Source organism: Aulonocara stuartgranti (genome assembly GCF_965226115.1).
Source record: "Aulonocara stuartgranti genome assembly, chromosome: 7".
Lineage (NCBI taxonomy): Eukaryota > Metazoa > Chordata > Actinopteri > Cichliformes > Cichlidae > Aulonocara > Aulonocara stuartgranti.
In genome coordinates, this window is record NC_138945.1 from 13,047,503 (window position 1) to 13,191,681 (window position 144,179).

General features: G+C 39.4%; 7 protein-coding genes across 12 annotated transcripts in view; 1 reads left to right on the forward strand and 6 right to left on the reverse strand.

Annotated features, from left to right (window-relative positions):
• Positions 1–760: 760 nt before the first annotated feature.
• pi4kaa (phosphatidylinositol 4-kinase, catalytic, alpha a) lies at positions 761–44,009 on the reverse strand. 2 transcript variants are annotated; one of them, XM_082541432.1, is made up of 54 exons: positions 43,510–44,009; positions 39,643–39,759; positions 39,447–39,540; positions 39,272–39,360; positions 38,925–38,997; positions 38,549–38,811; positions 38,390–38,456; positions 38,111–38,259; positions 37,969–38,034; positions 37,785–37,881; positions 33,504–33,695; positions 33,315–33,415; positions 32,713–32,842; positions 32,498–32,627; positions 31,833–31,928; positions 31,577–31,760; positions 30,931–31,031; positions 30,403–30,571; positions 29,743–29,793; positions 29,528–29,636; positions 26,511–26,647; positions 26,289–26,422; positions 26,065–26,147; positions 25,914–25,984; positions 24,610–24,734; positions 24,422–24,503; positions 24,261–24,344; positions 23,887–23,976; positions 23,668–23,787; positions 21,898–21,990; positions 20,594–20,750; positions 20,342–20,469; positions 20,091–20,249; positions 19,840–19,991; positions 19,640–19,747; positions 18,953–19,080; positions 17,542–17,697; positions 17,036–17,115; positions 16,746–16,945; positions 15,425–15,512; positions 15,171–15,338; positions 13,619–13,672; positions 13,276–13,396; positions 9,594–9,723; positions 9,418–9,488; positions 8,494–8,566; positions 8,211–8,391; positions 8,016–8,120; positions 7,046–7,171; positions 6,074–6,194; positions 5,652–5,811; positions 5,373–5,462; positions 3,373–3,456; positions 761–3,155 (listed from the first exon to the last, which is right to left on the reverse strand). In XM_082541432.1, the coding sequence occupies exons 1-54, from the start codon at positions 43,606–43,608 to the stop codon at positions 3,104–3,106; spliced, it is 6,288 nt and encodes a 2,095-aa protein (XP_082397558.1). In that variant the 5' UTR covers positions 43,609–44,009; the 3' UTR covers positions 761–3,103. The 2 variants fall into 2 exon arrangements, with proteins under 2 accessions (XP_082397558.1, XP_082397557.1); XM_082541431.1 differs by having other exon boundaries at positions 18,860–19,080.
• Positions 44,010–44,110: 101 nt separating this feature from the next.
• On the reverse strand, positions 44,111–56,259 carry slc25a1b (slc25a1 solute carrier family 25 member 1b). Its single transcript, XM_082541456.1, has 9 exons — positions 55,799–56,259; positions 52,312–52,419; positions 49,733–49,832; positions 48,990–49,128; positions 47,777–47,861; positions 47,486–47,590; positions 47,267–47,382; positions 47,109–47,182; positions 44,111–45,638 (listed from the first exon to the last, which is right to left on the reverse strand). The coding sequence occupies exons 1-9, from the start codon at positions 55,908–55,910 to the stop codon at positions 45,524–45,526; spliced, it is 954 nt and encodes a 317-aa protein (XP_082397582.1). The 5' UTR covers positions 55,911–56,259; the 3' UTR covers positions 44,111–45,523.
• A 3,681-nt stretch (positions 56,260–59,940) lies between these two features.
• LOC309710295 (non-selective voltage-gated ion channel VDAC2) lies at positions 59,941–72,654 on the forward strand. Of its 2 annotated transcripts, XM_082539618.1 has the most exons (10): positions 59,941–60,072; positions 60,550–60,645; positions 62,755–62,825; positions 63,551–63,600; positions 67,620–67,772; positions 67,859–67,911; positions 68,739–68,960; positions 69,436–69,586; positions 69,688–69,745; positions 71,408–72,654. In XM_082539618.1, the coding sequence occupies exons 3-10, from the start codon at positions 62,759–62,761 to the stop codon at positions 71,497–71,499; spliced, it is 846 nt and encodes a 281-aa protein (XP_082395744.1). In that variant the 5' UTR covers positions 59,941–60,072; positions 60,550–60,645; positions 62,755–62,758; the 3' UTR covers positions 71,500–72,654. The 2 variants fall into 2 exon arrangements, with proteins under 2 accessions (XP_082395744.1, XP_082395743.1); XM_082539617.1 differs by lacking the exon at positions 60,550–60,645.
• Positions 72,655–74,637: 1,983 nt separating this feature from the next.
• On the reverse strand, positions 74,638–82,479 carry tor4aa (torsin family 4, member Aa). Of its 2 annotated transcripts, XM_082539616.1 has the most exons (4): positions 82,185–82,479; positions 82,035–82,055; positions 77,349–77,816; positions 74,638–75,759 (listed from the first exon to the last, which is right to left on the reverse strand). In XM_082539616.1, the coding sequence occupies exons 3-4, from the start codon at positions 77,814–77,816 to the stop codon at positions 74,902–74,904; spliced, it is 1,326 nt and encodes a 441-aa protein (XP_082395742.1). In that variant the 5' UTR covers positions 82,035–82,055; positions 82,185–82,479; the 3' UTR covers positions 74,638–74,901. The 2 variants fall into 2 exon arrangements, with proteins under 2 accessions (XP_082395742.1, XP_082395741.1); XM_082539615.1 differs by lacking the exon at positions 82,185–82,479 and having other exon boundaries at positions 82,035–82,178.
• Positions 82,480–83,373: 894 nt separating this feature from the next.
• brap (BRCA1 associated protein) lies at positions 83,374–98,691 on the reverse strand. Its single transcript, XM_082542008.1, has 13 exons — positions 98,300–98,691; positions 97,962–98,123; positions 96,017–96,218; positions 95,577–95,766; positions 95,067–95,180; positions 93,336–93,484; positions 92,896–92,971; positions 92,645–92,783; positions 91,823–91,932; positions 91,658–91,747; positions 90,918–91,021; positions 90,104–90,243; positions 83,374–85,504 (listed from the first exon to the last, which is right to left on the reverse strand). Exons 1-13 carry the CDS (start codon positions 98,376–98,378, stop codon positions 85,275–85,277), a joined length of 1,785 nt encoding a protein of 594 aa, XP_082398134.1. The 5' UTR covers positions 98,379–98,691; the 3' UTR covers positions 83,374–85,274.
• Positions 98,692–99,792: 1,101 nt separating this feature from the next.
• naa25 (N-alpha-acetyltransferase 25, NatB auxiliary subunit) lies at positions 99,793–120,259 on the reverse strand. Of its 2 annotated transcripts, XM_082541142.1 has the most exons (25): positions 120,241–120,259; positions 119,338–119,410; positions 117,723–117,808; positions 113,300–113,438; positions 113,104–113,222; positions 111,528–111,602; positions 111,334–111,441; positions 110,909–110,987; positions 110,524–110,635; positions 110,294–110,383; positions 108,969–109,141; positions 108,741–108,853; positions 108,440–108,647; positions 107,032–107,121; positions 106,769–106,949; positions 105,049–105,148; positions 104,787–104,938; positions 104,578–104,703; positions 104,240–104,483; positions 103,309–103,432; positions 103,151–103,216; positions 102,969–103,066; positions 102,765–102,875; positions 102,500–102,640; positions 99,793–101,872 (listed from the first exon to the last, which is right to left on the reverse strand). In XM_082541142.1, exons 2-25 carry the CDS (start codon positions 119,393–119,395, stop codon positions 101,750–101,752), a joined length of 2,916 nt encoding a protein of 971 aa, XP_082397268.1. In that variant the 5' UTR covers positions 119,396–119,410; positions 120,241–120,259; the 3' UTR covers positions 99,793–101,749. The 2 variants fall into 2 exon arrangements, with proteins under 2 accessions (XP_082397268.1, XP_082397269.1); XM_082541143.1 differs by lacking the exon at positions 120,241–120,259 and having other exon boundaries at positions 119,338–119,472.
• Positions 120,260–131,017: 10,758 nt separating this feature from the next.
• The window catches only part of pitpnb (phosphatidylinositol transfer protein, beta), a 22,739-nt gene continuing 9,577 nt past the window's right edge, over positions 131,018–144,179 (reverse strand). The window contains exons 4-12 of one of the 2 annotated variants that reach the window (XM_082540935.1): positions 141,922–142,013; positions 141,265–141,272; positions 140,503–140,577; positions 140,025–140,108; positions 136,235–136,312; positions 136,033–136,137; positions 135,519–135,641; positions 135,226–135,312; positions 131,018–133,683 (exon numbers count right to left, since the gene is read on the reverse strand). In XM_082540935.1, coding sequence (XP_082397061.1) covers positions 135,265–135,312; positions 135,519–135,641; positions 136,033–136,137; positions 136,235–136,312; positions 140,025–140,108; positions 140,503–140,577; positions 141,265–141,272; positions 141,922–142,013 — 613 coding nt within the window. In that variant the 3' untranslated portion in view covers positions 131,018–133,683; positions 135,226–135,264. The remainder of the gene's footprint in view (positions 133,684–135,225; positions 135,313–135,518; positions 135,642–136,032; positions 136,138–136,234; positions 136,313–140,024; positions 140,109–140,502; positions 140,578–141,264; positions 141,273–141,921; positions 142,014–144,179) is intronic. The other variant, XM_082540934.1, reaches the window with a different exon arrangement.

Consider the following 144,179-nt stretch of genomic DNA (forward strand, 5'->3'; position numbering starts at 1 on the left):
TTTTACGGTTTGTTTTGTCTGCTATGATTTTTTTTTTTACTTTTTTTTTTTTTTTACTTTTCTTCTCTTTTTTTTTCACCTCAGAAAGAAATGAAAAAAAGGAGTAGAGAAAAAATAAAAGAAAGGGGTAAAAGAAATAAACATTAACAAAGAAAAGTACAAAACGTATGTAAAAGAATGAAATGAAAAAGAAAACAAGGAAAAAACAAAAAAACAAAACAAGGAACAGCTAAAAAAAAAAAAGAGCCAATGTAAGGAGAAAGGAAACATGTCAATGAAATAAGACTTAGAGGAACACAAAAAAAAAGAATTAATGATACACTGACAGTCTGATTCTGGTGAAATGTTAACATTTATTCTGACAATAACAAGTTTCCACACATTAGCAGAAAAAAAAAAACGGATGCTCATCTAAACAATGCACTAAACAACTGCCCCCCCCCCCCCCCCACACACACACACACACACACCATATGGCTATTTCTATGAGGGCATTAATGAATGCACTCCCAGGCCCTTAATCCTGACCCATACTTAATTCTGTTCTGAACCCTAGAACAGCTCAATGAAGGTCTGTCACAAAATGATGACCAGAAAAAATTCCCTGACTTCACTCCCAGCTAAAACCCAGACTGTACCTCACAAAGACAATCATATATGGGTAAAGCATGCAAGATGACCAAAGCTTCAGAGAGATATTGGTTAACATAAGGGATGACTTACATGTTTAAAATAACAGAATTTCAGTAAAACCTACTACTGACCTCAGCAGGGACATTCTCCCATTTAATTTCCATATACTCAAACGCTTTGAGAAATACAATAAGAAAACATGGCTGCAGCATTAAACTTTTCACACAAGGACTAGGACAGAGGGAATCATTGCAATTTCATTTGCAGAACACAACACACAGATACAAGATTAATACACATAAATATATATTGCATAAAGTTATTTTTATGTCAAGTATTACTACAGTTGTGATTCTATGGGAAGGAGAAATGGCTTTTTAGGTATAATCATCATCTGCATCAGTAAGCCAAGAGGATTGTTTTGATACAAAGATTAATAATAATGTTAATATGAGGAATGCTTCCAAACAGGGTTTTGCAGACATGTTGCACACATGTATTCTGACACATGCTATCAGACAGACAGAATAGTAGTAACCAATGGGTCATGGTCCAGCCTGTGTGCTGTATTTAAGCATTTAATACTACACGTGGGGGAAAAAATGTAAAAACAAACAAATAGTGCAGGAGAAATAAAGAAAAAGACAAGAAAAAGAAAACAAGAGATGGAGAAATAAAGAATTAAAGTAATAAGAAATGATAGAGTGGCGTAAAGCTAAGTAGGAAAGAAAAATGAAAGAAAAAGGGATCGGAATGAAAAATTAAAAATGGAGAGAAACATGGAAAAATCTGGAAGAAGGGTAAAGAGCAAAGTAAAAAGTGAAAAGAAATAAGGAAGTAGTAAAAAGAAACTGAAAAAGTAGGAAAAATGAATTTCTTGGTTAAGTTTGTGGGCCTATTTTAGGTCTATTCACTACAACACCTTGTGCTTTTATTTCCAGTGTTCTCTAACCTGGAACTCCTTTCTGGTGTAGCAGCTGATTCAAATTTGGCTCCTCTCGAGTAATAAAGTAGGCCACAGATGTTAAGCACTGTGTTTCAGTGTACATGGAATTTCACATTTGGACTACCTGGTTTTGCCACCTTTTTGGATCCATTCCAAGAGTTTATAAAAATTTCAGTGAAATCAAAGATACATTATTTGCTCTTTTCCTCTTGGAAAAATATTGCTGCCACCAAATTGTTCGGACTCTTATTCATTGCATTTAATGTACTAGCACCATGGCCCCTCAAGTAACGACAACCTATAACCACTATAAAGTAAAATCTTGTTTTTTTTGCTCATTAACACTGTAAGTCAAGATAAGATAAGGTTCACTTTTCTTTTTTTTGTCTGAGTTGTGCCTCTATTTTCTAATCTAAAGACAGGCAGTAGCAAGAAAAGACGCACAGTCCTGCACAATAAACGCTGCATGAAAGTCTTTTAATATTGCTCATATTCGCGTATGTTAATGTAACTATTTTGTTCATACAAAATAAGTTTTGTATTTTGATTGTGAGTAACATATGCCATGCACATTCCAGCTGCAACACTTGCTCTCTTTATGTGTTATTTAACAGTAATTGTACTAACGTGAGCTGTTTTGCAGATTAAGTAAGTGCTACTTAAATGTATAACTTCGCAGAACTTTCTACTGTGTGCATCTGCTCTAGACAAATAGAGATACAATGACAACTATTGGTAAATTAGTGGAAACAAAAGGCTCAACCAGAACCAAAGTTTAGTGTAAAAATGCCTCCATACAACAGATATGACATATAAAGACTTGCATGAAAAGGTGTAACCATCAAATTAGCACAGTTAAAAGTTTGTCACACATAACTCTACACATATATCACAGAAACCGCCTGTGCTGATGTGATTCTACAGCAAATAATCTACAGTACAAGCTACAGCATGAGTATGTCTGATTCTCTAAACACCTTTACATTTCTAAAGACTACTGTTAGGTTAAATGTTGATTGACTGCTGCGTTCATTTTGGATGAATTTAAAAACATCTACATTTTTTTCAGAGTATTTTAATGTCTTACATTTGAGCTTTAATCTCTCGACTGTAGGCAGGTGAAGCTGCAGAAATACTGTACTCAATAAAGTGCATCGAAATGGGTAACAGCATAGGAACAAAATGATAACAGCTGCTTTTTACAAACACTGTAAAGATGGCTCCCTTTTAGGCCAAGTTCCTCTAATGTGACCCTTAAGTTAGTGTTTGCACAGTAACAAGTAACAGCATCAAGAAAATACTTAAAGGGCGTTTCAGATACCTGTTTAGTAAACGACACACATCATTTTTCAGTCTTGTGTAAGTAATTACATGAGAATGAGATGATTTAGCGTTAAAGTGCATCATTTTTGCCAAAATCTGAGGAGCAGAGTAGTGTTCGGGACCACCACCTCATTCAGTTTTATAAAAACACAGCATTGCTCGTTTGTTCTGGATGCACAGTGGAAGGCTGACAGACGATCTTCAGTATGGAATCTGGTTTTGGTAGTACTGCAGCATGTCGTATGTCTTGCTCCTGTTAAAATGAAGTTAACAAATATTTATTAGAAGGAACAATGTTAAAGCAAAAAGGTGTTTCTATATTTTTATTATTAACTATGGGTGTGTTAATAAAGTTATTTAATATCCCAAAATGACACTATACAATATTTGACCAATTTTGGCAATGGGCTTATACATTTGTCTTCTGTAACAACTGCAGCACAAATTAAGTAATGCAAGTATTTTGTCACCTGCTACTGAGGAAACAGCTTTGGATGACTTTGATGATGAATGCTGCCGCTTCTTTTTCACTCATTTGTGGATTAAAACGTCCTCTGACAAAAAACAAAAGAAAAAAACAATCAATGTGAACACATTTTGGGTGGAAATAACAGTTTCACAGTCCAGTGGCACTGGAAGTGTGCCTTACATGCTGCACTCATTGTTTTTTTTTTTTAACTCCAGGTGGCTGCGTTTTGTTTGTCTTCCTTTTTTGACACCTACAGAATAGCTGTCAAAACACATACAGGGAGTGCAGAATTATTAGGCAAATGAGTATTTTGTCCACATCATCCTCTTCATGCATGTTGTCTTACTCCAAGCTGTATAGGCTCGAAAGCCTACTACCAATTAAGCATATTAGGTAATGTGCATCTCTGTAATGAGAAGGGGTGTGGTCTAATGACATCAACACCCTATATCAGGTGTGCATAATTATTAGGCAACTTCCTTTCCTTTGGCAAAATGGGTCAAAAGAAGGACTTGACAGGCTCAGAAAAGTCAAAAATAGTGAGATATCTTGCAGAGGGATGCAGCAGTCTCAAAATTGCAAAGCTTCTGAAGCGTGATCATCGAACAATCAAGCGTTTCATTCAAAATAGTCAACAGGGTCGCAAGAAGCGTGTGGAAAAACCAAGGCGCAAAATAACTGCCCATGAACTGAGAAAAGTCAAGCGTGCAGCTGCCAAGATGCCACTTGCCACCATTTTGGCCATATTTCAGAGCTGCAACATCACTGGAGTGCCCAAAAGCACAAGGTGTGCAATACTCAGAGACATGGCCAAGGTAAGAAAGGCTGAAAGACGACCACCACTCAACAAGACACACAAGCTGAAACGTCAAGACTGGGCCAAGAAATATCTCGAGACTGGTTTTTCTAAGGTTTTATGGACTGATGAAATGAGAGTGAGTCTTGATGGGCCAGATGGATGGGCCCATGGCTGGATTGGTAAAGGGCAGAGAGCTCCAGTCCGACTCAGACGCCAGCAAGGTGGAGGTGGAGTACTGGTTTGGGCTGGTATCATCAAAGATGAGCTTGTGGGGCCTTTTCGGGTTGAGGATGGAGTCAAGCTCAACTCCCAGTCCTACTGCCAGTTTCTGGAAGACACCTTCTTCAAGCAGTGGTACAGGAAGAAGTCTGCATCCTTCAAGAAAAACTTGATTTTCATGCAGGACCAATGCTCCATCACACGCGTCCACGTACTCCACAGCGTGGCTGGCAAGAAAGGGTATAAAAGAAGAAAAACTAATGACATGGCCTCCTTGTTCACCTGATCTGAACCCCATTGAGAACCTGTGGTCCATCATCAAATGTGAGATTTACAAGGAGGGAAAACAGTACACCTCTCTGAACAGTGTCTGGGAGGCTGTGGTTGCTGCTGCACGCAATGTTGATGGTGAACAGATCAAAACACTGACAGAATCCATGGATGGCAGGCTTTTGAGTGTCCTTGCAAAGAAAGGTGGCTATATTGGTCGCTGATTTGTTTTTGTTTTGTTTTTGAATGTCAGAAATGTATATTTGTGAATGTGGAGATGTTATATTGGTGTCACTGGTAAAAATAAATAATTGAAATGGGTATATATTTGTTTTTTGTTAAGTTGCCTAATAATTATGCACAGTAATAGTCACCTGCACACACAGATATCCCCCTAAAATAGCTAAAACTAAAAACAAACTAAAACTACTTCCAAAAACATTCAGCTTTGATATTAATGAGTTTTTTGGGTTCATTGAGAACATGGTTGTTGTTCAATAATAAAATTATTCCTCAAAAATACAACTTGCCTAATAATTCTGCACTCCCTGTATTACCAAATATTTATTTCTATACTAGTTTTTATAGTGCTCTAGTCTCAGATAAATTGGCAGGATTTTACTGCATGGGAGATTTTTGACATAATATTGACTACATACAATATAACTCACCACAGAAGCAAAAACACTCAGATGTCACACTGTTGAACTTACTTGAGAAGTTTTATGGTTTGTCCTCTGAAACATGGGAGTCCAGTGTCCAGCATAAGGGTCACTAGAGAAACTACTGCATCCATGTATGGGCTGTTTGACCAGAGAAAACAAAACATAAACTTACAATACCAACAACTTCTTCGCCACTACTTTCTTCACAGATGAATCCCATGTAGCACAAAAATTAATTGACAGAAACCTTTAAACAACCATGAAAGCCTTTTTGTTTTCTAAAAAAGTACGCGAGACACTTGTTTGTTTGTTTTTTCAGCTTCATACCGTACAGCCAGATATCCTCTGACACACATCTCCATGAACCATTTAAAAGGTGTGGCCTCCATCTTGCCTCCCATGATCATCACCATCTCATCTGTCAGCTTGATGTCTGGCTCCCAGCCCAGGTTACCTCCAGGAGAGCTCTCAAACATGAAGCCAAAATCTGCAAACAAAATATGCCAAACCTTCACCATTACTCTGTAAAATTGATGAAACTACTCTCTGGTGTGTACAATCTTGTTTTAAAACATTGTGCCCAGATTTGAGCAATAATCAATACAAGTTAATAATGATCATAATTACTGAAACAATAATAACTACTGTCCATCAAGTGTGGACATTCAAGAAGCTTACAGTTAAAAAAAAAATCATAAAATAATAATAGTTAAAAAAGGAAACATCCAGATCAAACCCATACACCCCACCTATGTGAATGAGGTGGCCCTTGCTGTCCAGCATGATGTTGCCATTGTGTCTGTCTTTGATTTGCAGCAGGAACAGCAAAAGGCTGTAAGCGGCCATACTGCGGATGAAGTTGTAACGAGCCTGCAGAAAGAACATACACGTGATAATGAGGTATAATTATGCCCATTTCCCACCACATTCAAAAATCTCTCAGATGACAGTTCAGTCCATGTTCCCCAAAGCATTCACACAAGGATCATGGATATGCCTTTTTCTTTTCATGTCAGGAACTCATTATTAATTTTATACACATCTTATCCATTCTCACAAGGAACATCATAAAGAGTGACAGGTGTCAGATTTTACTAGTGTTTCAGTACAGTTTTAGATAAGCAGGTTAAGTTCGTCTATTAAGAGAAGTGACTGTTAAGAAAGCTTCACAACAAAATTGTTTTTCAGTTAGGTCTTTTGTATGGCTGGTTACACTCAACTATAGCTTGATAAATAGTTAGTTTAGTTTGTCTCATAAGATGGCTCCTGTGTCACGCTAAGAGATAAGAGAGTCATATATCTCTGCTGTGACCACACAAACAATGTATGTGATTTCTCTCGCTTAAACCACAACGTTGTGTGTTGAAAACCGCTTTGTGCTACTATTGGTCCACACATGCTGGTCACTGTTACTGAACTGATGTTTAGGAGTCTTAGCAGACTAAGCTAGCAATATACACCTTGCTTAAAATGGCAGACAGCAAACCACCAACCACAACGTGTCCCTGTGATTACTAAATTTCAGATTAAGACACTCATGACACATGTCTGTAGCCATATGGCTATTCCACTTTTACTTTGAAAAGACTTTTTGGCAGGCTATCCTACTAGGCTAGCCTGTCATACTAGAACCATCTATGAATCCTTCTGAACTATTAATAAATCCTCATTATGAAATATGCAAAACTGATTTGAACAGTCCCATAATTTAAGCTCCATACCTTCTGGAAGGCGAGGGTGGATTCATCACCATACTGATTCCGGAAGTAATCATACATCCCAAAGTCAGTCTGTCTACCGAGCTGGTCCCTGGATTTACAATCTGGGATGCACTCAATCACACCACACTGAGAAAGAGAAGATGCGATGATGTGTGACGTTTATCAGAATATCCTCCATTATTATCCCAAATCAGCTACAGAAGCTTACAGGAAAAGTAACTTTGTGGCAGATGCACAAAATGTCAAGTCGACAATTTTCTCTGATGTACATTAGTTTGTAAAACATACATCATGTTTAGGGTCACTTTCCAACATGGTCTGTCTTTAGAATAACAACAACAACAACAACAAAACTGGATATGCTCATTTACAGTATTAAAAAAATAATGTGGAAGCTTACTGGCATTTGTTTTACATTTAAAGATGATATTTTATACAAAATTAATGTTTTCATTGTTTTAGAGTACAATTACAAAGTATGTAATATGACGATACCATTGTTTTTTCTTTCTGTGTATCTGAACACTGTACTGGTTTACAGTGATGTCAAACCAGGACAGGTACGCACAGCTGGAACAGAGCCAAGCTGGCAGTTGCTTTGCATTGTAGCATTATATTTATTTTTACTGAGTAACTAGAAGAGTTGTTCTAGCATGTTCCAGTTTGTCAAGATGCTGCTGACCTGCACAAACACTGAAACAATAGGGGGATGTAGATGTGTCAGAATGAATTTTACATAGTATTTTAAGCTGTAAATAAAATAAAACATTTTGGGGACAATGCAATTTGAATTAGAGCTACATAGAGCTGTATTCCATTCCTATAGTGTTCTATTTGGATTGTTTTATTATTTTTATAAATAAAATGATGAAAAATCTTTAAAAAAAAAACAAACATTAAATTTTTTATACTTAGTACTGAAGTAAAAAGGAGATGAAAGCAGAAGAGATAATAGAGAAAAGAACCATACCCCTGGTGCAGTAGCCACCACTCTGTAAGGGAAGACGAACAGATCCAGGCCGACCAGCTGGAAGATATTCTTAAAAAGCCCTATGATCTGCAGTGCAAGCATATCCTGGAGAAATGAGAAAAACACAAAGGGAAATTAGTCTGAGTATGAAGTATGAAGTGTCAGACATTGATCAGTCAAAGAAAAATGTTGTACCTGTCTGCAGTCATCTCCCACTTTGAAGATGGCTGCCTGCCAGCAAACCTTCTTTGACCCATCTGGATTCTCCTCTCCATCTTCCAGAGAGTCTGATGGGCAGCGGAGACCCTCCCTCTCTAGTTCACTCACTCCGCAGCGCTTCACCTTGAACTTGGCCAGATAGGGAGCCTTGGCAGCACTGCAAACACAGAAAACACACACAAACACACACTCCCATAAGTTACAGTCATACTTATCATTGAAACTACTCTATGAAACACAAATAAAGACCCAACATTACCTCTGCATAGGTGTTCCAGACTTATAATCAATGTCCAGTACTATGGCTTCAGGATTACTAGGCAGGTAACAACCTAGAAAACAGCAAGACAAGATACAAACATAAGACTCAAACTCTGAAAGGACAGAAGGGCCTGAAGCACAATGACTAATTCACAGCTTCTGCCTTTGCAAGCAGACTAACATTTCAGCACTGCTGTGTCTTTGTCAGAGTAAACAGAGCAGTGTTGTAACCTTAAATCTGTTTGCAAAATTAAAGGGTGTAAATTAAACACTTTAATCTGTCCCTTCAAAGCTTGCTCTCCTAAGAAGCACACTATACAGGCAGGAAGAAATGCCTGACCTTATAAGAATACACCTTTATTTTACAACACAAAGGGCTTATGCAATGTTTTAATATCACAACACAGGCATGTGTTTGTCTGTATGGACAAAAGGTATTATATATTGGCCAAGTGGTTGGAAACAAAACAAACTGATTCTGTTAAGTGAAGATATTTTATCAATATCATTTGACACAATGAAAGAACATTATGTCAGTCTTTAAGGGACAGTCTGTAAATAAATAGCTGTAAATAAATAGCTGCAGGATCCTTATTCAGACCCATACAATATGACTAAGAGCAAGCAAATATATTTATTCATCTTCATATTGATATTTTTTCTTTTTTTGTGCTCGGTACAAGCTCGGTACAGAGTTTTACGTTATAATGTATTATAATGAATGTAAAGTACTGGTGGATGCTCATAATAAACATGACCAAAGTCATTTTTTCTACTCTCTATATGATGTCATTTTGAGCACCCCACCCTGTTTATACAATGTGATGTTAAAATATTTAGATTAAAACTGTTTTCACAGAAGATTTAACTGAAGTTTACAGTTTACAGAGTCACCCATATTTACTCTCAGACAGTTCCTTACCTGGCTGCACTTTGATATCGGACAGAGCTTTGAGGCAAGCTCTCTTTCTCTCCTCGCCCTTTGGAACTGGCCTGGGGAAAAACGCAAGCAGCAAACACAGCAGAATTTAAACTTCTCTGTGGTTGTGGCACATACATGACCCTGACGAATAGCAGAATACTAGCTAACAGACTTACTTGATAATAGCAGAAACGTTGGTGATTTTGTTGAAGAAGTCAAACTCTCTCTGGTAGAAATCTTTGGCAGGACCTGACAGTGAACCTATGATCTCCTCAACCATCTGCTCCAACAGCTCCCCAATGTCAGCTATGCAGAAACATTCATTTTAATTTTAAGTTTTTCTATTCTACTTGAGAACGCTCTTTATACAGCGTGTCTTATTCACACACACACACACACACACACACACACACACACACACACACACACACACACACACACACACACACACACACACACACACACACACACACTTTTTTCTATGTCTAAGCTCTCTCTCTATATATATATTTCACACAGATTCACATTTTGAGAAACACAGTAGGGGCAACTCATGTATCATGCCCAAGTATACTTTAATATGCAGACTAATATACATGGTTGATGTGGTTGATTTCGGAAGAGAGCACAAATAGCCTCCACTTTGCTTGGCTTGGTTTCATCTGAAGGGTGAATTACTCTTTAGTACGCTTAAATGTCTGATGTCAATAGGAGATCAACTATGGTTTCTCTTTAGTGCAGCAGGGAATGTGGTTGAAGACAATATCGCGAGAGCATTTCTCTGGTTTCCAGAAAGTCTATTGTACCAGCAAAAGTTGATCATACTGGTGGTGAATATTTTCACCACCAGTATCTGTCTATAATTTGAACTGATGAACTAGAGCTGGGGAGCGTGGGCTCTATTGCTGGTGCTTCACCACTTCATTTGTCTCATGGGTTGTGGCCTTACAGAACACATGACTGGACTTTTCAATAGTGGGCATGGTGTACAGTACTTATCAGAGGTGTGGACTCGAGTCACATGACTTGGACTCGAGTCAGACTCGAGTCATTAATTTTATGACTTTAGACTTGACTTGAAAAAATGTTCTAAGACTTGTGACTTGACTTGGACTTTTACACTGATGACCTGGGACTTGAATTGGACTTGAACCGGTTTACTTGAAAAGACTTGATATTTCACCCCAAATATATAATTTAACATACATATTATATAGAGATTGAAATGTGACGTCATTCAGGGGTAAAACCGCAAAGAATTCTGGGAACTCGTGGCAAGAGGTACTAGCGCACGCAGGCTTTCAATTGAAATCAGTGATAAAAAGAAACACAAAAATGGCAAGAAGCTGTTGTATTATTAACTGCAATAGCCGGTCGCATGACAGCCACGGGAAGCCGACGGGTAAAGAGATCGGTTGTTATCGGATTACGTCTTGAAGAGAAATTGTTCAAGCCATGTTTCCGAAGTAACAAACAGGCGACGGGTGGCCTGGATTGCAGCCATCCAAAGACCAAATATAACGTCCCAGAACCCTCCAGCTCACAGGTTAGTCTGCTCCAAGCATTTACACGAAGGTCAGTGTTTTTTAGTAGTTAATACGTCATTTTTCTTAACATAATTGGTGATATAGGTTACAAGCAAGTCTGGCGCTGAACAGAAATTGTTGCGCTATGCTCCTTTGTTTATTGTGCATAAATAGTGAATTGTCCTGACACAATATTGTGTTTCGCTTCTGTTATTATGGTACATTGACAAAAACATATACTTTTATTCACAGGGTAAAACAGGTTTTTGTATCACCAATTGCCCAGTGCGATTACAGCATACAATATTATTGTCACTGCTACATTTCTGTGATGCTACCAGAAATTATTTCCACTGCTAATTAATTACCATTGAACTCAAAGGTCCTATTAATAAACGGTTAACGAATGTGTATTTATGAAGACAATTTGTGAGACTGGTAAACTTATGATACGTACGATGGTCTTTCGTTCTACACGGTGCATTTCAAGGTCCTGTACCCATCCGGCGGTAAACTGTACCTGGGCTTGTTGCAGTGACCTGAAGTTACTAAACTTCATGAGTGTATGCACTCACTCCAAGAACCGTATGATTATAAATATGCATATAAATATGCTACGATGAGATAGCTGACTTCATCTAACTAGCAAATGTTGTCCAGGCTACGTTGGTGATGCAGTTTTTTTAATGTATATGATATTTTTGTCATGCGATTTTAAAGCCGGTCCTACAACCGCATCCAAGAATAACATGCAGCTTATCTCAGAACTCTCGGTGAAAATTATTCTAGGAGCTAGGTTTAATTGAGCTGCATTTTATAGAGGTGCAATTTCACAATTTGTGTATATTTTCTACGTTCACTATTTCGTCATGTGTTGAGAAAAACACAGATTTAAAAATTACATGGTCTAATATTTACATTTAGCATAACTGCAACATTATTTTTTCGTTTTTTTTTTTTAAAGACTCGAAAGGACTTGAAATTCAAAGTTTCAGACTTGTGACTTTACTCGGACTTTTACACCAGTGACTTGAGACTCGACTCTGACTTGCCTGACATTACTTGAGACTTGACTTGAGACTTGAGGATAAAGACTTGAGACTTACTTGAGACTTGCAAAACAATGACTTGGTCCCACCTCTGGTACTTATGTCGATAGACATAACTGGTAAGAACTGCAGAGCTGATCTTGAATAGTGCGGTAAAGAATTAACTTGGTAGCTTGGTCTAGTAGCTTTGGTGTAGAGCTCCTTAAATGTACTTTTAATAGGTGCGAACATTATTGTAGTTTGGTTCCCTATTTGGTAATGTCTTGGACATTATGGTTAGTGTGGCTTGTGATTCTAGTTCTTCAGATCTGGAGCAACCCTTTGATTTCTTCCCCCCCCCCGCTATTATGAGGTTTAAGAATTTTTCCTTATAAAACCTATTTGCAAGAACAGATTTGCAACCTGGGGGAGATACCACTTGCACTCTTCTATATGCCAGTTACACTATTAGAAATCTCCAGCTATATCTAGCATTTTTACTAGCGTTTTCTTTTGTCCTCTTTGAATTTGATCCAGGTTACTCATGTTGCTGGCTAGAGGAATTGGATTTGGTAAGGGTGTTGGTATCAGCTGGCTTGATGGATCAGCTGGCCATTTTATTAAATGGGATATGTTTTAATGTTGCGTTATTGTTAATAAATTATGATTTCTTTTAGATTAATTTCCAATGTCAAGGTGGAACACTGATTTTTTAAGAATGGGGGTGTAAAGCCCCTCTCACTCTCAAGAAATTCCTGGTCTGCTGTTACTGATGACTGGCATGGGAGGATCGTCAGCTAATGCAGCTCACCTCAGGCTATAAAAGTTGGCCCCGAAGAACTGTTAAGTCTGTCTCTTCCAATCCATCTTGCATCAATACATTGGTTATCTTTGTTTTTTTGGTTAGGTTATGTTGAATAGATTATCTTTTATTTAAGTAAACTTTTTGTGTGAACTCTTTCTTGGTTACCCACTTTGAGTCAATTCATGATAATAGAATATGTCACTTATTTCTTATTAAACTTATTCTGCCTTTACTTTTTTATGGTCACCTTTTATCTATTACTTATTTCTCAAAAAGCTTAAATTGGACTTAACTAGGTTAACTTTGTACGAGACAGTTGAAGGAGCTTGAAGAGCTGAATAGAAACAGTTTCATGTTTTACTCTGAAAAAGTATTTTTACTGAGTGTGTTCATGTAGGTTTTAATATAACGGGAAGTTAGGGTGAAACTAAATGTTTTTCATTCTTTTCTTTCTTTGTTACTCAGACTAACTAACACAATTTGATAAGTCTCTACTCACGGTCCTTTTGGTGGCCCTCTTCATCCATAAAGATGTTGGTCTTCATGTTCCAGATGAACTGGTGGGCAAGAAGCTGAGACTTCTGGGCTGCCCACAGGATATATTCTCTCACGTAACCCATCTAAGCGAGATAGAGAGTAGACAAAGCTTATATTGGTATTATTATTATAGTTAATTATATATCTCTCCTTTGCCTTTAGCAAAAACACAAATATCTCTCTTTTTTTTGGAAGGGAATATGATGAACTTCTTGTAGAAGGAAAAAAAATCTCCCAAGTTATCACAAAGTAGAGCATGGAATTTTTCGTCATGAAATCAGCAAAGGTGGAATTGTTAATATTACCTTGTCATAACGCAGAGCCTGAACAATCTGAGGAATGTAGAATAAGATGGCATCCTAGGAAGAACAATGAAGAACTATTAAGAAAGATTTGTTTTTATGAAGTTGTATCCTCCATCTTGGTGCTGTGACAGTGTTAAAGGAGGAACAAAGTAAGTTCTCCTCTGAAGTTGCTGTCATACATGAACTCAGGTCAAGACACTGCCTCATGATTCTCTCTCATGTGGCCCATCGGAAGCTTGTTTTATGCCGGGAACACTATACCCTATACTGCCAAAAGTATTCACTCAAATAATTGAATTCAGGTGTTCCATGGCCAAAACAAGCACCTATGCATTCAGACGTCTTCTACAAACATTTGGGAAAGAATAGGTTGTTCTCCGGAGCTCACTTAAGTCCAGCGTTGTACCGTGATAGGATGCCACCTGTGCATTAAGTCCAGTTGTGAAATTTCCTCTCTACTAAATATTCCACCGTCAACCGCTTGTGGAAGTGATTGGGAATGACAACAATTCAGCTACAAATTGGTCAGCCACGTAAAATCACAGATTAGGGTCAGCAGATGGTGAGGCCCATAGCGCGGAGAAGTCGGCTTTCTGCTGAGTCAATCACTACAGACGTCCAAACTTCCCATGACTTTCAGATTAGCTCAAGAACAGTGCACAGAGAGATTGGGAGAATGCGAGCCAATGCAAAGAATGCCACGACTAGAATCTAGAGCAGTGAGGATGTGTTTTCTGGAGTGACGAATCATGCTTCTCTTTCTGGCAATATGATTGACGAGTCTGCCAAGAGAACAGTATCGGTATTTGTCTGATTGCACTGTGCCAAGTGTAAAGTTTGGTGGAAGCGGGATCATGGTCTGGGGTTGCTTTTCAGGAGCTGGGCTCAGCCCCTTAGTTAATATGAAAGGAACTGTTAATGCTTCAGCATACCAAGACATTGTGGACAATTTCATGCTCCCAATTTTGTGGAAACAGTTTGGGGATGACCCCTTCCTGTTCCAACATGACCACTGCAAAAAGCAAGGTCCAGAAAGACTTTTATGAGCAAATTTGATGTGGCAGAACTTGACTGGCCTGCACAGAGTCCTGACCTCAACCTGAACACCTTTGAGATGAATTAGAGCGGAGACTGTGAGCCAGGCCTTCTTGTCCAACATCAGTGTTTGACCTAACAAACGTGCTTCTGGAAGAATGGTCAAATATTCCCATAAACACACTGAAATCTTGTGGAAAGCCTTACCAAAAGAGATGAATTTGTTATAGCTGCAGAGGGCCAAAATCATATTAAAACCTATGGATTAAGAATGGGACATCACTAAAACTCCTATGAATGTGAAAGCAGACGAGCAAATACTTTTGGCAATATAGTGTAACCGATAATTACTAAGCAATTCTTGGTGCAAATCCACATTGCTTTGTACAGGAGAGCTGGCAGTTTAAAGAAGACATTTTAATGTCTAATCCTTTTAAAAAGTTCAGCACATTAATGAAAGCAGCTTGAGTCAATGCCATGCTGAGCCCAAAAAACCCAAAAACAAATCTTGACCTACTGGAGGAAAAGAGCGTAGCACTTTAACCCCATACTGAGCAGTAAGGGGATGAGGAGGGTACATGCTGCTGAAGTAGGACAGACCAGTGGGCGGGTCAGCCGGAGCCCAACACAAGATGTGGCTCAACTCAGGGGAGTCAGCATCAATAGTGTGCCATGTCACCAGGAACTAAAGAAGGATAAATATATAACATTCAGTCACATTAAACATATAAGATTTCCAAAATCAAGCTTTACAAGAACACCTGATCTCACCTTGACAGCCTCAGGCACATCACTGACTGCACCGGGGTCCAGTCTCACAAGTCTGGTCACTTCAGCAACAATGGCGTCATTCTTAAATCTGGAAAATAAGACATTTAAAATGAAAATCTACACTCTAGTACAAGAAGGATAGTCACACCTTTACATTAAGCACTGGTTTCTTCTTAGTCAGAATTTCGACTATTACAAGCAGCAGACCACAAGGAGGGATGTTGTGTCTTGACCTTTTTTAGTGGCAACATTGTTTTCAAAGCTTATTGTTATGTTTCGGTGTTGTCAGTTTTTTGTTTTTTTGCGTGACTGTCATGTATTTCCTGCTTTACTTTGAAAGTCTGTGTTATCTTAGTGTGTTCAGTTTACGTTTCCTTGTCTCGTCAGGTCTAATTTGCCCCAGCTGTGTTTCCCTCCTGTGGTCCATTCCCTGATTGCTCCTTCTATGTATTTAAGCCTTGTGTTTCAGTATGTCATGGTCGCGATCTCCCCCTGTGTTGTAAATAAATAGTTTGTTGTAAATAGCTGTAAATGGGTTTTGTCAATACTTTCGTTTTGAGACACTTCCGTTTTGGGAATTTGGTGGAGAGCCTTAGTGGTTTTTTTTGTCGTGTGTTTTTTCCTTATTTTTATTTTCCTGCGTTGCACGCCGGTTGCCTAGGCCGGGGTGTAACATTATGTAGGGTGAGTCAAGTGATAGGCTGTTAGGTTTAATGTATGTGTTGTAGGTTGCCATTTAAAAAGCTACATAATGCCATTTAGAAAGCTAGAATGCTTCTGTTTGCTATCTAGGTAACCTACGCATATGACTACGTGCATGACATTGATAAGGGGAACAAGCAGCCTTGAGAAGAACAGATTCTACCAACGACAATCTGGGAGAGCTGCACTCCCATCATATAACCACACACAATGTATAATCATGCTTGCACAGCACAATCACCCTTTGTAACCAGTTATAGTAATTTCTCATAGGTAATACAGCTTTATGAATATCCATGTGTGTAACCAATAAAAACAACCTGCAGGGGGAAAGCAAGTTGAAGTGGGTTGGAGACAACTGCTTCCCTCTCGCGAGTGAAAACTTGAGCTCTATGTGACCTGGTTCCTGAGTGAGTTTATCCAGCAGTATCAGGGGTAAAACTCTGACAAAGGCCTTTAAGATGATTTGATCTATCTTATGCACAAAATGGACAGTTGGCCCTGATGACTCAGAACAGTGCTCTCATGGATTTAGTTAATGGGAAATTAAATGGCAAAAGCGGTTTAATACTCATTTAAACAAATGAGTTATTAGAGATTGTTCTTAGAGATTGGCCACCTTGTTGGTAATTGCATAGCCAGGTATGGAGCGATACTCCAGGCCAGGTTGACGTGGTCCTTCCACTGTTTCTCTGTCAGGCTGATGTATTTGGACCTCCAGTTGGCGATGCTTGTCTCCACTGACTGCTCTGTGGCAATGGCCAGCTCTTGTGTGGAGAGGGGGTTGTACCACGTTGTCAACCGTTCGATCTCACTAGCCTGGGTACACAAACCAGAGGTCAAGAGCATTAAGAAGGTTTTATCATGAACAGGCATCTTAAGTGCAGTCAAAACACTCATATTACTCACCAGTAATGCCAGCAACAGAGTCCTGCGTTTCATGTAGTATTTGTGAAGCTGCGTTCCTCTGTTACTTTTTTTGGATGTGCCTAGAAAAAGAAAAGGTACAAAAAGTCAGTCCATAAGTCCTTTATGGACTGACTTTTTGTACCTTAATGTCTCACAGACATTTCCCATCTGTGTTCGTCTCTTTGATTTGGAAAAGGTGATGGCTTGGATATTTCACCAGTTCAAAGTCTAGAGCAGTGCAGTCCAAATGACTGCAAGAGTTTTTGCTATATCAAAGATGCTTTTAATGTCCATATTTTCATTTTACATTTTATGATGCCACCCAGACCGAAAGGAAATGTCAGTCACACTCTTAAAACAAATGATATGACATTGTGATATGACACACTTTAGCAACATTTAAACTATATTTGATTATTGAAGGAAGTGCTATTATCAGTTTCGAAAGGCTCTTGAATAAAATATTCATTCTTTGTACTGTCCGAAACACTGAACCTAGGTTCTACCTGATTTTTTGGATGTGGTGGACATGCCACTCGACAGCGGGTACGTATTGATCCATCCCTGGCCAGTCTGTTGGGTGCGGGAGCTGGAATCCATGTTGCCCCTTAGATCAGCAGCGTTCATCACTGACAGGCTGTTCAAAGATGCATCCTGATTATCTGTTCAAATGCAAACAGAATCAGTGTGGCCATGAACGCAGTGGGTTACTCTCAGCACATCTACATCTGTGCTTTATTAAACTTATACAAGAGCGTTCCTTACACATAAAACAGTCACAAACAATATGAGCGATAATGAGGGAGTTGTTGAAGAGCGAGATGAACCATGTCACTTAGCCCTCTGCTGATGTCATGATCATGTATTTGAAATCGAGGGACTCCGGAATAAATGTAGGTAGCCGGTGCACTGATACTGGATCGGATGCAAGTAATCTGAGCCAGAATTTGCACTGAGGACCTGAAGAGGTATGCTCTGTATGAGTATGAGACAATGTCTAGAGAGTATTTTAAATTCAGGGAATTTAAAATAGAAAGTAGCTCGTCCACAGAAGGACTGGTAGCTCCCCTTACAATAAGGGTTCAGATCGCGCGAACAGGTGTGGGATTAGAGCTCTGGGTAGCTCCCCAACTGGGTCTAGACTGGGTCTAGAGAGTATTTTAAATTCAGGGAATTTAAAATAGAAAGTAGCTCGTCCACAGAAGGACTGGTAGCTCCCCTTACGATAAGGGTTCAGATCGCGCGAACAGGTGTGAAATGTGTGTGTTTAGTTAGTTTGTTTGTTTTAATCAATTTTAAATCGTGCTTTTTATTTGTTTTTGTTTCTAATGTCTCTGTCTCTGAATTGTGCTATACAAATAAATTTGCCTTGCCTTGCCTTGCCTTGCCTTTTGTCAAGGTCTTTGGGTATGAAGAGGAAGGAAATTTCTTGGTTGGAAGAAAAAATTTTTTTTCAATTTATGGTTTCTTTAAAAATGATCACTTGGGGGACTGGTGGGCTGATATGATGAGTAGTCATGCATGTTGACGCAGCTGACAAATTTGTGCTTTTCCTCACAGCTTCTAAATATTTAAGACAAAAACTGACTTAAATTTTATGGATCACAAAGTAGAGGAAATGAGTAAAGAAAGAGTAGAAAAACTGAGCATATGAGAGGAACCAAAATAAGAACGTTTAGGGAAAAGAGAAAAGAAAAGTAAATTAAATCAATATCAAAGATGCATATATCAGGAGGACTGTGAGGAAAAGCAATCTCAAATTTGACCCACGTAAAAGCATGCCCCTGCTGCAATGCAGTCGAAGCTCCACTGCTTTAGGCTTACTTAAGATAGATATTGGAGAAGTGCTGGACACGATAAGCGATCCAAATATCCCAGCAGAGAGCGTGCTCGGGGCTGGGGTAGTACCAAGCTCACCAGGTGGGACCAAATGAGATGCTGCCAGGTACTTCTTGTCAGACAGGATGCTGGCGTAAAAACGGATTATGATGCTGATGTCCTCACGGAGACGCTTGTCACCCTGGGTGGGGAACTTTGGAGCCACACTAGAAAGACAAAAACATTAAATGTCTCACTAGGGTTAGATTAGGGCTAATACTACCTAAATCCTGAATTAGGGTTAGGGCTAACCCTAAGGCTATCTTGGCTCTAAAGGTTGGAATGCTGGTTAACTTACTTCTTTGGTCCAGATTAAAAGAGCTCAACACGTTAAAGACAGCGAGAATGACAGAGACCTGACTTTCGTTCCAAAATGGTTCAATTTTTTCCCCTTTTCATGCAGCACTTTTTCAAGTTTTACATTTTTTGTGATTGATTAACTGCCTTGCCAGTTGTTGGATGAATTGATGAATTGTCACTAGTTTATAGTTTATTTATAAGTTTTTACTTTACAAAGTAATAATATATAGGATGGTTTAAAAAGTTTCAATGTAAATTTAATTACAAACAATAACAGAATACAAATAAACAAAAGCTAGGAGGTTGGGTGAAAGATTGAAGACAGACATGCTGAAGTTAGCATGCTAATCAGCTAGCACTGAAAAATGTTAACTTGTTGTAAGCCTAGATTTGATTGAAGAAGAGCAAGCATCTGAGTCTGACTACCTGAAGTAATCAAAGGCAGTAGAGTAGATCTTCTCCCGGAGCACATTTCTTACAGTTGCATTGGTGACGACGTCAGAGTGGAGCAAAGCCAGACCAAGAGTGAGCAGCCTAGAGCACAGAGAAAGATGGTTTTCATAGAGGAAAGAGATTTTGTATAAGCACACCATAAATACTATGTAAACACTGTGACTGGTATATACCTGAAGCGAGGTCCAATGGCAGCTACATGGCGGTTGAGGCTACTCTTAGCCCCACCAACATCTAGAGACAGAGAGCGCTGCATCAAACTGCCAAAGATTTCCACTTGATCTGCACTGGAGTATTTTGCGATCTCAAATCTCTGGACCAGAAACTAGTTGAACAGGGAGACACAGAACAAGGCGAGAATTTAAAAAGAATTGACTAACAAGATAACACATAAACAACTCAAGCAGATTGGCAGTTATCCAACCTCTATCCAGACATGGTGAGGGGTGACATTTGGAGGGCAGGGGATGGGCTGGCTTTCCTCTGAGGCAGCGAGAGGATCAGCCTCCACCTGAGCATCCGAGAACAAGCCCATCTTCAGCTCCACAGTCATCTGCCATGCTCCTGCCATCTCTCGCATGAACTAAGCGGGCATACAGGATACTGACACTATGTATGCAATTCAAGTATGCCGACAAGAGAGAGAGAGGTTTTTGTTTGTTTGAGTATATGTACCGGTACTTCCATTCCTATACGTGCGGCCAGCAGCCACTCCCAACAGGCAATTGCTGTTTCCATACCATGTTCTGTAAACATCTTGAGTGGAGACCAGCACAGGTGGTGCAGGAGCTGAGGATCACAATCTACAGGCAATTCAGGAGAGAAAATGCCACCCCACCCCCCAAAAAAAGAGAGAGACATGAATTTGATACCAACATCATCACTTATAATACCAAAATACCAAAGTAAATCATAAAGGAAAATAACCTTTGGTGCTAATGAGCAAGGCAGTCAGTTTGAACATGGCCTCAGTAAAAGCCTCAGGCTGTGCAGAGTCTAATGCTTCTCCCAACTGTTTAATCATCAGTCGGCCCAAATCAGACTGTCCCCGGACTGCCTGGGCAAAGTGGATCATGCCTGATACCTACAAATGAAAGAGAACATTTATGAGTATGAAAAATGTATCTAATAAACAGATGTTATGTTTCCAAAATCTGCCTGCATCGTATTCTGGTTTCACTCTGGCACCGTTATGAGCCCTTCAAGATTTCAGCATTCACCAAACAAAATTTCAGAAGGATCTGTGTTTTTTTCAACCAAAATAATGTGGCCATGATCACTAACGCAATAGCTAACGCAGTCCAACTTTTCCCCCTTTGATTACATTACAGAGATCTCTGGACCATTAGATCAGGTACTGGTCCATTAGAAGTGGATCACAGTGTGATCAACAATGGCCACCGACAACTCAACTAGATTTTGGAACCTCCAGGATCAAAAATTAAGCCAACACATAAATGCCAAAAAACAGCCTCCAGATCTGTCTAGTAGTATTGCTTGTGATGTTAATTATACTAACAACTTACCCAATGAATTAAACTCCAGTATTTTACTGGCATGTTACTTTGTTGTAGTTACTCTAGCAAGTATATGTTCCTGTGTTGTGCACTCTTAACTAAGGCTGTTAGCATTAGCTGATCCTTTCTCAGGCCACCCTTTTCATGACAATATCACCCCTTCACACTTTTGGGGGGTGGGGGGGGGGGGGGGTGGGGTGGGGGTGGGGGGGGGAATCTACCACAGGTGGAGGGTGGAGGATGGACTCAATCTGGGTGACTTCTATTGTCTTATGTAGTTTGGGACTGATTGTTGGAGTAGGTGTAGTTTTTCCTTTGCTGTGGAGTCAGGTGGGCCACCATGGGCTGCGTGGAGCTTGGTGCTGCTGCTGCCATGGACCCCCGTCTGATGGGCCTAAACCTGCCTGTCCTTGGTATATTTCGGGGAACAGGGGTGCCTATGGGGGTTAGCGGTTGGTACCCCAAAGTACCTCCTCTCTGGCTTCGGGGGGGGAGTACTTTGGCCACCCCGATCCTTTCCTCCCCATCCCTAATGGCTTCTCTCCTCCCACTTCATCACACCAACACACATGCGGGGCCTTGGGGTGCATCACTGAGGTTCAGGTTTCTCTTCCTCTCCCTCTGTTAACTTTCTCCCCAACTTCTCTTTCTTTTTTTTTCTCCATCCCCCAGTCTTTTAGTGAATATGGGTTGTAATATTTATTGTGACTTTACCTCTCCAGCGTATCTGTTCCTGAGATTGAGGGAGGCCATGAAGTTTGAGTAGTCCTTTTTCACACAGGCTGGTCTCTCAGTTAGTTGAGTGGACTAAAGGAGAAAGTGACAAAGAAGAGCCTAATAAACCACGCTGTTACTATAAGCATAAACTGTTACTAATAAAAAACAGTCATAACTCATTTGTGCTCAACGTGACATGACAGTTACCAGAACAAAAGTTTATCTGTCAAGTGTGAATAGAGTACTGAATAACTTGTTGCAGATTTGCTAACCCTATTGTGTAAACCAGAGCACTTTATATTTTAGGTCATATTTTATGCACTACTGACATTTTAATGTAATAAAACAGATTGTGTTGTCCTCGGGATTCCCATATACCTGTTTGCCATTCACCTAGGGGTCATTTCTGACCCGAGGACAACACAAGGGTTAACGATTCACATGCATAGTTGTTCAGTTGAAGACAAACAAAAGCAACAGAGTTATTACACACAGCAATGTTACCTTTACAATGACAGAAGGTTTATTTGATGAAGGTTTTTAAATCACATTTCTGCACTAGGATCAGTCCATAAAGAAAACTTAAATGGCAAAACTCTCCCAAAATCACTAATAATGTACTCTGATAATTAATATATTAAAATATCTAAGAAAACAAAGAAAAAATTCATGTGACTGACTGCACTGCCACTAATGCTAGGGCAACTTTGAGTGTAAACATCTGCACAGACAACATGCTATCACAAAGCTATCAAACAACCCAGGGTGATGTAAAAGTTGAGTACATGCCAGCCAAAAAAACACAACCAGAACCTGATTGTGTTATCTGCAACAGATAACAAAAGCTGATATAAGGAGTCAGGCTTGCAGTATTGCAGCCTTCATTTCTATCTGTACATGTTTCTGGAGAAAAATCATTGTAAATGCATTTTAATATTAAAAGATAACCAGAATAAATAAAAAAAATTGAGTTTTTAAATAATGACTTCATGACTTCATAAAAACTGTGTTCTGTATTTCTGTCCAAAACTAAAATTTGTTTTATCTGAAACATGTTAGTATGAAAATGATGCACAAATAAAATCAGGCTGGGGGAAAATATTTTTGGAGCACTGTATGTATGCCCTCCTTATGATAGGATTATGTACTGGTGTGTGGGACCGTTATCTCAGGTTTACATGGCTGACTGATAGTTATTTATTTCAGGTGATGTTATGGAGTAACTCAAAGGTAATGTAATAAGTAGTGTAGAGTAGTGTAGTAGTAGTGTTGTAAAAGCTCACCTTTCAGAACACTCACTTCACCAGATGCGCCTTGTTTCTTTTCCTCACCTTTGATTGGGTGTGGTGCTTTCCCTTAATTGCACTCGCCTGTCACTCGTTATATAAGGACTGCACTCACCTACAGCTCACTCTTTCTTCACATGAGGTGGCAGCTGAGGTGAGTTTCTGTTTGAGTCTCCTGAGTTTATGTATTATTTTGAGTTACTAAGTTACTTAAATCACACTTTATTTCCTTTCAGAGATAGCAGTCCGTGTGTCTTTCCTTCAATTCATTCAATAAAACGAAAAACCCTGCAAGTGATTACTGACTGTTCATTCTCATTCTGACCGGATGAGCCCATGATGGTAACAATCTCCAACCTCCTCTGAACCTTCCTCCAAAACAAGTAGAGAAATTACTACTAAAATAACAAAACATGTAACTTTTTTTTTTTGTAGCAACCCCAACACTTGAATTTGTAAAAATGATGAGTGTATCACCCACCCCAAGTGTGGTGCTCTGCCTGTTGTAACCAGCAAAGTGCAGGATGCTTTCTGTGGCCATGGCTAGGCCTGTGTGCTGGGAGAGGCCTGATACCCAGTTCTGATGTTTGTTTAGATACTCCTGAAAAGACCAGGTAAAGCACAGTGGTTTAAAGCATGTTTAAGGCAACATGTGGAGTTTTGCATGTTACAGACTAGAATGTTTCAAAATAAATGTTACCTGTAGGTGGGATTTGGTCACAGATGGAGCCCACTTCATAGCCTCTTTAAGAATTTCTCCACAGCGTGCTGCAAAATCCTTCACTATGCTCTAGAACCAAAGAGACAATAGGTCTTTTATATATGAGAAAAAAAAATCTACTACATAGACAATACATTACAAAAATCTATTATCTAATAGTGCTTGCTCATAGGGGGTCATATGATTGTTGGGTTTTTCTCTGTATCTATTATTGTAGGATCTACTGTACAATATAAAGCGCCTTGAGGCGACTGTTGTTGTGATTTGGCGCTATATAAATAAAATTGAATTGAATTAATACATATATAGGGGAAAGAACTGAAAAACACAAATCATAAGTAAAGCAACATTACCTCTCTGGCTTCATACGTGTCTGGGACAGTGATTCTGTATGGTGTATCTGGGATGTCATAATAAGGCTGGTCTTTATGAATGTCCTGCAATAGATCCAAATTATACAGCATAAGTCATGGTATACAAATGCAGTATAACAGTCTTAATGATCATCACATACTGCACTGAGTGAGAGGGAAAGAGTCTGCAGAATGTCCAACATAGTCTTCAGCACACGGCCACTCCACAACAAGTGGGGGAAACTAAGTAGAGAGAAAATACAGTCAATTAGGAACCTGCTTTTGTACAGTTAATGTGACTCTGGGTGATATTTTAAGTAAATTAACATGTGCATCAAGTCTTGCTCACGTTTCAGCCAAGCCAGACAAGTATTTGTCAGCCACTCTACGGATCCTTTTGTGGATGTGGTTGAAGTTCACCAGGAGGAACTGAGCGTGGCGTTCAAGCTCCTCCTCATGGGCTTTGGTTTTTGGCTAAAAGTGTGACATTATGTAATTTTATTGTAGAATATTTTCAAGATTATGTCATTAAAATAGTTTACAGTGATATACATGACATGAAACTGAGAAAAGCAGTAAATCCTCACATTTGAGAGCTGGAAATTCACTTTCACCGAATTGCTTCTGTAAATCATGTAAAGCAACTCTATTGGAGTCCAAAAATAAAATCTAAATCTAAAATCAGTATATCAGGAGTCCTTTAAGACTACAATTGGGAACCTTTCTAAGTGTAGTTTATGTGTACAGTAGGTCATTTATTTTTGATTTGTTTCTCCCTGGAGAGCAAAGTCAGAAAAGAAAAACTGAATCAGTTTGACTGCAGTCTATACACAATCTGGTTGGGTGCTTGTCTTTTAACTGCAGTGTTTTTCTATTAACTGTGTGTTCTATTTGAGATGAGTGACTAATATTGATTTAATTGGGTCCTGTCTACTTTTGTTCCACAACCAACATGTTTTTAAATGTTATATGATAATCTTCCAGCGCTCCTGCAGTAGTTTTTGGATCTGATGCGTATGACTTCAGCTTTGCTTAATGTTATCTAACTGTTACAAAACATTTGATTTACAACTGAGTCTCGAGATGGACCTTTAGTGTATGTGAGGGGTTATGAATAGCACACCTAAAACACCCAAATTGTTAAATCTGTGCAGTTTATCTTCTGTTTTGGTTAAGGGTAAGAACCCTGTCTTATGGGGGAGAGTGTGACGGCTGCATGGCTGGTGTTGGTTTTCTGTGTCTATCTATTCCAGGTAATTGGTGGGTGGCGCTGACCCAGTTTAGGACGCAGCACACCTGAGCAGATGGTGCTGAGGAAAATCAGTCCCTTGGGCTGACTCTTCTCTACTCATATCCTATCCCCTTGTTTGCTGACTGGTAGAGCACTCTCTTTTGTTTTTGCATGCACAAACTCACTCATACATTTTCCCTGCAATCAGACACTGCATATATACTGAAAACCAGTATTTGTTTTTTTATTTAAATAAATCATTTAACAGCAACCTAATGCTATGTATGATCGCCCTTTTTTGATACATTCTTTTGAGTCAGGTCATGACAAATAATATGTATTTAACCAAAGAACACATTGAATAATAAAGTAAAGATATAAATGCACTTAAGATATACTTTGACTTCTAACATCTTACTTACTTTTTCAGCCATCATTTGCAGGAAGACCTCAAAAACCTTGTCGCTAACAGCAATCACACACTGCATCATACCTGAAAACATTTGAATGTGCAGAATAAATGATTGCCAGTAAATTGGTATTTTTCAATGTTTTTTTTTTAGTTGTTCTTACCAGATTTATCCTTCTGTATTGCTCTGTCCTCAAAGTATCGAAACATAACCTGAAAGCGGTCCAAGTCCAGAGAATGCAGCATCCTAACAGATGTGAGAAAAACAAACCAGAATAAAGGTTAGATATATATACTAGTCAAGTTTTATTTGTCTAGTACAAACTGGAGAAGATGTGCATGAGATTTTATATTAAAAAATAAATAAATAAATCTCATGCTGGCTTACCTCATATACTCCAATCTGTAAACAGACAGCAAATATGTGGACATGGCAAAGTCCAGCTTGTTGATGAGAGCAGCCACCTCTGGAGGAGGATCCAGCAGGTTGATGATGGTACTGCGTAGATCATTCAGCTCTGCCTGGAATTCAACAATCAATCAAAAACTAGTGCCAGCAGGTAAACTACAAAATATCTGGGTGTTTGTCTGCATGTGGGCATTCTCATACCGGAGTGACAGTATCATTCTTCAGGGCAGAGTTGTACTGCAGCTCTGAGCGTAAAGGTTCTCCACTGGGAAACGTGAGCAACGGTGATTTGGTCGCTATCTCACAAACCCCTTCATACCACTCCTCTGGCCACAAACCTAAACATTTCAACAGCAGCAAATTTAGGATTTACATCTTTAAAATGAATGGTGTCATGTGAGTAAATGTCCAAATGGTTAATCTCATCCACATATTACTGTATTTTTCAAAGCTTCCTTACTAACTCACTAACAAATATATCACCCAATGTCTGTTAGAAAAAAAAAAAATTAGAAAAATAAAAACTTTGACTCCTTGGAAGGAAAATGTGGTTTGAATCATATCTAGCTAGCACGGTTAAATTTGTTCATGTAAATAGGGTGTCTTCTTCATTATGGAGTTCCCCAGGGTGCTATGCTGGGACCCGTTCTATATACGTTATATATTCTTCCCTAAAGCTGTATTTTTAGAAGGCATAGCATATATTTTCATTACTATGCAGATGAAACTCAGCTTTATCCATCCATCCATTTCCTTCCACTTATCCGAGGCTGGGTCACGGGGGCAGCAGCCCAAGCAGAGAAGCCCAGACCTCCCTCTCCCCAGCCACCTCCTCCAGCTTATCCGGGGGAACACCAAGGCGTTCCCAGGCCAGCCGAGAGATATAATCTCTCCAGTGTGTCCTGGGTTTGCCCCGGGGCCTCCTCCCGGTGGGACATGCCTGGAAAACCTCACCCAGGAGGCGCCCAGAGGAAATCCTTGTCAAATGCCCGAACCACCTCAGCTGGCTCCTTTCGATGTGGAGGAGCACCAGCTCTACTCTGAGCCCCTCCCGAATGGGCGAACGTCTCACCCCATCTCTAAGGGAGAGGCCAGCCACCCTTCGGAGGAAGCCCATTTCCGCCGCTTGTATCCGCGATCTCGTTCTTTCGGTCACTACCCACAGCTCGTGACCATAGGTGAGGGTAGGGACGTAGATCGACCAGTAAATTGAGAGCTTCGCTTTTACACTCAGCTCTATCTTCACCACAACAGACCGGTACAGCGTCCACATCACTGTAGCCGCTGCACCAATCCGTCTGTCGATCTCCCGCTCCCTTCTCCCATCACTCATGAACAAGACCGCGAGAGACTTAAACTCCTCCACTTGGGGCAGGGTCTTGTCCCTGACCCGGAGTGGGCACTCCACCCTTTTCTGGCTTTATCTATCTAATATATTTCATCTATCCAAAGCAAAAATGACACACACAAAATTAGTTTAACTGCAGAAATGTCTTAAAGACATAAACCTGAAATTCAGATGAAACAAAAAAGGTTGCTGTACTTGGCCCTAAAAACCTTTGAAAAATGGTGTCTCTCCAGATACTTACTTCGGATAATATTAACTTGGCCTCCAGTAATACTGTGAGGAATCTTCACATAATTTTTGATTAGGATAATTCTTAATAAATAAATAATAAATATTTTGGACTGCTTCCTGGCATTTGCATTGTATCTCTAAAATTCAAAACATCCTGTCACAGAGTGATGGTGATTGACTAGTTTATGTATTTACTATTTCTAGGATGGACTATTGTAATTCATTATTATCAGTTTGTTTTAAAGGCTCCCTGAAAAGGCTTTAATGGATCCAGACTGCTGCAGCGAGAGTAGTGAAAGGGACAAGAAAGAGAGAGCCTATTTATCCCATTTGTTATCTTTGCTGGCTCCTTGTTAATCCAGAATGAAATTAAAAATCCTCCTCCTCATATACAGGCCTTGATATACTACCTTTTCACCGCAATAGAGCACTAGGGTATCCTAGGGTATTTAAAAGTAAAATAAGAGGCAGAGACCTCAGCTCTCTATGGAACCAGCTTACAGTTTAGATATAGCAGACAGAAATCTTCTCTAGTTTTAAGTACTGTATATGCTTTAAAAAAAGGGAAAGTTTTAAGCTTATAGTTAGGTGAGTCTGAACATTCCCTTAGTTATGCTACAAAATGCCTAGGCTACTAGCGGGTTCCCATTATGCACCAAGTGTTTCTTCTTCACTCACAGCTTTTCATTGTCTATGTGTATATAAACCACTTTGTGGAAGAGAGCCAGAGTTCAATAGTAACTAATGATTAAATCCAGTGTGTCCTTTGTCCTATTTCTTTCCCCTCATCCCCAACTGTTCACAGCAGATGGCTGCCAATCCCTGAGCCTGGTTCTGCTGGAGGTTTCTTCCTGTTAAAAGGGAGTTTTCCATCCCACTGTTACCAAGTGCTTCCTCATAGAGGGTTGTCCGATTGTTCCGGCTTTCTCTCCATTATTGCAGGCTCTTTCCTTTACAATATAAAGTGCCTTGAGATGGGACAATCACCGCACCACTAGCACTGTTGCTTCACAGCAAGAAGGTCCTGTTTGATTCCACCTATCCTGGCCGGGGCCCTTCTGTGTGGAGTGTGCATGTTCCCTGTATTTGTGTGAGTTCTCTCCAGGTACTTCTGCTTCCTCCCACAGTCCAAAGACATGCAGTAAGTGGGGTTAGGTTAATTGGTAATTCTAAATTTCCCATAGATATGAATGTGAATGCCCCTGACAAGGATAAATGGAAGAAAATGGATGAATGGATAAATAAAAATTAAATTAAATATATAAAGAATAAGGGGCGGATTAAGACTTTTGCACAGTACTACATTTAATCCTAAAAAGAAGCTACAGATATATGAATTCATTAAGGCTTTTATAATAAATTAAAGATAATGGTGATTCCAGGAATAAAAAAATGTTTGCTTGAAAACTTTCCCACAAATTCCCACTGCATTTCCTAATTTAAAACAGACTGATATGATGAGACTACTAAAATAAATGGGAGACAAAATAGTAAAACTGACATTTTACAGGACTAAGGATGCAAAACAGAAATAGAGCTACAAAAATTTCAGTTTGCTTTACTGTGATAAAACAAACAAAATTTTGATATTTCTGATATTTTTGTACACAACACAACAGAAATAAACAACTCCTTCTACCTGAACCCTCCACAGCAAATCCCATGACTACGGAGTAGAGCCAGAAGTCTCTAAAGAGCTTCTGCAGGCGTGGCTTTGCCTCCTTGATTGGTGGTAGCCTCTTTGTCAGCTAAAAACAGAAGAAGAGGAGGGATAACAGACCTTTTAAAAGTGCTAGGTTTACACTAACTCTGAATTATCAAAGATTATATGATGAAAATACACAAATCACTTACCACTGCAATGACTGGAATAAGGACTCCAAGATTTCCGGCACTGCTTGATGCCTGAAGGTACAGAGCTGAATTAGCCACTTGAAAATAGACTACCACTTTATTTAATTAATGAGTTAACTACATTAAATATTTTCTACACAAGCAAAAGTTTCAGTGTTTAACAAATTTATTAAACACCCTAGCATAAAAAAAAAAAACAAGAAACCTGTAAATTCCCATGCTAATAAAAATATTAAAATTTGAAAAATTTAATTTATGGAGCACTGTAAAAACTATAAAGTCAGGGGGGTTGGGATCTGAAGGAAACTAAATACAGTGTGACTTAACAGCTACTATATGCATCACCTATGTTTCCTGGCTCTAGCTGCAGGAAAACTGTAAAAATCGGAATCATTTCCCAATTATAGTATGCTGTTATCTTATGAAAGCAGATTGCCAAGAAAATGAAGCAAAGCCATTTAAGGTAAAAACTTCCTCTTGCATGTGTTGACTTCACTTGACTTGTTTGACCTTATACCTAACTACCCTATGTTGTTTTTAGTTCCACTTGTGTTGTTTTTCCTTCCCATTATAACAAATTTCCCACGTGTGGGACTAATAAAGGTTATCTTATCTTATCTTATCTTATACTGGAATGTGCAATGTGAGTGTGTGCCATACCTTCAGAGTTGGGCCCTTGTCTGAGGCCCTTTCACTGGCTCGCTTGCCTTCTAAGCCCAGCTGAACAAAGAGTTCTAGCAGGTTGACTAGCAGCTCGTCAACCATATGCTCAGCCTGAAGGTTTGCTGCTATGTTACCCAGTGCATTTATAACAGCCAAGGAACAGTGTCTGCAGAAAGAGGAAGGAACATTTATGTACGAGATAAGCAGTAGCACATGCGTTTCTGTAACAGCGGGGGTATGGTTCACATTCAGGCTCCCATAAGAGAATTGATACAGTTTTTGCTTGCTGATGCTCAAGATGGAGAAAAAAAAACAAAAGAAAACTCAGCTGCATTGAAGCTTGAAATAAACATTTGAATGCTAACACAGGACTGTAGACCAATGGCCAACACTTGCACTGAAATGACAATAGTAAAGAAAAAAACATGACGCCAATGTGAACAAGCAAAACCATAACACCAAGGGGGGGGAAAAATGCTCTTTTAAGACTAAAATTCCTCATCTGCCCTATAAGGTGATTCTTACCTGTATCCGTGATCTTTGTAATCTTTAGTAGAGTAAACCATGGAGCTTGCCTTGACACTGATCTGCTGGAATAAATTCCAAACTTCCTGGTAGATGTATTGCTAAAGTGGAAGGAAAAAGAGAAAAAAAACCACAAAGTTCCCCTTCAAAAATAAAAATTACACTTTAAAAAGGTTAGATTTGGGTCTAATATCACTGCATATGATGTCATATACTGTCCTTCCTCTGAAAAAGAAAGCATACCACAGAAGCTTGATTCCCTTGTATAACTCACAATTGTGCGTAAGTATTAAAAGGAACTGCACTGCAGTGGTTTAAATCACAGAGATTCCTATGATTCCAATTTCTTAATATAATTAGGAAGCCTTCTTCACATGCAAAAGTTAGTAATGGAGTTCCACAGGGTTCTGTGCTGGGAACCAAATCTGTTAACATCATACATGCTTCCCTTGGGCATTATTATTGTAAGACACTGCTATGCAGATGATACCCTAGTTTTGTTTAGCCATGTCTTACCCTACAATATAAAGTGCCTTGAAGCAACTGCTGTTATGAATTGGCACTTCATAAATAAAATTGCATTCAATTGAATTACTCTAGAAGCTTGAAGTTCTAAGACACATGAAGTTTGAAGATAAACACTCACATTCCCTGTGATGACCATGCAGCCAAGTTGGTCTATGATGAGGACATCAAGCTGGGAGGGAGGCTGGCAGAACTTCTGCTGCAGAATCTGAAGGATGGGCTCCATTACTCGGGGGGTGTCCCGTAAGGCCACAGCAATGTGACCCAAAGCCCTGATTGTGTGGTCTGGAATCAAGTGAGCATCCCTGTGGGGCAATATCTTGGTTATTTTAACTTCACAAGTCAAGAGCAGAGTATAATTTCGGTGAGAGGCTTACTTGTCATTTTCCTGATAGATATAAAGACGATTAGACAGACTGGCGAGAAAAGCTTCAACAATGACATTATCCATAGTCAGGCCAGCTTTAAGGCACCTGAGAGCAGAAGGAAAGACTGGGAGTGAAGGCTTTGTTGACAATGACATGTACACGCAAGTGGGATGGGTTTCGTTCAGCAATGCCTTATATTAAGGGGAAGCACGTTGTACACCTGTGTGGATTCACAGTGGACATTTATCATTGTTTTTAAACACACTTTCATCTCTTTGTATGTTATAACTTCAGAGTTTTCCACAGCTTGCTGACAGACCAACAACAGCACAAGCAAAAATAGCCCACATACTGGTCTTGATGCATGCTCAATCATCCAGAATCAACTTTTGGAGAGCACACATACTGGTTATAACACATATTTTTAGCACTACCCACATTTAACAAAACAGATGCTCTCTGCAGATAGACAAGCAGTCTGCAGGTTCTGTGGTATGCCGATGCACTACAACTGCTGAACCATTATTTCTCCTTCATAAAAACTCTGTGGGAGTAAATTGGATCTTAAACGGTTCTATTTATGAAGACTTCTGTGAACCTGTTATTTATACTGTTTTCTTGCAAACTGGAAAATGGAAAGCTCCAGTGCCTAATGTACCTGTGGGGGAACTCACCTGCAGATGTTATCAATGGAGATGTCCCGAAGCTGCTCATACATGGAGGGCTGGCTCTTCTTGCTCGAATGGGTGCTGAGTGTTGACTGGGAATGTTCATTGGTCACATGAATCTTTATTTCACTACCACCTTAAACAAAATCATAATCTTGTAAGAACACATTAAACTGGAAGGAACATGGTTGGCTGGCTGGTAGTGGTGGAGCATGAGTTACCTGGGGTGTATTGGCTGTGATATTTGTACAACTTCACCAAAACAGGAGAGGGCACCACCAAGAAGTCTCTCAGGGATGTGGTAACAGAGTGGGCCACCACTGGAAAGCGTTCACACAGACGACCCAACCCCTGAACACAAAAAGTATTTCTAAATGTGCATTTGTAATAATAATATTTGCATTCCTCCCAGGTTTACAGCTATTTACTGTGAAGAAAGCAGGAGAAACATTCCAACAGGACAGCCACAATAGATGTTACTTTAAAGCTTTTAATTTCTGATTTGATACAGTCTGTGATTACCTAAAGCATCAGTGATAACCCAGAAAATCAAGTACCACTAGGTTTCAGAAATTTGTCATCAACACCAAACTACTGATCGTTATAGCTCTAATGTGAGCATCTTAGCCCGATTTCAGCATTGTCAAAATTCTCCTGCTATACCTCAGAAGTATAAACCATACTGATTGGCTTGAAAAAAAAGAAAAGAAAAGAAAAGAAAGAAAGCACTAATCTGTCAAAGAGAAACAAAATCTTAACAGGACACAACACTTTTCTACTCCTGCTCCCACATCATTTTCTTCCCTCTCTGGTAGTTCTTTACCTGTAAGCAGCAAATCAGGAGGGGCATGTGAGCAATGATGACTTTACTGGATGTCTTTGATTGCAGTTTCTCTGAGAGCTTGGTGCAAAGATTCTCAGCTCCTGGCAAACAAACAAAAAAAGGTTTACAATCAAGATTATCGAGACTGATTACTCACTGTTGGACTAAGATACAGGAAGCAAGACTTACCCTGCTCCTCAGTAACAGCCCACACCATGAGGTCCACACAGGCGGCATTAGCCTGACAGCGCAGTTTGAGTGGGCTCAGTTCACTCTGGAGGTACTCGACATCATGAAGAATCCTTTGCAGCTCTGACTGGCTGCTGCTAAACTGCTCCAGTACAAAGTCATGAACCTCCTTCACATAGTCTGTCTGAAGTTCTGACAGAAAACAAATTATGTTTGTATTATTATTATTATTATTATTATTATTATTATTATTATTATAGAGACATTAGGGAAGGAGAAATTGTGATTTTGTTATTGAATAATATAAAAAGCACTTATTGTAAAATCCAGTGTTAAAAAAATACTTAATTTTAACAACTCCAAAATCAGCTAAAGCTATCAACAGAACATAAAGAAAAGTCTCCTATTTTCGAAAGCAGCAGTACTTTCATCTAACTCCATTTTGAACCATGTTATGGTTGCTGACCTCTAGTGGCTCTCCCTCTGTGAGAGTTTTTTTTCTCCTTTTCCTATGTTACAGGTCTGCCAGTGAGCAAATCATCCAGGTTGTGCTGTGAGCTAGAGTGGTTTGGGCAGCAGGCTTTAGTGTGTGTGTGTGTGTGTGTGTGTGTGTGTGTGTGTGTGTGTGAGTGAGTGAGTGAGAGAGAGAGAGAGAGAGAGAGAACTTAAACTCTGTGTAACTTTGGCTTTGGCTTTTTCTTTTTCACTTTTCCTAAGTGTTTTAAAGAGGTAAGTGAGATAATAAACAATAAAAAGGCACACAGGTTTTATCTTGAGGATGGGTTACTGGTGAGGAAATGGGTCTCAAGACCTGCTTTACAGCAGGAAGGAGGTGATGAGGGTTGGGGGGTGGTACGCCAAATAGCCATTCCTAGGGGACAACCGGGGCGGCATATTGCAGCTTGCGCAGGTCATTTAGGAACCACTTTAACCTATGACCGCGTTCTTCAGCACTTTTTCTGGCCAGGTCTGAAGAAAGACGTTGCCAAGTTCTGCAAAACATGCAAGGTTTGCCAAATTGTGGGTAAACCTAATCAGACGGTGCCACCTGTTCCTCTTAAACCCATCCCGGTAGTTGGGGAGCCTTTTGAGCGTGTTTTAGTGGACTGTGTGGGTCCTCTACCCAGAACAAAAGCGGGTAATCAGTTCCTCTTGACAATCATGTGTGCCACAACCCGTTTTTCTGAAGCCATACCACTTCGAAAAATCACCGCTCCCACCGTAGTTAAGGCTCTACTTAAATTATTTTCAACATTCGGTCTGCCCAGAGTTGTTCAAACCGACCAAGGTAGCAATTTTCAGTCAAAACTGTTCAAGCAGACTTTGCAATCACTTGGTATCAAACACATCCCTTCCAGCCCTTACCATCCCCAGTCATAAGGCGCACTAGAAAGATGGCACCAGACCATAAAGTTGATGATGCGAAAATATTGTCTGGAGACTGACAAGAACTGGGATGACGGACTGCCATTCCTACTGTTTGCAGCTCGTGAAGCAAACCAGGAGTCCCTTGGTTTCAGCCCTGCTGCAGTTTTTATCTGATGTGCAGCCGCAATCAAATGTGCTTGAGTTTGTCACGCAGTGTCGGGAATGTTTGTACCATGCTTGTGCAATAGCCAAGAAGTCTCTGTCAGCAGCCCAAGGGAAAATGAAGCAGCAGTATGACACGAAGGCAGTGCAGCGTTCTTTTAAACCTGGTGATCAGGTACTCATGTTGGTGCCCACCTCTGGTCCATCTCTGTCAGCCCAATTTGCAGGTCCATATGTGGTAGAGAGCAAAGTCAATGGCACAAACTACATTGTTCGCACTCCGGATAGAAGGCGCAAAACACGGCTCTGCCATATAAATATGCCGAAACTGTTTCACTCTAGGGAAGACGATAAAGAGGGCTCCATCTCACTCATTTCTGTGCCCATAAACCATGATGATGGTTTGGTAAAGGGCAGTGAAGGTCAGCAGAGTGGTAGGCTTGTGAACTCAGAGGTTCTTGATGCCTTAGACACGTACCTCTCCTATCTTCCCCATGACGAGAAAGATGACGTGAAAAACCTGATCCAAGCGCACCCTAGTCTGTTTGGGGATGTACCATCTAGAACCCCAGTGTTAAAGCACAACATTGACGTGGGTGATGCGTGCCCTATTAAGCAACACACATACTCAAGAGGGAGTTAATGAAAAAAGAGGTACAGTACCTGCTTGAAAATGGTTTGGCGATACCTAGCCATAGCTCTTGGAGCTCTTCATGTCTGCTGACACCAAAAACGAGGAGAAAGGTTCTCCTCGTTTTTGTACTGATTTTAGGAGGGTAAATGCAGTCACAGTCCCTGACTCATACCCATTGCCTCGCATGGAAGACTGCATAGACAGCATTGGAGCCACCACCTACATAACAAAGCTAGATCTGTTACTGGCAGGTTCCTCTAACTAGCAGAGCCTCTGATATTTCAGCATTTGTTACTCCAGACCATTTCTTGCAGTACACAGTGATGGCGTTTGGTACGCGAAATGCACCAGCCACTTTCCAACGACTTATGAACTCTGTGTTAACGGACATTAACAATTGTAATGTGTATTTGGATGACATTGTGGTATATTCTTCTTGCTGGACTGATCATGTGAGTACTTTGAGGGATGTTTTTGCTCGTTTAACCCAGGCTTCCCTAACCCTGAACCTGGCAAAGTGTGAATTTGCCAAGGCGGTAGTGACATACCTCCGAAAACAAGTAGGACACGGCCAAGTGCGCCCTGTGAATGCAAAGGTGGAGGCCGTACTGAGCTACCCGGTGCCCACCACAAGACGGGAGCTCAGGCGCTTCTTGGGTCTAGTGGGCTACTACAATGTTTCTGCCGGAATTTTTCGACAGTAGTGGCTCCTCTGACTCATCTGTGCAGTCCAAAGGAACCCTTCGTATGGACTGCTGAGTGCCAATATGCATTTGACTGTGCCAAGTCTCTCCTTTGCAGTGCCCCTGTACTGGCTGCTCTGGACTTCAGCAAGGTCTTCAAGCTAGAAGTGGCACTGGGGCAGGACTGCTACAGGATGGAGTTGATGACATCAGTCACCCGGTTTCCTACTTCTCAGCTAAGTTCAAGCCTCATCAACTCAACTATTCCACCATTGAGAAGGAAACCCTGGCCATGTTGCTTGCTTTGCAGCATTTCAACGTGTACGTGGGGTCAACCACCACTCCTGTTATGGTTTATACTGACCATAACCCTCTGGTATTCCTAAAACACATGTACAATCACAACCAAAGATTGATGAGATGGGCGTTGCTTGCTCAGGAGTACAACATAGACATCCAACATCAGAGAGGTATGGACAATGTGGTGGCTGATGCACTGTCAACACTTCGTTTTTAAGTGGGGCGTAACAAACCACAAGATGATGTGGTGAGTCAATGCAACTTGCATCCACTTTTTCTTCACCAAACATGGAAGGGAGACAAAATACAGATACTAATGTGAAAGAATCGATGGGCATTCTTGAGAGCTTTACAAGGAAGCTAATGTGTAAGTTGTAATAACTGCAGTTCCTCTAGGTTGCACTTAAGGCTGTAGTTTATGAGGCCCACATTGGCCCTATGTACTAAGAGTCTTAAACTGGACCTCTTCACTTTGTGTGTATGATTCAGGCAGCTTTTAGAGTATTTTAATCAAAAACTCCAAATTAGATTGGTAAGTTAGCTTTGTAATACAAATTTCAGAAAAACAAAATCTATATATGCAACTGACCTAATTTTAGCTCAGTTAGCTGTTTATTACTCTGTTATCTGAGGGATCTCAGATCCATCTACTTTTCTGCACATTTTCTGCAATTAATAGGTAGGGTTTTCATGACACTAAAATTTCAAACACTATACTAATAACCAGTAATATACTCAATACCATTTTCAAGATCACAGTAGATTTAAAAAAAAAAAAAAAAAAAAACATCACAAAATTAAAAGACAATTTTAAAAATAAAAAGTTAGAATATTACTGGTTCTCATTTTTGCAATCAGTTACAGCACTGTTTATCACCTGTAATTCTGGCACCATATTTTTATTCCTGATCAAAGTGTGCAATTGAGAATGCAGACCACCACTGTTTCTGTAGTTTCTGGTTAACTTTTCTCTTCATCAAATAAGGACTTTACGAGAAACACAGCACTTTTTAGATACAAATAGCAGAATCACCTTGTTAATTTACCACTGCCTGAAGGTGTTGAAAATATTAGTTAGATTTTGTTAAGGGTAAAACTACCTTTAATTAAAGGATCTATTACAGATTTCCTTACCTTTCATATTATAAAGAGTGTCTCTCAGCATTTTAAATATGGCTACATAAAGAGGATCACTGAAGGTTTTGTAGTAGAGATGAAGACCAGGATTCACCTGCAAAGAAAGCAACAGAAATTTACAAATAAAGCGTAACATGAAAAGTAAAGTGAAGAGAAATCTGAGTGGACTTGAGAGGCATACCACTTGAAGTTCTGCCAAGGTGTCATCCAGTGATTTTAAAAACGACTCAGAGACAATCTGTTGAACCTGTTCAAAAGAAGTAATACAATGTTCACCTTGCATGCATGTACAAAACCAAACTCTGAGTGTGGTTACTGCTGACCATGTGAAGGAGTTGTCTGAGCATATCTAGAGGGACGTGAAACTCTCCAGTGCTGCTTCCAGTGAAAAGAGGGGACACAGAGAAGCTGGAGCTTATGGTGGAGAAGTAGTAGTCAGGGTCCACTGCACTGCCATCGGGGAGGTAAGAACCTTAACATAGAGGGAAGAATAAATTATGTACCGTAAAAATGTCTATTCTGTTTGCGGTAAAAAACAAAACAACTTCTGAAAGCATGAAATACTGCACCCAAAAAGAGGTGTCAACCTGATCTGAAATTACCTTCAAAGTACTGTGCAGAGGGATCAGCGGGCGAGTTGGGTGTCAGACCTGCTCTCTCTGGACTGGCCTGAAAACAAAATCAGGATTTCATTTTTTTTTTTTTTTTAAAAATAAACACATGTTGTTAGTTTTGCCTTCTTGCCCGTTTCATTTTATTACCTGCTGTGACACACTGGACACAGAGGAGCCTTTGCGTTTCAGAGAGTCTCCCTGACAAACTGTGAGCAAGGAGCTTGGTAGGATTGAACGAAAGTCATTGAAGGACCGTCGCCGGACAGTATCGCTATCATCATTTGTGGACAGTAAGGGAACAACTGGTCGAGGAAACAGCTTGGATAGTAACGGCTCGTCAGTGTTGCTGTATCGGCCAAATGCTCTTGCAACACCAAGCAAGGTGGGCACAGTGTACCTACATAGGTATTCTGTACAAGAAAAAGAATAATACAAGAATACGTACAAGAATATTGTGGATGTTATTTAGCACTGGAATGATCTATAGCAGCACTTAACGGAAGAACGAGGTCTCTGTTGGTACCTTTGTCATGAGCTTCTGGATTTTTGCAGATATCTTGCAGGACCTGCATGATGTCCATAACTGCTTCCAGGATCTGATAACATAATCATTTAAATAATATTTATTAATATTTAAACCATTTTGATTTTTACTCTTCTGAAGCAACAAATAACTTCCAGGAATTGCCAGCACACATGTTAACCAATTGGGGAATATTTGTTTTCTTCCCTAGCGACCGGTGGTTGTCAAATGGTTGCTGACCAGGCTCTAGGCCTGTGTGAATGAGAGCTTAATGTATTTAAAAATCTGAGTACACATGAGATAAACAGCATCTATACCCATGTATATATAGAGTCATTACCACACACCTGCCCTCGTAAGATTTCATCACATTGGGCGACATCTGACAACAATGTCACAAGACAAAAGCTGAAATTCTCTGCCACAGGAAGGGTATCTGCAACAAAAATAAAAAATGACTAAACAGCACCTCTAAAATGAAAAGAAATGACAGGATAAAGTACATGTAAGACTGTTACCCACCCCTTCCTTTGCGTTCCGAGCTTTCTTCAATCCACTGAACTTTAGGGAGTCCTTTAAGCAGCCCAAGAAGGTAGGGAACAATAGCATCTTTGTGCTGAAATACATGTATTCCAGAGTATAAGAAAATGAACATCCTTAAATTAATACAAGCACAAAAGTACGACAATGAGGAGAGGAAACGAGGTACGCTATTTACCTGCAGGTTTGACTCGACTAGAAAAATGCCAACTGCAATCACAGCATCTCTCCTTCTTTCATCTAGCTGGAAGATTCCTCTGAAGTCCACTGGACACATGCATTGTAGCTTCTGAACCTGTGGGAGGACAATGTGGGTGGATGAAGAGGAGTTGTAAACATTTCTCAACTTTAGGAAGCTATTAAATATAACAATATTTTAAATATAGAGAAATTTCTTGCCTACTGCCCATACGGAAAAGAAATAGTAAAAACTTATATGTGATTACTCATGGAAGTGGCCACTTTCATGAGTAAATCATATAAGGCTTACATGATTTACTCATGAAAGTGGCCACTTTGGCATTACTTTCATACATTGTTTTAGTAAGTATCCAAAACATACAAGATTCATTATATAATTTTTCAAGGGATCTTATATCTGTTTTCACACTTATATGCTTTTCATACAAGTTTCACACAAGACAGATACAAACTTTATAAGATTTATATATATCTTTTCCATATGGGTGGGTTTAAAACAGGCACTTTGTTGTCCCATTAATGTTAATGATTTTGACTATCTAAATGGGCCTCAGGATTTGAATCCAATTAAAAGTCCAGTTGAAAACCTGCCTGTGGCATTAATTAGCCCCATGATTGAGAGTTCAGTGAGGGATTAACCACCATTTAAACAGAGAGCAGGGCCACTACTTCCTGTTTGTTTTCCATGAGAGGAGAGAGAGGATATTTTAAATGATTAAAGCCCACAAAGGGGATGTTGTGGAGACTTCACATAAAACATTCCACTAAAAACTATTTGATTTCAAAGCCAAAGACCAAATCAATCATCCAGGTAAGATGACTGATTTGCTTATTAAGACTAAATAATATCTCAATAAGCTTGAGACAAAACACTAATAAATGAAAGAGAGGGAAATGAGTATTCAGCAGGTTATTACAAACTGCTGCTGTCTTTTTGGCTTAGACACCATTGAAATTTTTCATTAAATCTGACTTTTGAAAAATGTCAAAGAAAAGATAAGCAGAAATTAGATTAATAGGACATTTCCATTTTACAAACTGATTCTGAAATTAAACAAAAAAACCACAGGACATTCTAACATCCACTGAAAGTAACTCCGTAACTCAGACAACAAGCAAGAAGTATAATAATAATTTATTATTCATTAATATTTTTAATCTTCAGAAAGAGTTAAAAATCCCCACTCAAAGATGGCTTTTAAGTAGAGTCCCTCCTCTACAGACACGGTCTCCAATACCAGATGTAGTTCTTGGCTAAAATTCAGAACAATGACTAATAAATAAATTTTGTTTATCAGACAACCCCTTAAACATCCTACATCTCTAAAGATAATCAATACGATCACATACAGATTTATAGAGCAGGTTACTGCAGACAGAAAAACAGCAAAATAAAGTCCACAAACTGGCACACACTTCTTAAACAATAACACAGTGGGCTGACGGGTCATTATATTACTGCAGCCACGGCTCTTTATCAAGGAGTGTACTTCCTGTTTAGCGTTTCCCCCTTCTGATTCTCAGTAAATGTATTTTCTAATCAGTTCAACCTCTGCATTCTTGTAGAATTTTACAATACACTCAGCTGCTTAATCTCTGAACACATAGCCTAACGATTCAACTGAGTAACACTGGCTCATCCAGAAGAGAATTGGCTGTACAATTTAGGTTTCTCAACAACATTCAGTGTCACATTTTCAAGACTGATCCACTGTAATAAAACAATTTCAAATCAGTGTTTGTTAAAATCATGCCATTCAAACAAAACCACTTTTTGCTAGTTGGCATCTGCAGTAGGTTTTGGAACTAGATGGACTCGTGTGAAATTGACAACCTTAAGGTCATAATTTGTTCCCTCTTTGTGTACCTCTTGCCTTGTTCCTCTTAATTTGAGAGAACAGGGAAGTTGCCCCTCTTTCCTGTCATGAACAGATTAACCTGTTTGAGGACCTTGTTACCCATCAACTACACTAAAAATATCACCACAGATGACAGCTTTATCCTACTCCAAAAGGGGACTCAGAATCGAGCTAGTACTCCTATAGTGAAACTCCACCTTACCATATATTCTGCTACCTTCTGCCAGCAATATTAACGCTATATTTGTCAGCTAAAACTTCTGCATGTGACTATGGATTAAAATATTACTTCAGCCCTCATCACTGAAATGTTTGGGAACAGGATCAGAATTTATTGGTCTCACAGTTTCTTTCCCTGACATAAGACCTGGACACATTGAATACAAGCAGAAGTGAGAAAAACTGAATACACTTGTTGTGTGAGCCATGTTGGATTTGGTAACATTACACAACATTGGACAATGAACTTAAAGTATGCTGACACTGTATTAGAGCAACTGATATGCCCTAGGCATAGCCAAGTCAGAGTGTGTCTTGATTTTTTGTCAACCATTCATTATCACTGTAGTGTACAACAACAAGGAGGTAAATACTACATCATTCATCTAAATCATTCTGTCAAAGTCAAATGCTGGATACATATGCTTTTGTTAACTGACTGTAAGCAGTTAAAGAGTTTAATTTTTTTACACCCTCAGCCTCTGGACGACCACTTTGGGTGATAAGGTCATGATGGCACGATATAAAATACACTATTGGAGCTTATTGGAAAGACTAAAGATGTCATTCTAGGTACAGATGCTGAAAATATGCAATAAAACTCTTTCTGAAAGTGCAATTGAAAAAATAACTCATGACACGTCAACAGTTTTAAGCAGATATGAATACAACTGTCACTATAAATTTTGGCTTTCACAAAACTTTGAAAACCACAAGGCTAAAGCTATGACTACCAATTATGAACTTATTAACCTTTCCCATTAAATACGAGAAAACAAAAAACTGATAATGATTTGAGCTAAAGTACAATTTTGTCTTGGTCTTAGTTTACTTAATTATTTACAATATGCTTACTGTACTAAACACACACAGACACACACACTATACAACAGCAAAAAAGATGTTGCTGACCAACAGTGGCTAATATATAATTTATATCTTGATCTGTGTGTCTATTTTGAAGGTAAAGAGTTTAAAAGCAGTCATTTTTACATAACTATCGTTGTGTTTTCCTGCCACAAATAAATAAAAATACACGCTACACAAACAAACAAATACATAAATACATTTAAAAACAAATTCATTTTGAAGTCAGCCAAATAAACAGCTCATTGGAACAGCTCCAAAATATTTAGGTGACTGGACAAATCTTGATTACGTCATACATATTTTATTTCTTTATACATCGTATAAATTACAGATAAGTAACGCTTTTTAACATATTTTCATAACACTTGTATTTATCCCGCACCTCTCCTGACAACATTGACTACACATGTTGGTCCATTCAAAGAATGTTCGGACCACAATGATTAAAGATCTGGTGCCACCATATTTGGTAATGACCCTCAAACTAAAAGTTTAGAATACTGTGTAAATGTATAACTGTACATACAGCGGGTGTTCGACTGAATCAGGACACAAAAAGGGTTTGCTTTCCTGTGCCAACATGTACGGATGAAGAGTAAGGATCTAATTGTTCACATGAGGGGAAAAGTTGGGTTTTTTTAAAAGGAAAACTACAGGCTAAAAACAGCTAACGTTAGCCGACATTAGCAAGGTACCAGTGATGCTATGTGGCGCCCCTTAATCCTGAAATAACTCTATAATTTATATATTGACAAAACAGTCATGTTTAGAGTCTATTCTGATTCATAACACAGACCACACTGGTAGAAAAGCGGTCTGTGACGGGCCTTACTGTCAGAGACTATTTAGGCTATTAGCTGGTCACCGGTAGGTCGCTAGTCTAACTGAAGCGTTACCTTGTCTATAGGTGCCTGCCGGTGAGCTGCCAGCGACCTTGCCAAAGACAGGACGGTGTTGAAATAAAATCCTCTGCTTCCGCCTCCATTGAGAGACATGTTAACTACCCTTGGAAGAACTACAAACACACAAGCATCTTCTTTCAAGCGTCTCTCAACGAGTAGCTAGTGAATACCAATGACTGTCATTGGGCTGTACTGACAGCTACGGCAGGCGTAAGGTCCAAGAAGGGCAAATCGACAATATGCCAACAAATAATCCATCCATGGGTTCCGTAGGATTTTGGAGCTTATCTCAGCAGTCACAGGGCAAGTGGCCATAATGTATATAACAATATAACAGCATTTTATCACATTCTGTCAATGATAGCTAATGTCTGTTTGGTGACTGTTAGCAAAGAAGATAACATTTGTGCACAGAAAACCACAAATAACCACCAGTACTACACACAACAGTAAGTAATCACAAAAAATTAATATAGTACAACACAAATAGCACTATTATTATTATTAATCCTACACATTCAAAGAATACAATGCTTATTCTGACAAAAAGTTAGGAGAAATTTGGATGATGGCTTGAAAGAAAAAAGACCATACCAACAGTCTGATCCATGTTTATTTCTGAGCATTGATATTAGAATTAAGAAGATCGAAGGCACAATACCAGCTTTTAACTCCTGGTAGATTTTTCATAGAATATTCACCTGTTAACAAGAAAACTCCAGAAATATTTAAAAATCTGTGACAAAGTGTGATGCTCCTGTAGGGTCTGGTTAAACGGGAGGCTGAAAAAGGCAACATGTGGAAAACATTGTGTCTCCTCCACAAAGAGATAAGATAAGCAAACTAATTTAAAAGGCATTGCATGTAAACAACCAGACTCCGTGTCTAGAACTCCAGTTAATAGCATGGCATTATATTTTCAAGCAGCAGTTGGCACATTGGGTCATCAGTTGATTAAAAAAAAGAAAAGGCAACTAATATTACACAGTTAAGAATAAAAATAAACTGCAATTAAAAGTTAATGAGAAAGGAACGAGATGGAAGGCACTAATAACACCATTTCTCAATGAATGAAAAAAACAACAAAAAACTAACAGTTCGAAGGATAATAGAAGACATGAACTTATTAGACACTGACTGGAACAGAGTAGTATGTGTAAATTATTCTAGTCTTTAGTGACAACATTAAATAATCATTCTTATTCGCAAAACACCACAAAATTCATTATACAGCACGTAGGCACTTTTAGTGACATTAGTAAGTTAACTGATTTAAAACATCTCTGCAACTTAATAGTGAACCCTCTTTACCCACAAACACTTTCTTTATGGAAATGTGCATTTCTAAATAATGTGAACATGTGTATTATCATTTAAAGAAATGCTGCATCTTCCACAACTGGTTACTCTGTAATCTTAGCAAAAAATAATTTTCTGGCACAACTTCACCTGCTTCCAAGGTGCATGGAGAGGATAAAAGAAATCACAAAGCAGATTACTCTGTAATCTTGACTTCGGCCATGCAGTTCTTAATGTACCTGCAGCTTTTGGAGCATTTCACATCCTCAGAATGGTTTCTAACCTCTCTGACAACTTGCATATAAAAGGGGTTTAAATTTTTGATTCAATAAATTTGAGTCAACTCCCCATAATTTTTTAACCTATAGTTTATATATTACATTAGGTAAGTAACTGGTTTGTCTTTGATTCAGTACGTACAAACTTTAGTTCCTTGTTTGTGTTGAGAGCACTCTCAGTTCTCTGATTGAGCAGGGTGAAAAAATGTTCTGTGGAATTTAAAAAAAAAAAAGAGCATCTGTAAGCAGTGATTCTGCTAGATAATAGTTCCAACTACTGTTTGCTGGGCTATAAATAAATCAAGAACATACCAATCCCTGTCTTTCTTTCTTTCTGAAAAATCACTTGGAGGTAGATATTTGAACCTAGAAACAGGATTTAAGGAGATTGGCCTGTCATGACAGTCCTGCTTATTTAGCACAACTTGATTTTAGTCCGTCTTCCAAACCAAATTCAGGAGCTTCACAACTTCCTCGTAGATAATGAAGACTATTGCGACATCCATACACACCCGACCCAGCCGAGGCACAGTACCTTTGTAGAACCTAATGAAGTAACAGACAGTGAATGTTACATTAGGCAACCATGATATCAGAGTTTCACAATACTACAGGGTCAATAAAAAATTATTTTAAAAAGTTAGTGGCAATAACTCTGTAAGCCAAATTTAGTCATTTCTGACCAAAAATATCTATATGAAGCCGTAGATCATAGGTGACAGAGCCTATAAGTAGAAATTCAGCTTAACTAAAGTTTTAAATATTTAAATGTATAATATGTTGCTACTCTGCAGTAAATTATTTTTATTTTTGTGCTTTGTATATTCATTTATTCATTCCCTAGTTTTTGTTATATTTATGAAATTACAGAACTGTAATGAAGTAATGACAATGTAAGGCACTTGCAATTATACAGTGCTTTTCTAGTCCTACTAACCACTCAAAGCACGTCAGACTATAAGTCACATTTAACCATACAACAGTTTATTCAATATACTTTGCACACTTCATCTACCTCACACCCAATGTCCAGCCACAAGTTGACCTAACATGGGCGCTGTTAAACTGTGGGAGGAAGCCAGAGCTATATTTTTATTATTATTATTATAGTTGGGTTTTTTGTTTTTTTTTTTTTTTTACACCTGATGATGTGACCCTAAATGAATTAGTCTCTCCTGGGGATCTTTTGCTTGTTAGACAAATGTGTAAACTGCTACATTATTGAGCCACTACGGGGAAGGCCGGAGTACAGAGGAGAAACCCCCGCAGGCACAACAGAGTGAACATGCAGACTCGACCCAGAAAGAGCCCAACCAGTGTTTGAACCGGTCCCGTGACGTTACAGTGCTAACAACTCCACTACTGTGCTGCTGACTACTTTTTTAAAGAACAGTTATGAAGTGGAGGATAAAATATCAATTAGCAGCTGTAGACCTAGTCTGAAACAGAGCACCTATAAAGCTATACAGACGAGCCATACAAAGTTTCCCTGTGAATCAAACTAAAGCAACTTTGACATTAACGATAACACAACACCTTGAAAAAAATGGTCAAAATGAAGATAAACAGATGAGTTTTCAGTTTGTGTTCCTCTGGTTATCCAAATCTTACATCATTTTGATTCTGAATTGTCTGCAGATGTGTTCTGAGTTTAAATACACCTTTGTTTTTATCATTCCTACAATGAACAGGCTTAATCTCAGTCTATAGTATAAAGTGGGTTAATGGATAGATGGATAAGTCACCACACACATAGGATTCCCTTCCTGAAACATCCTCCAAAGGATGTATGTGTCCTACCAGGCTTGAACCAGGTATGTTAGGCAGATGTGTAAACCACTACACTATGCAGTCACTAACTAAATTACATGATGTTCTCACCAATATAAATGTGGTAACTGACAGTTTAACAGTTCAAACAAGGCCAGATCCAACAGTGAGAATAAATAGATATATATTTAAAACCTTTAAATCATTTTTCCCCAGATACTATATCAACCAGGCACATGAACTTACGCCAGTGGTCCCTCATGCTTCAGGATCTTGACCGCACAGTCTACTGTGCTTTTGTACTTGTGCGCTTCAAGGCCCTGTTGGAAAATATGCATATATACATGTTAGTTGGAAAGCTAAGGGATAAACTAGGAAAACTGGAAATATGTTAAGGTACTAACCTGCATTCTGGTCTTAATGACATCCAGGGGAGTGTTTCCGAAGACACTGGCAGCCCCGGCAATAGCTCCAAACAGTCCAGTTATCAAAGGGTTAATGGCTTTGTTGGGGTCATCACCTAGGCGTCAGAAAAAAAAAAGAAACAAAAAGAGTTTGTTTTTTTTTTTTTTTACTGCATTTTTATTTGCATCAAGTGGTTGCAAATGTATTGACTCCCTTACCTTTGTACCAGTTTCTTAGTGAAGTCATGACATAGAAGCGGATGGCCTGGTTTGAGCCTTGTTTTAGGACAGTGGCTGTTAACCCTTGATAAGTCCCCTTTAGTCCTAAAAGTGCAACAGTAAAATAATCACTTTTTCATGACAACCTTCATTACAGCTTTCATATTTATCACCTAAAATGAATTCATGAACTTCTCAGAAGTCATAAGGAGGATAATTATCTAAATAACACATGTGTATAAATGGTAGGAACAACAGGTGGCAGTATAATGCAACTGAAGCCCTTCTTACCTTGGGATCTAATAATCTCCCTCACCCCATGGAAAAATCCCCTGTACTTTGGATTTGCTGATGTCTGATCATGGATGAATTTGACCTGCAAGGACAAAGCTGAACTGTTAAATGACTGCAGTATCCCATAACTTTAATTTTCCAATTGTGTTCGCACCAGGGATATTAGTTTTGTGTTTTTATTGTGTTTATATTTTCTATTTTGATGCCTGAAGTTTTTAACCGTATAAAAGGTTTATGTTTGATTCCGTTTTAGTTTATTAGTTTCCATTTTAGTATATGAATTAGATGTTAGATTGACTAGAAGTGCTATAATACAACAATACATGCACATCTTACTTCACCCTGACTCATTCTTACTGTATTTCGTTGTGCTGTACTTCAGATCAATATAAATGAGAACCATGAAAAAAATAATTGTGTCATTCCAAAGATTTAACATATAACCTATAAAATCAAATTTATTGCATTTTATGTTTACTCTCTGGGGAGATGATTCAGTGTGAAAGCTTTCATTCTACCTGTTAATGCTTTCAGTGGAATCTTAACCAGAGGAAAATGATCCAATTTAGAGTTCAGCTGTGGGTTCGACAGCCTGTTTACTGAAAATTTAATACATGTAGCAAGTTATGGTACGAAATGGAAAATGCACCTATAATTAACATTACCATTATGCACCACTGTCAGTTTTGTCGATGTTCTTTGTGAATGCATCACTCTGATCCCTTGGTCAAGTGTATTTATTCCTAATAGAGCTAATTAAGGGAGCACTGAAGCACTTTTTCTCAGCATTTAGAGAAATCAGCTAGCCTTTCTTGTGGCTGCCACACAGGTATTTCTGGGTCATTTCACTTAGTTTGGAACCTGTCTAAAGAAACTTTATCAAGGTTAGGCTGACAAATGTACCTACCCAGGCAAAGGCTAAAACTAACAACATTTCCTCTATATTGTTATTTTATGTTACTGTAATACCATGCCAAGATTCATATACCACACAAGTAAGTTTACTTACTCCACTAAAAGCTACATTTGGCTCCTTCCTTATTCACAAGGGACTGCACCAATGGGTTGTTCCATTTATTTGATTTGATTTGATAGAAACACCAGATATCCTTCCTGATGTAAGCCCAGAGAGATTTGTATCTCCACCACACGTAATAAAAAATATTTGAATTGAAACACACAACATGATGTGTTCAACTTATTTTTTTACCTTAATTGTTTCCATAGGACAGACTACAACCACAGCCTCTGCCACTCCAGCTCCAAGGCCACAGAAAAATCCTTGCTTGCTGTCTAGTTTGCCACTCTCATCACGCATCTTATTACCGAGGAACTCAAACATCCCAAATCTGTAGAAGTGAGAGAATTTTTTTAAACAAACTCAGAGATACATTTCATCTCACTTAGAAGCCATTAATAGTAACAACTTTCGGGCTTTCCTATTGTGAATTGCACTAACTAATGAATTAACATTTGGCCTTTCTTACTACAACCATGGCCTGTACTAGGAAACTCCTGAAGAAGCTTGAGGAGAATATAGATTAGGTCTAGATGAGAAAAAATCCTGGCAAATCATCAATTATTATTCACAAGTGACAATCAAAACTAAGAACAAATAAAAAAATAAGCAATTACCTTTATTTACTCATATGGCTATAAATTTTAAATCAACTGATCAAATATTCAGTTAATCATAAAGCAAATACAAATCAATGACAAATCTTTTGATAATATCGTGTGATAGCTACAGTTTGCTTCAAAATTAGAAACATTTTTATTTTGAGTTTTGATGGCATGATGTTATTCCTACACTGTAAAACAAAGTGGAAAAACCCTGAAAAAAATCCTGAAGTTAAGTTGGAAAAAAGTTGCTGTAAAGTTAATAGATGACTGTGCACATTCCAAAACGTGTTTAGTGTGCTCATTTGCTTTTTGTTTGTGGCGCTGCAGTACCTGACAGCTGCTTTAGGTATAGAGCCATAGACCAGCGAGCTTAGACCTCTATAAAGACCCCTCACACCATGACCTTTCACTGTCTGCTTCACACAGTCAACTGCAGAGGGAAGGAAACAGGATAAATGACAAGAGAAAAAGCAGCTTTTAAAAAGAAATTTACTTTGATCCACTGGTATCAAAGATCAGTTGTGCATATGCACAGTTATTTTAAAAAAAAACCCAAAAAAAAACAAAACAAAAAAACCTCTAATAAACTGTTAACAGATAAGACTGAATTTGATGGAAACAACAAACAGTCCTTTGTACCGAGGTTTGTACTGTGTACTCAGTTTCAGTACGCAAGCACGATTTGTGCCAAAGTTCATGAGCAAAGATCAACTTACTACACAAACACTATTTGCTAATGTCTGCGCACTCACAATGCTTGTTATTCCAGGTGTGTAAGTCAGGAGAGCTGTGCAAACAGCCCAAAAGATTGCGACAACTTCAAATCAACATAAATGATTAAACAATTAATGATTAACACCCAGTACAGCTGATCCTTAACCGTTTCAAGTAGCCATTAAACAAATACGTTTTTACATCATTGGAAATTCTGCATTGAGCCGAGTCGCGGTATCTTCATGCAAACAACTTTAAATGTGTTTATTACAGTGTTGGTGTTATTTGCTTGTTCTGGTTTTTCATTTTCAAACGCATTTTCTGTATTGTCTACTGTATGTCTCGAGCAATAATTTAAAGATGATGTTTTGTTGTGTTTTTTCTCACCCATCTGAGCCATTATAAGGCCCAGTCCAGAATGCCCATTATCATTGTTTTGTCAATGAGTTGAACTTTTATCTATTATTATGCCATGTTTAACATCCTTTTCAGCTATTTAGATCAGCATGTGCAGCTTTGATTCTCCCCCAGATCCAACAGGAGTCAACTGCCATAAGTACAAAGCCTGATTACTAAGGGATCAACTGTCTTGTGAAACTGGCAGAGCAAAGTTCAAAGGACAGAAATGGTAACTTGGCCCACCTCCTCCACGTTGTCTGCTTGTAAGGGTCGCCCACAGTCATTCAGATCTAGATTAGCCACCTAACGTCAATACCTGCGTATACATAGGTCCTTACCTGACCTGAGAATTGCAATTTTGTATTTTAATAAGTAAAGAAATCCTGAAAGTATTATTCATTCAGATTTTTTCCTTCAACAGTATCTATGATTTCTGTTTAAATAATTAATCTTTGAGATAGATTGAGAGATTCAGAAAGATTTCTATGGTAGTTAGATAAGAAGACTGATACCAGTTTTATCTCTGTGAAGTTACAGATACTCTGCTAAACTGATGTCCATATTACCGATGCTCTGAAGCCACTATAACAACACATAAGTTCTATTAAAAATGTTAACTCTACATCAGCACTGTACTTTATGTAATATAAAGTACTGAAGCATCATAAGTAGGGGTGCAACGACACTTGTATTGATAACCGTTCGATACAGTGCTTTTGGTTCGGTACGCATATGTATCGAACAATACAAAATTTTTAATTTATTTTATCAACTTTTCTTCTGACGATGCTGTCTGTGTTGAGCGCTCAGTGGATCTGCGCTCGACAGTGCAGCCTAGGCGGAGTAGTCGAACGCAGATTCACTGAGCGCAGGGGAAGCTAGCGAGACAGAAGCTCTCCTTGCAACATGGCAAATTGAACCTCCCCCACCCTCATTCAGATCTGGCGTTTGGAACTATTTTGGTTTTCATGTGACGTATGACCCTGAAGGTAAGCGCGTCATGGACTAAAGTAAAACAGTATGTTGGATGTGCCACGCAATGCTCAATTACATGGGTGGGAACTAGTGTGTTAGCGCAGTTAGCTCGTTAACGTGTTGGCCGTCTAGCCCCCCACACACGGGGCGATCGGCGGTAGCTCGTTAACGGAGATTTGCAGTGTTGTGGCGTTAACATAATTTCAACGAGATTAATGCTGACAGCACTAGTGGGAACACAACGAATATGACTGCACATTTACTCCGACAGCATCCTAGTGCAAAGACAAGTGGAAGCAGACAAAAACAACAAGCACGCATGCTACAAACTTTACCCGAGTCATTTAGACAGCCGTTAGCACATGATTCTCCTTATGGGGACCTGATATGTTTAATATGCTGCTGAGAATATAGCCCAGAAGAAGCTTATAGTATAGCTTTTATTTTGGAAAGAGCCATTTCTCTGTAATAAACTCTCTTTTCCAAAGATGAGTGATTCCTCAATCAGATATTTTTATTTTTTTATTACTTTTTTGTTTCAGCAACATTAAATTTAAAAACTGTACTTTTGAGTTAAAATTAATATTTATAATTTTAATAAATGACAAATTAAAAAGGCATGAACATTTTTTTGTATCGAAAAAATATCGAACTGTGACACCAAAGAATCAAACCGAACCGAACCGTGAATTTTGTGTATCGTTGCACCCCTAATTATAAGGTATGTTAAATGTGTTGTTTTTTTTTTTGAATTGTGATATCATCAAAAGTGCTAGAACTAAATAAAAAAAAGAAAAAGACAACATTAAACAAGGACTCACCAATGCCTTTGTATTTAGGAGGATTGGCCTTTTCATCTAGCTGCAGTTGTGTTTTAACATATTCTGTTGGGAAGGTGATGCAGATCTCTATGCCTCCTGCAATCCCACCTAAAGAATGAGCAAGGAGGAGGGGGGAAAAAGAAAATGCTGGTTTCAAAAGAGTCAAAACGAGCTATTTAAAAGACTAAAAGATTTATTTTTGCAGCTCACACAAAATAAAATGCAATAAATTTAAAAAACAAAATCAATTAAATAAAATACACACAAGATGCAAGCCATGTGACCATTTCAAAGAAGCTCAAAGGAATACAGATAAAAACCTTGGTGTGGTTAGGTGTGAAGGATATCTGATACGGCTTGTAGAATAAAAGCAAGTGTGAAAAGAAAAGTCGCTTTTCAAAAATGTTAGTGAGGTGCACATTAGCATTCACCACATCTACACTGCACTGTTTCACGGATGCCTGCTATACAGTTATTCATGTACAAGTGCAGACTAGCTCCACCTTAAAAGCCTGGTTGCTACAGATCTGCAGTTGAACAGCTAACAAGCATCCTGCAGCTGATTGGCTCAGCTGTTTTTTCAGTTGTTTTCTGACTACAGATACTCCCCTTGGCCCATCTCCAACTCAAGGGGGTGTGTACTCTCCATACACATTAATGTGCAGCAGGATGGATTCAGCAAGGTGACAGCGGACCAGTTCCTCGACTACCCAGAAGGGACAAGTTTAAATTACAAGTAGTAAACTGTCAAAGCATTAAGAACTGTAAAAAGTGGGGTAAAAAGGGGAAAAGCTAGACAAAATATAGGTTGTTTTGGCCAGTGTGCTTCTGGGTTCAATGTGTTGAGAGTATCTGGCAATAATGGGGAAAACTAAGAACTCAGTGGATGAAAATAAAGGCTTTAATGTGCTTTTTCACTCATGTTTACTTTTGGATTCATTCACAAGTTCAGTTCTGTGTTGTTGTGTAACATGCATTCTTTCAAACAAATGTCATGCAGAAAAATCCAACACAACAATGATTCTAGCTCACACGCAAACAAGCAAGTGGGGCTGTTTGTGAAAAAAAAAAAACCCCTTAATTACAGTCTGACTAACCACTGTCTTCACAACAACATCAAACATGGTAGCATTTTGGCTACCAGCCCATTACATAAACGGTGCCATTTATGACACACCCAGGCATAATTCTGTCTAAATAGAAAAAAACAAAACAAAACAAAAAAAAAAACAGTCTGCATCAAGACGCAGCTGAGTAGTACCTGCAGCTCGTTCCCCATATTGAAGCTGGAAAAAGATACAGAACTGGTTTATTAAGTCCAGCATGTACAGACATGCCGAGCAGGAATTCTGAAACTACTTTTTCCTTTTTAAAATTACTTGCAACAATAACAAAAATTATTTCTATAAAGAGAAGGCACGTGGTTCCTTAGGAAACATTAGAACAGCAATATTTAGTAGTATCTTTTGGAAATGTTACAGTAGGAAGGAATGTAAAACAGACCCAAGATATTACTGGTGTAAAAGGTTATTAACATGACCTGTACTTTTTCAGAAAAAAAAATAAAAAATCATACATAAGTATTTAATTTACATTTACTTTTTTTTTTTTTTTACTTCATACTAGCAGGATAAGAGCGCATATTGTGCCAGTAAGCTTATGAGGTAATAGCAACATATAGTAATTCTAATATCTTTGAACAAGCCAGGCTAATTGCTTCATCTTAATGCTGTGTTAACCAGTGAGTGACATAAAAGTGGCCATGTACATCTTTTACATAGTCTGTGACATCACATGGTGTGTGGATAATCTCCCATTCACACTTGCCAAACACTATCCAAGTGAATAAGAACTTCAACTTTCACATGAAAGCTATATGAAAGCTGTATGTTTGGAAAAATGCAGTGAGTCAAACTGTCAAACTACACCTTAAAAAAAAAAAGAAAAGAAAAAAAAGTAGAAGATGGCATTTCAGTGCCAACAGAAAAATGGGATTTCTTGGCAAAAATGCCTCAACAATAGCTCCATCTATGTACATCACATATATACTGGGTTATTAATAGTGTGTTTTACAGTACTTTTGATACAGCCAGATTATTCCCATTATACACAAAGTTGGATATATAAAGTCCTCTTCTAGTGTGCTTCTAGTCAACAAGTGGTCATTTCTGCCAGGATTCAATGAGAGAGAGCAGGAGAACCATATTTGTGGCTGGCATGTTGGAGAATGCATGCAAAGGGTGAGAGAGCAATGTGCTTTGTCACTGTGGCTCATTATAGGGAACATGGAGAGCTGGGCCTTTGAGGACACCATACACAGCCAGCACATCAGCAGAAAACACCCACTGAACTGCTGACTGTGACACAGAGAAAAATCACACGGACATGTGCGGCTTTATCTTTGAACTTTTATAACAAGTTTCACAAAAATGGATTAAAGCTGGACCTAAAAGCAAAGTTCAACAGAAAGCTCCACTTGACATTTATAATCTAGGACCAAGCTTAATTGATATCTGGCATACAACCAGATCCTAATGTTAAAAAATAAGCTTAGTAAAACTGGAGCATGTGTGTGCATGCTAACAATGTTGCAATGTTGACTGTCCTCTAGTTAGTACACACTGAGCTGTGCAAAATATGTGTATGTCACTGACTGACCTGTGAAACCTGCAGGACACCAGAGTTCATTTCACTCAGCTGTCTGAATGCTAGAGTCTACAAGTCCCAGATCATACCAGCTCCTCTGGCCCCAAGCTGAGGAGCAGGGTTTGTCACAGCAGGTGCTCTGTGCAGGCAGGTAAGTGTTTTGTACCACAGCAGACTCACATGGACCTTCTGTTCATGTCTTAGAGGCCATAATTATTCCTCTGTTTAGAAATACTTTAAATTTTGTTCTTACCACATCAGAGTTTGCTTGCTGTAATTATTGCTCCTATTCAGACTGAATCCTGGTTTAATGTTGAACTCTGACATTATTTTTTAAGACACTTGAAAACTTCAGATATGTTTATCTACCCGCTATTTCCTGATTATGGTGTTCACAGATAAGCCTGCTGCAGTCGACTATAAAGGGTGGACTGCTAACTTCTCAAAATAACCATGCTGTACTTGTACAACAGTATAATACTTAGCAAAATAGTAAGACGTGTGCAAAACCCCCTTTCCTGGATCCTGGGTCATAAAGAGGCAGACTTATTTTAAGTTTATCATTTACCAAATTGCTAAATGTTTTGGCTGAACAGACCAAATCTACCAAATGTCAGGTTTTCTACAACAAAAAGAGAAACAAGCAAACACTTTAGCCTGAAAAGATAAAAAGAAGATAATAATAGTGATAACACAGAGGCTGAGCAGCAGATGTTTGCCGGAGACACTAGGAAGTGATTACTGCTATGCTCTGATCCCACCTGCAATTAAAGGCTCACTGTTGAAACTTCGAAACAAGTTGCAGGGCGGCCTCTGCTCAGTCCCACATCAACTTTCTTACCTGCTAAAATGGCCTTGCCGGGATGGGTAAGTTTGGCTTTCCCCGCGGGAGCTGCAGCAGCCAAACACTGGGGTCTGTGAAACGGGCTGACAAATGTGTTTTGTCCAGACATGACTGCGGTACCCCGGCCTAACTTTCTTTTTGAAGTCAATCCGGACCTCCTCTATCGCCGCAAACTCAGCCAGCTGTGAGTCCTGGTGCAGTCTGGGTGTTCAGTGCAGCGGCGGCGGAAAAATAAAAAGGCGAGCAGGCGGTGCTGAACATTGGACTTTTGATGCTGGCTAAGAGTGCGTGTCTGTGTACTTTTGACAGGGAACTTCCCTCCGTGCCATACAGAGGTTGGCAGCATCGACTCAGTATTTATTCAGGGCGAGGCAGGACGTGTCACTTTCCCCCCCCAATACCGCACAACGCCATGTTTGTCACAAACATTTAAGGAGGACCGGCCTCATTAAGCGACATACTTGACACGCCTTTAGAGGGCGCCGTTTCTCTTCTTTTCATTCTTCTGTGCGGCGATTAACCTCGTATAATTGGACTTATTTCCGCCACCTGCTGGGCTGGAGTGAGTGTACAGTACAGGACTTTATTCTGCAATATTGCAAAAACAGAGTTTGTACAAGTTCTAATGAACTTTAAAGTCAATATTTCATATGACTACCTTTATTCTTAACACGGACTGAACTTTCTTATTCCTTGTTTCCCTTCGTCAAGACAGTCACCTTGCCACTGAGACCATTTCTGATGAGGAGTCAGTAACAGCATATGGATAAACTATAGGGTTAGATTCACCTCTTAGTTCCTGTGCAAATCTTTTTCCTTTTTCAGATTACTTTGAAAATCTGCTGTTGATTTTTTTTAATGGTCCTAAGTGACTTAACAAACAAACAAACAAAACATGTGTCTGAAAACTGTAAGGTACAAGGACTTGACTGAAAATGACAAGCAGCCAGTGTCCAGTGAAACACTCTAAATGATGGAAAACTATTTCACAGGACCACTTTAAAAATTACAATAAGGTAACTTCTTGGAAGTAAAATATGATGCACTGTGCAGTGGCTCAAGACCTCCGCACAGAGCTCTAGCTTAACCATTAATTTTCCTATAGCTTATCTAACATCACATTAACTGAAGTTGGATGAAGTTAAACTTTGATTTGTATTAATGTTTAACCCTGTACCCATTTCTTCAAGAGGCTTTGCCTTTTCCCAGATGCCATTTGGGGACAGAGAGAGATTGAAGTCCTCCCAGCTTCTCATCACATCTGAGGGTAAAAGGTCTTTAACATCCAGCCTTATATGTTAAAAGTGATGCAGAGTGCTGCAACAGACTTTTTTCTATATGTGCTTTTGAAAAATATAGTAAATCATCCTTATTCTTAATCAAAGATATAATAAAAGCATAAGTCTGATTAATGTGCTGCATGAGAAATGCAGTTTGAGTAATTAAAACTGTTCTAATGTCTGGATTATGTAGACATGATCCAGTTTGGACCTTGGAAAATAATGGTTCTAATGACAGGCCTCTGTCACACTGAGAGTCTGACTTTGGAGTGAGTGGGTGAGGGAGGGAGGGAGGGAGCAAAGCTGAAGAGCCACAGATCTAAAAGAATATCTGATTTTAACATGACTGATTTGATAAAAGAAATTGTACTGAGTATAGTGTGATCAATAAACACTGAGTTTGAAGTGAGAGAAAGTATTCCTTTGTATTTGAATTAAAAAGGGATTTACTAAAATGGATGTACATATGAGAATAAGCTAATTGAAATAAAATTGCATAAACTGAATGAAACATGAACTGAATTGTATTTATATTTGATTGAATGTTCATATGTAATAGAATTTTCAACACAAAGAATAACACAGCAAAGAAGAAAATGTAATTAAGTGATTTTAAAGTTTAAACTTTGCTTTAAATCATGCATGTGGAAAAGTCAGAGAGAGGATGATAAGGTGTGACTGGACACCGGGTGATTAGTAGTCAACAACAGTCTATGGATGTCAGAGTGGGTGAGGCCAGATGTCATCTCAGAAAATGTAATGTCCAGAAAGAGAAGGGATGACTGGGTATAAAAATCTTGTGCAGATGAGATAAAGATTTCTGCCCTTTGTAAGATGTTCACGGCCGAAAAGTGCTGCAGAGATGCCAGAGGATTTAACAGCTGCCCAAACTATTAACCTGCAAATCGGTCTTGTATTTTTTGCCTTTTCCTCTGCTCATTTTTGCCGTGTTATATTATAGAATCAAGAGGACTTCACAGAGCACAGAGATAAGCACAACTTCAGATCTGGATGTGCCTGTTCTCTCCAACTTTTCTCCTCACAAAGATCAGACAAAAGTTAGCATTAGCTCAGAGTAGGTTCATTAGATAAGTATAATTCAGATGATTTGATTCCCCCTTTGCTTTGTTCTTGCTAAATTGTTCTAATAAAAAAAAATCTAAGGAGTGGACATTCCCTTTTTAACCCTTTGTGAAACAGTAAAGGTTAAAACCTGAGTATTAATCTGCATTAGTATAAATAACTCGTACAGGTTACTCCAGCCCTTTAAAAGTAACTGACCCTTGGGGCTTAGTTTTCCAACCTGTTATATTTAACACAGTTTGTTACCAAGTGCACTAATCTACAGGGCAGTTGTCGGAATTGGTGTGGCTGGTAAGATACTGACCGGGCATGTAAAACTACTCAGAGTCTGGTTTTTATCTGTGGAGGCAGGGTAGACACATGGATGACTTTTGAGGCAATTAGAACTGGACGAGTCCCCTCAACCATCTGCCCCATTTAAGCTCTGTATTGCCGACTGGGTAATACTCATAGGATCAGAGATTAGGATTAGTTAGAGAGCGGATCCAGACTTCCTGTATTGGAGTGCTGGTCCCAGAAATAGACTTCTTCTTTTGAGTGTTTAAATAAAAGTTGCATTGACTCACTATACCAGTAGAATGGGTCATCTATCAAACTGAAGGTTGATGGATCAGTTCCCCGGCTACTCCAGTCTATATGTCGAAGTGTCCTTAAGGAAACCACTAAATCCCAAGTTGCCATCTATCGGAATGTGCATGAAGATTAGACAAAGTGCTTAGGTATAGAGAAAAATCCTTGAATGAATGTCTGATGTCTGCTTGGGTGACTGAGGCTTATAGGAAAATGTGCTTTGAGTGCTCAGTTTAAGCACAAGGGTTCTATAGAAATAGCATTTAAAATCCATTAAAAAGTGGTATTACATGAGTTCAATTTCAACTGGCATTTCTTCAACACCAAAACTCACAGTGGTTCTTTCCTCACAATCTCTTTACAAGCTGATATATCAGACTAATTCAGTTTTATTTCAGATAACAGCACATAAAAGTAAATGACCAGAATATATGTCCAAAAGCACAAAAACTGTATGACGACTGATGTTTCCACATTCATTGTCTTCCATACTTAGCAACAGGATGTTGAAGATGGAGCTGCCAGTCAGGAAGAAATGATCAGTCATTCCTCCACTCTTATACCTCACCCTATATTCCCTCCTATTTTTTAACTTTGTGTTCACCACAGCTATTTTCATCCTTTTTCCAAAATCCACTACCATCTGTCCTGCATTTCTCTCTTTAACACCACCCCTACCCAACCCATCCTCATCACATGTCTTCCGTTCACATACATTTCCATTCCATCCAAGTCTGTTCACCAACCTATCTATCCTTGGGATACTCTCTACCATTTCGTCTAACTTACTAAATTCCTCTTTCTCTTCTTTGTCTTCCAACCTCTGGGATATATGGATTGACAACATTTTACATCACCCCTTTGATTTCCAGCTTCAAACTCATGCCTCATGCCTTCTCTTCCTTCAAAACTACCTCTGCTCCATTTCTCTTCCCAGGTGGAAGGGAAGAACTTGCTTCCTTTCTGCCACGTCTCCTGGACACACAGTGTATCTATCTACAGTAAGATACAGTAAATGTGACTGACAGTCTGAAAGCTGCATTAATGTCCAAAGACTAAGCGTCCACGAATAAGGCACGTTGTTGTCCGCCTCTGTGTTCTAATAAACGTTTACTGCCTCACATTAACAGTGTCTCAGATATATCTCTTGCTCTTATAATACCTCTTTGTTCGCTTCTAGTCGATAGCGCGCATGCGCCATGATAGATCTCCTTCATTGTGCCCTGTCCCCGTTATAAGCATTTCCAAGCTAGGTTAGCTGTCAATTCACTCCACCGCATCACGCCAGGGACGCTCCGGGCTGTGCAGACTCCTTTTGCAAATACCTTTGCTGCATCGGTAACAGTGCTGATAAATGTTAAACACATCGCTGATCTTTATAACCCCTGCGTAGTTATTTATATGTGCTGTTGCTTCTTTGAGAATTGTGCGTTTATCTCCAAGGTTAGATGTCCAGCTAGCATGTTGTAACGGTATAGCTAACGGTATCTGTTATGTAATGATGTTTAGCTTTGCAGTGCACAGTTAAATCCTTTGGTTCATTGGTTTCTAGAGCTCCATTGCAGCGACACAGAACAGTCAAGCTAGGCACGGATTTAGCAGCCGTACCAGTGGGGTTTCTGTTTAGCTGGATATAAAAGTGTGCATGCGTGTGTGTGCTTGGGAAAGGAGTAGGGTGTCACTAATATGCTCGCAACTATCATATTTTTTGCTTGTTAGTGTGTCAGTGCAACTTAGACAGCAACCAGCTAACTGACTGTCAAACCCCCTATACGCCTTCCTCCCGGCCATCTGCTATCCTTTGTCCCAACTAAGAGATGCAGCACTGAACGTTTGCGATGAGCAGAACGAGCTGTTGTTTAGCATTGGTCACTTGGGAACTTATCTATACCAGCTGCTTGTACACATAAGGTAATAGTCCGATTATAACTGCAGTATATTCAGTAGAGAAAGAAACACGGAGCCCCCCTTTTGTATGCTATCCCACATTGAGTTTTTTGTTCTTCATGCAGCAATCGTAGCCGGTTCATGAGTTAGCGCGCGTGTACAAATATATGGAAATGTGGCTTTATCTTATTTACCAAATTATTTTGCACATGTCTCGTTTAGAGCTCCGTGTGAGTCTATTTAGAGTTACATCAGTCATCAGTACAGTACCGCTAGTTTCTCATTTCCTTGCTCTTACTGTGAGTGCATATCTTGTCACACACACACACACACACACACCCAAACGTGTGTGCAGTGGTTTCCTATAATATAATATAATATAATATAATATAATATAATATAATATAATAACAACATAGTAGGTAGGTAGGGTAGGTTACCATAAGTGCAGTAATAACAGCAGATGTTTCATCAAATATAATGAGAGTAAGAGAGAGCCAGAGCCTGATAATTACAGTACTGCTGTCAGAACTAAAGTCAACTCGCTTTACCACAGTATATGCTTTAGTAGAAGACCATTACAAATACGCAAGAAAGAGCTCTTGGCGTACAGTAGCTAGAGGGAATTACCTACAAACTGCTGCCACTTTGCTGTTTGCACCCTGCATACTAATTATCAAAGGTTTACTCACTTTAACACCTTGTAAAAGTCATCATCATCAATGGCATGCATCTCACAACAACCAAAATGCAGCAGAACTTGATTCATGTTCACTGTGGCAACTGTTTAAATTCTTATGTTTCGTGGAAACTGGTTTGAATCAAGTGGACATGTTAGTTGTGGTTTTAACATTGGCGTAGCTTCTGTTAGGTTGACACTGTGTAAAACACAGCTTAGCTTTGTTATTTGGTCCTGTATTGCGCTGTAGATGTTCATGTACAGGTTATGGTTCATTCTTATATTGTCTGTCAAAGCTCTTGAGATCACGAGGAAAAAGAGATACAGAACAGAGCAGTTAACCCAGGTGTTTGTGCAGCTTGTGAATCCCATGTGAAACCACTGTAGCTCTCCAGGTCGTAACCGCTGACTGGTGGTGTAGTAAACACAGAACAGCATAGAGTTGAACCTAATGGATTGGGCATTGAAACAGTTTTCTGCTTGAGGTTTTTTGGACCTTCCTGACTCAGTGCATTGCTTGGTGGCTCTTCTTGCTTAACCAAAGTACACCAGTTTCTGCCTGAATACTGTTGTTTGCTTAAAAGGAGTGTATCAAAGAACAGCTTGTTCCCTTCTGCTGGATGTCAATAGGTAACCCGACTGTTTAATCAGGTACAGGCAGTTATTGCATTCAGTAGGTACACGGGAGTCTATCCTAACAAAATGGGGACTTCAGCAAAAAATCTCAAACGTCAGCAACTTTCAAAAAGGTTCTGGTGACTGTAGAGACAGTGAAGAATGAAGTACAATGAAAATCATTATCATGTTCAAGAACCCAGTTTGAGAATGGCTTGTGATCTTGATGGAACCTGTTTCCAGTTCTTGGCTGACAGGCGGTCTTCTGCTGCTGCAACTCATGTGCTTCATGGTTCAACATGTTGTGAATTCACAGATGCTCTTCTGCATACCTTAGTTGTGATGAGTGGTTATTTGAGTTACTGTTGCATTCCTGTCAGCTTTAAGCAGTCTGACCATTGTGCTCTGACTTCTTGCATCAAGGCATTTTCATAGAGAACTGCTGCTCACTGGATAGTTTCTCTGTTTCAGACATGCTCTGCAAACATTCTCTGTTCTCAGTTTAAACTTTAGCAGGTCATGACCATCTTTATACCCATGCCTTAATGCAGTGGCCTTGTTATTGGCTGATTAGATATTTTTTTTAAAAAGCAGCTGAATATGTATATCTAGTGAAGTAACCTGTGACTATATACAAAAACCACTGAGACTTTAACTTTTGTTAAGTGCTCATTCAGTATGAGCACTTAACTGAGCAGTATAACCAATTGATGAACAACATGGATGGTCATACCCTGTTTCTAAAGATGAGTTTTTACTGCTAAGCCTTTAAACACTTGTGTAGAATATTGTGAAGTTTCAAATTTGACAAAAGAAACATCTGCCTTTATCTTCTCCAGCACAATGGCTGTCCCTCCAGCATACTCAGACCTGGGCAAGGCCGCCAAAGATATATTCAGCAAGGGATATGGTGAGCACTGTTTTAAGCTTAGGAGTAAATTATTAACTGTGGGGAATTCCTAAAGTACAACTTATTCTGTGTGCTTCTTATCCACACTACACATTTAATAAATACACTGATGTGAACAGAACTAAAAGTCTGGATATAATTTCAGACATTAGATACTCATTTTTTGAACGCTGAAATTACAGTTTTGTACATATAAGGTACATATTTGTTTTTTGAAGGAGATACCAGTATGTACAAAAAATATATAATTTATGTATGAATTCATGGAGTATATAAATTGTATAAATCTAACAACAGACAAGAGTCTCTAAAGGAAGCTGAATGAAATGGAGAACTGTCAGAGCAGCACCTCGAATGTGGTGAAGCACTTGAGAATGAGCAGATGTAACTGGTAAGCAGTGATTGAATTTTAAAAAACAAAAGAAATCAACTTGTCTTTTAGTAAATAAATTGGGTGCCCGCCAGCATACCTGGGCAGCCTGTCCAAGTAAAGTCTGTGTAGGAAACCGTGAAGGAAGGTTTACAAGCTCGTCTGTTGCTCGTTTAACATTTTAAAATGATGTTACAGCTAGTCTGACCACAACGTGGCTTAGTCTTTACAATTAATAAACCACCTTTGTGGAGGAAATCTATCTAAAAATGTTAAATTATGCCTTTTTAAACCTTCCTGTCTCTGATTTGTCTTGCACATAATAACTATTAACTCATATTTTGTAATCAATCAGGCTTTGGTGTTGTGAAGCTGGACCTCAAGACCAAATCACAAAGCGGAGTGGTGAGAACACTTTTTTCTTTTCATGTTCTTTCTTTATTCTTCACCTTTCCTTTGCCTTTTCATGCTAATCTCTAACCTCCAAATCCTGCTGCACAGGTACCCTCTCATGCTCAATGCCTTATTTAATTACAGTAACTGGACTCCTGGTGTGACTCGGAGCTGAAAGGGATTTAAAGCTGTTTTCACACATAAACTATACCTCTGAACTCTTTAGACATTGTGCTGCCTGCACGAAGGCAGAAGTCCAGACAGACTGGACATTAAATCTCTGTGTGGCAATTTGATAGGTGATTGTTTAGAGAATTCATAGCAAGTGACTGAATGTCATATACTGTCTGTGCTGCTTCCTTCAGGTGACCCTCACCTTAACCAAACAGAGTTATTTCCATTAGAACACGTCTGTTGAGTTCATGTGTAAAAACATCTCAGGTGGACGAATGTGGACCTGCTTGGCTTAATGTGCTCTCTGTTCTTGAGAAACATGACAGGCCTGCAGGTGTGCATTTGTGGCTTGTCTGTCTCTCTGGTCACCTTTCCTAACCCCTGCTCTGTCTCCACGCTGCTGCCCTGGACTGCTCGCTCTCTAATGTAGATGGTAAGATCGGTGTCAGGGCTGACTGCTCTGTCTGTCTGTGTAACTCAGAACAAGTTTCCATGGATTTCTGTTCTGTTAACTTACCTAAACCTTTGTTCAATTACAAGTCATTTTTTCAGTTGTTATTGTGGTTAATTTGTTTTTTTGTCTTTATAATATTCATAAAGCATGAAAAAATGATTTTCTCTCTCTTCACACTCATTTATACTATTTCCATTTCTTTATGGAGATTGTCTTTACTTTGGGTTGTACTCCTTTACATTATTTTTGCATTATTATACCTGACCAAACAGTATGTTGTATGATTGATAAAATGCCAGAAAATGGAGAAGAATATTATTAAGCTATTATATTAATTTCAGGCTCAATATTTAAATTTTTTGTGCTACCTTTACTGCTCAAAATAGTCCTGTATTTATGTTTTACTTGGTCTTTATTTCACTGGTGGAAACGAGACATTTTAGCTTCTCTTCTTTTTTAGCCACTGATTGGTTACATTTTGAACAGAAAAGGTTTGAACAGTGGGTGGGTGGGGCTTCGGTGCTCATCACTAGTGCTGTATGCCTGAGAATACCATGTGAGGGATATTTCCCTGCTGACATCATGCTTAGCCAAGAGTTAAAAAAAAAAACTTCTGAAAACGACTGTTTAGAGCAGTCAAGGTAGTTGTAAACAACCAGTCCTCATTATTTGAAACTTTGAACATGTTCAGTGGTAAATGTCTTTTTACTCAAGCGTCATTCACACAATCTCACACACACACACTTTTTTCTGTATCCAAGCCCTTTGTCTAACATTTGCGCATACACTCCCACTTCAGCGGATGCATCAGAGGCAACTCGGTGTTAAGTATATTTCCCAATAAATTGAGAATAAATTGGCGGGGAATCGAGGCACCGATCTTCCCTGAGTCACAGCCACCCCAAACAGCCATCATTGTAATAAGATATGTATGAGAGAAAATAAGGAAAAGAAGAGACTTGGAGGAATTTAAAAACGGGAAGAAAGCAAAAAGATGCATTGGGTGGCAGGGCTGCACTACACTTTTATAGCTATTTATAGCTATTTAAAAAAAATCTGAATGGCATTGTTTCTAATGACTTAACACTGATCAGTTTGCAGTTACCCAGGGAAATGACTAGGGCTGTTCCTGGTCAGTTACTAGGTAATTGATGAGGTTCTTAGTCACACAATCTTTCTTAAATGCCATAAAATGTCACCTGAGTGTGTTAAAGATGGAAGCAGCGTCTGTGTTTGTTTGGTAGCTTCAGTAATGGTGACTAAGCTTTTAGAACAGTTTAACTTGGACATTAGGGCTGTTTGATATAACGATATATATCGGATGATGATATAAAAACATCTATCATTTCATTTTACGCTATCGTTTGTTTCGTGGTGTCGCAAAATAAACTGTTTACGGCAATATTTTTTCATCATTTTGATGGTCACTGTTACAACTCCAGCTACACGACGCCCAGCTGGAAACACTTCAAGCAAGTCGAGCTGCCCGAGATTCACAGAATTTACAGAAAATGTTACATTTTTGTGATTTATATCGTTATCGACGATAGAATTCTTATATCGGGATATGAGATTTTGGTCATATCGCACAGCCCTATTGGACATCATGTGCTATGAAGGCCTTTGTCACAACATGATGCATGTATTAGTCAGTCTCTAATACAGCTGCATTGACTTTTCTTATATTTGTGTCTGAATTGAGATTTGCTAAAGGACCATCTCTTTGGACTCACAGAAGTACAATCACAGAAACTGTGCTGCCGTTGTCTCAGTTCGTTGACAGATTTTCACACAGAGATATGTTGTTGATTCATATACATATGTTGTTTTGCGACGCATACATAGTGTGTGGTGATGACTTATCTGATCATTACCTCAGGTTTTTTTTCTGCTTTGACATGTAAAATGAAATTAGTTATCGTTAGCACACACTGAAAGACTTGTCGATACAAAAATCATCAGCAGGGCACCACTTTAAATGTACTTTGTAATAAAGAATTTATTTAGAGAAAAGCCCTGATTGTAATTTAAATCAAATATAATTTGCTTTGAAAATAAAATTTGAAATAAAAAACAAAACAAAAACAATGCCACATGTTGCATTACTTTTTAACAGATTACAGATTTCTGTACAATGCTACCTTAAGTAATTTGGAACACTATCTAACTCGTATTACCTTTCAGATATTATTTTACTGGCAATGATGTTGGCAAGCTAGATACCGTTAGCTAGCTAGCTGTAATTGGGCTGTGCTGTATAAATCTGTGATCGTTAGCTGAGAGGGTTAGCTTATAAAATACATTGAAAAGTGCCAGCTAAATTCAGGCTCAGGATATGGATTAATTAGCTGACCTTACCTTCTGTTATAAAGTACTTTTTTTTTTATTGGTGGTTCAATCCCTGCCTTCTCCAGTCTGCCAAAGTATCATTGGGCAAAGTACTGAATCCCAAGTTGGTTTTTGACGCATCCATCACATGAAAGAATTGGATTAATGTTACACAGAAAGCACTTAGGTATAGAAAAAAGTGCCTGTATGAATATAGGTTAAAGAGGCATGTTGTATAAGATCCAGTCCATTTAATATTGTTTACATTTGCTACAGCATTCATGTGTGGTAGCTGTATATATATCTCTATTCTATACACATCTGGTAACATTTAGAGGGCTCTAAAATCATCTTGGCATCCGGTAACATTTTTGACAATATTGTGATTTTAGTGACACAAGGCTAAAAGCCAATTCTGAACCATGCTGCGTTGAATTTGGTGGAATCTTCATTGTTGACTTGAATGGGTGTGATCGGAACTAGAATACATTTCTGCTGGTAGGACTGATGTTGATATGCCAGTACAGAAAAATGTCTTATTAACATTGGGAGGTGGATTTGTGTTTTTCTAATGACTTGGCACTGTTCTTACTCATTTCACTATGCATAAAAGCAGTCTAATCTTATTTTAATAAATGCAAGTCAGGGCAACAGCCACTGTCTGAGAATTACATTGCATTCTTACATATATTTTTCAAGGTTCTCTTTTTTCCTTTGTTTTTAAGCATGCACTCTTGTTTAGAAAAAGTGTTCTAGTGCTTATTGTCAGTGGCAGTTTAGATAATCACTTTGTTGTAATCATCATGTTTATCATTGTTTTTGTGTTCACTTTGTTTGTCTTCTGCCTCATTAGTGTCTTGCATGCATTCATCTGTGAGACTGTCTTATTATGTCAGTGTATCTGTATTGTTTAATATGTAGAGTACATGCTGATGATTATCACTGTATTTTTGACATGACTAATTATATTTGGTCTCAGTTCCTTTTTCCATTTTGATATCCAACAATTCAACAATCTGCGCAACAATACCCTGCGTTCCACACTCATGCTTTGTGCTAATTGGTCCTTCACCAGGAGTTCAACACATCTGGCTCCAGTAACACAGATACAGGGAAGGCCTCAGGGAGCCTGGAGACCAAGTACAAGATGAAGGAGCTAGGCCTGAGCGTCAACCAGAAGTGGAACACAGATAACACCCTGGGTACTGAAGTCACTGTGGAGGACCAGGTGTGTGTTTGTGGTTAAGAAACTGATTTAATTGTTTAAATGTTCCTAAAAAAAACTATTGACTCCAAGTTTTACTTTACCTATAGCTGGCTCAAGGACTGAAAGTTGGCTTGGATACATCTTTTGTACCAAACACAGGGTGAGACTCCATTTATTGGTTTGTGTGACTTATACTGTGTTATGTAATCAGTATTAACTTTGGGTCAATCCTGGATAAACAGAGTGCTGACTCTTTTTTCCACTCTTGCCTTGTTAATAATTAGCTGCATGCTTTAAACTTCTTTTATCCTCAAATTCAGTCCTCCTTTTTAAACCTTTAACTACCGATATAGTAAAAGCTGTACACTTAGTTTACTAATATTTTCCAAATCTGATAGATCAACAGATAAGAGAAGTTTTCATCCAGCTGACCTCACTCTTTACATGTTATTGTGTGCTGACAAAAGATGGACACACATAGAGGTTCCTATAATTATTAGTAACATCTAACAACTACACCTCGAATATATTCAAATTTGAAAGTTCTTCTGCGTACTTCAATGCCTCTAATAATTAATGTTGTTATTCTTACTTATTGTATCCACGTTGATGTATAGTAATGTACCGCTACAGAGTCTCAAAGAATAAGCTGATTTCTCAGTGTCTTATATTTCCTTTAACTTATTGGCCACTCTGTTTCTCTTGGCATGCCCTTATCAAAGCATTCCCTCTCTCTAATATATTTTTGACTTTCCTACTCTGTCTGTGTCAGAATCTAATTAGAGTTGTGTTTACAGTAATAACAGAACATGTCAGCTTATGCAAAAGTGTGGCTCATTCATGTGGTTTAAATAGTTTTTTAACAGCATGGAGCTGTGTGATCTGGGAATTCAATACATCATATTGTTTCCAGATAAGTTGGAATTTATTGTTGTCATTGGTTTTGGTATTTTAATGGCTCATCACTGTGATTAACCAACTTTTCAGCAAGAAGAGTGGCAAGCTCAAGACTGGCTACAAGCGTGACTATATGAATATTGGCTGCGATGTTGACTTTGAGGGTCCCATCATCCACGCTTCTGCTGTGTTGGGCTATGAAGGCTGGCTGGCAGGCTATCAGATGGCCTTTGATACGGCCAAATCCAAACTGGCTCAGAACAACTTTGCACTCGGATACAGGGCCGGGGACTTCCAGCTTCACACCAATGTGTGAGTGATTTTACATACGTACATAAACAGTTTGTGAAGATGCTTTGTTGCTTTTCAAATCATGGGCATCACATATCTAACTTCTGTTGCTGTAGTCAAAGCTCTGCACAAAAACCTGCTGGGTGGAAGCATTTTTTTTAAAGGTTGTTCAAACCCACAGACAGAATATCCTCATATTGGACTTGATTTGCTTCTACCCCTCTACCCTTCTACCCCAAGAGCAACTACCCCACAGGATTTGTGTCTCCTCCCATCTCGAACCAGACTTTTCTCATGGAAATGTTCACTTGGAACTGATTTGAATTTAGTGGCAAATTGTCCCAGTGACCTAAAACACATTTTTGGGCATCAGTTACTAATTTCATTATGGGTTGTCATAAGTGGAATACAAAGAGGGATGAATTTATAATTTGGAGACTGGTCTGCAGGATAGACTTCTGTTTGCTTAAGTAAATAAATGTCTGTTCTCTCTCAGTAATGACGGGACTGAGTTTGGCGGCTCCATCTACCAAAAGGTAAATGACGAGTTGGAGACAGCGGTTACTCTGGCCTGGACAGCTGGCAGCAACAACACTCGTTTCGGCATTGCTGCCAAATACAAGCTGGACAAAGATGCCTCTCTGTCTGTGAGGACTGACTCTTCACATTCACATGCACTGTTGCTGAAGCATATTCTCACAAACCGTTGTGCTGTTGTGTCTGACGCCTTGTCATGTTTCCCCTACAGGCCAAAGTGAACAATGCCAGTCTGATCGGAATAGGCTACACCCAGAGCCTTCGACCAGGTGAGTTACCTTCCTCAACTGTGCCATTGGCACCCAGCAAAATACTTTCCCAACCTACACAGGAAGATCTTGGTTGTTTAAAAATACAACCCCATTTCCAAAAAAACTGATATTTTTCAATTAAATTCAATTTTATTTATGTCGCACCATTTACAACAGCAGTTGCCTCAAGGCGCTTTATATTGTAAGGTAAAGACCATACAATACAATGGTATATAATATGTAAATCCATGACTTGCAAATCTCACAAACTGAATTTTTATTCAGAATAGAAAGTAAAAAAAATCACTTGTTTAAACTAAGTTTAGTATAAAAATTCTAAGAAAAAAAAATAGGTCATAATGAATTTGATGGCAGTAACACAGTAGTACGTTAATGTCTAGATAATGAGGAAACCAGCTGCTGGACATTTGCGAGGGGAATGTTTTCATATTCTTGTTGCATATATGATTCTAAGCAAACAACAGATTGTGATGCACCAAATATTTTTAGTTGGTTTAAGGCAGGGGTGTCAAACTCAAATACACAGTGGGCCAAAATTCAAAACTGGAACAAAGTCACGGGCTAACATTAATATTTATTGAAAAAAAAATCTTCCTCCAGATATAAGAATGAATCTTTTCTTATGGACTCAAATAAGTTTTGCTGAAAAACTGAATATGGAACAAGCAAAGCTTAATACTAAACAATATATATATTAGCTGTATAATACCAGTAGGCCAGCTCTAATAGTAATTTGGTATGGCTTCGCGGGCCAAATGTAATTAGGCTGCGGGCCAAATTTGGACCGCGGGCCAGAGTTTGACACCTATGGTTTAAGATCTAGACTGCAGACAGGCCAGTTAAGCAGCTAGAATCTTCGAATATGAAGCCATGCTCCTGTAACATATACAGTATGGAGTTTAGCACTGTCTGAACCATGAACGCTCTTCCCTGTAAAAGATCTTGTCTGTTTACTAAAACCATAGAACTTTCCCTATTAATGGTGCATTTTAGATCCTGAGATATTCAAAGTCTTCACAATTATATATTACATCTTAACGTAAAATTAAAGTACATTATTCTAAAAATATTCTGAATATCAACTTTTTTTCCCCCGCAGACTCAAATATCTCCCTGTCTTTACTTCTTAGAAACTCTAGCTCTCTGAAATGCTCTCTTTATACCCATACCCCCATACTCATGTTATTGACCTTTTGCTCTTGTCCCAGCTATTTTGAAATGTATGGCTGCCACTAAATTAAAAGCTAATAGTTTTCATGAAATAGTAAAATGTAAACATTTGAAATGTTTGTGTTTTTTTAATGTTCTAGTGTGAATAAAATATGAGTTTATGATGTTTGCAAGTCATTGCACTTTGTTTTATTTACATGTTACACAGCATAACAACTTGTTTGGTTGTACAAAATGTTTTTATTTTAACCCGTTTCAGTCGATCGAAAATTTGAAGCTTGTGAGGGCAACCTTGACTAAGAAATTCAGGAGTTAAGATCTTGATCAAGCAAGAAGGGGCAAACCATGTGCTTTGAAATTTACACCACACACTTATACAGGATAGTTAGGATAGGATAGACGCACTGATACTCGTGCCCCCATGTCAACTTTTTTGAACAGGTCTAAAATTGAAAGTGTATCTACAACGTTATGACTGTGTCTGTGCAGGTGTTAAGGTCACCCTCTCAGCTCTCATTGATGGCAAGAACTTCAACGCCGGCGGACACAAAGTCGGCATGGGCTTCGAGGTTGAAGCGTAAACACGAAACCTACCAATAAAGAAGAAGAAGCCCACTTCAGCACTTAGTTTTCGGCACCCTCCTATCACGATAACTTGTCTCCTTCTCTTGTCTCTGGACTCTCCCTCACACACCCCTCCCTTGTTCATACTTCTGATGAGCATTTCTGACAGTAATAGTCAAGTCTTAGCATTATGCTTAAAAAGTTGTGTGGCTGATCCTGAAACTGGCGGTGCATAGTTGTGGAGAATTGTTTTTATGGCGTTTGAAATAACTATTTATTTCCCTGTAGGTCTTGAATGAAGTAGTTGTTGGTGTACATGTGTAGCTCATTTAAAGCTTCAGTACTGAGTTATTACTGCATTCCTAAAAGCATGTCAAATGAAGGGTTGGATGCAGCGCTTAAAGCTTATTTGCTTGGTTAAAAGAGGTGCAGAGTGTTGTTGCTTTATTTTTGTATCCATTTGAACGGTTTTGGCTTTTTTTGCTGCAATCCAAGGACTATTTAATCCATGTCATTGTTTTCATACAACACATATCATTAAATATTGAAGTAGTGGTGGATGAAGTTAAAGACCGATTTCTGGAATGACGACATGAACGATGTTAGATCTATTCTTGCACATGTCTCAAAATGCTTTTTTAGCCCTTTGTGACTTCTGTTTTTGGTAGGTGAAATCAACATAATGGAATCTTCTGGTAGCTCTTTGGGTTTGTTTGTGTTTTTACATTTCTACAGTGTTGTTTTCATCTATCTGTCTCAGCTCAACGGTTACAATGAAAGTGAGGCTATTTTGCTTCTGTATCTCAGAGGCACCAGTTATCTTAACTTGACTGCCAGCTGTTTCCTCATGTTGCTCGGGGACCTCACTCGTTGCTGTCAGTGATCGTGTCTTCAAAACTATCTCCACTCTTAAGCTCTGTATATTAAAGTACAGGTGCTTGTCCTCCAAGTAATTCCAGTTGAAACACTTGAGGAGTGTTGTGTCCCCAGATGTCTGTCCTGTTACTTTGGTTGGAAATCCTGCATCAGAATGTTTCTTTTTCATCTTGTGTTGTCATTATTATTATTATTATTATTATGAGACTTTCTTTTCTTTGTCACATAGACACAGTACCTCATTTTTTCCAGTGTAAACTAAGAGAACTCTAATAATAAAAAAAAATGGGAAAACAGCACCTATTAATGAATTGAATTCTTTGTCTCAATTAATGCCTTCAGTATTTAGTATTATATTGCTCTTACAGTGCAGTGGTGGCCAGGCTTCTGTAGCTGTAGCTGAGCTGAGCATGACTTTTACTATCTTGGGATTTTAAAGATCTAAATGACAAGTGAAGATTGGATCTAACTTAAATGTAGGAGTCATTTTCTTTGCCATTACATACCCTAATAGAGAAGCTTGTAACAGTTGTCAGGCCAAAATACATGTACCCTTACTACCATTACCACACATGACATGAATGTTAATAACAAAATCTATCTTATGTAATTATACGTGATAGCTTATTGTTCCTTATAATTTAAAGCAATTATCTTTACATGGGGCTGTTAAGCTAGTTGTTAATCTGTAGCCACCTTATTGCTAAACTGAGCTAGCTAGTTTGTGCCACTAGCTTCATAACAAATGTTATGTGCTATCCTTCGTGCCATGTCTGTTGAGAAGAAAACAGATTTCTTAAAGTATAAAAATATTCTTTTAAAGTTGCACTTGCATCAAGAAGAATAGTGTTGGTGTTTAAAGTGGTGAATTCTGCACATAAAGTTGATATCAATTGGACTGAAAGATACCTTAAACAATATGGTCATTTCCACCCAGGTACTAGCAAGTTCTTGTACTTTGATTTAGTACCTTTACATGATTCACGGTTTACTTGTGCTGGGCTTTGGTGGAGCCCCTCAATTCTTCCACTGTCTGGAACAAGAGGTTTTTAGCTCCTTCCCATTCAAAGTTGTCTTCCCATACCAATTCTAATTAACATCAGAAGCAAGAAGAGCAGGAAAAAAACAGAAAGAGCATTTAGAGCACTACATTGATGTCATTTTATGCAAATACATTTAGTATGATCATCCTCCAATGTAACTGGGTGTGTATTATATATATAGGGAATTTATATATAGTATAAGTAAAATAAAAATAATGAAATAATGAAAATAAATAAAATATTAATATATAAAAGAAAATAAGGAAAAATATAATGGGTCCAATTTAACATATATGGTGATGCCCATCTGTGCTGTCTTTGTTTGGATGACCCTACCAGAGACCAGACTTCAAATATATTGATTGCCTTCAAAGACACTTTGCTACCATGTGCTCTTGCGCTGTCTTGCATTATCTGTCACACATCCTGTGAACATCCTGTAATAGGTATTAGTAACTTTTGCATTATGAACTTCCTCCTTCATAAATGAGTGAATATTAATTTTACACAGCTCCAGTGCATGTTATTAACCTTATCCAGGAGATTTCTCAATACCACAAAAGACCATTAGTAAGGTGTATATCCTTCACTTGTTTTTCTTTATTAGCATTCATGACTAGATAGAGCTGCTTTTATAATGCCCCACATTTAAAAATCAATTAAAAAAATTCACCATGAGTGTAACAGACACTGACTGATACTCAATCTGTAGGCAAGGGACAGCTAGGAATAATGGAATAGGACTCCGGTTCTATTTTGTGGGTTTTCTCTCTGAACTGGGGCCATGATTAAGAGGGACGGCCGGGGGCGTTTGTATTGTGCTGCTAGAGGTGAAATTCTTGGATCGGCGCAAGACGGTCCAAGAATTTGGAGCCTGATTTAAAGCACAGTCCAATAACTGAGGGTTTCGACCACAGCCCAGGCCTGATTTATGTATACAGAAGAACAGTCAGTGGGATTTATCCTCCCAGATTCTTTTGTGTCTGCTCCAAATGTCAAGGTGGTCAAACCAGAAACTCTTAGCAGTGTCTGAATGTCTGAACATACCTTTGTGCCAGTTCATTAAGTGTTTGGATTGGTTTAATTAGACAGTTACATTTTACTTACTGGTAGTGCTAGGTGAACTGTCCCTGGAGTTACTGAAATATCCTCTGTGAACCAGCACTGTACTGATGTCTAGGTGTTCTCCTGTTTCTATGCAGCTATTCAGAGGTATTTGGGAGATACAACAACAGGGAACTTAAATCATCTTTTATTTATGTACACTGGGTGAACCCACCCTTCAGGGACTGCCTGCCGCATTTTTAGTGTTCACCAAATTTATTCCTTGTTTCCCCCAACAAAGTTTAATATTCCCACCTTTTTGTGTGTGAATTTTTTTTATTACATTCTTACAAAACCACTCTTAAAAGCGTTGGCTTTGAATCGTGTCATTCAAGTTTCATAATTGTAAATTCAATCCCTTTTCTCCATGTTTAAAAGAATGCAAACAAGAGCATGTCACAGCAGGTTGACTTTAGCCACCACTTGCTTGCAGCCTGTCTGGGAATATTCGTGCCCCCCTACTGCAGGGTAGTATTCAATCTCCCCCGCAAGCCGCTCTATGTTAGCATGATCCGGGTAGAATCCCTCTCGAGTAATTTCGTCCAGGAAGCACTCCATTACGTGACCTTTCTCCAAAAGACTGAGAGGTAAGATATCAGCCTCTGTCCAAAGCGGGTGAAGCTCTTCCAGCATGCTACGTAAAATAGGAGTCAGCTCTTTTACCAGATTGCTATGACGACCTGATGCTGTCATCGCCATGGAAATACTCGAAGAGTTGTGCAGCATATGTTTGGTGATGTGTGCATGACCCAGGTTGCTTAGAAACAGGTAAATAGCATTCAGGTATTCATTGGACTGGTTGGAGGACACGAGCTGCAACAGCGTGTCTAGGATCTCGTGGTGCATGTGCTCTGCCTCGTCGAAGATGAAGAGCGGAATTTTCTCCTCCTCCTCGGCTCGTTCCACCATCTCCGAGATTTGAGCTGAGAGGTCACTGGCACACTGCAGGGCGTTCGCCTCCTGGGGGCAGTGGTGGAGCACATAGTACTGCAGCACAAGCGTGTCACCCACCACGGAGCGGAAATGTCCGGCCAGTAGGCGTCCCAGGTGGCTCTTACCTACCCCGGTCGGGCCGTGCAGGGATACCACCAGAGGCTTGTTGTGGACGTAGGTAGACAGGTAGTCCTTCAGGTGGGACAGCAGGCTCTCCACAGCTCCCTGCTGCCCAAACACTTCCCTCCTCAGTGTCTTCTCTAATCCCTCCAGGTCATATCTAAGAACGTGGTCATCCAGGTTCTCTATGGCGTTGTAGACCTGAAAGAAACAAACCACAGCTATTAAGAATATAGCCGAGTGCAGGGGCATTTCGAGGATTCATTAAAAATGGATGCACTCCTTGGACCAAGAACACTGAAAACAACGAATTATTTTAGACTCATCTGCAGTCCTTGAACCTTTATATAGACAGTATTACATATAAAGTGAAACTTCAGAAGGTTTTAAAAAGAAGAACAATTGTGTACTTAAATAAATGTAGAATATAATGCTAATAAACTTGTTGAATTTCAATCATTAAACTTCCAGATATGTCAGAATATACAGTTTAAAAAAAACATCTTCTTATTGAAAACAAAAGAAAACCCCCAATTTCCTGGTGTGTTACACAGTTTATTGTACTAGATCAATTCATATATTAGCAATTCAAATTTTGCCAAAGGTAAAACACAATCTCACTGCTGTGTTGGGGAAGAAATAACTGACACGTTTACAGACGCATGCGTTATGAAGTGTTACGAAGTGAAAGTAGGGGTGCCTGTTGCTCAGGAGGCAAAGCACATCATCTGCTTAACAGAAGACTATAGTTGTTCTAGATTGATTATCTTGCCCAAGGATACTGAATCCAAAGTTGCTCCTGATGTATTCATCAGTGTGAATCTTTAGATAGGAATGCATGTTTGAATGACAGTTGTTCTACTTTGAGTGTTTAAGCAGAAAAGTTCTGCGTAGCAGCCAGTCTACTGCTAACGTCATGAATCCAATTTAATTAATAGTATACAGAATTATTTAATTTTGAAATTAAACTGTTAATAATAATATTTCTGCACTAAGTATTAAATATGCAGGGTGATTAGACAGTGAGGTGTGTGGCTATGTCCTCGAAGGGACCATATTTCTTACAGTTTTTAAACCTCAATTTCACTCCACCAAATATGTGTTTTTTATAGAGTATCCAAATTTCAGCAAGCATACTACTGTATAAATACTACATTCACAGGACTATATGGCGTTCTGTGAAAATGTTCTTTTTGGCATGACTGTATATCTTTAGAAATATATAAATATACTGATATACAGATTATCTCCTTGGAGTTATACGGCAAACAGCTGAGAGTGATTTCCGCCCAGCTTCTCACTTTGGCAAACTAGAACAGGAAATACACTTGGACCAGTTTTAAATATTTACATTTGAAATGGCAAAATAAACCATAAACAAAGCTGCAAGATACACGTGACAATAAAGCAGCTCGGTGACGGCTGGATTAACCAATCTCTGCTGAACAGTGCCTCAAGGTTCCTCAAAGATGAACACACCTTAGACTGATTCATGGCATGTTGTATTTCTCGTCTGAATGAATTAGGACATGACTGAGCAAGTAGAAGGTCTATATTTAATCATACACATGAGCTGAAGATAGCACAATTTTCCCGCCCTCCCTATTTATACTGTAGCTGGCGACAAAAGAAGCAGACTAGCAAGAGATGAGTCATAATAATGGAAGCTATTCATTCATTCATTCAATGTTTTTGTAAATCAAATTCTTAATGGCACCAGAAAAAGGTCAGAGGAGCACATTAAAGAAGCATTCCACCACTTGTTGGAAAATGTGTTGTTATTTATTTACCTGGAGAAAGACGATGGCAAAGAGCAGATACAGGCAATATTTGGCTCGGCTGCGGTCCTGCTTTGGTGCAGCCCTTCGTCTCCCTCCTTCAGGAAACAACACCCGTTTCTTCTTCCTCCTCTTCTTCCTCTGTGGGATGCTGGATGATGGAGAGGAGAAAGCAGTGGGGGTGATTCCATCAAAGGTGAAGATTTTGGGGCTGGTTCGTCCTGGGGCGCCTGTGAGGGGACACTGGCCCCCCAGGGCCATCTCTTGACGCCGTTTCTTCATCGCTTGGTACTTCTGTTTGATGCGTATAACGGCGCGCAGAGTGGAGGAGATGTTGGAGAGACTGGGGGCCGGACTGCCTCTCCCATTCTCACTTTTCTCTTCTTCCATCTCCGTGTCTCCCTCAAGCTCTTCATCCATCTCTCCCTCGAATTCTCCCTCTGTTTGAGAGGCAGAGATGCTGCTGTCTCGGTCACTCATCTGCAGAGAGGAAATAAAGGACTTTGAAGAAACTACACCAGTGCATCTTAAAAAGTTCACAGTAGTCCAAAGTCTTCTACTTAGGTCAAAGTAAACTTTGCATTTTGGGATAACTTAGATTCTGGAGGAAGAGTGGAAAAGCACAGATTCAAGGTGTTTGAAGTTTAGTGTGAAGTTTCCACAGTCTGTGATAATCTGAGGAACCATCCATCTGCTGGTGTTGCTGATGCTTGGTCCACTGTGTTTTACCAAGTCCAAATGTAATGCAGCCATCTACCAGAAGATTTGAGAGCACTTTGTGCTGCTGAAAAGCTGTATGGAGTAACCAGTTTTACTTTTCTGACAGGACTCAGCACGTGCCCACGGTACCAAAGCTACTACTAATGTTTTGCTGACCATGACCAGTAAAAACTCTGCAGCAGAGGAGCCCACAACCAAGTGCTGAGTGTATAACGGAACATATTTTTCAGATATTCAACTTTGCTATGTTATAAATCTTTTCTTTGATTGCTTTTTAGCAATGTGTAACTTATGTATAGGATATGTGAACGTTTCAGCTTATTTTCTGTGGTTTGAACAAAAAATAAAAACATGTTACATTTTTATGCACCAGTTCAATATGATAGAATCAGCAATGAGAAATCCAGTTTTGGGGAAAACTCATTTTCCCTAATCTTAATTTTGATTCCAGTCCCTATGACGCAAGACATCAACTTCCTCCAAAGTTTCCTTTAATAGTGGTTTTGAAGGCTTTAGTCTTCTTATTTACCTGAAAAGGGGGTTTCTGTTTTCAGTGTTGCCTTTCTGCTTCCCCAGACTGGCCCAAGAATCAGGGTTAATAATATCTTACTCATCATGGTCACATAGGAACAGGAAACGAAACGGATGATGTAAAAAAAAAAAAAAAAAATCTATTTTTTTTTCACCAGCAAGGTGATTTTTATCAGCCAAAAACTTATATCTGTCAGATATTCTCGCATACGTTAGCATGGTTTGCAGTGTGTCGTGAACAATTTGAGGAAACGGAACAAGCAGAGGACAAAAGAAGAAGTGGCAGGCCTTCAAAACTATCGATTGCAGATGAATGGTATCTGAAAGTCATGTCCTTACGAAATAGGAAAAACTCCAGCAAAGACCTGACACAAGACCTGAGAGATGCATCTGGCCTTTCAGTTGATCCATCTACTGTTCGCTGAAGCCTCATTAGAAATGGTTTCAGTGGAAGGGTGGCTGTCACTTAGAAACTGGAAAACAGGCTGAGATATAATAAAATTACACAAGAACTGGAAACTGGAAATTAATGGCAACACTGACTCTGTAGATATCGTCGGTATGCGTGGAGGTGGAAGAGTGAGTATCTACGGGCATCTATAAAACTTGATGGTGGCTCTGACATATTTTGGGACTACATTTCACCCAGTGTGTTGGGGATCTTGTCACAATTTATGAAATTATAAATGCAGAAAAATACCATCAGATCTTGATCCACTATGCAATACTATCTTGGAAGCATCTGACTGGCAACAGTTTTGTTTTTCAGCTGAATAATGATCTCAGACACACTGCTATTGCATTCAACGTATACCTTGATAGCTGGAATACCTTTAGTATTAGTATTAGTCTTGGATTGATCAAGAGCGCAGTCCTAATATTATTAAAGCAGTGCAGGATAATCTTGACAGAAAATGGAACCAAAGCCAGCCAAAACCCAAAGAGCTTTGGAATGTCCTTCAAGAAGGCTGGAGAACCATTCCTAAAGACTACTTAACCTCCCTGGCATCCACATATGTGGACATCACATTTTGGGTTATTTAGACCAAAATACTTTTAAACGAATATCCTCATATGTGGCTCTTATTTTTCTTAAAAATAAAAATAAGGTAAAAAACAAACAAACTGGTAATTCTTTGTTTTTACATTCATCGGGCCCCAATATGCCCAAATATCAAAGAGAAATTAAAAATGCATGCTGTGGAAGAGTTCGGGTCGTAGGAGGTTAAAGTAATTACGAGAAGGCTTGCTTAAGAGAATTCAAGCTGTGTTGAAGCATAAAGGTGGTCAATTAAAATACTGACTTCGACTTTCAAGCTCAATAGAATTGTACAACTTTTTTTCTCCTTATATACTGCATTTCCATGGATGTTTGAAAGTTTCAGTTTGCTTCTATTTCTCATTTTCATAAAGAAATTAAGACTTTTGCATTTATTGGGGAAATATCTGTCTTTAAGCAGCCATGCTCTATTATGTTACCCTGTCAAATAAGAACTGTGTACTGAAAATTTATTGAACAGCAATGCTAAATGTGCACTGTATTAATGTCATCTTATTTACTAGATGAAATACACATTATTTTCTTCTTTGCTAAGTTAGTGTATTCTAGCTTTATCGTCATTTTCTGTATATCTATGGTTGTTTTGTATCCCTTGGTATAAGTTTTGCATGAGCCATAGATGACAAAATTGATACCAGTATCATATGGGTTTGGAACTTTCCCCCCAAGAGCCAATTAGCATAAAATTAGCATGAAATGACTGGAAACAGGGGGAAGCTAGGCTGCTACATATACAGTACACTTTTAATCTCACCAGTAGAAGCAGTGGATTTTTAGACACAGCAAGATAATCTACTGGCACTCGCTAATCTATTGTAACTTTTGTAAATAACACATAAGTGTTGAAATATTGCCATGTTTTAATTATATATACAGTATATCTTTATTTTTAGTGTTCATGAAAAAGAAAGGACTTTCTAAGCATCCAAATAAGAAGAGCTCAACTTATACACCCAGTCCTCTTTTCTCTTAAAAAAAAAAAAATCTTTGCTCAATTTAAGTAAGATCCTCCCACGCTAACCCCACGCTGATATTAGATACTGAAGTGGTGGACGTCAGAAGACACTAACAATACAGCTGCTCCTATGTTTTGAAGCATACTGGAACTCACAGCTGCATGAAATTTGCACGTGAGGAAATGAATTCTGAGAACAGCAGGGTGGCAAAAATGGCAAGGAAGAGAGACCAAATGTGAGAAATAGCTGCAGATATAACAGTGAAGAAAAACAAAAGAAGGATGACACATGCAGCTTCAGTGGCTGTTAAAAATGTAGCCAGCATTTCCGGTAGGGTTAGAAGATAAAGATCACTGTTCCTTTTGATGTTTAGTATGCTACATTTTTATTGAATTTAATTAATCTATTTAATATTTTAGGCTGATTTTTTTGTATTTTATTCATTTATTTATGGGTTTGTTTTGGGTTTTTTTTCACAGAGCTGTTTTGTTTTTCTTCAAAACCAATATTCAGATTCATTTTGGAAATGTTGTTCCACGAAGAGTGAAGTGAACCCTCTACTAGAACCTTCTATGGCAAACCAAAACGCAAACAAGTGAGTGCAACCTTCACAGGAATCTTAAACTTCATAAGTTCTGCAAACTCGTGCGCTTGAGGTTCTGAAGTAGGCTGTGGTTACAAGCTTGCATTTGTAACCGTTTTTGGTCATCAAAGGCTGTCAGGTTGACCCTCTGATGGTGTACTTGATGTACTCCCTTGGGTATTCTGCACACACAGAAACTGTAGCGCAAAGGCCGTCTGCAGTATTATAGCGCACAGGCTATAGGAAAGGAGGAACTTTAAGTGAGTTACAGAAGAGCTCAAGACAGCAGACAAGTGTCACATATAAATTAACACAATCGCACTACAGGATAGAAAATAACTTCTGCTAAAAGTTTTTGGTGCCAGCATTAATGTCAATGAGAACTGAGCAGAGCACATGAACAATGATTGGAATCTGAGTTGGCTTGTTCATCTTGGCAAAGAGGCAGCGTCATTTCTGGAAAAGTTATAATACCCCTGTGTCCAAGCCTCTTTTACTTCAGCATAAAAGAATTCAGGACAGCACGTGAGGGTAGAAAGACTGTATCTGTGCTCTTTCATATCTTTCTAGTCTTTTCCACCTGAAAGATACGGCATGCCAGAGATTTTATTGCTCATGAAGTTGACTTTACAAAAATATCTCTTTGTAGTGAGCAGTTCTTTCTTGTTTCGTGTGTTTTGGCCGTGGAAAGTTGAGCAAATATACACAAATGAGCCTCACGCAGAAAGTTAGTATCCTTCTAAAACCTTTTTCTTTGTCTTTGTATTTTACATACACAACAGTTGATTCACCAAGCTACACACTCTGCTTGCAAAGCTGTTAGGCAAAAAAAGGTTTTTTGTACTTACCTTTATACGTGTCTAAAGCATCTAAAAAAAAAAAAAAAAGAATTTTAGTGCAAGACTAATCCATAGCTCAGCACAGCGGTGAGAGCAGAGAAAACGTCCATATAGTCAACAGCTCAACTCAGGAAGAGCCTTTCCCTCTGACTATCTTACCTCTAAATCCTGTTCTCGGCCATATGCTGGCTCCTCCTCTGGCTTCCTCTTTTATTCTCGCATTCTTCTGTCCAGCTGCAGCTCAGGCTTTTTCACAGTTAGCTATCAGCTTTCACACGTGGTTAGAAAACAGCTCAAATGTACCCCAAGTACTTTCATTCCCACGATTAAAATGATATCTTAGGTGACACACATATCTTTTTAACTGCTGGTAATCAAGTCAACAAACAATGCGTTCAGAATTTGTTGACGTGGTTTTGGTTTCTTCTTGGCTATGCCAGTAATGAGAAACGGGAAATGTCAATCATCTCACGAGAACCCACAGACTTTGTTTCTCATTAGCATTTATCACGGTGGACTTATTTGTATATTGGTGCAAAAGATCTCATATACTTGATGTAAGGAAGATTTCAGGAGGCTTGTTTTCCTTAAATTTAGACCACACATTCAAGTCAATTTAATTTTATTTATATAGCGCCAAATCACAACAGCTGCCACAAGGTGTAAGGTAAAGACCCTATAATAACATAGAGAAAACCCCAATAATCGTTGCATTTATTTCCTCTCTATATGATTGTAAATGTTGTTTAGGGAAATATTTGGGGACATTTAGGGCTGCTGGAAACTGTAACCAGCTTGCTCCTGATTTGATTTTTCCTCAAGGATTAATCAATAACTTGAAATGTCTGACCCTTGTAGTTCCACTGGCTGATGAAACATTAGAGGCCATACTTGGGGATATAAATAGAAAAATAAAAGGTGTGGAAAATGTTTGCATGCAGTATCATTTGCCTGTGACTACAGTTGTTACTAAACACAGGCACAGGATTGAAATGTCATCAGGGGGGAGGTATAGAGTGTGACAAATGACAAGTTCCTAAAACTTGTCTTGGAGTGTAGAGAGAAATGCATGCCAATTACCAGGTAGATGGTGTGTCTACGAAGACCAAGCTTTTTAATCTGTCAGCGTGTCTGTGTTTTCCAACTATGTACACAGTTTACTTTCAACAGGCTGCTGGTAATAAACTGTGAATGTAGTAGACTGCAGAAGGATTAGTTAGATCTGACAGTCTGCACTTTAACATCACAGCTGCGTAGTATGTCATTTCAACAAAGATCATTCGTCACTTGACGGCAACCTAGTATGCATCTGTTTCAGCTTAACACACTTTTTACCCCAGAACAAGAAAAACTTCAGAAAATGTTTTATTGAAAGTGGCAGCACAGTTTTAGTGTTAACAACAAAAAACTGAACACTTTCATGGCAATAAAACAAACAACAAAACCCCAGCATGAACGGATGTTTTCAGGAGCATGACTTACCGTATTTTGTTTTTAAATGAAAGCTTCTATGGCTGAAAAAAAACAGCTCTTTATCTCCTCTCTCAAAGCAGTCGCTACAGGTACATTCCAGCTTTTCTCTTGATGATCACTGTGGAAAAACATCTTTTCATTTAACTTTCGAGAGCGATACTATACTCATGTCTACAAACAACAGTAACCAGCAAGCTTGGTTCCTGTTGGCCGTCACTGGCTATATGCGTGAAATATCTTGTCAGACAATGTCACAGTTAGCATCTCAAATAACTGACAGCAAATCTCATATTTCTGAAATTATTATGTTCCTTTTAGAGGGCTGTAAAGAATCTTTTGCATAGAATGATCTTTTGAGTGGCTGTTTATAAAAAAAAATCAAAAAAAAAAATCAATGTGTGCTTTCTGCACCAGTTTTTAATTAAGGCCTTAGGGATTCATCTAAAACTTTATTGTGAACATTTTGCAAGGGAAAAAAATCTTAGTATTCAAGGAGGGAGCTGAGTCACTTATTTCATCATCTAGGTTATGACACCATGTTCAGGATTGTAACTGCAAAGGTCACAGTTGCTTCTGGTGTTTTTTCTGGTATGGTATTGTATTTAACACATAACCAGGGTACAACTAATGTACCCTGGTTATTTTAATAATTTCTCTGAAAATCTTAATGTTTATATGGCATAATAATACAGATGCTTATCATAATGTCTTAGAGCCAAAGGTCAATGTCATCAAATGGCACAATATTTGTAATTTAAAATCATCTTTAAATGGAGGAATAATAGAATAGCAGCCAGTAATATTAAGAGTTTTAAAGGGTAAATTAAAAAAATCATATTAGACTTTAGTTTTAGAGTCAATAACTACAGTCTTGGGAATATTATGGGAGAAATTCTGAGAAAGATTTCCAGGAAATTAGCTGGAAAATAAGGGATACTGGGACAATACAGATTGATGGAAGGAGCCACATAGTTTCAATAAATCATTAGCAAACATACACAATCCTTTGAACTACTTCCTGGTAATGCTGTAGAATCCTCTGAGGTACACAAGTTGTACTAGTGGTTGGGAATCACTAACCTAGATGGTGAAAACATGGCAAAACATGCTTCCTGCTCCTCATACAAAAATACTGTGCATTCTGTGAACACTGACTCCTGTCCCAATACAATGCACTGCTGAAAAAGGCATTTTCTCCTCCATGTTCTCTGACGAGTGTTTCTACTTAAAGTGGAGGAACAAAAAGAGAAACAAAAAAAACATTGGAACATAACAGATGAAACAGCCGAGTCCAAAGAAATGAAGGAAAAACTCAGAAAATGTGGACATAAATTTCCTTGATTCTTCTCTCACTTGTAAAAGAACCATCTTTGCATTTTAAGATAATAAAAAGATCACGCAGTGTTTGAAAAGAAGTACTATAATATGGTACTACCTGGGCACAGATGAAATATTTCTGATCAAATAAATATAAATTGTGATCAAAATATATACTTTTAAGTTTTGGAAAGAGAAGAGGACATTTAGATCACACTGATGTTTTGAGTGACTGAGCGATCCTCTCTTATGCTCTTCTTGTAGGAGCTAGGAGTTATGCTAGGAAAATGTGCAGGTAAATATTATCAACATTTACTCCTTCTTCCTGCCTTTACCCTATTAAGAATTACAATAATGCAGATACACATTGAATAAAGGGCTGGGCTCAGTCACAAACATGTCCACAGTGAGAAGCAGCAACACAGTTTCTAGCATGTTCCAGTTGAGTTTAGGCCATGCCTACTTCCTCTTCCTGCCTCGGCCTCTTCTGCCCCTGCCAGAGGAAGGGCCTGCTCCTGCCGAACCCAGAGCGCCGTCAGATGGGCTGGCTGGGATGTTGATCTGTCCCTCTTGAATTTCGCTGCGAGCCTCTGGTGGAAGATGTTCAATCTGCTGCTGGGTCTCCAGATAAAACATCACGTCTCTCAGCTGTTCCTGCAGTTCTGCTATTGTTCCATCTTTACGATCGTCTATAAAAGAAGCCAACAAGGAACAAACAGTGAACAGGTTAAAGTAGAGCTAAACGTGTTCATTCATTCACTCATATTTATCCAGACAGATGATAACAGTTTTAACTAACTAGCATTTATTGAGTAATGATATTATTTAAAGGCCCAAGCAGTGTCAGTTGCAGGAACCCTGTGTTTATACAGATTTGTTATTACTATTACTCCAACACTGTGCCCTTTACTTTTTTCCTGTTCAACAGTCAGTCTGCTTTACAGGTCTTAGATGTATTAAGTTGTGATCTTACACATCTAGTCATTTGCTAAATCCTCAAATGACACAAATAACCAAATGAGTTATGTGTCACTGAGGGACAGACAGCCATTTATACATATACAGTTTGCTGTGAAGCTCTATAAATTTAAACACTGTTGCAAAGTCAGCTGAAGTCCTCTCAAACACTGTTTGAAAATTTTCACCTGACAAACTTATCATTAAAAACATCAAAAGCTACTTTAAAGCATTGTGGGGGTGGAACTGCTGAGGCATTTACACGAGGCTGAACTCGTAAACACAATGTAAAAGAACAAATGCTTTGCTTGAAATGGACTTGAAACATGCTACTGATTACATGCAACCCCCATTGCTGACCTTGTTGCGAACTTCCATAAACATGTAGAATCGTAAGCATTAGAAAAGCTATACAAAAAGTATGGAAATCTACAGAGATTATAATCATAAGGTCTGAAGCTGACAATCTAAATAATTTCTTCCCTAAGAGCTGATGTGAAATACAATGTTCAGTGTTCTATTTCCTGTGCTGATCAGCAGTATACAACGAGGAAACAAGGGGCGTAAAGTCACAGATCTTGGAGGGAAATTCTCAGCCACACACAAAATAGAAGAAATGGGGGAGAAAAAAAAGTGCAACCCTCCAACAACCACGTCACATTCCACACATCACTGGAGGTCTGCCTTTCAGCTGTTATTATTAGCAAACATTATCGCTGATGTATTAGTGTTGCCATATATGTCAGCTAATTAATCACAACAAATGAAAGCTGAGACTGGCAAAGGTGATTATCATTATATCATGCTGGCACTGTACCGCAGGCGTTCTGAAGACAGACAAGAAATTGTGACACTTGTGAAAGTGTGACTGGGAGAAAGGATACTCCTTCTTAATACCCTGCTTAGCCGACTGCCACCCCAAAACGACTTCTGGTGTTTTCATACAGACAAGCTGGTTGGTATATTATTGATCCCATTCAGCTGTCCTAAGTCAACTCCACAGTCTTGGATTTTACCAGTCTTGGACGTGATACTAATATTTGATTAGAATGCTGTCACACTTATGTCACTGTGGATTAAGTTTTTCCGTTCCTAACCCAGATTACTGATTTCTGCATATCCACCACCTACATATCAGCTGCTAATAAATGAAGCTGCACCACAATTACTCTAAACAAAGAAAAGACTGCTATACCTCTGCCAAGAACAGATCACTGTGTTAACATAATCAGTGGCTGCACTGTTTGCAAAAACCTGAAAGAGCAGTTCAGTTACTAAAGTTTACAGAACATAAGAAGTAGGGGTGCAACGATACTCGTATCGATATTGAACCGTTCGATACAGTGCTTTCGGTTCGGTACGCATATGTATCGAACAATACAAAATTTTTAATTTATTTTATCAACTTTCCTTCTGACGATGCTGTCTGTGTTGAGCGCTCAGTGGATCTGCGCTCGACAGTGCAGCCTAGGCGGAGTAGTCAAACGCAGATTCACTGAGCGCAGGGGAAGCTAGCGAGACAGAAGTTAAGCTCGTTGCAACATGGCAAATTGAACCTCCCCCACCCTCATTCAGATCTGGCGTTTGGAACTATTTTGGTTTTCATGTGACGTATGACCCTGAAGGTAAGCGAGTCATGGACTAAAGTAAAACAGTATGTTGGATGTGCCACGCAATGCTCAATTACATTGGTGGGAACTAGTGTGTTAGCGCAGTTAGCTCGTTAACGTGTTGGCCGTCCAGCCCCACGCACGGGGCGATCCGCGGTAGCTCGTTAACGGAGATTTGCCGTGTTGTGGCGTTAATGTCATTTCAACGAGATTAACGCTGACAGCACTAGTGGGAACACAACGAATATGACTGCACATTTACTCGGAGGTAGGGCTGTTCGATATAACGATATATATCGGATGATGATATAAAAACGTCTATCGTTTCATTTTACGCTATCGTTTGTTTCGTGGTGTCGCAAAATAAACTGTTCATGGCAATATTTTTTCATCGTTTTGATGGTCACTGTAGTGGCTATATTAATTTCTTAAAGTTCTCTCTTTCTCTTATATTTAATATAAACACACTACAGACGGACAAGCCCCTGTTTTTATGCGTTGTGGTTAGCAACAACGACGGTAACAGCATCGCGTGTCCGCTTGTTTATGTTCCACATAAACCTTTCACAATAAAGCTCACGATTCTGTTGAGACTTTTCAAAATAAACTGAATCACGTGAAAGAGCAAATTATTTACGGATGAGGATTAAAAAAGAGCCGCCATGTGCTAAAAAATTAACCATAGACTCAAATGTTAGAACAGGCTTTTCCCCGCAGTACACCTATCTATAAATACTCACAAAGAAAACTGCGGCCGTTACAACTTATGTCTAAAAATGTATCGTTTCATGCATCAGTTAAAACACTCAACTCCAGCTACATGACGCGCAGCTGGAAACACTTCCCGCAAGACGAGCTGCCCGAGATTCACAGAATTTACAGAAAATGTTACATTCTTATATCGGGATATCAGATTTTGGTCATATCGCACAGCCTTTTCAGGAGGACTGTGATCACCTCAATTCGAGCCCAGTCAGTTCTAACAGGAAAGAACATGTATGTCTGTGGTTCAGGAGGCAGAGCAGGTTATTAACTATAGCTTTGTGGTTCACCCCCCAGTCAGCATTCCAAAGTATTTCAAAGCATCCCCGGGCAAGAGGCTGAACCTTGAGCTTACCCCCAAATACATCCTTTGGAGTCTGAGTGTCTATGAGTATGCTTAGGTGAATTGAAAAAAAACAAAACAAACAACCAAACCAGGCACACACACACACACATACACACACACACACACACACAGGTGTGTGACATTGGGTAAATGAAGCTTGTAGTAAAAAGTGCCTGAAGTAGCAAACTGCTATGCAAGTCCAGTCCATTTAGAATATAACATTCTGTGAAAGAGTCAAAACTGACATTTTTACTATATTTTTTTTCTACATTAACACACAGCACATGCCCAGGAGGATATTTGTTTAAATAATCTTGACCCTCACAACTGTGTGTGCCAGGAAAAATACAGGTATGGTGAAACTGTAAACCTAAAATTTCCATTCAAACCTCTGACCTGATACTTAACTTGCCTCAGGCAAAACAGTGATGAAAGCCGCCTTGTGTTGAGTCCAGAGCAAATGGTGCTCTGATAGTAATACACTACAAAGTAGGTGTCAGTAAATGCTTTACACTGCAGATTTTAATCATAAGTAAAGAAGATTTTAATAATCTGAAAATATAGACTGAAGCTGGTTTGAAAGCAGAGAGACTGCTTACAAAATTTATGAATCTCCTAAGTGTTTGACTCTGTCCATCTATATTAAAAACACTTCTTTGGTGTATGTGGTTCCTGTCTGCTTGCAGAATGACTGTACTCAGCCGCAGGCTAAGCAATTTGTTAATGATTTGCAAATATTTCTGTGCAAAGAGGAACTAGTTTCTCACTACAGCCCTGAAATAAAAATAACCCATGCTGTTTCATAGTCAAAGGTCCTTTTTTCATTTTGAGTATTTACATATTCTAAGCAACCAGCAGCCAATCATTGGGAACGGTCCTGTTACTCATTCTTCTCCACCAACCCGTTGCTCTAGATTCGCAACTACTTTCATCAGTTTCTGTTTAAAGCAATAGGTGATGCAATAGTGAACTAGCAGGCTTGAAGTTAAAATATCTAAAAGAATCCTTTCTGTACTCTGGCCACCAGTGTTGTACCAATTGCCTTTACCTCATGCATTTGGACCATATACACACTAAAATTAAAAATATACAAATGAAAACTAACAAGAAGTGTACAAAGAATTCAGGTTCACATTTATTTGTAGCCGGTGCTATTTAATGCCAATTAAAGAAAACCTTGAAAAAGTCTAAATTAAATTCTTCTATCAGCATGTGTAAACATGCTGTGCCAAATTGAACATGCTACACTTCCCTGTTGGTATATGTTACTCTGAACATAGGGTATCACAACGGTTTTAAAAATAAAAAATACAAATCACACATTAATCATGGAAATATTGCACTGCATTGTTCACTCTGAGGCTTCTTTCATTTGTGAATTTGGCAGGCTGACAAAATAATACGTCCAGCACTTGAAGCGTTTTTGTTTTTTCCTCTCAGTTGAAGCATCAACATCCTCAGAAGTTCCATTTTTTGCTGTGCTTCGACAACTTGATATCACCACTGTGATAAAACTGTTTATACCAGCATGCTACAGTTTTCAACCCACTGAGTTAATACAGAGCATCAATATTGAGTACTACTACATGACTTATTGGTCTCTCTTTACATACCGCTTTCTTTTGCTTTGCGTTCCTCCTCTGACAGCTGTACCTGCAGCTGTGCCTGATTGGCTCTCAGACAGCGGTTCATCTCCTGCTCCTCCGTCAGCTCTTGGCTCAGCTTCACCACTCGACTGTTCAACTGAGTGCATCTGAAAGTAGAAATGCAGCAGTGCTGCATGTTGTCAGGTTCCATACAAAAACAAGCCCTATAGATTATTTGGTCTAAAGTCTGGGTGTCTGATTGGGTTTAACTAAACTAAGAAGTTGTAATGTAAATAAAGCTTTTAACAGCAGAAACTTTGGCTTGTTATAGCAGGAAAAGCAATGTTACTATCAATTTGAGCCTGCATCATAGAAGTGACACACCCAATACCTGGTTGACCATGCAGCAACAAAGATTTACTGCTCCACTGCACATTTTGCAAGCCACAATGACAACTCTTCAAATAAGGCATTTAATCCTGTTTCCTCTGTAGTTCCAGTTATTTAAAAAAAAAAAAAAAAAAAAAAAAAGCACAAAAATGGGATCTGAGTAAGTGCTTGTTAGGGCATTTTCAGCTGTCAAACAATCGTTTGCTAAGGAAATGAGGAATTTTCCCACCTCAAGACTACATATTGAGAGCCTTGGTTGAATTGTTTTATGTGCTGTGGGGATATAACTTTATCTCCTCCACTAAATAATTTTTAGAGTTTTAGTTTGCGTTATACACTCAAGTCTATAGTGCAACCACACTGTCCAATTGGTTCATAAAAAAAGAGCACAGATACCAACAACTACTGGGACCACTGAACACACAATATAAAAAAGTAACCGAACACCTACTTTTTCTCTATGCTCTGTTTGTCTTTGCTCATTTCTCCTAACCGTCGCTCTAGGTTATCACAGCGCTCCAATGTCTCCTTAAATTTCGCTTTCATGTTGTTTATCTGAAATATGTACAAAAAGATAGAGGTTAGAAAAAGGCAGCTGGGACAAAGGACCTGTGTTTTGCATTTCCACAAGAGGGCAATAGATAAATCGAGATGGACTAAGCCGGGACTGGGGTCCTATACTACTGCACATGTGCTGCTTAGCAAACCAATCCACTCTAAACTGCTAAGAAATGTACATTTTTATAAGTGAATAAGTAGCTGTAAGTGATAAGTTATATTAGTGTCTGTGGCGATTGTTCATTGTATTTGGGGCAGCTAGTGAGTCCTTTGCTCTCAACAGTTCTCCCATGAGTAGATATAAGCCAATACTGTTCAAGATGTTGTCAGCAAGAGAACATGATGAAACACAGTCTAACTTACAAGTGTTTACCTTTGTGTTTGCTATGAATTGTTCATTTGTGATTATTAGTTCAGATGTTGTATAAAGTACTTTGAGTGCTCCAGGAGAGTAGAAAAGCGCTAAATAAGAATCAGTCCATTTACCATACCATCCATGTGTATCAGTAAATCGAGTGGAATCTAGAGCTCGACTTCTATGCCTCAGTTTGGTTCTTCTAAACTTTACAGCCTGATATAAGTCAATATTCATTAAGGGATTGCAAAACTTGTGTTGCATTTGTCCACAAGTACCTCTTCAGCTGTCTCCTTCTCCAGATGAACAATCTTATTCTCCCAGTAAATTCTTTGAGACTCGAGCTGACTTGTCAGCAGGTATGAGTACTGCAGACAGAGAGAACTCATTTAGAACATTTTGATGTCGATTGCCGTTACAAAACAACAACAGCAGATGCTCACCTCTAGCTGGAGTGCATCAATTTTCTCTGCCTGGCAGGTGTCTCCCTCACACTCATACTGCACCATCTTCCCGTCAGTCTTACTGGCCACAAGCCGATGTACATAGTTATCTACAATACCAGCAATAGCCTTAGTCAGGTATTATACTTTCCAAAACACATTTCAAAAGACATCAAATAAAATCATTACAGACTATTCTGTCATTTTTACACTTTGCCTTCTTGTTTTTGGCTTCACTGTCTCTCTAGTTACTACAGGGCAGAACTGTTTGCTATCAGGACTTCATAAAAGCTGATAATGAGTCTGGCTCCAACTTATTTAGGTATTCTTCTGCCCCCTATGGGGAGAAAACTGATTATAGCAGCAAATTATTCTGGTAATTTACAGCCACCCTCCTTAAAGAGAAACCATTCTGCTCATTTTCAGCTTCATACTTTTTGTTTTTGGAGTCTACCAACAACTTTGCCTGGTTTGCGGTTCAAAATAATCTTTGTATAACTTTGTATAAAGTGTTTTATCTCTTCTCCCTTAAAACCAGCTTTCTGGTGATAGGTTTGCCCTTGTAAACAGAAGTTTTGAAGATATAGCACATGAGGTTAGACTTCTGTGACTGAGATGGCCATATTAGAGCTATTCTTTCTCTATAACATAGACAGAAAGAACATACATTTAGCAACTGAAAAGCAGTCTGAAGGCCGAGCCCAATATTGAACTCCAGTACAGTATATGAGCATCAACTGCTGTAACAGTATAAGTACAACAGAAAATAAGAAAAAGCAGAACATGCATCATTTTAACAGCAGCATGCACAAAATCCAGTACCTCCTGCGTAGTCCCAGACTCGGTGATTGGTGAGCTGCATAGCGTAGGTATGCTGTGTTTCTTCAAAGTGCTTGTAGGCATGGCGGCTAACGTAGCGACCACATCCAATATGACCGCAGATCAAGCATATCCACAGATTCTATGAAGAAAGATTCAATGAGGGACAAAAAAAAAGAAGGTTAAAAGCAAAAAGCAAGAAGATCAAGTGATTATCTTCTATTACACCACTGTGGGAGAGTGAAACAGCTTACCTCCTGCACTCCACATTCAAAGCATTTGTTCTCTTCAACTGGTTCTGGTGTTTGACAGTACCTACATACAGGACACCTGAAAACAACACACATTCGGCTTTGTCACAAACATGCAGTTGTCTTTTGTAAATCAGGAGAATGCATGTAAAGAGCAGGACAAAAACAACACATGGCACAAAATGACAAAGCCTGGAGAAATATCCAGTGGAGTGAATATCAGGTGAATGCATTTAAACTACATCAGAGAAACTATCACACATGATTGACTTAAAGCTGGCAGATAAGAACAGATCTTTTCACATACTTTGTTAAAGTAAGTCAGAAATAGGTTTTATTGTCTAATATCAAGTGTTTTAAATTGAGTAAGCAAAAATTAGCTAACTACCAAGTTGAAACTGATGTAGTAAATACAGGGGAACTTGTATGTGCATTCAACTCACGAGGCATCTTCCCAGCGCTGGAGACACTGGCTGTGAAAGCTGTGGTTGCACAGAGTGGTGAGGATGCCATTAACAGACTCGTCCATTCTCTCCAGGCACACAGTGCACTTGGGCAACTCAGTCAGCTCCATCACTGGAAGACTGGCTCCCTGAGGAGACGGAGCAGGAAGGAAAGAACGGAAGAAAGGAGGTTGATGGTAAGAGACAAGAAATCACTTTAAAAAAATTCTGGGTTTTAATACTGAAACAACAGAGAAGGACTGATTTAAACGGACTTATATTCGTTCTGGCTGCACACAATGTAAAGGGTGTAAACAGCAAACACCAATAGGTGAGATGATATAATGTTATTTTTGTGCCTCTATTCTGAGTGCATGTAAAAAAAAATTGCAAGCGCAAATGTTGCATTTTGAGGAGAAAATGATTTTGAGGGAAGAAAAGTTTAATTTGAGCGAACAAAATTCATTGCTGCATGCAAGAAATGTATTTCAGTGTTTGCCATTATCCATATACACACACAATAACGGCCCCTCTCGCTCAGTTGTTGATATTTGCTCTTGCTCAGATCTCTGCTCTGTGTGCTGACCGACATCTGTGGACCTGCTCTCAGTGTGTCGTTCCCGCTCTCAACATCCCTGCTTCCTGCACGCTCAATTCTTTCTGTAAGCCGTTACAAGTGTGCCACAAAACCAACCAATCACAGACTTGGATACAAAAATTCTGACTGGAGACCAAAAGAGCCAATCAGCTTTCTAGCCACTGCATTCCGAACACACGGTCCAGAATGTAGCTAAATCCATTTTCGGTTAGTATGTTTAATTATTATATTTTAAAATATATAATTTTTATTTATTTATTTATTTATTTTTTGCTGGTTTTAATCTAGTTTAAACTAAATCACTCCACTAGATTTAGCTACATTCTGGACCGTGTTTCCAGAATGCAGTGGCTAATGCACAGAGCAGATATGTTGAGAGGAAAAGCGACCCACTGAGAGCAGGTCCACAGATGTCTGTCAGCACACAAAGCAGAGACCTGAGCAAATCCAACAACTGAGCAAGAGGGACTGTTATTGTGTGAGTGTATATGGATAAGAGCAAACACTGAAATACTTTTCTTCACTCAAAATTATTTTCTCCTCAAAATGCAACATTTGCGCTTGCAATTTTTATTTTTAACATGTGCTCAGAATAGAGGCACAAAAATAACACCATAAGATGACAAAAGCACCTTTATTAAAGCAGAATGAGTAATATAAAATGCCAAAAAGGGGTTATATTTAAATGCAGTTCTTAGAAACTGTTGCAGTTTAGAGGAAAAAAAAAATCAGTATAAGTTATGGTCAATGTGATATTAAAACATTTTTGGCACACTGCCTGCTGTAAACCAGCTGTTTCACACCAGACACCACTGACAAAAAAAGTAAGTAATTGTAAAGCAATTCTATCTCCCAAAACACAGGATCTAATTAAAAAACACAAAGCAAACCAAACCAAGTTTTTGTTAATGGACTCTGTTGACTATTTAAAAAAAAAAAGAAAAAAAAAAAGAGTGACTTGTTTCCACAAATCACCAAACTTTTTTGTTTTTGTTCCCACCAATGCACTTGTAACATTAACTAACGTGTATCTCTAATATTCTCAGATAAATATCCTCTAATAACTTCACAAACACCACCCACCTGCTGCAGACTGAATAATGTGTAAAAGCTAAAAACCAAAAATCACTCACTTCTTCAGACTTGATGACCTCTGCTCGCTCCACATAGACCAGCTGGCACACTGCTTCCTCTATAGAGTTGAACTGGCGGCCATTGCATGCTGTGTAAAAACTGTCTGCGTCTGCCTACAAATAAGAGAGCCGGAAACGTATTGTATTTGGAACAGTTATATACAGTTAATTGTATTAAAGCAGCAGTTAATACTCTGTCATCTCTAAGCATGAAGCTCTCAGAACTCTGAATTGATCAAAATCCCAAGGTCTATTGCCAAAAAACTGCGAGAATAAAATAAAACTGTAAAAATCAATATTACTATAGTTGAGAAACAAAACTAAAACATTTTGCAATATGGCAGCATTTGTTTATGTTACAGAGAGGCTGAAAACCCTGAACTGCCTAAACCTCACATCAAGTACCAACAATTATTACTATTCATTGAATTTTTTGATGCAGGCTTACAAAAACATACACCAACATCCTTCAAACTTCACTTGCGGAGGGAAAAGTGAAGGAGATGATACCTGTGTGCAGAATTTAATGAGAACCATGTATTGGTTAGGGGTAGAGTCCCGTATGATCTTCATGTGCTCCATGACATCATTAAAAGGAGCCATGAGCTTCATAAGGTCATGGCTGGTCATGGTCGCTGGGACGGTGATGATGCACACCATAGCGCTGCGCCTGACATCTTCAGTCAGTGATGTCATTTTGCTGCAATAAAGAGCAGGGAAAAACAAGAAAACAAGAATTGTGACTAAAACGTCAATGTTAGCTTGAAATGGTGGAAGTGAAATTGTATCATTACATGCAGTTTGAGGTGGACTCTGGAGTTCGATAAAGAAAGCATCAGACTTTTATCAGCTGCAATTTAGCCGACAATGATCTGATAAAAAGTGCCCAAATACAGATCCCTATTGTTCACCTCATCACATCTGTCATAAACACACCAGATGAGACTCACTTGGTCTTGTAGAGGTGCATGATACCGTGAATGATCTCCACTGACGGGTTCCCGCTGAAGAAAGAGATCTGGTCCGGGAGCTGCTTGGAGGGTGAGTCCGGAGCTGTGCCTGTCGTAAACCTATCCTCTGCACCCTCCTGACTGTCTACACCAGTCTTTGCATCCTGAATTTCACTGTTCCGCTCCTCACGTCCACCTGTGTCTGGAAGAGAAATTCAGCAATTTAGATTATATATATTTTTAATGTGTATGAACAGACAAAACCAACTTACTTTCATTCCTGCTTACAAGAATTAAAAAACAGGTAGAATAGACATGCAGGCCTATTCTACGCCTAAATACGCCAAATGTTCTAATTATTTAAAATGGCTTTAAAATTCGTTGCTTCCTCAGCTCACATCTCTCGGAAGGAATGAAGTAAGATGTGAGTAGAGGCGAAAAGAGAAACTGAGGCTCTACAAACTAAGAAATGAGAGGACAAGAAAGAGGATGAATATGTATAAATGGCACATTTTATTTATGGAGGCCAAAGGTGACTTAAATTACTTTGAACATGTCATGGTTGTTGGTGCCAGAAGGACTGGTATGAGTATTTTAGAAACTGATAATCTACTGGGATTTTCCAGCACATCCATCTCCACAGGCTACAATTCAGACAGACTGACCAAAGCCAAACAGTTAGGTGGATGTGAAAAATGTTGTCTGCTCTGATGAGTCTAGTTTTCTTCTGCGAAATCTGGCTGGTAAGGTGAGAATTTCAGGCAAAAAACATGAAAGTATGGATCCTGGCTTGCATCAATGGTTCAGACTGGTGGCAGAATAATACTGTGGGGGACAGTTTCTCGGGACATTTAGAGTCAAGAGCCTCTCAGTATCAACTGATCATCGTTTTAACACCACAGCTGCTGATCTGAGTATTGCTGCTGACTATTTTCAATCCTCTGATGGCTGCTTCCAGCAGGGAGAATGACCTTCACAGACACCACATCTCAATCCAATAAAACAGCGGTCCCCAACCCCGGGGCCACCAGTCCGTGAGTCATTTGGTACTGGGCCGCGAGAGTTGCGGCTCTGCTGTGAAATTTATGGTTTTCAGGGTTTTTATCGTTACCTTGGTTTCCCTGGGTCTTTTCCCGTGTTGTAGTTGTGTGTCTTATTTTGAAAGAAATATTTCTGCATTACCATAGTGACCAAAGAGCATTAAGGGGCAGAGAGGAGGATGTTACTCTCAATGTTGTTGGCGCATTTCAGGAGGACACTGCTAATAAAGTTACACAATTACACAGTGAATCTGCATTTATTATTATATTTATAAAATACCACAGTTTTTGTCTTGGTCGTATCATTTTATTTTGTTGTATTTATCCGCGACACCTTAAAGGCCGGTCCGTAAAAATATTTTCTGACATTAAACCGGTCCGTGGCACAAAAAAGGATGGGGACCGCTGCAATACAATATATTTGGGATGTTGTGGAACGGGAGATATGTGTCACGAATGCGTAGCTAGCAAATCAATAGATTATAGACCAAAAACTGAGTAACATTTCCAGCACCTTGTTAGCCCTGTGCAATGAAGAATTAAGGCATGTCTGGATGCAAAAGGGGCCTGACATAGTAGGTGTAAACCTAACAAAATAGCCAGAAAGTATTGTGTGTTTTATACATGATACACAGTCACCTGATGACCACATATGGAAAAGATAGTGTATTTTACTGGTGTCAGTATTTTACACTTTCATTTTCTTCCCTGTTATTTCTCACCTGCCTGGCTTTTCAGAAATATTATTTACTAACCATACAAACGTTGACATTAATAGTTATTAAGATGCTGAATTAGGTTCAGTGTGATAAAAACACTAAAGTCTTGCACTCAGAGCTGACCTTTTATGCTTTTCATATTTTATGTCATATATAGGTACACTTAAACATCAGGAAAATTCTTACTTGGGCTGGGCTCAAAGGTCTCTATCACCATGTCCCCCATGGCTCTGCTGCCGATGTGCTGGTGCAGCACAGCTGATCTTTCCAGGTCGGTTTTTCCACTCAGACTGTGTTTGGCTAAACCCAGAGCTTTCTCCTGCAGCTCCTCCTCTGACATGCCTTCAACTGCACACGAGAGGAACAGAGTCAGGCATTAGCTATAATGAAGCAATTCGTTAGTTTGAAATTACCTTGTGAAAACAGTAAAACGACTAACAGTGGACAATTGGGTCTTCACGCCTATTGTTGGTTAGCTGTTTAACTTTCAGCAGATATTTGAAAATTAAGAGAATAAAACTCACCAGCGCAGTACTGGAAACCTTGTGGAAAAGGTGACTGGTCGGCTAACTCCAGACGAATAACGACCAGCGACACACTCATGTGTTATAACTGGGGATGCCACTTAACACAGAACAAAACAAGCCGCTGACAGCTGAGCTAAAAGAGCTAGCACGTAGAGCTAGCTGGATGACTGGCAAGATATTCAGTTCGTGTCTAATTACAGTAAGCAGACAAATACAGCAGAAGCAAAGAGCTTTCAGTTTAGCTTCAAAACTTTCATTTTATGCACAGTTTTTTTCTTTCTTTTCCGCGCATAAAAACACAAATCAGATTTGTTTTGAATACTAATACAAGCTAGCTGTGTCGAACCACTTCCCCTTCTTCTTCGTCTTCTTCAGCTTTTTCTTCTTTAATTTGAGTAAGGCAGAGTAGACGCTACAGCGGTGTATTACTGCCCTCTGCTGTTTGTTTGTTTTGTTTTTTTTAAATTCTTGTTCCCTTTTCCCCTGTGGTGTGACAGAAAAAGATACTAAGAACAGATGGAGGCAGATTATTTTGCTGAGGCGACCCCTAAAGAGAGCAGCCAAAAGAAGAAAAAGATGATGGTGACTACTTTAACAGGAAAAGGTGTTTTTCCTTGTATTGCAAGGCAAAATGTCCCACATTTCTCCCTTTGTCGTAGCACATTGACATTTTTATGACTGACTCACTCATGACTGAAGTGCATTCTCATTATAGAGCAGTCTCTTTTATTTCCTTACAAGAAACCTTTGACAAGTAGACACATATGCTGGTCTTCAGATAAAACCTGCCTCAGAACCTCTTTAGAGACTTCTGAATAATATATATGCCCGCCAAAATATGAATATTCAATTTTACCTTGAAATGTTCTTAATATCTTCCATCAACCAAAAGGCCCCCAAAATTTCCATCATCTTCATTTTAAATACTGATAGCTGACATGGAGTTCAAATGCCACGTTCTCTGTCTCCACACTCTCGGATGTTCATCATCATCTTATTTTGGCTGCTCCCTCTAAGGTGTCACCACAGTGGGTTTTCTACCTTCTCTCCAGTTTTGTTCATCATCTTGTGTCAACTTTTCTATTACACTCTCCATCCTGGGTTTGAGGTCCTTTGTATGAGTGGTTCTTACAATTTGTTTAAAAATTCTTTTCTGTTCCCAGCGTTTCATCCAATCTTACTGTTGCCCGTGTGTATAGGAGAACTTCATGATTTGGGTTTAATCACCATGAACTGACTAACTAAATAACATCAATTCTCTGTACTTTTATTTTGAGCTTATTTCCAAAGTTTCAGTTCATTGTGTCTGAAACAAGCTGGTGTAGCTTCCCTCCTTTTAAAGCTAACTTCTTCTGGTTGGCTGGTCCTGTTAAACAGCATCTGTGGAGATATCTGTAGGACTACAATTTAGAAAAGTTGTCCAAATCTAAAGCAGACTTTTCCTTTTCCTAGTGTTGATAATAACAAAAACATAAAATACAGCAAAATCCTCACATTTACCTTGTTTTATTTAAAAAAAGCTTTGACATTCCAGTGTTTCTGTTTTCCATTTTCTAACAAAAGAGGGTGGCAAGATGACACTCCAGATTGTCAACCATTATTCTCAACACATGTAATCAGATCACAGACACCTTCTGTCCAACCACTCAAACAGATGGGCTCGACTCTTTAAAGAAAAAAAAAAAAGGAAAAAAAAAGGCATTTATTAGCAGATGTGTATGCCACTGAATGTATATTCAGGACTAACAGGAAGGGGAAGAGTTTGTCATTTACTCACATATTCACATTGCTGTGCCAAATTCTTACAACAGTATAAATAAAACTGCACACAACCTGCAGTGCCATCAGTGCCCCTTGGTATTTGTAAACTATGCCTCCATTTGCTTCTTTCCTCCACCTCCTGTTTACTGATGACAGCACAAGATGCTAATTTTGCACAAATTGGGAAGATGCAGCAGCTGATGACACCATTTTGGTTCACGAGTCTTTTAGTAGGGGGAGGAAGGAAGATGAGGGAATAAAGCGGGAATGACAAAACCATTAACACAGGACAAATCTCATAGCATCTACTGCACCTGCTTTTAAAAACACACTGAAGTCCTCACTCACACACAGTACTTCAAAAAAAGGCTGCCTCAGCTATTTACAATTAGGTCCAATGTCTGCCTGTGAAACACACCTGAGACAGAAGAGTTGTCCCAGGACAGTTACTATGAAGCTGCATATTGGCTGGACATATAATCTGGTCTAGTATGAACATGAGTGTCAGTATATCCAGTCTAGTCACAGTCTCCTTTGCATTTATCTTTATAACTGTCACTTTTTCTTTTTCCTTCAGCAACGCAAATTCAAGCAGTTGCATATTCGCAGCCTCAACAGAAAGCATGTTTTTGGTGAACATTCATGTTATGATAGTCATAGATGGTCTCTTAAATAATTCTAATCATTCCTGTCTCTAAAAGTTCTGAAGCCTGATTTCTTCTTTGTGCTGGAACAACCTGATTCCACAAGACCGTGTTTACAAGCACCGCTTCCACTAATGGTGCCACTAGTATTAAAAAACAAACAAACAAAAAAGAAAAAAAACCCAACCCTGATTAAGTAACTCATTCCAACATTGCTCTTTGTAATACTGCAACTACAGAGGTGGTTCCACTTTTAGTGCTAAAGTCACATAAACACACAGGGTACACGAAGCAAAGGAATTTTTTTTTTTTTTTAAATGACGATGACAATTTGTGTATGGGGAAACATCAGTCTGAAGGCTTCCTGCAGGCGGTCAGGCGTCCAAAGAGTTACAAAGAGTTCATTGCAAAATTGTGCCCATTTGCTCTCCAATGTGCTGGAAAAGCAATCCTTCAACTGCGTTTTTCTTTTTTTTGGAACTCACCAGAAAATAATAGAGTCAAAAATAATAAAAAAGGAAACATAACTGACCAACACACATAGTGGTTTATTGTGTCTTATATTCTCATTTAGTCACGGAGTTGTGGTTGTTGCTCTTTATTATGTACAATAATTTATTAGATTAGCTGTTCTAAAACTGCGTATTCACTAATTTATTTATTTTTATATATTTATTTTTATTTTTTTTTTCTTCTTCTTCTTCTTTTGCACCTGTTAAAGGAACATGTCTCTTTTCCTCATTTTTACTTAGAACTGTTGTATAAATTCATGAATTTCATTACAAGCTTATGTGCTATAAGAGTTGCAAATGTTCCAGAGGTGTGTGTTGAAAGAAAAAGAAAAAGACATCAAAAACTCACAAACGCCGAGTGAGAATTTCAAGGTCAGAAATGACTGAGAACATGGGAGGCCCAGGAACTTCCATCATCAGTGAAGAGGGAAGGATTTGTAGGATAGCTGGTGGGCTGACAGTAGATGGTGGTGTGGGGCATTTAGGGGTGATGGTCGAGGGCGAGTTATTCTGGACATGCGTGATGGCATTCATATCTTGAGGTTCTTTATAGTTTCTGTTCTCTTCTTGAGCAGATCTCCCACCTCCTGTAGGGAGCGGAGGTAACTGCACTGCACCTTATCCGTAGCAGCTTTCGTAAACGACACTTCCTCCTGAAACACATGAAAGAGGAGGTGAAACCTCACAGTCGGGCAGGAGATACTACAGTTAAACTTTGGATTTGAGGCTTAAAAGATTTAAGATCTGTAATATCCAAACCCTGTTATGTCTTTCTGCAAATTAAGGTATAAATTCAATCCTAATAGAAAATATCTAATGATTATGTCTGTGAAGGTTTCTCAGTCATCCAGGTCATCGTAGTCAAAGGAGCTTGCAAAGAAAAGCGTCTGGACTTCTTTAAGTTGCTTGAAACGTCTTCAAGCAACTTAAAGAAGTCCAGACGCTTTTCTTTGCAAGCTCCTTTGACCATCTAATGATTACTAGTGTCAGGCAAGAAGGTCCTGGGTTTGAATCCACCATATGGGCGGGGCCTTTCTGTGTCTGTGTCGTTTCTGTCCGGGTATTCCGGCTTCCACCCACGGTCTTCTAAATTGCCCATAGGTATGAATGTGAGTGAATGATTATCTGTGTTAGACCTGTGACAAACTATCCAGGGAGTATCCTTCCTCTCGTCCTATGGCAGCTGAGACAGGCTGGAGATTTTGTCAGCTACCAAACCTGTGTTTGTTTCTATTTAAAGAACAAAAACAGAACAAAAACATATTTTTCTCTGCACTAACCTGTGTGTATCCTTCCAAGGTTAAAGTGGACAATTTAAGTGATGTCATGGCAGTCTCTTGGCCCTTTATATGCTCCATGGCCTGTGTCAGCAGGTCTTGCAAATTCCCTGTCAGCTCCTGGAAGCCACACATCACCACTGGCTGGAAAAGAAAAGACACAACAACAGTGTTCAGGGCAAGTAGGTGGACAGCAGAGTATTGTTTATGAGTCCATATGCAGATACAGTACACCTAAAAATGGAAGGAGTGAAAGGGGCAACTGTACCAGAGCTGTGTTTGCATCCTTTTTCTTCTTTTTCTTTTTCTGTAAACTAGTCTTCAGTGGTCGAAGGATCTTGGCACAGTAACTAGCCATCCACAGGACTATGCACACAGTCTGAGCAAAATAAAGTGGTGCATATTATAGACAGCATGAGATTTGGTAGGAAACAAGTTGTAAACTGTGTGTGTAGAAACTGAGATGTTTCACCTCAACAAAGAAGACTAGGTTTTCTAATAAGGACGGCTGGGTTTTTAATTTGCCTTCTTTCATTTCCAATAAATCTCCTTTGCATTTATTCAGGATTTCTGTGGACAGAGGAGGAAAACATGAAGCATCCCAGATGTACAATAATGTTTATTTTTGATAAAGAAAACCATCTAGTGACTCACCTTGAAGCTGAACTACTATTGATTTGAAACCGTTACAGATCTGTGTCTGAAGCTCGGATGACCCATCTAGGAGGGTAAATAAGGAGTGGAGAGAAGAAAATTATCAGGCTAAATCCAATTAGTTTGTTAGTCTTCATGTTACCATTGTCTCTTCTTACCAAGTCCAGCCGTCTCGAGCTCATGTAGGTGGACAGACAACTGCAGGGCTGCAGCCTGACACTGACAGCTTCCACTGGACAAAGCTAGGACCAGACGGGTCGAGGGTGGTCCCAGGAATGGATACTGGAATAACAACATCACCATTACAGCAAAGCACTCCAGTCCGCGCAAATATACAGCAAACGTCATGTGAAAATATGGATGATGTAGAGATTTGGTCGAAACTCTCATCTGACCACTTGGGGTTGCTGTAAATTAGGTTAATTCCAGTTACCCTGTGCAACATGGATCCAATACATTTGGGGAGGATGTTAAAATTGATACATGATGATAATTAAAAGATCATAAGGTGTATTCCTGATCAAAGAGTTTCTGTTTAAGATCGTTTCACTGCTGACTGGGACACGGTGAGCACACCATCACCACACACACACTAACCAGCTGGAGGAGATTTCTTGTTGAAATATTGTGCCTTCGTATTGTTTGATTCTTGAATCTAAAAATAAACTGTTAGTTGCCCAACAGTCACGATTTTAAAACTCAAATCGGACAACTCTAGACTAATGCACTGGCTCCTTCCTGGAGAACAGAATTCATTTTGTGCATTTTCTGGGCAAACGTGTGGACTAAGAAATAGACAGTTGAGATTCAGACTTTGTGTCTAAAAGAAAAATCCTTCAAATTCATTAGAATGCATATGCCATCACCTTTCATGTTTAAAAACAATAAATAAATAAAAATAATCACTCTTTGCCTTCTCTTTCATGTATTGCTGTGAAGTGAGCCTTTGTATATGGGACAAAGGAGTCAGTGAGGTTGACTTCAACTCAAATGTATTTGTGTAGTACAAAATAATACAGTCGCCTCAAGGCACTTTATACTAAACGGTAAAGACGCTACAATAACAGAGACTTGCTTGTTTGTGTGCACCTGTATGTGTTTTTCTGCCATCTGAGCTGCTGTCTGTAGAGCCTGGTTCAGCTGGGAGAGCAGGCTGCTGAGAATTGAGGTCTTGTCTCCCACTCCGTTCTCATTAGATATCTCAGAGTTTTGCTGTGAGGGCATATGTGCCAACGCAGCCAATGAGGCGAGGAGGCGAAGCGTTAGAGAACGTATTCTGAGCCACATGGACTCTTCCTCTAGAGACTGACGTCTGTGTTCATCTGTTAGCTGTCTGTAAACAAAAGAGTAGCACAGGGTTGGATTGGAGACTGTGAGTGAGTACCAGCGTCTCTGTAACCAAAACCCCCCCCAAAAAAGGACTATACCTGTCTTTAGGATCCCAGCACGTAAAAACAGTTAGGTCTCTGTTGTCCCTCATACTATCCCAGGGGATGTCATCCTCTTCTGCAGACAAAGACATGGCCTTCACACTCTCTTCCAGACTCAAGACACTGTAAAACAGAAAAATGCAACATCACAATCAACTATAGATAGAAATCCACAAGTTTATGTAAATTAGTGTGAATATTCTTACATATCAGCCTCAAGGAAGAGGTCGAGCAGCATCCTCTCAGTGCGGACCTGGGCAAAGTGCAGCGACTGGTTTAACCTGTTTCTGAGAGCAATGAACTCTGGGATTTTCTCAAACGCTCCATACTTATATGCCTGGATGATATACTCTGAGGTCTGGTGGAAAGAAGACAGAGGCAAAGGAGAGATAAATAAGGAAGGTAACGTAAGAGCAGGAGATCCAGTAAAAGTCTCTGCAGTTAAATCACAAAGAGGGATAGACTTACATCTTTCTGGTTCGAGTGGAAAAACCTGAGGGAGAAATTACAGGACTGGGAGGCTGCAGCAAACTGACCCAGTGACTCAGCATAGCGCGTTAACAGAAAACTGCAAAAATTAAAAAGATGTTTTTAATTAAAGTATCTGAGTCAAAGCTCAGATAATTTCCTTGGGGATTAATAAGGTATTCTGATTCTGATGAGGGCAAGGACACATTCATCCGAAGTACAAAATTAGTCCGAACATTCTTTTACTCCAAATTAGGGCTGCCACAAACGATTATTTTGATAGTCGACTAGTCACCGATTATTTTTGCAATTAGTCGACTAATCAGATCATACATCCATTGGATGTAAAACGTACAACTTATTGCAGCATGCATCTGCTCTTATACAGCCATCATTAGCTTACAGCTTTAAGTGTTTAAGGTCTGTGCTAACTAACAATAAAGACAAGATGATAGTTTATTAAATTTTAATGAAGTTTGCAGATTGTTTCGGTGAAGTTTAATAAACTCAGCTGTCTGCTCCTTGCTATCTAAAATATAACAGGACACCGAAGTATATTCTCGAGCATCTCACACTTCTGATAATCAGTTGTCTGCTTGATGTTTATTCAGTGGTGTAAAAACAATAACTTTAATCTCAGCCAAACCGATTTACTCAGGAACAAATAAAATACTGAAAAAAGCCAAACAATAACATTTTAAAGTTATCTAAGTGACTTATATATCATGTTTAACCCGAGTAGCGAAAGACGGTGGTGGGTTTGAAAACGATTTGCCGGGAGTCCGGTGTTCTCACCGAGCCTTGAAGTGAGCCTTGAACCCCGGCTAGCTATCAAGCTGGTGGGTAACAGACGTCTCCGAAAACGTCGGAGCGCTTTTGAAAATATGTGGTGTCTTGATAAACTGAGCAGATATTTGAAGTTTACACAGCTACATTCTCGCCTGAAAATATTTTAAACATTTATTTTGTGACCCAGAAAGAATAATAACAGTAATATTAAAACTAACTAGATGCCACCATTGTTGGAAACTGAGCAGGAATTCTGGGATAGGTTGGGCCACGAAGTATACACCCGACCCATCCTTCAAATCTGGGGAAACGAAGGGTGCATTTGTCGGCCGCATTTGTCAGTCTTCGTCGTGTCACTGTAACGTAATCGGCCTACAAATGCGGGCACAGGAGGATGCGGGTCCTGAATTTGGACACAGCTACGATACCGGACACTGCTTCTTCTTCTTTGGGGATTTAACGGCAGCTGGCATCCTTGTACATGCAGTGCTGCCATATTCTGTTTCAGTCCATTATTACACTCTTAAATCCTACTTATTCCTATGTCTTGTGGGATCTTACAAAGCTTCAAACAACGCGTCAACTATTAAATTAGTCGTCGACTTGTGACTAGTCAACTAATCGTGGCAGCCCTACTCCAACTTTTCATTTGATTCAACTTTATTTTATATAAAATTGAATTGAAGTCAGTTTCCTAACTTAAGGAATACTATAGATTTTATGTTGCAAACGATTGAAGCAACTACCAATTAAAGTGAAGTATGCTGTTGACCGACATATGACATGGTAGCAGACATGTTAGATATATAGTTAACTAAGCAACCGGAGCCTAGAACGCCAAGGAGCGACCAACCATCGGCAACAAAGTGTTGTGTGACGAGAAATCCGCTTTCTTTCCATGTTTCACCACAGAAACATGTTCTGTACTGACCCTATGGTGTCATGCTGTACATGCTTGGCATCCAGGCTTGAGTAAAGGTCCACTACAGGCTCAAACGCTCCCAGTCGACAGTACAGGAGCAGTAACAGCAGCTTGAACTGGGCGTTGGAAGGACTGTGAGATAGTCCCTCCTGGAGGAGACCCAAACACTGCCACATCATGTCCTCATCTCCTACAAGCATACAGAGACACACATTTAGACACATCACATTACTGAGAGACAGGAAGTTCTGCACTGAAAAAGAAAAACTCACCGGTCTCTGTCCATAAGTCAATGTATACATGAGCGGCCATGAGACAATACATATCAGAAAACTGCAGCTCCGTCTTTAGAGCGTTCTTTCCTGTTCAGAGAGACCAAGAAGTCAGAACAAACAAAAACATGCACAAGGAACACAAGAAAAATCTTTAAAAGTGTTCAGTTCTTGTACAGTAAAGTCACCCTACAATTCTTAGAATGTTGACTGCAAACGTCCAACAAAGTCACCTTTATATCTTAAAAAACATGCCAAATATGACCAAGAAAAGTATGCTTGTCTGTAAAAATGAAAATGAAAAAAATGAAGCCAATACCCAAGTGCTACACGTTGTATATGAAAGACAGGCAAAGCAACTGTGATGTCACCTACCGGTTAGTGAAGACCTATCTGAAACCTCAAGCTGAGCATTTTTACCTTCACCTTATTAGCTAACCGTAAACTGAGGGACACTATCTGCTCATTGGCTAACAGCTTATCAATCATAGCAAAGCATACCCTGTGTGTATCGTCCCTTTTTATTCAAATTGGGACCATAACTTACAAAATGGCCTTTAGTTTGTACTCAATATTGGTCACTGAGACCACAAAGTCATTAGGCAATTGTTGCATACGTGTCTATATATTTGGATGTCTTATTGCAAACATCACAGGAGCTCCCTCTTGCTAATTAGAAAGAATACATGTTTGCTTTGCTCTTCAGACCCAGAAGCTACATCCATCTGCAGTCCATCTAATAGCCACTTTGGGTTGGCTTAAACCAAACCAAAACAAAAAAAAACCCCAACATCTTAAAATGTCTTGTTTTAGTAAAGTAAGTAATACAGATAATTAGCAGGTGCACCTGTGGTATCAATTTGAAACTCCTGAAGCTCGTTTCATTCTCAAGTTACTGCATTCATAAACTTAAATGTCCACATTGCCCGCCCACCTCAGCTTTTTACGGCTGTAGAGTAACAAAACAAGACAGCAGCTTAAAAAAAAAACCCAAACAAACAAACAAAAGAAAACAAACATCTGACACTTGAAAATTTTAAGTCCGTAAACCAATAGATGACATAACGTTACCAATGTCTTTCTATTTTACAGTCTATGTCATGCATAACTGCAGTTTTATAACTTTATTGAACACACAAAAATGTATGAAAGCACTTTTTTATTCCTGGAATTTCTGAGAAAGAAGCCCTATTAGTAATCAACTATCAGCATGTTCAACTGGATGCTGCTGTTATCAGAAGAAATGTGCCAGCAAACAAGGAAGGCATTCACACTTTGCTGTTGACAACATCACATATCTGTCTGGCTCCACGACAAGATTTCACACCTCTTGGCTGTGGAAAATCTGATGATCCTGAATGAATGTCAATCTTATGGGTCTAAGAGTGAATAAAAATGTTGCTCTCACCAAACTTAAGCCCATGATGATAGTGAGCCTTAAGCTCTGTGATAAGATGAAGTTTGCCATCCACGTCGAGGGAATGATGCAGCCCTAGTGCACGGCTCAGCTGACAAACACACAAATGCCTCTGCAGCGCCTTGGTGTCCTCTGGAAAAGCAAATCCTTCCTCTTCCTGGTTGCCCAGTGGAACTGCTTCACTAAGATGATTAATGAACTAAAAAGAATTCAAAGACAGAAATGTGTTTCACGACCATGCTTTTCATTCTGCAAGAGGCAGTTCCACAGTTCTGCTTTAACTTTCTCTCACCTGAACGTGCTGCTCAGGAGACAGCAGGTGTAGGTATATTTTTAGGTCAGTGATGCAGCAGGGCTTGTCTCCAAACTTGTTGAAGAATTGCACCATTAACTCTAAAGGCTCACCTATTTATGGCCAACCAACAGACTGTCAGACTGAGGCAACAGGACATACATAAATACATGCTTATTCAGTATATGTGTGTGTGTGTGTGTGTGTGTGTGTGTGTATGTGTTTTACCTAGCAGGCTTTCCTCAGGACAGCCTCTTTCTCTCAGTCTGTGCATTAATTCAAGACGAGCCAAGTAAGGCCCTCTGAGTGAGCGGGACTCTTTGTTGTCCTCCCCCTTAATCCTCTCCTCCACAAACCTCACCACCTCAACCACAGTGTGATGTACTGAACCCTCTGAACAGCTACAGGATGGACAGAAAAAAAACAAAAAACTTCAGCGTGGACAAGATATAATATTATGAAGAAATAAGAGATAAATTGGACATATATAATATTATATAATGTCTAATTTGGAAAAAAAATATCCTCTATAAAGTTTGGAGAACAGCACAGCAGACGGTCATAGACACAAGGTGTTCCACATCTTGTTTGTCTTGCTGAAGGATGTGTGTATTTTTTAAATTAATAATTCATTTAATAATTAACACATGGCTTTCAGCAACTAGTAGGGATTTTTAAGGTTAAATATGCCTTAGTGAAGGGACTTTTAACCACAAGGTTGGGCGATTGGACGAATATATCGACGATAGACTCAGCTTTCCGTTGATCGTTTTTACAAGAGTGATTTATTTATTTGCACATGGGTAAGTTTGCTGATAATGTTGGTTGAAGCTAAGAGAAGCAGCTGCGAACAGATGCACCCTCCTCAGAGTGCGCTCAAATGCAGCGATTCATTTACTCACAACAGAAAGAAAGAAAGGCAGTAGCCTATGTTCAGAAAAACACAAAAATATTTTATTTAAATAAAAAAACCACAATGGTGGGGAGGGAAACAAAGAGAAACTGGCTTCTTTTTTCCACGATAACAGTGTTTATAGGCTGTTCCAGAGTTTATCTGTCTTACACACTCGATCAAACAACAAAAATTAAAAAGTTAAAAATCAAAATGTCTCTTTCATAACATAAAAAACCCCAAAAAACAACTTCCAACGTAATGTTAAGTCTTTTGTGCGATTTGGCGCATCTCAAATATATAAATGAACAATCCAAAAAGTAGCTATATTAATACTGAAACAAACAAGAAAAGAAAGTCAATTATTAATTATTAAATATTAAAAAGAAATATTCCTTCCAAACCAGACTTACAAATTCTAAACGCGCAAATCAGTCCGTACATGGTTATACTGCTCCTCCCATCAAAAAGTCAGCGCATGCGCAAATATATTCCGTCCAATAATCGTTGGTTATTGGACTGACGATTTTTGGTTGGAAAACCGAATTGCCCAACCTTATTTAACCATCATGTGTGGGTTTTGTTAAAGTAAGGGAACAGATGCAGAGTTCACACGGATGGAAATCTTTATGCATTCAAACTCAAACACCTGCGTACTCACTGTTCGCCTTCTTCTGGCGGGCTCCACGACTGATCCACCAAGTGAAAGAGAGAGTCAAAGTAAGCCGGGTAGAACTGCCAATCATCAGGACTGCAAAGAAACACATTTTTTTGGTTGTTGTTGGCTGATATCTGTACTCCATCAGAAGTGATGTGCATCGACTGATGCCATGTTCTGATCAGTTATTGGTCTTGGACAGCTTGTGCACTGTTAAGATAAAACTCACTCACTTTTTAAGTAGCAGTTTGTGGGCCAAAGCGTTGCACTCTGGCCAGCGTTGCAGTCGCTTGTACAGCATCATACATTTGTTTTCTCTGCTCTGCAGCTCACTGGTCAGCTTCTCTGTGCAAAAATACAAGTATTAGCTGAAGAGGAATTTCAGGATGCACAGCATCAGATTTATAAGCCATGTGTGCCACATTACTTCAAACTATCCCTGTTATTTTATTGAGAATGCTGTTTAACACTTTATGTTCTCACTACAGCTTACTTTAAATACAAATAACTTTTTCTTTTTCCTGCCAAACATGACTGATACTATTTCAAAGTGTTAATGTCACATGGTCAATTTAAGAAAGTGTGTGTGTTTGTGAGTGTGTGTGGGGATCTACCTACCCCCAAGTGGGCCCCGGATCACTTCAAGGGCCTCTACACATTTCCCCAAGCGCTCTAGGATCATAAAATACAGTTGCACCTACAGAACACAAAAGTTAAAGTGAAAAAGTAAGGACTGTGCAATATTCTAACATTTGTATTTTCATCTTAAACATGTATGCAGTTAACACTAAAGTGCAGAAATCAGGGTTTTTTTTTCTGGCAATTAATGTGCCATGGGTTTCATTCACTAAAAGTTTTTTTAATGCCAACATGACTACTGTAACTTAAAATATAAGACTCTCTCAGCTGTTAATGAAAATCCAAAGGAAATTCTGAATTTTAAAAATAAAAGTTGAGTAACTGGGATTTTGCCAGAATCCTGCTGTCCATTTAAGTTGGTTTCCATTGTCATAACACTGAAGTCATAAAGCCAACATACTCACCTCTGCTTCTGCTTCAATCTTTTCCTCCTTGACCATTTTTTCCACCATGCGTTCAGCCAGAGGCAGGAACATGGTCTGAGCCAACTTTTCATCTTGGGCTGAGATTGCCTTAGAAACAAGCACACAGTACTTTTACTGTCTGTTACCAATCATTCTAATATTTCAGCATTCATGTTATAAAAGCTTTCTTGTACCTGCATCACAAGACTCATGACCGACCAAAAGTAATAGGGATTCTTCGGGACAATTTTATACAAGGCCATTCCTGCCTGTAAATAGGAGGATGTAGCCATTAATACATTAATTCTGCTCCTAAATCAATGGAATTCATTTTCACGTAGAGCTGGGCGATATGAGATTTTTTTCATATCACGATATGTTTTTTTTCATTTCAGGCGATAACGATATCTATCACGATATAGGCCAAATAACTATATTTGTAAGATTTAAATGTGCCGTTGCTCACAAGTAAAATGTGAAATAATCAGCAGCTTGTTTTTATTTAAATATTTATTTCCCATAATAAGTTCAACAGGGTAGATGTACTTAAGGAACATGAGACTTTTTCAGATAAATAAAGGCAAATATTGCAAACTACACAAAAGGCAGCCGCTAAAGCGTTTAAGTTTCAAAACAGAACAAACGAAACAGACTAAATTGTCAATTCCACTTAGAAACAAAATATTAATTCTAAAAATAAATCTTAGTTTGTTTTACAGAAGAACAGACAAAACTGACTAACTTTTGTCAATATCAAATAAACTGAGAACTAAAAGGAAATTCTCAATCTCTCCTTGTTGTATAGCTTAGCTTTTCAAACAGTTTTAACAGTTACTTTAGTCTGACAAAAGCCGAATGACGAATTAGCGCTTCCAGTCAGAGACTGAGGCTACGTCCACACGTACACGGGTATTTTTGAAAACGGAGATTTTCCGTTTTAAAAAATAATCCCGTCCACACATAAAGGCAGAAATGAAGGAAAACGCTGCTATGAACATGCCAAAGCAGCAGGTGGAGCGAGATTCCTAACCGTGCAGAAATGTTGGCCAATCAGAAGTCTAGAAGCCTCGGTGGGAAAAAGTAAACAAAGCTGGGGCATAGAAGCAGAACCGAGTCGTATGTGTGGACGGACAGTAACTGTGTGTATATGTAAGCATTTAAACACTGCAGAGAGTAAAATTAACAGTAACAGTATTGTAGAAATTCATTTCACCGAAACAATAACGTGGCGCACAGTGTGACGCATGCACCAGTTTATTGTATTTCCAGACTTGCTTTCGGCACAATTTACAGTGCACGCTACTCTGTTTTTTGTCAGACTTGAAATAGCCGAAATACCTTCACACTACGGAACTTCTATGGCTCTTCCGTTCGACAATCTCTCCGGCATTGGAACCATCATCTGTGTTCCCTTCGGTCACGCTCGGTTGATTTTTCTAGTCGGCACACTCATTTCCTCCATTACCCGCTGGCTGCTTCCCAAACAAACACACGTGCGGCTTGGCACTTGTGCTGTACCTAACAAGTCACGCGACGTGACGCTGCGGCTGTGATTGGTTCGGCTCTGCGCTACTTAATTTGGATTGGCTGACCTTTTTTTTTTTTTTAAGAGGACAAGAGCGGCGAGGTCTATCGCGATAGCTTAATTTCTCTATCGCGTAAAAGTTATATCGCGATACATATCGTTATCGTTCTATCGCCCAGCTCTATTTTCACGTGAGCCCATAAACCTGCTTGTTGCTCATATTTGCTCTTTTTGAGCTGTCTCACCTGCTGCATCTTTTTGTATTCTCCCACACGAGCGTACGCCATGAAGAGGTGAGAGTGATACTCTTCGCTTAGAGGAACCTTCTTCACTGCAGCCTCATACAGCTTGGTGACCAACTCAGCTGTGGACAACACACATATTCAATATTCAGTCATCCAATGTTAATACCAGCTTTCATGTGTGCGCATATATACTCACGACGATGCATCTCTCTGTACAGTATAGTCAGAGCCTGAAGCGAGTTGTCATCAGTGGGCTCGAGAGTGGCCACTTCCTGGGCTAAAGTGAAAGCTTCATCCTGCTTTCCAGTCCTCTGAAGGCCAATCGCCTTCAGGACCTGGAGGAAGCAGAAAAGACTGAGTTATAAAACTGAATGAGAAGGAAAAGGCAAAAAAAGAGAAAAAGATAAACATTACAGATTTCATTGGCACGAATAAAATGGCAAGCCATTGCAGAGGTTTTCAGTTAGAGCTAGAAGCACAATGGCAACCCAAACAAAGGTTTTCAACAAGACAATTCCAAAGACAAGGATGCACTAGGAACCTAAAACCTTCTGATGTCAAAAACAGTTTAATAAACAAATTAAATTTCTGCTGTCTTGATCATTTTAGAGCCCCACCTGTAGCACTGCAGTGGCCCACCTGTAGTTCAGTGTACAGTGTGCCTTAAGCATGAATCCACAGTACTGCAATGATACTCTGCCACTTTGGCTGATGATTGGCTGATTGCTTGCAGTCTGGGAATGGCCCATCTGACTGCAGAGAGCTCTTTCATTGATGGAGGCAGTGTACAAAGTATGTAATATAAGTGATGGTGATACAGCTTCAACTCCAGGATGAAACTTGGAAATTTTCCCAGCTTCTGGCTTCACTTGGGAATTGGATCAACCCAGAATCAGACTCTTCCTTTTCTTTTTTAAGAAACATCAGGACCTTCTCATGATTGCCTGATGCTGACTTCATTTTTTTTTTTTTTTCCACGGTGAGTTTTCAACTAAAAAGCAAAGCGTTTAGTGTTTATATATGTTACGCAACAAGTTCATATTTGAATTTCCTGTTGCTTTTTTGCAGCGGTGTGAAATGGCCTTAACTGTTACTTTGCTACAGGCTGCAAAAAAATAGCGAATGCCAACATCTTTATGCTTTTGTTGTTTTAGAAAATAATTTTGAGATGAGACTGTGATTATGACTGGATACCATTGTCACACCTTGGACATACAGAAGTCGTTTGATCATATAACACACACACACACACACACACACGCACACGCACACACACGCTCTGGAGAAAAACAATGCTGAGAGACAACAATGTGGAAACTTGATGGGCTGACCCAACACACAAATACTGGATGTGTGTTACTGTGTGTCCAAGCGGACTTCAAAAAGAGTATAACAAGAATAAACGCTCGGCCGTCGGGTCTCCTGCCTTCTGTGTAACCAACAGAGTATTACTGAGGAGTTAGAACCAACAGAGTCTCGGGGACTAAGGATGTAGACCTGCTACATCCTTAGCAATCTTATTTTTATTGAATGAGCCACATTGCTCCTATTGGCTGCCCTTCTCTGTCACTCACAGACCTCTTGCTGAAAGGGGTGAGTGCAGTAGCATTTAAAGCTACAGACACACAAAAAAAACAAAAAACAAATAAACTGGGGTATTCAGGCATGGTCCAAAAAAATTGTGTGGTATTTAGTAGAGCAGGGCGATATGACCAAAAATATTTATCACGATATACATTTGAAAATTTGCGATAACGATATAACTGACGATATAATTGACACTAGACAAAATACTTTACAACTCCAGAACTTTATTAGTGCAAAAACCCCCATCAATGTATTTTCACTTAAACAAGCAGCTGTTTTTTTATGTGCATTAAAGTTATATAAAAATTTAACAGTGCAAATGCAAATTCCTTGCTGACAGTTTAACCAAAAGGCATTTCCAGTGGAAATTGGCCGACATATCCTCAGCATAACCATGTATAATATCCACAAAACTTAAAAAGAGGTTATACACACAATACGGTAATATTATGTTGAAGCACAGTACGTATCACTCCGCGAGGCTCCTGCCTACGATGCCGTAGTGCTCCGACAATCCATCAAGCGGTGCGGCTTCGTAGCTTAGCAAAGTTGTACTAAAACATTTGACAGATTTTCCAGCGCCGTGTACCACATAAAATTGTTTCGAGGTCAGTAAACACAACCAGAATTCATACATAAGGCACACGGGATTATAAGGGGCACTGTCGATTTTCAGAAAAATCAAAGGATGCCGTATTTTCCAAACAACACGGTAATAACGATGGGCCATTAGCATGCTCTACCAAAAATAGTGCTTTGTTGTGTATCTGACGGACGAAAGCTAAACCAGTTCCACACCACTTAAGTTGCAGCATTTTTACAAACCAATTCTGGTTCATCCGTTTCATTCAACGATCCGCTTTCGCTCTTCTCATTCTGCGTCACCGCCATGTGCGTATGTAAACATAGGCACTGCGCATGCGTGTTTTACCCATATTCTATCGCGATATTTCATTTTCCTATCGTTGCCCAAAATTACACTGGTATTATCGTGAACGGTATGATATAGCCCAGCCCTAGTATTTAGTGCTGAAACTTGTAATATACATTCTGAGAACAGGGAATAACACATGTCCCTAAGTCTTAAGATATGGGACCTTAACTTTAAAAACAAGATGGGAGAAAAAGTCACTCTAATGAGTCTGACCTACTCAGTCGTCATTTATCAGTTTTAAAACTTTCTTACCAAGATCAGGAATCCTACCAATTTTTACATGTTATATTAAAAAGTAATTATTTTGTTATAACTTGGTAGCAATACAGTGAGAGTAGCTGAAAATAAACATGGATCTAAGGGTGGGTGGTATAAACGGTATACGGTAGAAACAATATAAATTTGGCCAACGGTAGAGATTTTGACTATACCACTCTATCGCGATAACGCATGTTGATGTCGTCATCAAGCTGCGCCTGTTTTGGTTGAAAGCATTGCAGCAGCTGCAAACAACATCATCTGCAAATTATGCTGGGCGACAGTAATAGCAAAGAGTCGAAGCACTTTTGGAATATGGGGAAAGCCAAAAACTGCGCTTCCTCCACTTCCGTACTATTGATTCATTAATGCTGAATTCTCTCGCGGCTGCTCTATTCCCATGTTGTTGCAGTATATTAATGACTAACCTCGTAATGTGGATGTATTATCTCAGTTGTTCTCCTAACTGAAGTTTGGTCTGTTTATAGCATCCTACCATGCAATTGCATTTGTCCCTAACCACCAGAAACCCTCACGTTAACTTTTATCGAGTAGAAAAAAGTTTGCGTTCATCCTTCAGCTTCACTGTGCTAATGTTATGCTAACGTAGCTGTTTTGCTAGCGTTCAAGTAGCACATCATTATATACGAGCTAGTCCCTAGTAACCCTACAAATGTCACTGCTGTTTAGTTTTCTGTCTTCATTTATGTTGAAAGTGACAGCAGAGCTGCACGTTTTAAGTTTTTCAGATTTCTGCGCACACTGTCGATTTTTGAGAAAATTAAAGGATGTTAAGTGTGCCTTATAGTGTGTAAAATACGTTCTACAGAAGAAAAGAAATATATCGCGATATATATCGTTGCCGCACATGCTTCAAATTATACCGTGATATGGATAGTAGGCCATATCGCCCAGCTCTAGATCAAACCAGTAAAACAGTTTATTTTGGTGATCTGCAGCGGAGATGAAAGTCAACTTCAAATTTTCAAACTGTTGGACATCTAAAGTGTTACCAGAGTGAGAGTTAGCCGAGTTAACTGAGAGAGTTAGCTATCATTGTGGGACTGAAAATCCAGAGTGTCTATAATCCCAAGATTAGTAAACTCAGTTTTTACTAACACCGGGATTATACTTTCTACATCCTTGAATTTCATTAGACGGCAAGTGTGAGTGTCCACATCAATGTTTTTTGTGACTGTGCAGACTGCATTACAAATATACATTCACTCTAGACCGGGGGCTTCAAAAAAGCATAACAAGTATGACTACTCAGCTATCAGGTTTCCAGGAGGCTTTGTCCGCAAATAAGTATAATGGAGGCCCAAATCTGCCTTTTGGACCATGCCCACTTTATTAAGAAGAGGAAAAAAAGGGGACAAACTGAACAGCAGTTTGGGAAAATGGCACAGCCCCACTCCTGAGACATGCTGAACTGACAAGTGTACCTCTGACCTGTTGTCCAGACGTTATTTTAATTCTGTGACTTTAAGACAGCTGTCCAGTCCTGCTGCAAATCTCTAATAGTGTGCATGAATATTCCGCTTTACAGGTGCTAGATGTGCATGAATCCACTGGATTATTGCAACACCTGTAACTAGCACTGAAATTCAAGCCTGAGCAAAACCTTGATGCGTCCCTCTTCATATTTTGGGACTTCAAATAATGTGATTATTAGAGCAGATGAGCACTGACACTAAAATTTTATAAAATATACTGTTTTTAATACATAAGCTCCACTGACCTACAGACCTGTACAGGTTCCTTGCAACAGTGGAGGAACCCTCACAGAACACCAACAGAGCTCAACACTTTCAGCATGAACAGTCATTTAGTCACCCACCTTGGCACAGTGCAGGTCCTTATGTTTCTTCAGCAGTTTATCTGCCTGCTGTATCGCCATTTTGTTATTGCCATTATCAAGGTAATCTGGGAAGCACAAGAACAACATCGCTTTTATTTAATATTTATTTGGGGGATTGACAAAGTAATTCAGAAACTATTTTGGTTTTGGATTCATTTTTTTCCTGTTTTCTAAGCAAAAACATCAGAGTGGGCCCAGCTTATCAGGGTTCGTGTTGCAGAGCAGGATAGTATTTGCAAGGGTCTGGAACGCTGTTTAAACAAAATTTGAAATTTTACCATATTAATCTGAGTTACAGATGCTTTCACGTCTATCTGACCTGTAAAAATGATCGGCAGATAATGAAAATAACTGCCAGTAAATCTTTCACTATAATTAAATACAGCTTATCTTAGTGAATGGTTAAAGTATGCGGCTTCAGACATAGACAAGAGATACCTCAGTACAGCTGAGTGCCAAAATTAACCGTACCAGACAGCAGTGTGCTTATGTCATGTCTATTCTCTCGGTTTAAACTGTCATCACAGGAGGGAAAAGTTGCCAAATCCTACAGAAACCAGGGGAACCCTGAGGTGTACTTAAGACCCGGTATTGATCAAGTTTCAGCTCTAAGTTGCAGTGAAACTGCAATAACTGCATTACAGTTTAAGCTTCACTCCCAAAGTAACACCGGGGGGGGGCGCGCAAAAATCCCCCGCGCGCACACGCACACAGATATGTATACACACATAAAACAATGCGTATTTTCGGTTTGTAGACTTGAAATACTATTTATTTTCCATCAGTGCAAAACTAGCAGTAAAAAAAATTAAAACAGCTTCAACTGGTGTGAACTGTTTTAATTTCCCCTCACGGAACAACACCAAATAGTCCATTATTTACGTTATTCATCAGCACTGTTACTGAAAGGTCCGCGAGCTGACAGCTAGCTAGCAAGCAAGCATTACATCTCAACCGCTAGAGTTAGCTTGAAGCATTGTCCTTAAACTACTATGAACCTAAATTTAGCTGGGAGTTAACAGTGGAACCTTCAGTCTGCTACAAAACAACTAAAGCGTCACAGTGGCGTTAATCGCAAAGGAAATATATGTCAGACAGTGGAAGCCAACTTGCATCAACGAACAACTTTTCTTTTTCTCAACCTGCAGCATGTGCAGGAGCTTATTGATTGACTGCAGCTTAGCTGACACACTAGCAAGCTAAGCTACGCTACGCTGTTAAATAGCGCCCATGAGCTAGAGGAGAAAGCACTTCGACTTTGAGAACGAGTCAAGCCGAACGACAAATAATGTCCACACGTTTCATTGCAACAACACCACCGAGAATCTCTATAGATTTAAAAGGGACAGGCTGTTTCATTCAGAGACCCGACACTGGAGATGTGTTCTACCCCGGCTTGGTTGAAAACCGGGTAAGGTGCACTGTCATTGGGCGCTGCGGGCAGCAGAGTCCGTGGCTGCAGCTGGAGGGGCCGCATCGCTGCCCCACGACTCCAGCAGCCTCTAGTTTAAACATATTCTCCAGGACAGGGCACACCTGTGTTTACCGAACCTCCACACACAAAGAAATGTGTAACTTTCCATTGAAAACTTACCGTATATAGGTCTGAGCCTCCTGTCGTTTGGATCTTGCACATGGCCTCTCGCCGCCATGGTGTAGTTTACCTGCTGAGTAGATGTTCACGCATGCGTATTCGAAGCGACCTCAGGAAAGACTAAAGGATTTTATTTCTCGCTGAAAACGCAAAAGTATTGTCAGGATGAAACCTGTCTCAAGTTTTGACTTTAAACCTATAATAATACAATATGAAAAACAGACAGCTTGCTAACGATAAAAAATTTATTTCATAGCCAAGGAAAGTAGTTTTAGAATAGTTCGTGTATTTGTGGCAGATTAAATGTTTCGCTATCCAGATAGATAAAAAAGAATTGTAAATATTGTTTAGCTGTGTTTATCACCTAATAAGTTTAAAAAAAAAACCCAGTTAGGCTGTGACTCAAAACAAAGCTAATTCGGGGCCACAAATTGTAGTAAGACTGGCTATTTTACCAATAATTTAGTCAAAGCCCGGCTTTTAAGATTTTAGATCATAATTACAAGTTAAAAACTGAAACGTATTCAATCAAAGCTCAAAGTTAACAGATACAAAGTACAAAAGCAAAGCCAGCATTTTTTTTTTTTACTATAGTTTTTGTAAGATTACCGCATGAAAGAACAACGAACTGTCAGGTCAGTTCCTTGATCATTAATATGCAAATTTTCATGACCATTGATCAACAACCACTGATCAATGGCCATGAGTACCATTCACAGAGAGTTGGGGAATGGCTGCACTCATATCATTGTAAGATGGTGAAAGATGTACCCTTAGTCCCCTACTCGATTTGGAGATGGTCTTTCCCTTTTCACGTAAATGGCCTCCCTGAATCCCTGCTCAAACCAGCGTTCCTCCCTGTCCAGGATGTGTACATCCTCATCATTGAAAGTGTCCACTGACCTGTAGGTGTAAATAGACTGCGGAGTCCTGGCCTGGCAAGTTAGCTCTTCTGTGTTGTGCCATCCGCTTTGCTAGAGGTTGTTTGGTTTGGTATGAATTATGGCAATCCTCCTGGCACTTAACTCATTCATTGCCATTGACGTCTATAGCCGTCAATTGCAGTGAATGAGTCAATGGGTTTAACTCATTCACTGCCAATGGCTGGCAGTGAATGAGTTAAGAGCGTACACTACATTACTATGTTTGTGTCGGAGGACCCGATCCTTAGGGTGGACCAATTTTTGGCGCATCGTGTTTTGGGGTTTAGAAGCCAAGGAGATGTGGTTTAGAAAAAATGTGTCTCAACTATTCCAATACTCCTGCCACATACAGGATCACTAAGGGTTTTCACTTAGGCAGCAGCTGTCATTCTCTCCTGGATAAGCTGGAGCTAGGTGTCTTCCTAGCTTTGACAAATGTCCATTTGGGATAACCACATTTACTCAGAGCCTTCTTGACGTGATGTTCCTCTGCTTCCCTGGCTGCAGTGTCTGTGGGGATGGTTTTCGCTGTATGTTATAGCATCATAGCATCCTGATGACACCCAGCTTTGTGTTCCAGTGGATGGATGAGAGTCAAACCTTAAATACTGATCCATATGCGTAGGTTTACGGTACACATCAGCTTTTAAATGTCCCCCATTACTGATGGAAATCTCACAGTCTAAGACAGGGGTGTCGAACTCCAGACACCGAACTCCGGTGTCCTGCAGGTTTTAGATATCACCCTGTTTCAACACACCTGAATCAAATAATTAGTTCATTACAGGGCTTCTGGAGAACTTCAAGACATGTTGAGGTGATAATTTAGCCATTTAAATCAGCTGTGCTGGAACACGGACACATCTAAAACGTGCAGGACACCGGCCCTCGAGGCCTGGAGTTCGACACCTGTGGTCTAAGATGACTAACCTGCCACTTTTCATATCCTCCCTGGTGAATCTGATGTGTTGGTCCACTGAGTTAACCCTTTAGCGTTCCAGTCAACCATTTGGTAGAGCACATTTTCAGGCCCTATATATAACTGAGGCTTTCACTGAAATTGACCTGCCTTGTTGAGTCTTTTCTACCAATTGGTTTACATCTGTAATGCCAAAAAGATCCACCAGAAGGCACTGTGAATGGACACTGTTGCCTCTCCTTATACCTCTCCCAACCAGGAAGTCAGAAACAAAAAAACATCCAAAATATTTTGAGTGCTTTTGATTAAACTAAGGTAGGAAGATATAATTTTTTGATATATGATAGTGTTAGAGGACATACTAAACAGATGTATGTCACTTGACTTGGTCAACCAAACGGCTGATTTGTCCCTTTATGGTGCTAATGCTAACATAACCCAAATGTTATTAAAATTGATTATTTGCCACAAAATCAGACCACTAGACCCATTTTGTTTGTCCATTGCGATTGATAAATCACATTAAGTGTTAACACAGCAAGAATATCCTGAAATAATTTCCTCAGTAAGTCATTTTTGTAACTTTCTGAGTTAATATTAGTAAATATTGTAAAAATCAAGAATAACACGTGGAAATCACAAATATCACAACTGATTAAATTTTAACCAAATTATAGTAGCTGGTAAATTAATATTACTAAGCATATTGAACAAGTACTATATGGATGCTAAACAATTATATGGCTAAAAATCACATGGTCCTGTGGCATGATACTCATGATACCATCCACCTTCAACCACAGTGTGTTTGAGGTCATGGTTTCATATGAAGCCACAAGGGCTGGCACTCTCCACCAATATATTGCCAACGAACCAGATGAGTGGGGCTTTAAATTGTTCTGCCAAGCAAATTCATCTGGCATCATCCATGACTTGCTGCTGTATCAAGGGGGATCTACATTCTTCAATGCTCCCCTGAGTGAAAAGGAACAGAAGCTACCTCTAAGGGGCCAAAGTTGTAAAAAACACTAGGCAAACCCATAAAAGAACCTCAGCTCTTCACAAGTGTCTGCTTGGTCCAGAACTTGCACACCTCCTTGGGTGTCAGATGCATTGGTACTGTATGACCAAACTGCACCGGTGGAGCTCCCATGATGGCAGACAAAGACCTGAGGAAGGAGGGCCATGGAGCCTGTTATTACAGGTCTGATGAAGGTCTGAGTGCAATGAAATGGTTTGACAAGAAATGTGTCAATCTACTGAACAATGCCTGTGGGTTCATGCTTCTTTCATCGGTCAAACGGTGGAGCAAAGAGTCCAATGCAAAGATCACCATTCCATACCCATCACTCATCCCTGTATATTAGCATATGGGAGGAATTAAACTTTCTGATATGCTATTACACCTGTATAAGACAAGTTATAAGTTACAAGTTAAGGAGATGGCATATTCCACTTTTCGGGTACATCTTTGACTTGAATACCTGGTCTACAAGAGGGACTGTGCCCTACTGGACCAGAAACCGATGGCTCTCAAAAGGTTTCCACCTGGCTGTGTCTGAACCAAGTTAACAAGCCAGCATCTAGAGTTGGACAACCATGATCCAGCTCTCCAAGACCACAGAATAAATGCTACACCCTAAGACCCCAATGACCAAAACCACAAGCAGATGTGCTAGATTTGCACTTTTTTATTTTATTTTTTTAAAAACAAAACTGATTTTGCACAGTAGCATTCAATCAGAAGTGGCCTGTATGGCCAGTATTTTGTGCTGCAGCACATTTTTCACATTTGCAGATGAAAAAACTATGTATTTTGTTGATTGATATATTACTTTGCTGTTTTCATTCCATCAACGGAATGTTCACTGGCATGCTACTATAAATAAACTGTACCCAGGGTAGGATAACAAAACCCTCTTTTCCATTTCTTCCATGTACAAGTTGGCCACAATGGGTGAAACTGGGGAACCCATGGCACACTCATGTTTCTGTCTGTAGTTATCAAGTCAAGTGGCTTTATTATCATTCCAACCATGTGCAGTGGTGTAGTACACAGTGAAACGAGACAACGTTCCTCTAAGACCATGGTGCTACATATGACATATAACACACAATCAACATAGGACTACATAAAGTGAAATGTGCAAAGCTTGCAAAAATTGCAGACAAAACAAGACAGTGCTACACCAGTGAGAACTACCTCCAACGCTTCAGTGACTGGAACACAAGTGAAGAGAGATGTAACATCATATGAGACTATTGTTCACCTGTCTCCACTTGACATCTCTAACCTTCTCAACAAAATCCAAGGTGTTCTGGATATGGTGTTCAAAGTTGCCTACCAACGGGTTGAGGATCGGAGCCAGAAACTTTGAGATGTTAGAGGTGACGGAGTCGATCATACAGACAATTGGTCTTAAAGGTACACCCTGTTTATGTATCTTTGGTTAACAATACAGACCATAGATTCCCCTGGGTATAGCCTGTAGTATTAGGTCCAGTCAGTAGCATTGTCGTCTTCTAACTGCTTCAGACAGTCTATCACCTTCTTCCTGTAACCAATTCCTGGGTCTCATTTCAGGGGCCCATAAGTATTTTTGACATGACAGTGAGCATTTTTTAAAAATGATAAAACAGTTGACAGATTTGTACTTTTTTTTTTTTTTTTTTTGCCTGTCCTGTTTGGATCTTTAGCCATCAGAATTGTTGTCTGAGGGCCAAGAAAGATGCTAAGTGGATTTACTTTACCAAGTGGATCATCATGGCCTTGCCATATTGGTCCATTTGATTGACGTTTATTATAATTATGTATTGATTTGATTTGATTTTCGGTTGTTACAGACGGGACAGACATAACTGGGGGAAAGGACAGCGAGAAAGAATGAAAGAAAGAGAGGGAGAGAAAGAAAAATAGAGGGGAGAAGAGATGGTGAGAGGGGGGGGGGAGAAAAAAAAAAGAAAAACAAACAACACACCTGGATCACCTGTATTGAGATAAATAAAAAAAAAAGGAGAAAACAAACAAAAAAGAGCAACATAATAAATACAACACCATCACAATAGACTAGCTAACAGTAGATACTAAATATTAAATATTGTGCACACCTGTGTGGATCAGCACGATTATATTCAAAAGGTTTCTCCATGTAACGATCTGCTAGGGAGTGTGGGGAGCCATAGTCCCGTCCCCCAGAGCATGAAGCAGGACGAGATCCAGGACCCAGACATCCAGAGGGCCCAGAGTACGAGGACCCAAGGAGGACCACCAAAGGGGCAACTGTGCCACCCTCCTGGGAAGAGAGGGCCAGAGGGGGTTGCAGTGACGTGCCCGCGGGCTCTGCCGGCAGCCAGCTGTGCCAGAGATTACCGAGCCTCAGACCCAGAGGCAAGAGGCCTGAGGGCACCCCACTCCCCGGAAGGGGCCCAGACTCGAGCCACCAGGAGTGAGTTGGTACATACATGAGCGCCCCAGACACCAAGAACCACCAACACACCAATGTTTGAGGGCATCAGCCACCGGCAGGGAGTGTGGTGAGGGGAGATAGGCCTCCATACCTCGGAGAGCCTGAGATGTTCCCAGAGAGGTGGAGTCTAAGACCCAACCTGACACAGATGAACAGGCGCACGCAGACACAAACGTGCAGACACAAACGTGCCTTCCCACCCCCATATACACAAACAAATACTTGGCACTCACCCGATGAGGAGACAGACACAAATAGACACTGTACACTGTACACACATTCACACTCCCCAAACATACTCTATATCCCAGGTCCAGGTACCCCTGCCCCCAGAAGGGTAAACCGTACTTAGACCCAGGAGATGTAACCCTTCTCTCTGGGGTGGAGGCAAGCAGACTGCCTTCTTATCTGCAGTAGCAGGGAGGCCCCACATCCCAGACCCCAATCTGACGGCCAGCACCTCCTCCCAGCCCCGACGGTTAACAGAACGGGGGTTCATATGTAGTGTTGCTGCGTGCTGTTCTAAAGTGCATTTAAAACACAGGAGGGCATGGTGCTTCCTGCCAGAGAGCAGCACGTCTCCTCCCAAAAACCCTCAGTGTCTGTATGCATTTAAAATTGAGGGTAGGGCACCAGCGCCACAGGTGGGTTTGAATACACAGAGCATCCTCTGGACGCTGTATAACGTGCCCACCCCCAAGGCCCTATATGTATGTGTTATGAGAGTATGAGTAATGTGGATGTCTAGGTTGCGGAATAAAATTGAGGCACAGGTGGCCAGAAGGGGACAGAAGGGGAGTGCTTCCCATGCACCCTGGTGACACACCTGCACTCCAAGCCCTGCGTGTGTGGGTGGGTGTGGTGGGCAAGCGGCCCTCCCTGGGGCCAGCTCCCCTGCTGACCCCAGTAGGCACCCCCACATTCTGGAACCCACCAGGGTAAGGGGGCCCAGGCCCATCCGGACCGGGGCCCACAGCAGCAGCACCGCCCAGCCCCACAGAGTCCGGGACAGCCCACCCGACCCATCATCCAATCATTTCCCAGACTACACAAGACAATAGACACCCAAGTTGAGTTCATTCTCCACCTCTCCTATATCTCTCCCCCACCTGCAGAGTGAGCTCCAGTAGAGAGGAGACCTATTGCAAAGATGTAACAGCCTCCCCACCAGTTAGAGAGCCCTCCAGTTGGGCCGATGCACCAGAGGTCCCCCGCACTGGGGCTGAGCCCCCATGCACCCACCCGCCCACAACCCCGGCGACACAACAACCAGGACCCAAGCCCCCAAGGCCCAGCCAGAGCCCCAGCCCGGGGGTGGAGCACCCCCAGACCCCCAAGCCCTCATGCCCATCCCGCACCCACCCAGGGCCAGCCAGGCTCCCAGGCCAGTAACCAACGTCTGCCAGCACAGACCCTCCCCCATCTCCGCTGTACGCAGCCACAAGGAAAACACCATCTAAGAGCCACCAGAGCCCCTAACTACGTCATGGCCACAACCCCTGGGTTAGGCCCTCCAGGGAAAACGTCCCTAGGGAATCCCCAGACGCCCTAAGGCCGTCCCTACCCCGATATCAACCACAATAGCGGAGGCAGGAACAAACCATGACCCCCCACCCCCACTAGGTGATGAAGCTGATCAAAGGAGCCCAGAGGGATTGATCAAATGTGATGGCAGAGGCTGTATCAAGACTAATGTGATCTATTAGATGGTTTTTATATTGGTTAGAATTAAGATTATTTTTATTTTTTCAGTTAATGAGGACCGTTTTCTTGGCAATGCATAGGGCCGTAAAAACAATGTGGGCTGTGTTTATTTCTGTAGTGACCTCATCCAAGTTGCCCAGCAAGCACACTAAAGGGGAGGCGGGAATATTACATTTCAGACACTTTGATAAGTCTTCACATATCTCGCGCCAAAACATCTGAACTGGTGGACAGAACCAAAGAGCGTGGATATAATTTTCCAGTGTATTTGCTTGACAGTGTGAGCAGTTGTTGGAAGACGTATAGCCCATCTTGAACATCCTATGACCAGTATAGTGCACTCTATGTAATATTTTGTATTGTATTACTTGCACACTGGGATTTCTGATCCACTGAAAGGTTTTTAAGCATATCTGAGACATATTAGATTAAAAAAAATTGTACCACGTATTTCAGCTTCACTGGAATTAAATTTCTTTTTTACTATGGATTTCAATTTTTGATATTCCAAAAATCTTTTCTTGTCGATTCCATATTGTATAACTAGTCTGTCAAATGAAATAAAGTCTGTTCCTTCCAATATATGTTCCAAGTATTTAATTCCTTTATAACTCCAATATGGCAAGTTGATCATTGTTTTGTAATATGTCCGGATTGTTCCAGATAGGTGTACGTTTGCATGGGATTAATGAAGACTCTGTTATTTTTAGAAACTCCCACCATGCTGTCAGAGAAGAGCTGATGTTGATGCTTTTAAAGTATTCATGTCATTTGATGTTTGAGCTGATAAATGGTAGGTCTGAAATTTTTAGATTACATAGTGCCTGTTCTACAGCTATCCAGGGTTCATCTAAGAAGGTGTGTTTTAACCATCTAGAGATGAACTGAATCCTGTTGGCTAAAAAGTAGTGATTAAAGTTAGGCAGATCTAGTCCTCCTTTATCCTTGGTCCTTTGTAATGTTTTTAAGCTGATACGTGGGGGTTTATGTTTCCAAAGGAATTTAGAAATATACGAGTCTAGAGATCTGAACCAATCTTGTGATGGCTTACTTGGGATCATTGAAACTAAATAGTTTATTTTTGGCAAGACCATCATTTTTATAGCGGCGACCCTTCCCATGAGAGATATGGGTAAAGATTTCCATCTAGCCAGATCGCCTTCTACTGTCTTTAAAAGTGGGATGTGGTTTAATTTAGTTAATTCTGCAAGCTTAGGAGAGACACTGATACCTCCAGATATTTCCAGATTGCAGTCGGGTAGATGAAGAATTATGGAAGGAACAATTAATTGGAAGAACTGTAGATTTTGACCAGTTAATTGAATAATCTGAGACTCTTGAGAAAGAGTTTATCAATGCAATTACCCCAGAGAGATTGGTTTGTGAGTTTTGGAGAAAAATTAACACAGCACCCGCATAAAGGCTGATTTTATGTTCTACATTCTTACATTTTATTCCCTTAATTGTTGTAGCCTGTCTAATTGCTGCTGCTAGTGGCTCAATAAAAATTGCAAACAGTGAAGGGGAGAGTGGGCATCCCTGCCTGGTGCCCCTCAAGAGACAGAAGCTGGAGGATGTTTGGTCATTTGTTTTGACACAAGCTGTTGGGGAGTTATATAATATTTTTAACCAGCTTACGAAAGAGTTTCCAAAACCAAATTTGTGTAAAGTTGCAAATAGAAATTTCCAGTTAACTCTGTCAAACGCCTTTTCTGCATCAATAGACAATATTATGGTTTCAATATTTTTACTGCATGAGTAGTCCTATTAAATTAAGGAATCTACGTGTATTTGTTGATGAGTGCCGACCTTTTATGAAACCAGTTTGGTCAGGATGAATTAAAAAGGGGGCTATTTTCTCTAATCTCTTTGAGAGAGCTTTGCAGATTATTTTAAGGTCTACATTAATAAGGGATATTAGACGATAGCTTGCAGGAAATACAGGGTCTTTGCATGATTTTAGTAAGAGACTAATATTTGCAGAATTTATATTTGGTGGTAGTCTGCCATTTTCTTTGATTTCCTGCAACATTCTGTGAAAATTGGTGCCAGAATCGTCCAGAATTCTTTGTAAAATTCTGCTGGAAAGCCATCTGGACCTGGAGCCTTATTATTGGGCATACTTATCAGGGCTTCCTGGAGTTCACCTGGCATCAGTGGTGAATCCAGTGCCATTGCTTGGGTGTCTAATAATTTTGGAAGAGTTACATTGTCGAGAATTTGATCAATTTCGTTTTTAGATGAGTTTATTTGTTGGTGTATATAAAATTTCATAGAAATCCCTAAAAATTTTGTTTATTTTTATAAGGCCATATATTGTATTCCCAGATAAACCTTTAACAGCACATATGGTTGTTTTTTCTTTAGTGATTTTTAACTGGTTAGCTAGAAATTGTCCGGATTTGTTACAGTGTTCAGAATTTTGCAGGAAGTCTTTGTACTAAGAATTTAGTCTTTTTTATTAATAATTTCATTTAATTCTAGTTTTGTGTATTTTGTTCAATATTTCTTGATCTTGGTGTGATACATAGGCTTTTTCTAAGGATTTGATGTTTTTTTCCTAGTTCCTGAACATTTTTGTTTTCTTCTTTCTCCTTATGTGATGAGAAAGAAATTATTTTTCTTCTCATCACAGCTTTCCCTGCTTCCCAGAGGACAGATGCTGATATTCCAGGAATGTCATTATAGCCTAAATATAGAGTCCATTCTTTTTTAAAGTATATGATAAACTCTTCATCTTTGAGTAGTGATGTATTAAATCTCCAGTTTTTACTTGACGTAGTATTCTTCTTGTGTATTAGTGTTAAAGATACAGGAGCATGATCGCTGAGAGCTATAGGGTGAATCTCAGTGTCTGAGATGTTACTCAGCAGTGAGCTGCTGACTAGGAGATAATCCAGACGGGAGTAGGAGTGATCAACATGCGAGAAAAAAAGTATATTCCTTACTGTTGGGGTGAAGGGAGCGTCAAGCATTGCAAAGACCAAAGTCGCTCATATACTGTTTGATTATATTTGTGGACTGCCAATTGTGCTGAGTTCCTGCTGTGTTGAGCCTATCCATTTCTTCATTTAGCCCCAGGTTGAGGTCGCCCTCAAGAACAATTGTGCATTCTAGGTGTTCGGAGAGTGTACTAAAAAAATTTGTGGAAGAATGAGGGGTCATCAACATTTGGACCATATATACTTGCAATACATAGCTTTTGGTTAAGTATAGATAGTTTAACGATTATGAATCTGCCCTCTGGATCTATAACTATGTCGAATATTGTGAAATTAATATTTTTATGTATTAAAATTGCTACTCCTCTTTGTCTAGAATTATAAGAGGCTGAAAACAGATTAGGAAACTCAGGTGTTTTAAGTTCATTCAAACCTGTCACAGGCCTATGAGTCTCTTGTAATAACAGATTTGTGACAGATTTGTACTTAACGCAATGGAAACTCTAGGCTCCTCACCACATGTGCTAAATAAAGAGGCAATTTTAAAGCAAGGCTTTGAATGGCTACTTGCAGCAAATAAAAGGAGACTTCAATTAAATAATAATAATTTTAAAAAAAGCTTTTAACATAAGGTTGGTCATCTGTGCATTTACATTAAACATCGATGAGATGATACAGACAGAATGCTGAGTTGTCGTCTCAGAAATCAGAAATAGTGGCTATGACACTCACTGGTCCTTGGCCTCCTTCCTTCCGCTTAGCCTAGTCTCAGGGTACTGGATTTGGGGTGAAGCCCTCCATGCACGAATTACACGAATCACTAGTGACTACTAGTAAATGGTAGTTATGTCAGGAACTCCGATTTACTATCCATTATCTATATTTACAATCTACATTTTGTGTTATAACTCTGCCAAATGATACATGCATGAAGCATATATATATTAACGTCAAAGTTTATGTTGGCTTTTGGCCCACAGCAGCAAACACTAACTATTATTTAAGACTATGATCATGTTTAATATAAGCATTCATCATTGAATGGAGAAAGGTTTCAGACGCCTTTTTCATTTTGTACAATTCTAAATTGGTGAACTTGCCAGTTTAGTCTAACAAAATGAAAAAAACAACCCTGAAATCTTTGCAATACATCTTATTTAACCATTTATAAGATGTCTTGATCATACACCATAGCAACTGTGACATCACCTTATTGTTAATGCCTGTTTTCCAAACTTCAATGCTAATCATCTTTTTTTAACCTGACTTGATGAGAGAGGTGGATTCCATATGGTAGAAACTTGTAAATGACAAGTTAGCCCTGCCCTAAACCTTGCTTTATCATCCTTTTTGACTCTAATGGGAACCAGAATTTACAAAATAAACAGTAAAACTTTAAACCAGCAACTGAGATCATAAATTGATCAAAAACGTTTGGTGATACAATCCAACACCAGAAAGGCTGTTTTCTGATAGACTTTATTCTACTGGACAGTTTTTTAATCAGTTACTCCCTGTAGGCCATTTCAGGTGTTTATGTTCTGGACTGGCTTACCCTTTTCAGGTCAACAATTTCCAACAACAATTATCTTAAAGTCTATGTTCTTGATTGGCCAACTGAATTGATTAGATATGCAAAATCTATTGTATGGCAAGCTTAAAAAAGCAAAATAAAAGGGAATATCATCCCCACAAATAAACACACAAATGATTCATAAACAGAACTGATTTGCTTATTTTTTTAAATTTATTAGATATTTTGTTATGTTCCATTGTCTAGACCTTCTGTCACAGCTTGGACGCTGCAGGAAAAAAGAACTAATTTTTATTACATTCACTACTAATTCCCCTGAATTTTGCCTTATCAGAAAAGAAAAGACTGAATACACTGTGAATCTTTGTCTTTCAAAACAAACAAAAAGAAAACAGAGGGAAAAAAAACAACAGTAGATTTTGCAGATGCTTTTTCATGATTACAATAAAGAAAACAGTATTTTTGACTCCGTCTGTTCCCTAAGCTTCTATCCCTCCCCTCACAGTCATACCTGGCATCACTGGTAATGCTACAAAAGGCGACTCCCGTCATCAAACTCAGGCTTTTCACTCCTCGTCATATAATTCAGAGGTCAAGCTGAATGGAGCTGGATTTTGGGAGAGGCCACTTCCTTCTTGTGTGATGCAATTCAAGAGTTTCTTAAAAGCATCAAGAGATCAAACCGAGAGAAAAAAAACCTAAAGAAAAAAAAAAAAGAGCATGCAAATTAGCTGTTTTGTTAAACCTATTTGTCCTCGTACTGGTGATATAACAGGTCCATGTCATGTTTGTACAGGTGTGAAACATGTCAGTGCTCCCGGAGTTATTAACATCCTGTAAAATCTATCCCTTTATCTGTGTAGCTGTACATTCATAAGCATGGATGAGGTACAGTTCAAGACGTGAACAGTTTGCTCTGCTTTAGCAGCATGCTATCCACAAAGCTGTTATGTGCTCCACTGACATTCCAACTTCCTTAGAGTTACTTGTAGCAATACAGTATTAAATGATAAACCTGACAATGCTGATGAGCGCTTTATCTGTAAAATCGGGCCTTTTATAAAGTACACTTAAAGGCTCTCTTTTACCTGTTAAACAGAAACACACAGAGATAGGTTCTATCAAAACCTACAAATTCTGAGACACACACACACACACACACACACACACACACACACACACACACACACAACTGATCAAAAGCCTTAACCAAACTACGTCATCATAAAAAACATCCTAAATATTTTACATTGAGCCTGACCTGATCTGTGTTAACTTCAATATATATATAAAAAAACTCAGCCCGTGCTGTGATGCACTGCTCTAACCTCAAGTCCATGCAGCCAGAAAAAAAAGTTTGTGACAGAGGGAAGTGATCAACACATTTTCTAGATGAGGCTCTGACTAGCTCACTGCAAGAGTCAAATTTGCAGTGCGACCTCATACTATACTACCTTCTTGTAGTTAGTTAACTTAGGTGAAAAGCTTTAGAAAAAAAAAAAAGTAATTGTGTGTGTGGGTGGACAAACAAAAAAACTAAGCTAATCCACATCTGTAACAAACATGGCAGATCTGCCTGGACCCATTTGTTCTGTCAGTAGAGTGGAAACAGTAGTTTGAGAAAGATATTAAAAAAAAAAAAAAAACTACCTTGATTCATGCACGCAGCAGTGCACAGACTCTCATCCTCATTTAAATCTAAAACAGAAAATTTAAAAAAAAAACAAGAAGAAGCTTTTGGGGAGGTTTGACGGTCCTCCAGTTAAAGCCCTAGCCAAGGAGAAAGGCCATGCAGCGACAGCATGAGGCAAAGTTCAAGAGGCTGCTGGTGGTGTGAGAGCACTCAGAAGCCTTGATCTTATGCTGAATGTTAACCATCTCAGTCCCCAGACTGACAGTTTTAAGAGTGAAGGCAGTTAAAAACACAAACAAGCACACAGATGCGTACGCCAACACAGAGGTGTAAAGTACATACTCTCGTGGAGGGTACTGACTTGCCCTCTAAACAACACACACAACACGCACTGCAGTGGCTGTAGACATGCAGCGACAGTTTAAAAGTGAGGAGTTGCTGTTGTCCACATGCACTTGTGTCGAAGAAAGGGGTGGGCAAAAATAAATTACCCATCATGCATGAGCATCATCTTTGCTTTTAAACCATAAAAAAATAGGCATGGATCTGCCTGAGAATTCAAAATAAAGAAGAAAAAAAAAGGCCAGACATAGTGGGCCAGTGGAACAAGGGCAGAGAACCGAGAAAAACCTTTTACCAGGACAAGTATATCGACAATACTGAGGGGAGAGACGAGGTTTAAAGTAGAGACAGACAGTTATAATACAAGGAGAACGTGGTGAATTCAATTGTCTGATACCTGCTTCAATCATCTCATAGAAATTTGTGTGGGAACGTGTAGCTAAAAACATTCTAATGAATTTAAAAGGCTTGACTTTGTGAGTCACCATTTACACACCTGGATAAAAACAAAGCCCATTGGAATAATCAACTAACAATTACATATCAGGCAATTTACGATCTGTGCAAAGTTTTTTTTTCTTTTTATATGAATGCAAAACCTTTTTTTTTTGTTTTGTTCTTTTTTTGATTTTTTTTTTTTTTTTCTTCTCTGAGTGAACAGGAGGCTTGTGACTGGGGGTAGGATCTGTACAGTACTGTTAACCAATCATTTCAAACCCCCCAATGAATCATGTGAGACAGGAAGCGAAGAGGCGACAATCAGGGCCATTTCCTCAGCGTGGTGGACATGTCTCTGATGACATCATCGTGACAGGGTTTGGTTGATTTGCCTCACTGCTCATGAGCAGCACTGGTGCCTCGAATCTGACCTGTTTTACGCAGCTGAATGAAAAAGAAAAGGCAGTAGTCAGCTTGTGTGTTGAATGTGTGGAAAAAGTCAAGTGATGCTTAAACTTTTTTTTAAACAACTTTTTTTTTTTTAAACACAGATAACATTAAAAATAAACATTTTGCCCCACTTTAGTTCACATATTTTAGTTCAATGTACACAAACTAGATCTAAATGAGAGGCAGAAAACTGACATATGGCTAAGCCAAACACAAAAGAATTCTCTTTGCCAAACTGTTGATGTTTTAAGTCTGTTAGTAAAGAGCAATGTGCATGCAGCCGACTTCCAAAAATCAAAGAAAAACAACAACAATAAGCATCACAAACACAAAACATGAGGAGGAAAAATGAAAGTGCCTGACGTGAAGGTGTGGGAGCTGAAAGAAAATCTTAAAATGTGAGCGAAAATGACAAACAGTAGCAGGCAGGAGGGGGAAAATGAAAATGATCACAATCCTATTCCTTATCTTATCATTGAAGGTTTTTACATACAATGTTTAAAATGTATTGGTCATAGATATTGAGAAGAATCTCTGTCTTACATGAATTTGTTGCAAACCCTCTTTTACTTATAACTTTCACTTATTACCTTTCGTTACCCCCATTCACAGAGGTTCAAATTATATTGCATTACATTCAGAGACATAACTACTTGTATAGTAGGTGTGTCAATTTCAACAGAAATATGTGTTAAAAATACATCCCACCCACTAACACATTACAAAATATGCCAAATAATTAGATTAAAGTGTTTAAAATATGAATATTTGATTAAAAAAGATTAAATTCAATTCAATCTGAAAAACTGCCTAAGAGAGGACTGTAAATCTGTCTTTGTGGAGTTGGCTTGTGAACACTCTGCCATCATTACCACGCGGTTGCTGTTAAATTATTTCAGACCTAATTACACTCCCATTGGGTCTAAGTATTTGAGAGTTTTATTTTGAAGAAAAACTACAACCATTAAGCTAGCTAATATATGTAATTAGGCTGCTGTTATTAAGTGTCATAAAACATAAAATTACTGAATAGAAGAAAAACCCTCAAACATTATTAATATGTTTTGCCTTTTTTCAGCTGACAGCAGCCTACTTATATTCCATAATTACAACATGCTCTTTCTCTGCGAGGGACATATCCATCTACCTGATATAGCTGGCTTTACCAGGTAGGTGGATATGTCCCTCAGAGGTACCTACTGCCCCTGGTAGTGCTGCTGAATATAATTAAGAATCCTCATCGACAGCCTTAACGCTCATTCTAGTTTTGATTGTCATGAATACAAAAAAATAATTAAGAACTGAAATCCACACATTTAAAGAAATAAAAATAAAAATAGGAAATAAAGGAGATAAAGGGATAAAAGGAGAGGAAGGTCAGAATGAAAAAAATGACACTGGGATATAAAGTGTAAGAGACAAGAGAACACTGGTTGGTTCCAGATATAGGTTAAAAACAGCAGGACGACAACAGCCTGAAGCCATGGAGTGGAGACTGATCCATGCAGTGTAACCATCACTCATGATGAAACTTACTCAGCCTGCCTCTAGTGTCAGACCTACAGCAACGGGGTTCTACTCATCTGTGGCACAGGTGCCTCGAACATCTCCTTTCTGACGCATCTAATGTGAAATTCAGGAGCAAAAGGGTTAAATCGCGAACACGAATCATGTTGTGTCTTCTCCAACAGCCCGGTCAAATATTTCAAACCATTACCACAGATTTCCAAACATTTCTAAATATGGAGACAACTGTATGTAATTTCAACTTTAAACTACCCCGAGACAAGGACAGTTATTTCAGATTGGATTCTGTTTGAGTTAATTACCTCCTCAAGCTCTTTTTGAGTCTCCTCTTCCATCCGCCTGATGTCCTCCATGGTCAAACCCACCCATTTGTCAATCCAACAGAACAACTGGCGGTGGAAGTTGGTGAAAATACGCTTTTCTTGCTGTGGAAAACAGACAGACATTTAAATGGAAAAAAAAAGAAAAAAAAAGAATACCATAAAGGTTGTACAGCAGCTGAAATAAAGACAGATTTTCCAAAATACAGAAGTGCTTTAGTGACCAACAGCAAGAAAGATTTGTTTCCTTCATGTCTTTATGTCACATTCATCACACTTGTGTAAAACACAAGCCACACTCAACTCTAGCATGCAAAGACAGGACATAAATTGAAAAGCTTATCATGATAATAAAAACACTAAAAAAGTTAAATGTTTTTTTTTTAAAAAGAAAGAAAGAAAGAAAAAGAAAGTAGTGTACCTCAGTGACCTTAAAATACTTAAAGACTATATAAGACTTCTCCTTTATCTGATGAGAGAGGAGAGCATATGTTACCCTGTGGATGAAGTTTTCCACTTTGGTCTGCAGACCCCACCATTTGAACTTGACAGTGACCAGTTTGTATGCACACATGTAAGGACAATCTGCCTTCAGCTCACTCTGCAAAGAGCACACAGGAAAAGCATAAATAAAGACAGGATTAGGATTAAGAAACAAAGGACAAAAATGAGCAAGATTCTGTGTCCATGTCTGGTACCTTCCATTCAGGGCCTAAAGGTCCTCTGTCTGTTTTGGCTGAGTGAAAAAGCGCAGGGTCTTCTTCTGGCTTATAGTCCTGCAGGAGAGTCAAAGGAAAAGAAATCTTTAAATGTTGCAGAACATCAACTTGTCTGCTGCAGGAGCACAGAGAAGGCACGATTCTTTGAAGACTGCAGATACTACACAGACTAGAGCCCAACGATTTTTCGGACCAATGTGATATTTGGCGATTAAAAATCTGATATCCCTGAAATTACTTCTTTACCCTCTACCAAACGTTGCTAGATGGTTGTTCTGTTTGTGGTGTCCCAAATGTGTTGTCAACAAAGAAGATGCAGAGTCCCATCTAGTGGATAAACTATGGAATATCAACACTGAGTATTAAAGGGTGCTGTTCCTGTCTCTTTTTTACATTTTTAATTTTCATTTCTTGGTCATAAATCCAGACACAAATATATCAGTTAAACTGCCAATATAGGCCGCTATATCACCCTGCCAATATATCAACACTGACGAAGAGCAACAATCTCTCTCTCTCTGTTACATGCCCTAAATCTTGCTGTCTCAGTCACACTGAATCCAGCCTACCCTTTCAGCAGAGTTCAGGATGGCCTGTAACACTGAAGAAGAGCAAGAACGTATCTCTGTTACATGCCCTAAATCCTGAGCTCAAGGTTTACTGTGCTGTTTTAATCCATTAGCTTTGTTGGGAAAGTGTGGCGAATAGCTGGAGCAGATGGACATTTAGATTAAGCCTTGACCTCCACACTGATCCACTTAAGTCATTACTTTACAGGAGTCAGTATAAGAAACACTGGGACAATCGAGACCCACCTCAATGACAATGCCTTAATACCACCTTTAAAATTTTCAACCAGAAGTACAATGATTTATGTTCTAACTGATGGCCCAATGGATTACTGAGCTGTTCCAAAAGACAGATTTATAGTTTATTTAATAACACAAACTATAAGGGCATTCCTTTCAAGTCAGACGGTGACAAAATGTTAAATTGACAGAAGCAAAAGACATAGATCATAGTCACACAAAAGACAAATGAATAGATTATGCAGGGAGAAAATAATAAAACCATCTGCTGGGATACTGTGATAGCAGAATTAGGAATTTTAACAGGAACATTTTAAGCTGGACATACACTGCGATTTTTTCAGTCGCGTTATTCAGCTTCTACTCAAACTGCACGATTGACTCGCAGGGGTTAGACAGACACTGTGCGTCCATAACATGGAGGTTATAACAGAAAATCTGTCGCTCGCTCTCCCTTTTTCTCCCTCTGTCTTTCACGCACACAGACATGCACACCGCCACCATCAACTTTGCTAAATTGCTAATGAAAAACATTGATCAGGCAGCTGTGATTGAGCAGCAATGTCCATCCACGGTCGTTGTGGTCATGATAATTTTGTGAGGCCACGCTGACAGTGTTAAAAGTAACCTAGTCAGTTTTGAAGATTAACAATGGCTAACACTGAGCAGTGCTGGTTTTCTAACACTGGAATATTTCTAACATTTTGAGTTATTTTCCAGTGTTAGAAAATCAGCACTGCTCAGTGTTAGCCATTGTTAATCTGCAAAACTGACTAGGTTACTTTTAAACATATAACACTGTCAAAAGTGTTAATTTAACACTCAACAGTGTTGTATTTAACACTCAGAGGTGTGGACCCATATAGACACTCTCTAGTGTTAATTTAACACTGGAGATTTTGCTGTGTACAAAGCTCTGTGTAGCTTTGAACATAATTTGACTCTTCTCCTGCACAAAATGAATCAAGCGAGCACAATTTACTCCAAATCAGTTACTCCAAATGTTATCAGATAACAGATGACAGAGCAAAAACAAGATATTTTGGTACTTATTCTTTCAGTTGTTTTCAGTGCTAATGACAGAGGTTAGTATGTATGCAGGAATGAATATAAAACCATATGCTTGACTGTGTTTTTGCACTTTTGGACATATAAACTTGTCTTTAATGTGTGATTTTATTCAATAAAATTCAAGTTATTTATAAAGTGCCAATTCACAACAGTGGTTGCCTCCAGGTGTTCAAACTGTAAAGCACTTTCTCAAATGTTATTACTATTGTTATTATTCAAGTTTATGAAAATATAATGGCAAAATGCAACAATCCTGTAAGTAGGGCTGGGCCATATTATACTGTTCATGGTAATACCGGTATAATGTTAGGCAATGATAAGAAAATGAAATATCGCGATAGAATATGGATAAAACACGTATGCGCAGAGCCTTTGTTTTCATACACACATGGTGGAAAAAGCATGATGGCGACGGAGAATGAGAAGGGCAAAAGCAAATCGTTGAATGAAACAGATGAAACAGAATTGGTTTGTAAAAATGGTGCAACTTTGGTTTTTGTCCGGCGCTCAAAAATCTGTTTAAAAAATGTTTTAGTGCAACTTTGGTAAGCTGTGACGCTGCACCGCTTGATGGATTGTCGGAGCATACGCGGAGTGATACGAACTGTACTTCAACATAATATTATCGTATTGTGTGTGTATAACTAAATTGTGTGAGTAAAGTTAGACTTATCTGACTGTTTTTTACTGCAGTTTCATGTTCCAAACCACCTCTTTTTGTGGAGTTGTAAAGTATTTTGTCTTGCATCAATTATATCGTCAAGTTATATCGTTATCGCAAATTTTCAAATATATATCTCGTGATAAACTTTTTTGGTCATATTGCCTTGCCCTACCTGTAAGTAAGGAAATCCTGCACAAAGTCATTTATCTGGTGAGCTGATCATCACAACACAGAGCATGTGATAATCAAATTAATGTTATCATGGTGATCCAGCCAGGTAAAAAGAGAACCACCTTTGTGACACTAAAAAGTTTGGTACCTGGCAAACCAACTAATCTATCTTCATAGTACAGCCCTCAGGTAATATAGTCCTGTTTGTGCTCTTGGTGATCCTTACATTTGATTTTGTTGTAGACATAGACAGGCTAAAGAACTTATTTTTGTAGTGAAGTGAAACTGAGTATTGATGGACACCTAATGGACCTACTCTCCTGTGATGGGTCCCTTTCAGATATCCTTTGAAAGCAATCAGCATTCAAACTATGCAGAGTCTATCACTCTGTTGCCTTCTCTCGAAGGTCCATACACGAAAGCATCTCATAGCCCCTGTGTAGGTTAAATTCCCACAGTCCTACTTTCTGTGGAGGTGGAGAGCACATGGACAATAATGTGGAAAAAAAAACAGCCTTAAGGCTGAAAACAAATTAATTCAAAGCTTTGTAAATTAGATATGGACTGGTACTGCTTTTATACTCAAAGACTTGTAAGAACACTCAAAGAGCTTTTTACAAGTCTCATTCACCCAATCACACACACATCCATATAAGTGATTTTTATTCTTTAGTCAAGCACTCTTCTAACATGTACAAACAGTCACACTAAAATGGATACATACAGGCAAACTCTGAATTCAGCATTTTGCCCAAAGATACTTTGACATGCAGACTAGAGTAGCCAGGGATCAAGCCCCTAACCTTCTGACCCACTCAAACTCCTGAGGCACAGCTGCTTTACCTGCATAAGCAACTGTAAATACATAATTTTCTAGTTAAAAAAACAAAACAAAACAAAAAAAACCCATAAAGCCCTCACTTTTTTTTTTTAAGAAATGTGTTCCAGCAAAAATATTGTCCCGTATTCAGGTCTATTAAACTTTTTTTTTTAACTTCTTAATGTGTGGCTTATAGGAGATCTTCATTAAACATCATCCATAATCAAGACTCACCCCTGGGGCCACTTCTTCTTTGTTTGCAATATCTATGGGTACGACTTCGACAGTCCTCCACGTCTGCTCATCCAGTTCATGGACCTGCATAAAGAAAACAAAGTGGAAACATTTCAGTGCAAAACAGGGAGAAAAAGAGGCATTTGTTTTTCATTCAAATTTGTTGAGTCCAAATCAAATCACATGCAAATTCAAAACTGCCGTGTAAACTCTAACTTGGACCCTTCTATCATGCAAGTGTATGACAGAAAGATTTATCAACATAAGGCTGGCCAGCCTGTGTTTTGTGGCTTTTAAATAGGAGCCTGTATCTCAACATAGGGACATAAAAATCATGGACATTTCTCAGGTGTCTAAACATTTACTTCAACCCGCACTATCCAGCATTTCTCAATATTATATAGATTTTCCTTCCCCCTCTCATTTGACAGAATTTCAATGCACTTCTGGGATACCCCCAGCATTCCTTTTCACTTACATTTTCTACTGTTCCCATGTCAGGTTTGTGCCAGGTCTCGATCTTAATCATGAAGTCATCCTTCATGTACTCATTCTGAAAAGTAGGAGACAAATAACATTCTTTATTTGTTGAAGTGAAGCAATGACAAGCTGTCACTCAGAAGTCAGGCAGGTCCCCTACACTGACAGTTACAGCTGATCTTGGCTGGTACCAACAACACTATGAATGGAAGGTTGTGAGACGTAAAACCTGCAGCTAAATCCAATTAACCAATCAGACTAAAGCAACACTGGTGATGCTATACCACTCAGCTCTGGTCTATTTTTAATATTAGTAACGCTAGTTAACTTGCCAGTAATGTAAAGCAATAGTGGGCTCTGAACTTCAAACATCAAAAGGACAGAGAAGCAAATATCAAGGAACAGAGAGTGGATCAAATATTTGTGGCATATGCTGATGAGCATTTGTTGCATACATAAAGTAATATCTGTTTACTTTATGCAAATGCAAACTGGCCTTAGAAAAATTAAACAAATATGTCAATGAAAATTGTAGATTAAGTTTTATGTTAAAGGATTTGAAGCAGGTAGTGGAAGATGTCACATCAAACTCAACTTTGTGGAAGTTTCCTGGCATAAAAATGAGCTGTGATCATCTAACTTGGTGTTAGACCCCTCCTGTCCTAGAGGACATGGAATGGCTAATGGGTGGATTTTCTGGTGGGACTAGGCCTTTAACAACAACAAAAAAACCTCCAAAAAGAGGTAATGAGTAACTCACCGTCACAACTGCAGAGTAAAAAGGAAAAGAGAAAAAAAAAAGAGCATCAGTATCAAATAATTAACAAAAAACTGTACATTTTTAGTATTATTTGAAATGCATTTATAAAATGCCTATTTCTGTAGTGGCTAAGTGCACTATCAAAACTATTAAATAATAACAAGTCTAAGTTTCTTCTGTGCAAACAATTTATTTGCCAAGTATTTTGTAGTAAATAATAGAGGAATACGAGGCTCTTGTTCTATGGATCTCTCAAATTTCCCTGTCTCGGACTGCAGCTGGTAGTCCTTCTTCCTCAGCCTCGATGAGTTGGTCATAGCAGCGCATGAATCAGCCTTCCACCTGCTGCAAGTTCTGGTTAGAGTGATTCTCCCACTTGCAGTGGATCTCTGAATCAAAAGGTCTACTGTTGTCAGCTGCAGTCCAGGATGGTGAAATACTGGGGAAAACATCTGAATCATACAGAGGACTTCCACAATTGCAGCCTGGCTGGCAAGCCAGCTGGTAGGGAAACATGAGACAGGAAGGGCTGTGGGTAACTGGTCACTAGCATCTACTAGTGAATCAATTGCATATTTCCTCACTGACAAATTACTTGCCATAATTTTATCATTAATGCAATTCAAATAACACAAGCACACTTCTGCGTGTACTTACTAGTGCGACAGTATGGGTAGGCATTCCAAGCCTTTTCGTGAAAAACTAATGCTCCTTCTGGTGCAATCATCTTCACGTAACCCGGGACTTTACTGTTATGAAAGAGAAAATTAGACAATACTTATACTTTCCAACTTGTGTCTTTCAAAGGCCATAAAACATTGTAACAGGGAGCCGACTGCGCTCTTTAAAACTAATAATAACTCTGTTTGTAAATGGCTATTATCTGAAATATTTAATCAATTCTCATGCTGTACATGTCTAGAGCTCTTACCCAAACCCATTTCCCGTAATCACATAATCACAAAGACCATACAATATACATACGGTGGACAAAATAAGTTTAAACATCTGACATAAAGCCTGAAACTTTATGCACATTTTATCTATTTTCAGTTGAGGGACTAGACTTTTCATTTAAACTAAGGGAAAAAAAACCAGTCCCCTAAATGCATCACTTGCAGCGCGAAAGTAATTAACACATATACATCTAGTCTTAGACTATTAAAGTGATAAAAAATTGTAACTTTTTGACCAGCTCTCACGTTCCCTTTCAGTCGATTCACTTGGTACAACACATAAGTATTGGATATCACACCCTCGCGTGTCCTGGCTGAAGAAACTTTTATTCACACCTTTAAGGCAGATGACGTGTGATGACACACGCACGGCCCCGCCTGCACATATAGCCGCTTTCATCACAGTCATCCCTCAGTTCTTACGCTCTTCACCTCGCTGAGAACACCTCTGCTGAGTTGGTCTAGCTAGCTGCTGCTAGTTAGCGCCGTTGTCTGCCGACTTGAACTTAGCTTAACTGCCCCTGTTGGTGTTAGCCTCCAGTGCGCAGTTGGTGTGTAGGCTGCCCGCAGAGCGCTAATTTCGAGTTTTTCCTGTACAGCGTTTGGCTTTGCGGTTTGGAATAGACTCCTAACCGAAGCGAGCAAAGCAGAAATCTTCTGTTCGCCCCTGTCCTCAGGGGTGTGGTTTCTCTTTGCACAAAAGTGACCAGCACGATGCCTGCCCTGTCTGCCTGGCGATCGTCAACGCTAGGAGACCGTTGATGGAGCCCAAAGCCTGTGGGTTTTGTCGACGCTCGACCCCGGAAAGACAGGTGACGTTTGTGGAAAATGTGCTGGGAGGGACGGCTGTCGCACGGCATGACCTTTTCCTTTTCGAGTCTGGAGCCCTGGCTTCATCAGAGTCCGAAGACGAGGATTATCCGGTCGATGTCCCCGCAATTAGCTGGGCTGACCACATGGAATACGGTGATGGGTTAGCTGATGATGAGCTGGAACCATGCAGGAAGACGATGACGTGCTGGACATCGGCCTGGACATCGATGGTTTGTCAGAGGATGAGCAGGAGTGTTCACTGTTCACATATGCCGCCGCTGCTGCGCCGGTCGGGAACGATGACACTTCTCTTTTTTTCCCCTGTTTCGCCGTGCTTCTGAAAAGCTGCAATTGGACTGGCCCTCTCCTCCGACAGCTCAGAAGCCGTTCAATTGGCAGGCTTTTTCCTCCCTCCGGAGCCTGCAACGACCAAAACCCGCCTTCCCATGTTCCCATACTTTGTCTGCCAGCTAACGGCATCATGGGACAAACCTCTGTCTACCTGCGTGTGATGACAGGTAGACAGAGGTTTGTCCCACTGTGCCCGGCTATGGACAGTGCATGGAGGGCGACGGCACCAAGGAGACTGGCTTAGCTAACCCACCCCTTATGGAGCCATCACCATGCTCCAGACGTACCAGGTGATGTGCCTGGTTCCTGGTGACAGCACCGCTGGCACCTCTTCTTAACAAGGTCAGAGTTGCCATGGATTACACCCTCTGCACTGTGCAGTGCTTTCCCTGGGCAGACGGATGGCATCGACAGTAGTGGCGCAGAGGCACCTGTGGCTGACCCTCTCTGACGTCCCGGATAGGGACAGAGCTGTATATCTGGACGCACCAGTGTCTGCGGCTAGGTTATTCGGACATTCACTTGAAGCCATTCAGGCTAGACTCGACTGAAGCAGACAGAAGCTCTGCACAACATCATCATTAGGCGAAGTCCAAGCCCGCAGCTAGCTCTCACAGGCCCACCGCTCCTCTGCCGACTGGCAAGAGACCGGCGCCCACTGCTGTAGTGGGTGTGCCGCCAGCGGGGGCACATCCTCCAGCCCGAGCTCCACGCCAGTTGGCCTAGAACAAAGGCCCACCCTCGGACCCCCGGCAGGACCTGACGCCCAGGAGGAAGAAGCCTCAGCCCTCCTAG

Coding starts and splice junctions, on each gene's coding strand:
- LOC309710295 (XM_082539618.1), top strand. CDS start 62,759: ATGGCTGTCCCTCCAGCATACTCAGACCTGGGCAAGGCCGCCAAAGAT. Junction 67,912..68,738: donor TCTTTTGTACCAAACACAGG/GTGAGACTCCAT, acceptor CCAACTTTTCAG/CAAGAAGAGTGGCAAGCTCA. Junction 69,587..69,687: donor ACAAAGATGCCTCTCTGTCT/GTGAGGACTGAC, acceptor TTTCCCCTACAG/GCCAAAGTGAACAATGCCAG.
- brap (XM_082542008.1), bottom strand. CDS start 98,378: ATGAGTGTGTCGCTGGTCGTTATTCGTCTGGAGTTAGCCGACCAGTCA. Junction 95,181..95,576: donor TCATTAAATTCTGCACACAG/GTATCATCTCCT, acceptor TCTTATTTGTAG/GCAGACGCAGACAGTTTTTA. Junction 90,244..90,917: donor AAACAGAGCATAGAGAAAAA/GTAGGTGTTCGG, acceptor TTCTACTTTCAG/ATGCACTCAGTTGAACAGTC.
- naa25 (XM_082541142.1), bottom strand. CDS start 119,395: ATGGCGGCGAGAGGCCATGTGCAAGATCCAAACGACAGGAGGCTCAGA. Junction 103,433..104,239: donor TGGCAGAAAAACACATACAG/GTGCACACAAAC, acceptor TTGTTATTCCAG/TATCCATTCCTGGGACCACC. Junction 103,217..103,308: donor GCTCGAGACGGCTGGACTTG/GTAAGAAGAGAC, acceptor TTACCCTCCTAG/ATGGGTCATCCGAGCTTCAG.
- slc25a1b (XM_082541456.1), bottom strand. CDS start 55,910: ATGTCTGGACAAAACACATTTGTCAGCCCGTTTCACAGACCCCAGTGT. Junction 52,420..55,798: donor CGGCAAGGCCATTTTAGCAG/GTAAGAAAGTTG, acceptor CTCATTCTTTAG/GTGGGATTGCAGGAGGCATA. Junction 47,862..48,989: donor GTCCTATGGAAACAATTAAG/GTAAAAAAATAA, acceptor TTGTCCTTGCAG/GTCAAATTCATCCATGATCA.
- pi4kaa (XM_082541431.1), bottom strand. CDS start 43,608: ATGTCTCTCAATGGAGGCGGAAGCAGAGGATTTTATTTCAACACCGTC. Junction 32,628..32,712: donor TCACAGCCAATACACCCCAG/GTAACTCATGCT, acceptor ATTTTGTTTAAG/GTGGTAGTGAAATAAAGATT. Junction 19,992..20,090: donor CTCACCATGTCTGGATAGAG/GTTGGATAACTG, acceptor CTGTTCAACTAG/TTTCTGGTCCAGAGATTTGA.
- tor4aa (XM_082539616.1), bottom strand. CDS start 77,816: ATGAGTGACCGAGACAGCAGCATCTCTGCCTCTCAAACAGAGGGAGAA. Junction 75,760..77,348: donor TTGCCATCGTCTTTCTCCAG/GTAAATAAATAA, acceptor TGTTTCTTTCAG/GTCTACAACGCCATAGAGAA.